Source organism: Phoenix dactylifera, chromosome 14, assembly GCF_009389715.1.
Source record: "Phoenix dactylifera cultivar Barhee BC4 chromosome 14, palm_55x_up_171113_PBpolish2nd_filt_p, whole genome shotgun sequence".
Taxonomy (NCBI): domain Eukaryota; kingdom Viridiplantae; phylum Streptophyta; class Magnoliopsida; order Arecales; family Arecaceae; genus Phoenix; species Phoenix dactylifera.
In genome coordinates, this window is record NC_052405.1 from 9,230,976 (window position 1) to 9,373,045 (window position 142,070).

At 37.9% G+C, this 142,070-nt stretch overlaps 12 protein-coding genes and 1 long non-coding RNA gene across 36 annotated transcripts in view; 7 read left to right on the plus strand and 6 right to left on the minus strand.

Annotated features, from left to right (window-relative positions):
- LOC103704791 (eukaryotic translation initiation factor 2D-like) overlaps positions 1–3,515 on the minus strand; it is a 15,104-nt gene extending 11,589 nt beyond the window's left edge. For 7 of the 10 annotated variants that reach the window (XR_003385220.2, XR_003385216.2, XR_003385218.2 and 4 more), the window contains exons 1-2: positions 3,361–3,515; positions 2,189–2,362 (exon numbers count right to left, since the gene is read on the minus strand). Coding sequence is in view for 1 of the 10 variants with exons in the window: in XM_008788232.4 (XP_008786454.2) it covers positions 2,189–2,323 (135 nt within the window). In the remaining 9 variants the exon portion in view is untranslated. Of the gene's footprint in view, positions 1–2,188; positions 2,363–3,247; positions 3,315–3,355 lie in introns of those variants that run through there. The other 3 variants (XR_003385217.2, XR_003385219.2, XR_005514809.1) reach the window with 3 other exon arrangements.
- Positions 3,516–9,292: 5,777 nt separating this feature from the next.
- Positions 9,293–18,874, plus strand: LOC103704790 (CCR4-NOT transcription complex subunit 11). 2 transcript variants are annotated; one of them, XM_039133565.1, is made up of 12 exons: positions 9,293–9,573; positions 11,618–11,728; positions 14,361–14,447; positions 15,727–15,780; positions 15,938–16,083; positions 16,182–16,335; positions 16,412–16,549; positions 16,879–16,950; positions 17,070–17,143; positions 17,223–17,364; positions 18,145–18,223; positions 18,433–18,874. In XM_039133565.1, exons 1-12 carry the CDS (start codon positions 9,427–9,429, stop codon positions 18,600–18,602), a joined length of 1,374 nt encoding a protein of 457 aa, XP_038989493.1. In that variant the 5' UTR covers positions 9,293–9,426; the 3' UTR covers positions 18,603–18,874. The 2 variants fall into 2 exon arrangements, with proteins under 2 accessions (XP_038989493.1, XP_008786452.1); XM_008788230.4 differs by having other exon boundaries at positions 9,295–9,573; positions 18,584–18,874.
- Positions 18,875–26,970: 8,096 nt separating this feature from the next.
- LOC103704789 lies at positions 26,971–32,512 on the plus strand. Its single transcript, XM_008788228.4, has 5 exons — positions 26,971–27,248; positions 27,916–28,862; positions 31,056–31,471; positions 32,080–32,149; positions 32,264–32,512. Exons 2-5 carry the CDS (start codon positions 28,078–28,080, stop codon positions 32,325–32,327), a joined length of 1,335 nt encoding a protein of 444 aa, XP_008786450.2. The 5' UTR covers positions 26,971–27,248; positions 27,916–28,077; the 3' UTR covers positions 32,328–32,512.
- A 1,266-nt stretch (positions 32,513–33,778) lies between these two features.
- LOC103704788 (NADPH-dependent pterin aldehyde reductase) lies at positions 33,779–42,540 on the plus strand. The gene is made up of 5 exons (XM_008788227.3): positions 33,779–34,198; positions 34,376–34,445; positions 35,613–35,806; positions 35,908–36,080; positions 41,716–42,540. The coding sequence occupies exons 1-5, from the start codon at positions 33,971–33,973 to the stop codon at positions 41,783–41,785; spliced, it is 735 nt and encodes a 244-aa protein (XP_008786449.2). The 5' UTR covers positions 33,779–33,970; the 3' UTR covers positions 41,786–42,540.
- A 546-nt stretch (positions 42,541–43,086) lies between these two features.
- On the minus strand, positions 43,087–52,981 carry LOC103704787. 3 transcript variants are annotated; one of them, XM_039133567.1, is made up of 13 exons: positions 52,875–52,981; positions 51,622–51,768; positions 51,333–51,515; positions 51,060–51,142; positions 50,733–50,931; positions 49,006–49,127; positions 48,405–48,471; positions 46,696–46,746; positions 46,272–46,324; positions 45,605–45,815; positions 44,811–44,981; positions 43,434–43,516; positions 43,087–43,241 (listed from the first exon to the last, which is right to left on the minus strand). In XM_039133567.1, the coding sequence occupies exons 1-12, from the start codon at positions 52,932–52,934 to the stop codon at positions 43,457–43,459; spliced, it is 1,407 nt and encodes a 468-aa protein (XP_038989495.1). In that variant the 5' UTR covers positions 52,935–52,981; the 3' UTR covers positions 43,087–43,241; positions 43,434–43,456. The 3 variants fall into 3 exon arrangements, with proteins under 3 accessions (XP_038989495.1, XP_038989494.1, XP_008786447.1); XM_039133566.1 differs by having other exon boundaries at positions 43,089–43,516; XM_008788225.4 differs by lacking the exon at positions 52,875–52,981 and having other exon boundaries at positions 43,089–43,516; positions 51,635–51,766.
- A 1,537-nt stretch (positions 52,982–54,518) lies between these two features.
- Positions 54,519–73,110, minus strand: LOC103704786 (chloride channel protein CLC-c-like). The gene is made up of 9 exons (XM_008788223.3): positions 72,799–73,110; positions 72,275–72,348; positions 70,256–70,534; positions 69,134–69,334; positions 68,058–68,235; positions 63,469–63,731; positions 57,888–58,157; positions 56,648–57,779; positions 54,519–55,449 (listed from the first exon to the last, which is right to left on the minus strand). Exons 3-9 carry the CDS (start codon positions 70,456–70,458, stop codon positions 55,360–55,362), a joined length of 2,337 nt encoding a protein of 778 aa, XP_008786445.2. The 5' UTR covers positions 70,459–70,534; positions 72,275–72,348; positions 72,799–73,110; the 3' UTR covers positions 54,519–55,359.
- A 4,235-nt stretch (positions 73,111–77,345) lies between these two features.
- LOC103704785 (ferrochelatase-2, chloroplastic) lies at positions 77,346–91,484 on the minus strand. 3 transcript variants are annotated; one of them, XR_603672.3, is made up of 11 exons: positions 91,288–91,484; positions 90,701–90,809; positions 89,807–90,134; positions 87,474–87,617; positions 85,714–85,815; positions 83,056–83,159; positions 82,846–82,972; positions 80,191–80,343; positions 78,469–78,569; positions 78,095–78,310; positions 77,346–77,827 (listed from the first exon to the last, which is right to left on the minus strand). XR_603672.3 is itself a non-coding variant. In XM_039133568.1 (11 exons), the coding sequence occupies exons 1-11, from the start codon at positions 91,334–91,336 to the stop codon at positions 77,603–77,605; spliced, it is 1,647 nt and encodes a 548-aa protein (XP_038989496.1). In that variant the 5' UTR covers positions 91,337–91,483; the 3' UTR covers positions 77,346–77,602. The 3 variants fall into 3 exon arrangements, 2 of the variants coding, with proteins under 2 accessions (XP_038989496.1, XP_008786444.1); XM_039133568.1 differs by having other exon boundaries at positions 77,346–77,830; positions 78,095–78,296; positions 91,288–91,483; XM_008788222.3 differs by having other exon boundaries at positions 78,095–78,296; positions 91,288–91,479.
- A 6,362-nt stretch (positions 91,485–97,846) lies between these two features.
- On the minus strand, positions 97,847–98,681 carry LOC120113131 (transcription factor HRS1-like). Its single transcript, XM_039133946.1, has 3 exons — positions 98,555–98,681; positions 98,199–98,275; positions 97,847–98,089 (listed from the first exon to the last, which is right to left on the minus strand). The coding sequence occupies exons 1-3, from the start codon at positions 98,679–98,681 to the stop codon at positions 97,847–97,849; spliced, it is 447 nt and encodes a 148-aa protein (XP_038989874.1).
- Positions 98,682–103,615: 4,934 nt separating this feature from the next.
- On the plus strand, positions 103,616–104,980 carry LOC120113043. Its single transcript, XR_005514810.1, has 2 exons — positions 103,616–103,728; positions 104,816–104,980. It is a non-coding gene; the product is annotated as an uncharacterized LOC120113043 (long non-coding RNA).
- Positions 104,978–106,549, plus strand: LOC103704784 (glycosyltransferase BC10-like). The gene is made up of 3 exons (XM_039133947.1): positions 104,978–104,989; positions 105,038–105,229; positions 105,803–106,549. Exons 1-3 carry the CDS (start codon positions 104,978–104,980, stop codon positions 106,442–106,444), a joined length of 846 nt encoding a protein of 281 aa, XP_038989875.1. The 3' UTR covers positions 106,445–106,549.
- Positions 106,550–123,255: 16,706 nt separating this feature from the next.
- Positions 123,256–128,990, plus strand: LOC103704783 (glycosyltransferase BC10-like). 3 transcript variants are annotated; one of them, XM_008788217.3, is made up of 3 exons: positions 123,256–123,606; positions 124,374–124,975; positions 128,140–128,990. In XM_008788217.3, the coding sequence occupies exons 2-3, from the start codon at positions 124,463–124,465 to the stop codon at positions 128,779–128,781; spliced, it is 1,155 nt and encodes a 384-aa protein (XP_008786439.2). In that variant the 5' UTR covers positions 123,256–123,606; positions 124,374–124,462; the 3' UTR covers positions 128,782–128,990. The 3 variants fall into 3 exon arrangements, with proteins under 3 accessions (XP_008786439.2, XP_008786440.1, XP_038989497.1); XM_008788218.3 differs by having other exon boundaries at positions 123,257–123,606; positions 124,737–124,975; XM_039133569.1 differs by lacking the exon at positions 123,256–123,606 and adding an exon at positions 123,624–124,345 and having other exon boundaries at positions 124,440–124,975.
- Positions 128,991–131,193: 2,203 nt separating this feature from the next.
- On the plus strand, positions 131,194–139,281 carry LOC103696676 (protein FAR1-RELATED SEQUENCE 11). Of its 7 annotated transcripts, none has more exons than XM_039133574.1 (6): positions 131,194–131,392; positions 132,474–132,561; positions 133,634–135,248; positions 135,542–136,555; positions 136,646–137,089; positions 137,436–139,281. In XM_039133574.1, exons 4-6 carry the CDS (start codon positions 135,578–135,580, stop codon positions 138,048–138,050), a joined length of 2,037 nt encoding a protein of 678 aa, XP_038989502.1. In that variant the 5' UTR covers positions 131,194–131,392; positions 132,474–132,561; positions 133,634–135,248; positions 135,542–135,577; the 3' UTR covers positions 138,051–139,281. The 7 variants fall into 7 exon arrangements, with proteins under 7 accessions (XP_038989502.1, XP_038989499.1, XP_038989498.1 ...); XM_039133573.1 differs by having other exon boundaries at positions 131,195–131,392; positions 132,361–132,561; positions 133,634–135,286; XM_039133572.1 differs by having other exon boundaries at positions 131,195–131,392; positions 133,634–135,286.
- Positions 139,282–139,933: 652 nt separating this feature from the next.
- The window catches only part of LOC103696678 (APO protein 3, mitochondrial), a 4,135-nt gene continuing 1,998 nt past the window's right edge, over positions 139,934–142,070 (minus strand). Inside the window, exons 2-4 of one of the 2 annotated variants that reach the window (XM_026800984.2) lie at positions 141,423–141,900; positions 140,457–141,295; positions 139,934–140,381 (exon numbers count right to left, since the gene is read on the minus strand). In XM_026800984.2, coding sequence (XP_026656785.2) covers positions 140,467–141,295; positions 141,423–141,850 — 1,257 coding nt within the window. In that variant the 5' untranslated portion in view covers positions 141,851–141,900 and the 3' untranslated portion in view covers positions 139,934–140,381; positions 140,457–140,466. Of the gene's footprint in view, positions 141,296–141,422; positions 141,901–142,070 lie in introns of both variants that reach the window. The other variant, XM_026800983.2, reaches the window with a different exon arrangement.

Below are 142,070 nucleotides of genomic sequence, written 5' to 3' on the forward strand. Positions count from 1 at the left end.
CTCCTTGGCTCTGACACAACATATGCATAATTCACACATCAGTGAATTTTTCCTTCATGGCAACTATATCAAGTAACTCAACATTTAAGTTCCATCACACAATTACATTCAACATATATAATGCATTACTCCTTTAATCAAAATGTTCAATGCTCATGTTTCGAAGTCTGTATTTAAATCATTAATTTCCAACTATCAATAAACATAGTACTACCATTTCATATATGGGTGAGAATGCTGGCTACACCTCATTTCATGTCTTATATGAAGCGGCTAATCCTTGCAATGTATTATGAGCAATATATAACAAGCATTACTCTCAATCATTTATATATAGTGCTATATATCACAAATTCCCATGATGTCCCCAATTATCAGGCTTGTCTGACTGTCCACATTTCCCACCGTTTGTGTTTCCCACCCCATCTTTATCTCTTGTTTTTCCTAGGTTCACATTCTCACATCATGTCAAAACCAAGTATGTCTACTTGTCTAGAGTGTTAGGCTTTTTACCAAATGTCAAAGATTCAAGTCCTTCCTCTATCATTTATCATTGTTCTTTTATTTTTAAATAATTTCCTTATTGAAGATAAAAAATCAAAAAGGTGCATCTCATTGTGCCCATAACAACCTACTGTGCCCATAGCATTAAGTATTGTTTTAATATAAAAAGGTGCATCTCATTGCACCCGTAGCATTAAGCATCATTTTAATAAAAAATACGTGTCTTATCCAAAATAACAAATAAAAAATACGAGCACCGCACATACCACATTCTAGTAAACAATAACCATCTCCCAGAGGTCAAGACTCAAGGCAGCCAGAAAATAATAATTAAAAACAAATAATGAATATCAAGAAAAACATAAAATAATAGTCATAATACAATAAATGGAACATAACATATCAAAAATCAATGAGAACTATCATGTTGGCAACATCCAACAATAAGTTACAAATAGATCTCTGTGGAGAAATAGTCCCGCATCGGGTAGGTTAGGAACTCTAGTTGGTCTTATATACTCATAGGCCTATCCAGCTACTAGTTTAAATCCCCCTTGCCCACTGATGCATCCATTCTTCCACTTACTAATCCACGTGTCACCCCTCCTTTTTGAGTTACATCTCTCAAGCTCTATGTATGAGAGGGGGTGTTAAGGAATAGCCCCACATGGAATAAGATAGGGACTCTAGTTGGTCCCATATACTCATGGCCCATCCACCTACTAGCTTATGCTTTTGGGTTGGACATTAATAATCTCATCCTCAATAAAAGAACATGATACTAGAGGTTAAGGCAGGTGTGTAGGTAAACCTTACCTAAGCAAACTGTCTAATAACCAATCTAGCTGTCTTTTAAAACATTGAATGTGTTGCCAACATTAAGACAATAGATATAAATTTCTCGACATCAACTGGACCAATTAAACAGCATATGCACCAAAATAGCATATATACATGTGGATTTTTCGAGCTTGATAACATTTGATGCAGATTTTCCAATATTAATAAATGTTGATCACATCATGAGGCTGTCACAAATTTTTGGTTCATTTGTTCATGAATGTAATCACTTGCAGGATTTGCATGCCTCCAATAAGGTTGTACACCCTTCACCATACTTATCTAGTCATGTCATGGGGCTCAACATGCTTTAATGTATAACACTCCAATCCAAAGTTTCAAGTATTGATGCCAATAGACTTGCAGTCACCCACCAGCATGACGCATGCCACGCCATGTGAACACACATGCCGCATCATTCTAAAACACAAAAAATAAAACAACATAAAATAAAAGCATTTTTAAGCCAAAAAATTAAAAAAATGGTTAAATAGTTCTATGCTAAACCAGGCGCGGTGTCAATTTGGTTTAGCATGGCCAGCACTTGTAGCTGTACTCACATTCATTTAGTACCTTGTTTAAAATCTTAAGATAAAAATATTCAAGTCTTGAGATTATACAAGCTTTTGCAGAATTACCCTTCATGACCATAACCCTGGCATAAATATATACAGATTTTGCCCTTTGCACGAGGTTTTCCATCCATTTTGGCCCTCATGAATTCATATACTGTATGCTCTGAGAAATTCTCACTCACATAATAGAATGCAATTTAGCTTTCAGCATTAACCATATATTGATTACATTCTTCTGCAGGCCAGATCAATTCATTGGCAGTTCTTACCTTGGGAGGAAGAATAGCATCGATGTCAGCATCTGAGGCTTGTGGGAACCTTTCCTTTGTAATTCTCCTAAGCTTCTTCTTGTCTGTTCCTGACAAGCGTTGCAATGATTTTGCCTCAACTGGCTTTTTAAACATGATGGACAGCTCGTATTAAGAGCGTTGAGCCAGCTATAACTGCAAAAGTTAAAAAGTAAATTTATTTAATATGCTCATCTGCATATCTGGAAAAATATTATTATAATATTTTATTGTGATAAAGCTATATAACATCAACACTATTACTCTAGTGCGGTAGTCGGTAAAGGCTTGGGCCAGGTAAATAAGGAAAATGGATGCATGGGTATACAATAATTATAAAATCTGCGAAATAGAAGAGCTCCTCACTAGCAAATTGCCAAATTCAAGAAACTTCAAACAAAAATTCTTTATCCTCATAGCATAGCCATTAACAAAGTTCACTTGAAAAGGAGAAAGATCGAACTGCTTACGATAGTGACAGCATTTATCAAACAAATGACGTAAAGGTCAAATTCACCCTTCCTGAGATTAAAATCAACATTTCTTGCAATAAATGCTAGAATAGAATCATAAGAATTGTCACACTTATGTCGAAAGCTGTTGAATCTCTCGACTCGGTGCATGCCACTTTCAAACAAAAAAAGAAAAGATCGTTACCAAAAAAAAAAACGCCAAATGAGTGATGTGGGGTTCATGAAGTAAAGATAATCATGAAAGCAATATAGCATCAAGATGAAGAATATGATCGGACGGGACGTCACAATGCCTATATTAATATTCTTGATTATAACAGTAGGTTCTACAAATTCCCAGTTCACAATTTGATTTTTACCCTTTTGATTCTTCCATCTATGCAGAATCCAATTCCTTACCAAAACAAAAACCACATCACCAAGGCTCAAAAATGGTTGCAAAATCTTAAAAAATGAAGAACATTGGGAAAAAATCCAAAAGAAAAACATTGTTGTTTCTTCCTTTGATTCCTTATCTTGAACGTATCGATAAACCCCAAAATAAACGAGCAAAGGAACCAAATCATACCAACCGAAAGAAGCCCGAGAAGTGAGTATCGATGAGCTCAAAATTGAGGGGAATTTGGGAGAAGAAAAGATTGAGGACATGATGCAACAAAAAAAAAACGAAGAGTACGTCACCGAGCTCCAGCGGTCCTCCTCGACGAGATTGGAAGGCGGAAAGAGAGCGGCGCGATCGCTTCGGTTTCGCCTCCAGAGGGGAACGGACGGCTTGGGACTGGGAGAGTTTATCTCGGCGAAAGGCCGTGAAAGGCACGTGGTGCCGCACACCGGCACGGGCTCGATATTTTACTGACAGGCCCTTGCAGACGTAAGGAGGAATGATAAAACCGCGGCCAGCCCCCGGTTCCAGGCCCTGGTCTGGGTCTGGAAATGAGCTTGAATGCGGCCAGAACCCCGGCTGAATGACGCCATCCGATTCTGAGGTTCATCTGTTCTCTTTCTTTTTTCGATATTATCCGCACTGCAAACCTGGGAAAAAAAATTACAATACCACCGGCTACAACCACATGCCCTTGTCCGGAAAGAGTCGGCGTCCCAAGCATCCTGGGGCTCGTTTGGTTCGGAGGAAAAAGTGTGAGCAACGAAAAAGTAATAAGATGCTTCTTATTTGATTGAAGTTTTCAAAGAATAGAGATGAAAAAATTGTATTCACATAGAAAATGAGAAACATGGAAAAGTAACTAGGAATCACTTCATATTTATTTTTTTCTAAAATGGTCTTTCAGCATTAAAGAAGCATTTAAGACCTAATTTTTATTAAGAGTATAATAGGAATTACACATAATTTTTTTCAGAAAAGCGGATGATCAACCAAACATAAGCACTCTGAAAATCTATCACTTTTCCATGGTCAACCAAACATGCCAAAAATACTTTCCTAGGCATCCTCTTTCTAAGAATCTGTTTTTCAGGAATCATATTCATAAGAGAGAAAATGCTTCCCGCGAACCAAACAAGCCTTAGAGAACTCACTCATACTCCACTTACTCTTTACTTCTTCTTTTTTGTTGTTAATGTTAAATTATGCTTTTGGTCCTCAAAATTTCATAAATATTTTTAAATAACTTTTATAATTTAAAATTTTCTAATTAGATCTGACAATTTTTAGGTATGGTTTAATGTAGTCCATTTGGCTGATTTCGACCAATTTCTGTTATTGGAAGGTTGCACGTGCCGCACATGTGATCTTTTTTTTTTTGTTGGCGTCGATATGCTAAGGGTGATAATGTGGCATAATGGTTAAAACTTTTTTTCTTGAGTATATGATATATGAGTGATGATATGCCATATAAGTGATGATGTGACATCGGCATATGTTATAATAAAATTTTTCATCCAAAAATGTCCAATCACTAGGTACCGCACTATCACCTATTTATATATCGATAATACGATATATGGATGATGATGTGGTGCCCGATATGTGCCATGATAGAATTTTTTTTTCAAAAATATCCGATCGTTGAGTGTTGTATCATTTTCTATATACTACATCATCATATACCACATCATCAAAACAAAAATTTGTAACTGCTATGCCACATCATTACCTATACAATGACATTGGTGCTAGCAAGAAAAAGAACATCATTTGTGCATCACGTGCAATTTTTTGGTGCTAAACATTCGGCAAAAGGATTACATTAAATTACACTTCGAAAATTGAGGAACCTAATTCGAGGTTTTTAAACTATAAAGATTATTTAAAAATATTTGTAAAACTTGGACAACCAAAGATATAATTTATCCTTTTTTTATAGGGATAAAACAACTTAATCACTCAAGCAAGTCATGTACTTCATACATACACATACAAACATACGTTATGTATGAGATGGACTTTTCTTATCTTGAGAGAAGAAGGTATCTGTTTATTTCAAGTTTAAAATCAATAACCAGGTACATAAATCATAGACATACTGCTACACCTCCAACCCGAATTCACAAACCAGGGTCGTGTCAACCGCCACGTACTCATAAAAAAATCTCTCCATAAATATGCAGGGCATCTCAACATGATATCATAAATATGTAGCAGAATAATTTAAATAATAATATGCAAACTTTATTTCAATAACTAGCTCAATATTTAAATATCTTATTATTCTAACAATATTCTAAGGTAGTACATTAATTAAAATAAACTCTAATCTAAGATAATCTTTGCCAAAGTTTCGTTAGTCCTTATCCCATATTGAAAACCTCGATTAGGCTAATTCTCTGAAAAAAATAAGAAATCATATAATGACCTAGACAACCCAGTAAGCAATGATCACTTTAGCTAAACAAATTAGGCAATCAAATAGATAATAATTTATAAAAAATAAGCATATATGTAGTACTAATATACGAATCAATTTTTTTTGAAATATTAAATTTCTGTTCATGAATTTAAATTCTTTCAAATATTCAATTTATCTTATCAATCCTGAGCTATGACCACATTTTCTCTATGGCAAGGTCATAACACTAGTTAATCTTCTTACAGTGAGCTACGTATCAACTTGCAACAAAGTTCTTTAGAACCATATATTTGCTTGCGGTATGTCACTCATCATTTTGGACACAATCTTTAGGACAAATCATATGCTAATGTATTTACCTCCATTGGTGGGGTCCTCAACATAGCCAGGTTGAAATTCAAATAGTTCTAGGTTTGATATTTCAATTCTAAAATTATGTAGTGTCAAAATCAATCAATCATATCCATAATAAGATCATATATCGTCATAATATTTCAAAATAATATATTTCATAATAATATACTATTCATCAAATTCATACATCATGAATAATACCATTTAAAAGTCATGAATATAATAATTTAATGATTGCTGATAAATTTAGAAAAAGTAAAACAATACTTATCTTACGAGTGAATCCAAAGTATCAATCCAAACAATTTCAAAAATCTTTCTAAGATCCTGATATTTAAAAATTATATTTTTGTTAGAATTTATCACAATTATTCTAAAAATAGAAACCTTAATTTCAATACCCTCACAAAGCCAACCAAGTGGGAGTGCCCGACACCCCGATTGGTCTACTCAAGGTAAAACTCATTTGGTCATATTCAAACTAGATTACAGATGGTTCAATAGAGATCGGAGATGCCCAAATCTAATAATATCCGAAAAGAGCCAAGATGGGGGCTTGCGTGCCACCCACCGATCATAGATCAGGGCCCTTCACTAAGGTGGATCCAGAATTACGAAGAGAGGTGCCATGCTAGACTTAACATCTCTAGAGAGAGCAGAAAGAGAAAGTCTAGTAGAGAAAGAATCAAGAGAGAGAAAAGATGGAGAAGAGAGAGAATAAGCTTCTCTTTCTCTAAGCAAGAAAAAGGCCATAAAGGGGGTGTCTACAAGTGGTGTTTGGGGGCAGGGACCCACGACCGCCCACTATGGACGACGGCCGATGGCGAGGAAAAACTTTCCCAAATAAGAGTTCAACCCTTTTAACTCATGAAACCAAGACATCCTAACGATGGGAGCCCTAGCAACGGCTGCAAACTATCGTAAGGAACCGGACGGAGACCTTGGCAACAAGATCTGGCGGTGTTACTTGCCAGAAAGAAGGAACGAAATCGAAAAATCCCAAAGAAAATAGGAAAAAAGTACGACACCCGTTCTTGACAAAAATCTGGTGATTATCGGCCAAAATCAAAGCTTATGAGGACCACGGAAGAAGGAGAGAGAGAGAGAGAGAGAGAGAGAGAGAGATGGAAGCTAGCTTGGTCCTTATCTAGTTTTTGGTGGCGAACGACAATGGCGACGGTGCGATGATGACGGAGCTTCGGAGAGAAAATCAAAAAAATATTTTGGCAAGAGCTTAGTTCAGGCTTGGATCTCCAATGGGGGGTGGAGGAAGGATGGAAGGAGCTCTAAATAGAGCTCGGTCACGACCGAAATCCAACTCGGAGTTGGATTCCATCCAACCATCTTAGGGATAAAGAATACTCCCATCAGGAGTTCTCTTTTGTGTCGATTTCTTTTCTTTTTTGTTAGGCCAAAGTGACTAAGCTGGTCAAGTGGACTGGGCTCAGTTTGTTGGGGTTTACATCAACACCATTAATCAAGATATGTCTAACTAAAACTGCCTCAAAACCATTCACGTGTTTTAATGCTCTCTAATATATGTATCAGAAAGACAAAAAAGGATAAGTACAATGATATGATATAATGTTTTGAGATGATCTAAACGTTGAAATATTTTGATTTTTCAATCCATATATATTATAACATGTACGAATCATAATCAATACTTCATTATATACTTTAGCATACTGGCACAAAAAAAAACCATTTTTTTATCCCCTTGATGCATGGGTTAATGACTATCTAGAGACAATTGTTTATTTATATTCATTTTTAGTAATATATGTATCATAATCAATAGTGTGGATCTTTAATTTGAGGGTCTAGTTATTGATTTTGAACTTGAGCGGAGTAAATACCCTTCCTTCTCAAGAAAGACATAATCCATCTATATATAGAAAGATATAATATATAACACTCTTCTATAAATAGCTAGAAATATTTATCTGATCTAAACATATGCAATTAATTTGAATTAATATGCTCAAATCTTTTGAGATTGAAGATGAATATTTAGATATTATAGTTCTAATAATGATGTCTGTGTGTAAAAATCAAATGAGAGGATAGCATATCACAATGGTGTCCAACATTTCAAGTTATTAGAATTAATCATACATAAGTCATTTAGTCTAAAAAATATACAAACTTCAAATTAAGAAAAGGAAAACATCAAAGTTTTTGTTTTCTTGCTCATAACTTGTGATCAAACTAGTATTCCAGACATACAAAAAATCACAATTATTTCTAATCGTTTTTGGCAGAGAAATAGAATCTCATTTTTGCATCACTCTATAACTCCCACAACCATATCTCCTTACTATTGTTCGTCATCAACATTGTTTTTAAAGACTAACTTGGTGACGACTCGATCTAACTCAGTTGAGTTAAGATTATGCATAAACAAAAATTAAGAACATAACTCAATCAACTTTTTGACTCGCCAATTCAAACATGATATGATAGTGTTTGCAAGACTCGATTGGGGTTTGTTCTTTTTTTCATCAGTCTAGTCATCTTGACTTTTTAACTCAGTGGACTCATCTTTTGACATGACCTAGTTGAGTCAAGAGTTGATTTGCCTAGTTGAGCGAGGAAGGATAAGAATACTCAAAAAAGGAAAAAAAAAAGTTTATAGTATTAGATGTTGGAAGGTGTTATCTTATTAAAGTCTTTAACGGATAAACTAAGTGCCGTAGGATTGAATCTCTCCTTCACCGAGATTGGAGGGTAAAGACTATTCAAGGAGCGCCACCCCTTCTTATGTAGCTCATTGTGTATAAATTCGTATCACTGGAGTACATGAGGATTCTATAGCAATTTCTAGATCAGGAATCTAATATAAAAATATCCTAATCCCATTGATTTTCTGAATACGAAAACTTATTTGAGCTTTGAAAACAAGATGTTAAACCTTTCTTAATCACCTCTTGCATGCATTACATATGTCTCCTGTAGTCATAATAAAGCATAATCTTATATGTATAAACTTGTGTATAAATTCATCCATCTTATCTTACTGCTATAAAAGAAATTCTTTTATTTCAACTATATCCCGATCTTGAATCCATAATTGTAACATTTTCTAATAATGAAGGCCTGAAAACTCTCATGCTTTCTTTCCATTTCTATTCCGACTCTATTATTTATATATGTCCTCAATAATGGAGCCCCAACATCCATTTTGTCTTTCCCTGTGGATACTTGCAACTTGGTGAAATTGCCCTTTTACTATTTTTGGATTATCGATCAGAATTCTCTAAGTCAAATTATATTTGAAGGTTCGTTTGCCGTTGGATTTGAGCTGCAAAAGAACAATCAGTCCGAATACGACCGAGAACCCGCCATACACGCTCTCCCGAATGTCAAAGTCCACCGTGTAGAGCAGGCGGGCCCGAGCTGGAACTAAATTTCTACTCCAAAGCGGACCTAACCCGCACTCTCTAAAGTGGCTGAGCTCGTCTCGCTCTCCACTCGTCCCCAAGTCGACGCCTAGTCCCCAGAGATCTCCTTTCTCCGCTCGGGGGAGAAGAAGGAAAGAAGCTCTCTTTCTCCCCTTCTCTCCTCCCTTTCTCCCTTCGCCGCCATGATCGGAATCGAGGAATCCAAGAACCTCTTCGCGCTCCTCAACGCCGAGTCCCGAACCTTCGATGAGATATTTGCGGATTTCCTCTCCCGGTTCCCCCGCGAAGCCCACTTCCGGGTCTGCTCCTCCCTCGCCATGCTCTTGGAGGTACAAGCGATCGGATTCTTTATCTTGGAAACTTTTCGGTCCACTTGATTTCGTTCGGGTTCTTGAATTTTGGATAGGTTCTGGTTCTTAGGGTTTGGCGGTATGGATTTAGGGTTTAAGATGGTGGATATCGGAGTTTTTTTATCTTCTACGGTATGGTTAGCTGATTGGTTGTCGATATTTGGGATTATAGATGCATGTCTTTGCCTTTGTCGCAGCTGTGCTGCAAGATTATCTTTTTTTTTTCCCGCGGGGGCGGAGGGATCGGATGATTTTTTCAAGATTAGGTTCTGCTTGTTAGGGTTTCGTAGTTTCAGGGTTTAAGATGATGGATGTCGGTCGTTTATGATTCTTTTTCGTATGTCAAGCTGTTTGGTTGTTGAGATCTTCGATTATGAGTGCATCTATTTTTACATGCTGCAGTTTTTCCGCAAGATTCTTTTTTCCTTTGGATGAATTTATTCAAGCTCACTTTTTTTTTGCTGTTATGGTTTGGTAATTTAAGTTGAGGGTTTAAGATCCTAGATATCCGTCTTTCATGATGCTTTATCATATGTTTTAGCTAGTTGGTTGTTAATTTTGGAATATGGGTTTATTCATTGCTGTTGTTGCGAAGAAGTTGAAATTTTGGTTTATTTTTTTTAGTGGTTCTTGATGAATTTGTTCAGGCTTAGATCTCTAGGCTATTCGCTTTTTTCTCCTATACTATGTTTTGTTTTTATTTGATCTAGTTGTTTTTATCATAAATTGAATGTATTTTGCTTTTTATCTTCTAATGCGAATCCATCAGTTGCTTGCTGCTGGAGGTGTGGTCTGTGTTGTCAATGGAATTTCGGTTCTTTTCTGGTCGTTGTGTTTTAAGTGAATGGATATCAGAACTATTTTGGCTGATTGGATGTTGAGAATTTGGGATATGGGCATTTTTATTTGTGTTTGCCATGAAGATGCAGAAAAAGTTAGACATACTGTTTTCTCTTTATTATTTTATTATTTATGTTTTTTAAAAAAAAATAGTTGCTCTTATAACTGTAGCATGGACAAAGACATGGGAAGTGGGTGTTGGCAAGGGCTTTATTGTTTTAAATATTGTATAAAAGAAATCTTTATAAGATAATGCTTTTTAATGTATTTTAATATTAATGCTTTGAGAAGTCATATGAGTGTCTATGTCCTGACCAGTCTCTAAAAATGAACAGAAATTCACTTAATATCATTATGATAGTGTGGAGATTGACACTGACACACCTGCAATCTGAGCATCATGCATTTGCTCAATACATTTCTCCTAATAGCGGAATGGTTTCTAATATAACTATGATGGGTTGAAATTGTGGAACGGGTACAACTCTCCATCAATCTTTAGAGCTGTGATCAGAGAGTTTGATAAGTGTCCAAGTGTCTGATCTATCCAATTGGGTGTGGGTGTCTTGATGACATGGTCTAATGCTTGCTTGCTCATGATGGAATAATTTGAATCTTCCACCCTAACAACAATGTTACTTGATAGTGACTATCCTTGCAAAATACAAAGTTCCATGTATTCATTGTAAGGCCATTCCCCAAAACTTGTATGTGTATGCATACATATACATATGTACATACATCTATATTATATATTATAAATGTAGATGTTTATTTATATGCATGTATGTATGTATATAAGAATAGTTTATTTAATGAGTTTCCATGTAATGATTACTTTTCTACATGAGCTGAAAAAAAACTAATGTATTGTTGCTCTTCTTTCTAGCAGACCTTTCAAGATCTGTTTTTTATTTGAGTTAGCACTTTAATGTATACATGTTTGGAAGTCCTTTTAGTTGCGATAACTATAACTTTTTGGAGCGTTATTTGTCATTTATGTGTCTAGAAAAGGTACGTCCTATATTGATGTACTATGGTGGTGTGGGAACAATTCCTTTGTCAACTATTAAAATTTTCCATGATATTGCTCTAGAATAATCCTATTCATCATTCAATTGTTCTCCAAGAGGGTATGACAATTTTGGCAGTCTCATAAAAGTTGTTTTTTCTTTATGTCCAGGACAAGGGCATGCTTAAACCCAGCCAGCGTTTGGTTGCATTAGCTATCCTCCATCAAGCTTATTCCTCTCAACCACCCTCCTCGAACCCATTTATTTCCTTTCTTATAAATGTAAGTACTAAAATGATTATTTGTAAGCACTTTGAAATTTTATATTTGCAAAGTGTGAATTAATTTTTGTAAATATATGTTTCTAGAGAAGGCACCACTTACTTGAATCATCATAACATGGTGGGCATTAAGAATGCATGTAAGGACAAAGTAATGTTGATAAGTAAAGGATGCTTGCATTGTACACCTGATACAATTGCTTGAGGTTTGGAATAACTTCAAAGGATTTGTTTTTTTTTTTTTTTGCATTTTATACTGTAGTAAGTACTTGATTTGTGACAATGTGAGGAAGCATAAATCGGCAATTGCTTCCTCTTCTAGTATTCTAAACCTGGAATTTCAATAGTTATTGTTAAATGATGATCTGAAACTCAACTAAAGCCACCACTATGGCTATCAACATTGTTAGTGTTTCCACTATTGTCACTGCTTCTATTTGTATATTAATTATAATCCCCCCCCCCCCCCCCCCCCCAAAAAAAAAAAAAAAAAAGAAAAAAAACATGTGGTCTATCATGTTGAGGAAGAATGGAAAATGTATAAAACATGATGTTATTTTTCATCATTCTATAAGGGTGACGTTCCCCCCAAAAACATGGATAATGTTAACTTAGTCTAACCTCACTTGCTGCATTTAGCAGATCTGAATTATGCATCTTGCATGCACACCTTGGTGATTTTAATGGTTGTGTATCACACCATTACACCCATAAATCATTTGTTCACCGGACTAACGCATTTCACCTGTTAGACTATAAAGTTAGTAGTTCTTTGATAGTTGCATCTTTTGACCTAGACATTTCATCGAGTATTTCTGGACTAAGTCGTGTTACTATGCTGACTCCCGATCCACTCCTGCACACAATTTGCTATTCTTTGCCTCCCATAACAGTGTATTTGCTCTGATTATTTGACTCTGTTCTTATGTACTCTGATTATATGGCCATATTTCAACTTCATCATAAAATTCCCTTCCCATTTAAATTTACAAACAAATATCCACGGCGAGTCAGCATTTTTTTTTGTGTGACTAGAATGGCACCTTGAATATTGACAATCTTGACTAGACTATTACCATAAGACTAGATGTGAGATGACTCATATAATATGAAGATTAGATCTTACAACTCATTCTAGTTTCTATGTAGTTTTAGATACTTTTTTTTTTCTGTAGATCTGTATTTTTCTCAACCAAACAGCAAAGACCATAAATACCCATGATGAAATTTGCAATGGCATCTTCATGTTGCTTCACTCCATTCCTACAATTTTTCAATCCTCTAGAAGTTTTTGCTTATATATCCAAACAGGTCCTAAAGGTGCCAGATTCTTTTCCACCATTTCATTTATATGAGATTCTCTTTGTAAATAGGGAGGACTTTAAGAGGATTCCAAGTACTTCATTAGAAATCTATGAGCATTAATAATTCCTTAATGTTCTATTCCAACACATGATACTTACATAAACAATCTGTTTTAAAAAGTTCACAATCTTATATATTGTGCTTCTCCTGGCATCTTTTACATATCACATAATAGCATATGAGTGATGTAAGTGGGACCCTGTGGGCAGAGATAGAAGATCTTGGGTTCTGAATGGGCTACTCTGTTATGAGTGTCGTTGGATAAGAAGGGCTCGTAAAGTCAGCCATTCTGGCAAGCCCTTTGGATCCTTGCAAGGAAGGAAGAAAACTAGTAGAAGAAAACCCAAAAGAGGAGGAGGAGGAGGAGGATGTTTGAATAACCATAACAGTATTTTATTTTATTTTTCGAGGAGGAAGAGGATGTGGAATCCACCACAACAGTATTTTTTTTCATAGAACCATTAAGCGCCATGGATGCAACACAGAGAGAATCGTCAATCTTAGTGAGTTTTCTAGGTTTTTCATTTTACAAGACATGCTTACATCCTTCGCGGAACCTATACTAGGGCACTTAAAGTTACACTAAAACAATATACTAATAATTTTGTCTTTCTAAATCCAAATAATCTGCTATCTACAACCCTCTTAACAAAGCATTATTGAATTCTAGATTAGATGAGTATTAATTTTTTTAATGAATACTTTATTCTAACCAAACAAATATTTACTCTTTATCTCGAGGAACTCTAAATTATATAAAGATTATATAAGATATTTCCTATGTTTTAGGCATCTAGGAACCCAAAAGTACTTGAAAAATAAACTAACAGAGGTTCCCTTAACTTTCAAATGACCACGGATCACATCTTTACTAGTCCAAGAACATTGTTACCCTGCAATTGATTCACTCTTGTTATAGCTTTCATCGAAGAGGAAAAGGGCCAAGGATTATGAGATTTTGTTTTGACTAGTCTTCATAGTTGTGCACCTTGGCAGATGACCCTGTCATATTCCTTTTCAAGTTCCGAACTTAATTACATTAATAGATTTACATTCAAATGCTTGTGCATGCAGCCTTTGTCAGATTATGTGCAAGATAACCGACAGACAGTTTTTGTAGCATGGCTACACTTTAGTTAAGTGCAACCTGTATCGCTTTATTTAGATAATGCTGTGTAGAGGATTGATCTGTACTTTTCTTGCTGAGATATACCTGCCAATCATTTTAATGCAATATTTCTTATGAATTCCATTCTTGATTTTTGCAGGCAGCTTGTGATGATGCAGCAGAGAAAATGGAAATGTCATTTATTCAACTGTTATTAGGATCTGCTGGTGTAAACAATAACAAAGAGGTCCTGAAATTTTATCCAGTGTCATACCCTCCTGCTGCACTTGCTTATTTATGTTTTCTATAGCAACTTATTGGGTTTTTAAGTTAGTGTAATGTCATCCCTTTATGATCTGAATATGACAAAATTATGATGTCTGATAACATCGTTCTCAACTATCTACTCTTTACTTTTGTTAATTAAAAATTTCAAACCTTCCCCAAGAGCATTATGAAATGGTTGGGTGTCAAAGTGTAAATACTTGCATGCACTTTCCTTTAGAAGGACATTGTCCAAAGGACTGTTATTCTGTCATGGTCTATTAGCAGAGTCATATTAGCTTCCACCTTCAAAAATATTGTTTATAATTTAGTAAAGCACCCCTATGCCATTAGATTCTGCAACTAAGTGACTTTTGCAAGTTAACATCTTAACAAGATTTCTTGCTGCACCTACAAAACTATAGTACATAGCTTCCCATAGCGAAGCTTTCAATGTGTATAGACCATGAGGTGGACATTTGTTTCACATGTTATAATTTATCCAGATTAGTGGATAGTTACATATACCCCCACTTTATGCTATTGTACCATTAAATTTGGGATGTTAACTCCTAATGATAGAATTTTTCAACAAACACCCTTAAAGCTATTAAAATTTTCTATAATATCTTTTAATTTCTACATACAAATTCTGGAAAGTCTAACATAGATATTAATGGGCCATGCTCCAACATCCATGGGCTTAATGAAATGGTTCAAATAGGTTGCTGTGGAAGACTTAGATAAAACTAGTTTCTTTGGAGTGCAGCAAATAAATATCTGATCTGATTCTATACATGCTTCCACACTGCTTCCAGATTGTTTTTAGAAGCTATTTTCTCCTTATCCTGCACTTGAATCATGCGCCCAAAACTGCTTTTGATCACACTTGCTTCCTATTGGAATGGAAACTTTACTAGTTTCTCTGTACAAATTGGCTTTTGATATATTATGCCGAGTTGGTTTTTTTGGAATCTTGTTTAGACCATATTCTATGGGGTCTCAATCTGAATCAACATGTCTAGGCAATTATATCAATCTCTCATGCTTTCAGTTCTTCTAATGTTACTTTCAGGCTACATGTATTTTCTATTTTGATGCGTTCTTTGTTGGGAACGATGATTTTCATTGCAATTGTACAACCACTTGATGATATTTGGCCAATATTCATTGCATTAGTTTATTCATAATATCATATCAGGATTTATTCTATTTTCGTTCAATATCTTTTTCAAATAGTTTGTCTTCTTTTTTCTGCTCAGGTTTTGAAGCAGTCCGCTGCAGATTACATCAAAGGATTTGATCCATCATCACATGTGAGTTTCTAGATTTTTTTTTGATATAATAGCATGAAGACTATGGGTACAGCTTCGGTATTGGGCAAGTTATGCAACATTTTGGGCAAATTCAGTTCAGTAGTTGATGTTTGTAGTGTATCCTTATGTCATCCATAAATGTTTTTCATTCGTTTAGGTTTTACTGCAACGTGAACAACTCCAGAAGCAACATTGTGATGGAACACAACCCGAGCCATACAAAAGCATTTTCAGGGCTGCAGCTGTTAAAAATGTTATACCAGATCCAGATGTCCCTCATGGTTGTGATGCAAATTCATCAGAGTATGACTGATTGATATTTTTTTTTTTAAAAAAAAATTGCTTTGGTTCCTTAGTAATTTGGTGAAATATTCATGTTAATCATTTTAATCATGTTTCAGTCTAAAGCTTTCCCCACCAGGAGCTAAACCAAGAATCGGGTCTGAAGATAGAGACACTGCTATAACTGATTTGCTTCAGAACCTGTCATTGGAAGGTCTAAGTCCTCAGTGGATTAGGCCTGCACCACCAAGGCTCCCAATACTAGATGGAGAGGCAAGACTGTCACTCTGGAGTTTAATCATCAGATATGTTCCATTCATGTACTAATGAATTTCTGATCATTATTCAGCTTATGTGGCTCAACCCTGACAATAACCATGAATTGCTGTGGGACTACGGAATGTGTGCTGACACCAGTCGCGGAGCTGCAGTCAGAGATTTGATTGCAAAAGCCTTGAAAGGTCCACTCGCACCTGCTCAACAGGAGGTTCTACTCTTCAAAAATCCTACACTTTCAGCTGTCAAAATGTCAAACAAAAACAGAAGCTGATGAAACAATGTATTGGCATATGAGTGGAGGAATTGCAAGCTTACTTGCTTAGCAAGATAGTTGTTCAAAACTTCAAATTGGTCAACAGTGTAGTCATGCTTTTTTCTTAAGATTAGCTTTTGTGCTTTTTACGTGCATATTATGCTGGACATGGGTCTGGATGCTTCGCTCTCCAAGTGTTGACATGACTACCATTGTCTTTGCTTTCTTTGGACTGTCTATACTCGAGATGCAAAACAGTTACATCTATTTCCAATTTCTTGCAGCAAGTCGTGGTAGAACTTGCAAAGGATCCAAAACTAGTTTATCACTGTGGACTTACTCCAAGAAAGCTGCCAGTATGTGATCTTTCTTTCTTTTTTTTTTTTTTTTTTCTCTTTGTTCCTTTTGTGCATCTGATTAATCTTGTAAGTTTGCCCCTATTCCAGTTTTTGAATGCATTACTTCTTATGTTTAGGATCTTGTTGAACACAACCCACTAATTGCGGTTGAAGTTCTGTCAAAATTAATGAACTCTCCTGAAATTTCAGAGTAAGCCTGTTTATTTGCTTTTCATAATGATATACATCCTTTTCTGTTTTGGATTTTTTATGCTCTGTTTTTCTCACAGGTATTTCACGGTTCTTGTCAATATGGAAATGAGTCTCCATTCTATGGAAGTTGTAAACAGGCTTACAACCGCAGTCGATCTCCCAACAGAGTTCGTGCACATGTACATCACAAACTGTATATCATCATGCGAAAATATTAAGGTCCTTTGTCTTTCCTTTTGAAGGCTCTGTTCTTCAAACATATGAATCTGAGGGAACTAATTCACTGGCAGCTGATGGGAGCGTTAATTGTCAGTTACTTGCAGTACTAACTATATAACTAAAATGTCAATTTTCTCCATGTTTCTACCTATAATAAAGTAATGTCCTTAGCATTAGAGTATGGTGATATGAAGCTTCAGTAGTGTACTTTTGCTTCATAAATATTATCCTTTTCATGTTTGATGAAGTATAATGTTTTTAAAAGATTTTCTCATGAAATTCTCAAAATTTGATGGATCACAGTCTCACTTACAAAGGGACCCCATGGGGATAAAATAAGGGTCACTTGTTAAGGTCAAGCAATATCCTTTAGATTTTGTCAACACTTTCTTGAGAAACTTTTACAACTTGAGTTACAAATGATTTAAAGATCTAAAGAATATTTTTTTGCTTTGCAGAAAATATTTATTTTATGGTTTTCTATTTATTCCTTAATAGATCATGGTTTTCTATGTTATAGAGGGCATAATTTTAATAATGCGGTCAAAGCAAGTTAGGATAGGGCCTGTCTGTTAAGATCGAACAGTACTATTTTCCTATTCTTCATGTGACAGTTTTTTTCCCCCTATAATAGTTCTCTAGATTGCCTCTTTTTCAGATGATTATGCTAATACCACAAAGTTCTTTTGTTCTATAGTTGAAAAATCTATTGGACTTTACATTATTTTGATAAAATTATAGAGTGCTTATTCCCTGTGTTGATGTTTTATCATTTTCCAGGATAAGTACATGCAAAACAGGCTCGTGAGATTGGTCTGCGTCTTTCTACAGAGCCTTATTCGGAACAAAATCATCAATGGTGATTTTATACATACTGCTTCTATTTGTCTCTGTGCCTGCATTCTGTTGATTTCATTTATGCATTCTTATACATACTGCTTCATGTGCCTATATTCTTGTGGTGGCTATGCTGATAATTGCATCTGGTCACACATTTCTGTGATGATAATGATGGATCACTTTTAATACTCTTTTTAACTCAAGTGTTTGCCTTCATGATGGATTTAGGTGACCTGTGCGTGTTGGATGTATATATATCCCAAGAACTTTTGCTTGTGGCTTATCGTTTGCATTTACATCAAGTCTATCCTTTGGTTTCAATGGATCATGACACGTCAAGACCAGTGCTGATATTTCTTTCAATTGTTCTCATGTGCAGTTCAAGATCTCTTCATTGAAGTCCAGGCTTTCTGCATTGAGTTTTCCAGGATCAGGGAAGCTGCCGGCTTGTTCAGGCTTCTCAAAACTTTGGAATGAGTTACCATATCTTCTCTATCTATTCTGTACATTCTGCTCAACTGTTGCCTTTGTTTTGCGACACGAAATGAAGAGCTTTAGAGGGTGTAACTCTCTTTCATAAATTTTCCATTTGAATCTTATCAGAGAGACTGTAATGACATCATCTATGAATATCTGAGAATATATTAGCTTCAGCTGGTTTCCAGATTTATTCTGTATGCTTGATTCATTTTTTTTGCATTATCTCTTGAAGGCAGGGCTGATCAGCAGTTTCAGCAGGCGCACTGTGTTTATTCACATCCAAAATGCAAGCATGCTTTCCGTCCCTGCTCGAGGCAGCATTTCCAGCCATTTCCCAGGCCTCATAATGTTTCAGTAAATTTACCACTTGGAGATAATCTTTTCTTTTTTTTTTGACGGAAAACCTTTAGGAGATAGTCGCATTTGCAACAATTGATAGCAAGAGCATCATGGAACGTTAAATTTATATGCATTTGCCGTAAAGATGTATTTGGTTTGAGGTTAAAACTGGTTTAAGTTGACATGAAGCTTCTCAGGGTCTCTGCTCAAGCTATTCAGCTATTCTTGCTATGCATTATTCAACAACCAACTTTTTTCAGCGACAAGAAATAAAAAAGAGTACTACTTTTCGTTTTTGTCTTGAGTAAACTAAACCGAAACCGTTTTGGAAAATGGAAGAGTTTATTCCTGAGTAAAGTCTATTGGCCTATTTTATACGAGTTAACTTGTTCTGCAGCCAAATGGAGCCTCTGAGTTCAGACAATGGGAAAGATCAACCCTGCACCTTGCTCTTCTAAGTTTGTAAAGGGAAACACAAAACTTGATAGCCTGCCATGTCATTCTCATGCTGAACAAATAATTAGTCTTGTTTGAAGAATGCATATGTTGTACGAGTGCTTAGAGAATTGAAGTTGAATTAGTCTTGTGTGTTATATTTGCATGTGGCTGGCATTCAAACCTCTAAAGCAGTTCCCAGCATGGATTCTCTTCCTCTTCTTTTATTTCAACATGGTCGGGGAGATGCGTTATAATGTTATTTTAGAAACGGCATGGCCCCTTTCATTGAGAGAGCGCCGTAGATCTGGATGAACTAAGTTCAGGATCAGCAGACAGCGTACTGTCAGAATAAACCTTGGGTGGCGTTGTGTCCAATCTTAACCCATATGACAATTATATGGTATGGCTAAGGTTGGACGGTACTATATCCAAATTATGATCCATTTGACAGCTGCTATCCAGTTTCAGGGGTTGGTTGTCCAAATGCTACCCCATTTGACAGCCACAATTCGAAGAAATTAACTACCTGCTTCCGAGTTCATTATGTATGACAACATTCCAATTTGTGTTCTAATGCAAGTGAGCCAAACTACTCCTAGGAGCTGAAAAAGTGAAGTAAAACTCTTGCTTTCAGATTCTTTTTTTAGCAAAGAAAATCCATATAATTTTTACGAGAAAATAGAAACTGAAGTGATTCGAAAATGATGAATAAATATTACCGATTAGATTTTTCAAATCAAATGTGGTGGTACCTTCAAGGGATCCTTATCATCATATCATCATGTATAAACTCAGTACCAGAGCACTTAATGGCTCTAGTCTCAAGTGTTTTATTGCTTCTCCCAATTGTCTTGAATTATTGAAGACCCATTTGGTTGTGCAGTAATTTAAAATAAAGGAAAAACTTACCTCTTCTAAATGATATCAGCCATATTCTGCCAAATATCTTATTTTTGGCAGAGTAGAAAATGTTACAAATATATTTTACTAGTTTGACTCACTTATTAAACAGAATTATCTCGGGCTAACAATATTTGCAACCAAACAGATCCTACGAGACACTTGAAAGTTGGAAGTGTTTGCTACTATGCAAATTTACGAGCCCAAAAGTATGACCTTCACCTGCCACTCCACTTTCATCAAATAAAAAAAAAGAAAACCAACCACTCTACATGATCAAAGACTTAGCTCAGCCATTCCTGTGCCATGAGATCTTTGTCCTATTCCATTTCCAGGGAACATCGCTCCTACGTCCCAAAATATAATTACGCTCTCTTGGAAACCCATGTTAAAGACAAGGAAACATGACAGGACTGAATGATGCCTCCCTTTCAACGTGGAAGGTTATCCTCCTCGACATTATGTCTGAGTATCCCCACGAGGAGATGCTAACTCGCCACGAATCCCCAGGTGACAGCATATAATTATGGAGTTAAAAAATAAGCAGACACTTACGATTTCAAAATGAATATCTATAATTATCACTCGAATCACTCTAGGTCCGCAGACACTCAAGATCTACCATTTTATTATAAATATTGCAGTAGCAATGCATTATCATGTACTAACACCATATATATAAGAAAAAAATATATTAATATGTACTCGGTATGATATATGTATGTCCTATCCCTATATAACAACTACGAATGTAACATAAGGTTAATACTTCTCATGTTGCTTTTTTTTTTTTGTGATAAGACTTTCTAATGTTGTTCAAGGCTGACGGGGCTTATAAGTATCCAATGGCATTAGTTGTATGAGCAATTTATAACATGTCACTGCATAAAAATTGCAGTATAGGATGGTCCGATGAGAAATACCATAGGGAAAAAATAATACCTCATTTTTGTGTATTATTGGTGCAGTTTTTTTTTTTAGATTAAATGATGTTTTTCTTTCAAGAAAGATTGCATGATGTTTGCTCATGGAAAATGGGGTTGCATTGCTAAATTATTTGCCATCAAAATGATAGGCGCCATTTAGCTATCACGCATACGTGATGAAGTGCATCACCTTTTGGACCTTTTATGAGGCAAAATAATTAAAGAAATCATGTTCGTTGCAACGTAGCATTTCTCAAACCAATCGACCAATTCATTGAAAACCCTACCACCTTGTCATCATCACCTCCACCACCGTACGTACCATAATCGCCACCAAACTCTCCCATCTCTTCAAATATATATCTTCCCCTTGCGTGGAGGTTTTCCTTTGGAACAACAAAGGCCAGGACAGCCAGTTTCTTTCCAGCTTACGTGATTCTTTAACCCATAAAGATGGCATCAAAAAATGGGACCAATCACCCAATTATTGAGTCGACAATGACCCATTCTTAAATTCGAACACTTCTGTCTGGTCTGTTAAGGATTGAACATATATATATATATATATATATATATATATATATATATATATATATATATATATATATATATATATATATATATATATATATATATATATATATATATATATATATATATATATATATATATATATATATATATATATATATATATATATATATATATATATGCATGTATGTATATCTCCTCTCATAATTTGTATCTACTCATCAGCCATCCAATGTTCTTCCACAGCATAGAAACCATGAGGCCCTCCTCCATCCTCCGCACCTTCTCCTGTAAACTTCCTGCAAGCTTCTCACACTCTCCGGTCACACCGTGGCCTCCGGCACGCACTGCCTTTGACCGATGGCTCACATCGGAGCTCGATGAGCTCCGATCGAACCCCTTTAGCCTCCACCGATCCGCAAGCGCGGCTTGGCTCTCCAAGGCCCTTGACCTTGCAGTCGCCGCACAACACTTCACGGCCAAATCCATCGCAGGCGCCATTGCTGCTGATTCGAGTGCTATCGATCGAAAGACGATCGATAATTATCTCGAAGATGTCGTAGAATTGCTTGATGCATGCAGTGGCTTGGGAGAGAGGATGGAGGCCATTAAGAAGTACGTGGACCGGCTTAGCATTGCATTGCATTGGCTTGAAGGAGAGCATGAGCCGACCGAGACCAGCATCGGGCGAGCAAGGGAGGCGTTGGGGTTGTGCGAACTGATGGAGGAGAGGTGTGCCGAACTGGAGAAATGCAGGTCCAATTTGCGAAGGCTAGGCGAAAAGCTTGTCGCACAAAACGCAAGGCCATGCGAGGACATGAGCAACCCAACTGCACAGCTCCATGAAGTGCTAGGTGGGTCTCGAATGGTGGCGCTGCTCGTCGTCGAGATGCTGGGGATTGCTTTGTCTTTCAAGCCTCGGCGGGGGCTTCCATCGGTGCAGTCATGCAAGACCGCGCCGTGGATGAGCTCGTTGCATGAGTTGCGGAAGGAAGCGAAAGAGGAGTTTGACAGGAGGCGAAGAGATGGGCTCGTGGCATTAGATGAGTTGGATGCCACGGCCATGGCTGCTCGGAGTCTGCGGGAGCGAATCTCTCGGCGAAGCCGAGGAGAGTTGACGGTTGCAGTGGATGTGTTGAAGAGGAGGTGTGAAGGGTTGGAGAGGAGGGTGTGGCCTTTGGAAGGGAAAGTTGATGAGCTCTACAGACAACTGATTGGCATCAGAGTTTCTTTGTTGGGAATGCTCACAGTTACCCGCTGAGGTTTTTGAGCTCTTCGCATTGTTAAAAATAGAATCTCTGGTACATAGTTACCTTCAATTTTGATGAGAGCAATTTTGATTTTATTTGTGTGAAAGCCGATCTCTTTCTGACAAATTACTTGTACAATTAATCAGAGTTAGAGGCCATCTTAAAGTAATCATTGGTACTGATAAGCTCTTCTTTGAGCAGGTACTGGTCAGTGGCAAGGCTAAACTAGAATTGACGTCTATCTTAGGCTTGAACTCCCAAACATCACTATAGCAAATATGGGTTTTTGTAGCACTTTTTCAAGCATGTACCGGCACTTATAAGAGGAGGGGGAGAATTGTACCGGGTCGCGGTAACGAACCGCGCGTCAGCGGACGGCGATAGAGCATTGCCCATGTTAGCGGCCCTCGGTATCTGCCGTTTCTAGTTGATCCAAAGAATAACCAGTCAAACTCTAGGTCTGGAGAAACCCTAGAAGAAAGAAGGGGAAAGGGAGGGGAGGAGAGGAGAGGAAAAAAAGAAGAAAAAGAGATCTCGCTCTTGGCAATGAGACGGCGGCACTCGCGGAGGACCGCAGGGGTGACGAAGACCAGGATTCAAATGACTTTTAGAAGGCGTCGAGTAGGAGAGAGGAAAGAAATGTTGGCATCAAAGAAGAAAATCTCAAGCAATGGAGGGGCGGAGCTACTCCTTGCCTGCCCCATGATCACCAGGAGCTAGTTCTCCGGCCGCTGGATCCTTGCCATGCACGTCACCGGCCCTTCTTGCCCTGCCACGAGCTCCTCCCCCTCCATGGCTCTCCGTTGCTCTTGATCGCTCCGCATTCTTCTCTCCTCCCCAATCGGTCTCTTGTTGTTTAGGGTGCGGGGATGATTAAGGATTTAGGTCCGCAAAGGGGGCGTTGGCATTTACGGTGGGAGGGGGGAAGCCTCTGATGACGTGTTAGGAAGCGTTGTCTTGGTTATGAGGCCTCCCATGACGCTTTAGAAAGCGTCGTCGGAGTTATAAGGCCTCCGAATGCTTCGTGAAGCATCGTGGGGGGGGGGGGGGGGGGGGGGGGGAGGCCAAATTAGGCCTCTGATGATGCTTTCTAAAATGTCGCGTTAACGCATGGTGGACCGGTTTCTGACGCCGTTTTTAGAAAGTGCCATGTTAGCTAGCTTAGCTTTGGCCTTCGATGACGCTTATATACATAAGCATCATCTAATTCAGATTTTTCCGACACTATTAAGAAGTGTCGACAAATTTTGGTGCGGTGACCAAATTACCGACGCTTCTTTCTTGCGTCGGCACCTAAGAGTCGGAAAAACTCATTTTTGTTGTAGTGCATAGACCTGTCCTAACCTTAAATTCTTTGTTGTGCCATCATTTAGGTTACAATAGGTTTTGGTTAAAGTTCAAATAAGCCTAGACTTGGCCTTAGCCTCAAATCTTCCGAGTTCATAGACTTGGATCTGATTTGCAAATTTGGAGTCACATGAGTCCAAAGCCCAATGAATTTTTTAGCCTATAATGATGATTGTTAAGTGGGTTAGTCATTGTCCTCCTTATGGCCAAGAAAACCTTTCACTCTTCTCTTTTCTCTCCATAGATTTAAGGCTGGTGGCAAATATTTCAAGTATGCTTTAGACCCATAATAGATATTTTGAGATGGTGATTTATACCCTTCATATTTCCTAAAGTTTGTTGCTCACAAAAGAAAAAAAAATCATGAATCCCTCTTGTAATAATGACAAATTCTTTTGTCATTCATTAATTCTAATGATATCCCAACTTCTTTTTCCCATATAGTGATTATAGATCATTGTGCACTCATTTTATACATGAGAAATGAAATATGATGATAAATATTTTTGTAATTTATTAATTATAATAACATCCTAATTTTATGATTGTGCACAATAATTATAGTTACATTTTGTGGTAACCACATGCTCATATTACGGTTACTATATGAAACATGGAAAATGAAATTTGATTGTATATCCTTTTGTAGTTTATTCACTTATTCTTATATAGTCTAAAATTTATGTTTGCACATTGTGATCCCATGATCATTGTGTTGTCATTATTTGAAATGATGAAAGTAATACATCATGAGATTGCTATAGGAAACATGGGATTTGCTATAGTAATACTCAAACTTGGTAACAGTCGAGTCAAGTAGAGCTTAGACCTGAGTCGATCTTGAATAACTTGCTAGCTGCTCGACTTATTTGCATAGCTACACATACGTGCATTGTACATATGTGCATAGCAACATATTCATTTTAAATTTAATATTTGAATTTGATTTCAATCTATAATTTAAATTTGAAATTTAAATTAGTTTACTCTTGGCTGATTTATGTGCACTGTACCATATGCATAGGGGTGCAAATGGGTCGGGTCGGGTCCTAAGTGACCCCGATCCAACCCGGTTTTTTGTTCGGGTCCCAATTTTGGACCCGGACCCGACCCGGTTGAAGATCGGGTTGGGTCGGGTCGGGTCCGAGTCGGGTTCGGGTCGGGTCCGGGTCTGATTCGGGTCGGGTCCGGGTCCGATCGGATCCAATTTTTTTGTGCTTTTGGGAAAAAATTTGGGCAAATCTAATTTGGTCATATCATAATTATGAGGTGCTGGGTGACCCATGACTTGAAAGACTTTGCAATTGAGCTCCAGTCAGAACAGATGACCCATGACTTACTAACTAAGTCGGTCTACAAGCCAAATTTCATATCACACTATTTTTTATCTATATGACTGATTGGACGGAACTCGGTGTCTCCCAGCTCCCCTCTCACGAGGACAAAAAAAATTCTAGACCTTCTTCCAAAATCCAATTCCATTACAGAAAACTGGCACATGACCCATATTCAGTTGCAGTGTTCCCTCACTTTCTCCCTTCAAAAGTTAAAAGAAACAAAAACCAAAAAACAGAAGGAAAAAAAAAAAAGGCAGCTACCGAGACACCAGAGGTCTCAACAGTGTAATAGATCGAGAGAGAATCCTGACGGGCCGACGTTTCTTTGGATTCTGTGAACCTATGCTTGTTGCTAACTTGCTATCCTCCCACACTGACCAACAGTATCACAACCCACGCCAAAAAAAAAAGAAAAAGAAAAAGAAAAGACTTTCTTTTGCTTTTCCTCTCTCTCTCTTCGGGTCCATTCGGGTCGGGTCGGGTCCGTTTGGTAAACCCAGATCCGACCCAGAAAATGATTCGGGTCCAATTTTAGGACCCGACCCGGACCCGCGGGTCCTAAAATTCGGGTCGGGTCGGGTCTACGCGGGTCGGGTCGGGTCGGGTCACGGGTCGACCCGACCCATTTGCAGCCTTACATATGCATTATAGATATTAATGCGCACGTGTTGGAAAACTTTTATGACGTGCTAACAATAATAGGCTATTACAATCTTTATTGTGAGAGCTGTTGAGGTCTTTATGGGCTTATCTAGTGGTTATCCAAATCGAGCCTATAAAAAAGCTATTGGCAGTTAATACATTACATCCAGACATATTCAAGCATTGTGCGAGTACTTTGAGCCCGAGAAAGAAACCCCCTATTAGCCTTCTAATTTTTAAATTTTCCTCCAATTTTTCACTTTCATTTTTCTTAAGCCTTCTCGTTGGGCGATTGAAGGTGAGTCGATTGGACCAAGCCTCCCACGAGATTATGCTCGTGAGACAAGAATTAGGCTTAACTGGATTGTTGTACCTTGGGAATGACCTTGTCATGAACATGCACGAGGGAGCGAATTTTATTCTTAGAATAGTATATTTCACATGCCTTGATCCTGACAAGTTTTAATTTCTTTGTTTTTCAAACTTTTCTTATTATATAGCTTTTGAAATTGTTATTTCTACAATATTAGCAATTTCTACCATTATTTTGTAATTGAATGAAACATAGGTTAAAAGCCTTCCAACATAGCTATGAAAATAGGAAAAAAATAAAGATAGGCTCGGAATCCTTTCGCCGAGGCCCCAAATATCTCAACCGAAACCTCGTCTCGCTTCGCCGGAAGGGATCGTTGATGGATACGGGATGCAGACTTTCTTCTCAGCCGATTGTCTCCTCCTCCGTGCCGTCCGATCTGAAGAACTTCGCGTTCCAGCTATACGATTCCTCGTTCTTGGTCCGATCGACACCTTGGTTTCGAGAACTGTGGATTGGGGTCTCAGAATAGCGCGACAAGGCATGCCCTAATTTTTATTAATTCCTCTACGATCCCAAGCTTTTAGGATTTATAAATCTAATTTAGGAAGAATTTCTCGAAATTTGATTAGGCTTTTTATTTGTAATTTTTTAGGAATTGTTTTGCCTTCGCGTAAAGATTATTGGATAAACGTGGATTTTTGTAGAATCTATATTTTTCTGATGGTTTTATTTTGAGAGAATAAAGATAGTTAATTTTTATTTTTAATTCATATTTCTTGATTTATTTTTGTTACTTAATTTAGTATAACAGCTCTTTGTTGGCATATATATATACACACACACAAAATTCGAAATTTTGATGAAAATTTGAGATATATATTTTTAAAATAGATAATAATTTGACTGAGTTAAGAAGAAAAATATAACTATATCGGTGGATTTAATTTTTAATAAAAAATATTTTTCTCCTTCCCGGGCTGACTGAAGTTATATTTTGAAGCTTGGATGCTAAGAATTGGTTTACAAGAAATATCTTAAACCTTTTCTTAATTAGTGAATTTAGATTATATAATGTTTAATCTTATTAGCTGACGTTAGAAATCAATGTGGGAGATATCAGTCATAACAGCCTTTATGTTTTCCGTATGCTGTCAACCGGATTTATATACACTTATGCTTGATGACTGCTTGTTGTTACTTGTTAGGTTGAAAAAGCTTCTGCAAACTGGTTGAGTCAAATTTGTTGGGGCACTTGCGTGGGTTTTTTTTTCTCCCTCATACTGGGCTGGAAGATTAAAGAACAAGTATGCGGCATATACATTATTTTTCATGAATCATTCCTGGTGATAGTCCGTTTGGTTTCTAAGATGACCATCTCGAGAAGTCCATTAAATTCAAATATGCAGCAGCCCAGGGTCCGCACTCCTGGTTGGGCTGCCTTTGATCGCAAGCAGCGAGCGAAAGATGGCACCTTGCCTGAATGTGATGCCGATCCTTTCCCATCCATCTCCAATGCAACTTCTTCCGGTTCTGCCAAAAATTTGGTGACAAACAATAGCACAAGTATGAGGTCTTCTTCTTTGGCTGTTCGCCCGTATGTAAAATGCCCACTACCTGTGAATAACCAGAAAAGTGGATTTTTAAATGATAATTCTGCTGCGAGGCATCTAGATCATCAAATCACTGCCAAAAATAATGTAAATCCTGCTGTCAAGATGCTGAAAGATGTTCATAGTTGGGCTGATCAAAATTTGATTAAGGACCTATTAGCTGCTGTGAATGGTGATGTGGACCAAGCTTCCATTATTCTCAAAGCAATGGTTTCACCTGACTCGAACAAAGAGAAGACTAGCTGCTCTGAACTGAGCACTTTTATCAGCACTAAAGATAAATGCTGGGGGCAAAGCCTTTCAATAGATAATAAACTGTCAGATGGTGCAGATGCTGTGCTAATATCAAGCAAGGGCCCAAGCACTTTTATGAATGATAGTACTAAATTTTCAGTGGACAGCAAGCCAGCTAACAATAAGCTATCAGATGGTGCACATGAGGTGCTAATTTCAAGGAGATTGTCCTCTGTACCTGCTGAACCTGAGTGGGAAGAAAATGATGTCTACTTAAGTCACCGGAAGGATGCAATAATGATGATGAGGTATGACTGCCTCACATGTAGAGGAAAGATTTATTTATTTGATCTCCAAATTAGTTTTGTTATTTTTATCATTGTTATTTTGTGCTTTTGATCAAAGTTACAAGGATACAACAGTCACATGCATCTACGTTAGGCATTTTCAATAAAAAAGAACTTGACTGCATCAAATAAAAGTCTTCAGAAGCTACAATAATAAAGTATTTCAAATCATCTCGTATGTAGCTTTTATTTAATTGATCTCCAAATTATTGTTGTTATTTTTATCCTTGTTATTTTTTTGTGCAATCTATCAAAGTTAGGAGGACACACCCGCATGTGTGCCGGTTAGACATTTTCATCAAAAAAGAACATGACTACATCAAATGAAAGTCTTCAGTAACTACAAATAATACAGTATTGCAGATTGATTTCCGTATTTGTGCACGAGTTACAACATGTAATTGTATGTAAAACTGAATTTACCAATCACGGTGCATGAAGTGTCTCATAGAAATGGCTTTGGACTTTGAATTTTTGTAGTATATTATACAGTATGTTTTGCTTTTTGCAAATATTGTGTTGCACAAGTATATACTAAATGAAGGCTTTAAGTTTCAAGAATTGTCAAACCCTGTACTGTAGTTGACATGGACATGGATATTGCATTGTGAGAACACATTGGTGGGCATCATTACAAATTCCAATATTCCAGATGCAGTCAATATGGATTTTATATCTGAACACATTAACATGAGCATGGATATGTTGTAAATAATCTAGAAATTGAAAACATTTTAATGTTGATATTTGACATGGGTATGTCATGCATGTGAGACTCTGTGATGCAGACGTGCACATCCACCAAAAGGGATAAAAATATTTATTATTTAGATTTATGAGTAAATTGTCTACTTGTTGGTGAAATAAGTTTTCCTCCATTTTCATGAAAATTTCAATTAAATTTATGTTTAATACATTCTTTTTTCAAACATTGTTGTGCTGCCTGCACTTGTGTGATAAAATGATACTGCTCCTAAGTTAATTTGTTGTACTGTTTTGTAAAATTTGTGCTATGGGTCATGCTTAATTTGAAGCTTGCAATTGATGTATATTGTCATACTTATTTGTCTTACTTCTAAAAAAAATCATATGATATTTAAGCTCCTTTACTGTATGGGACCATACCTAGACATGTTATGGTGCTAGAGTTAAGGTTCAAACTTCAAAGACAAGATTCTATTTATTGGAATCAGCTTTGTTGTATATAAAATTTCCCCACTCCTTCCATATCTGCTACTTATATTACTTGGCAGTTCTTTTTGCAACTGTTATAACCCAAGGATTGATCTGCAGTAAAGAAGCGTTCCGCAATCCACATTTTAGGCATGCATTGTGGAATTGCAAACTTTTAAGCCTTGAACATGGTCTTCAAGGTTAGAACATCGATGCTGTATCATTAAGTTCTATATCTTTGTTGTGCTGTTCCTTTGCAAACTTGCATATGCAGTCGCAATCTTTGTTAGTTGTAAGCATAGTTGTATGGAATCACGAGCTGAATGTAAGCTCACAAGAAGCTCCGACGGACATTTTCATATACACTTGGTTTAAGAGAGTGCAGCAAGGAACTGTTATTTGATATTCTATTAGATATATCTAGACCACCCAACCTCCCCCCATGCATGGGGTTTCTCTCTTTTCAGGCCCAAGGTGCACGCACAAGAGGGCCAGATTGAGAACTAAAGGAAATAATCCAGGTTTTAATATTAATAAGTGAAAAAATGTTTTGAAAGAAGGAAAAGGAAGGAGCTAAGAGCTTTTGTTTGATTGGATCATTCATAGTAGATATTTTCAGTAGTAGTTAGATTAGTATTAAGTTACAATTCATATGATGTTCTTGGTCAGAATTGCATAGTTTTATTTGACTGATGTTCATAGTTTATTTGACTGATGTGTTCGATTAGAAAGTATTTTGATGAATTGGTATGAGTCTTTTCTAATTATGGATATGATTTGGTGGAACCATTCCTTCTTGACTGGTACATTCTTCTCTATTTGTTCCCTGGCATATGATGTTCTCCGAAGAAGTTGCTAGCCTACATGGAAAGGGTATCACGGTATCATATAAGTGACCTAAAGGGTTCTAATGAGTTTGGATATCACTTTTCTGATCAATTTTGTTGATAGGATTGTTTAACATATTTATCTTGTCAATAGGGCGGCATCTCAGCATTCACGGGCTGCGAGTAATGCTTACTTGAGAGGTGACCATGTTTCTGCACGTCAGTTTTCCCTGAGAGCTCGAGGAGAGTGGACGGCTGCTGAAAAGCTGAACATGAAAGCAGCAGAGAAAATCTTACACATTAGGAACAGCGATAATGACATCTGGAAAATAGATTTACATGGCCTGCATGCTTCAGAAGCTGTGAGGGCATTGAAGGAGCGTCTGCATAAAATAGAATCCCAGGCCATTATGAGTTGTTCTGCTTCTTCTGATGGGTTAGTGAAACTGGAGGCTGGAATTTCACACTCAGCATCATTGGAGACTCTTAAAGGCTTGGAAAAGGACTCTCATGCGAAGAAGATGAGGGCATTACCTCAGCAGAGACAAACAGTATTACATGTTATTACAGGTGTAAATTTAATGCACTTAATACATGCCTTGTTTGCCCTTTCAATAATTATATTGCAAGTATGATAATTATATTGCTACTAGAAAGTATAAACCAGGTTGTTCTCAACCAGGGCTTTGGCCCTTGTGGCGATGAACATGAACAAGGATCATGCTTATTGATGTTTTGGACGTCTCATCTGTTGATGCATGCCTATTATGATTGCATATACACATGGATACACATATTCATGAATGCATGGATCTACAATATGAATGCATGGTCATTTGGCAAGAGGAAACCTCACAGTCTACATGGTACAGCAAATTGGAGGGTTATTTTATAAATAAATAGTTAAGTTACTGTTGGAAGATAATGTGCTGGTCCCTTTTTGGGATACTTGGTAAACGTTGATGTGGTTTTATATTGTAAAGCATGAATTGTACTAGACAAGTGCATTAGCAGTTTGCCAGGTAAATGGTCCAATGGGATGGTTGAATCATGTATCTTATATTATCATGTTCAAGTGTTGATATTTTTTTGGAAATCATGATATCCGTGCTTTTCTGTTATGACTTGCATGTTAATAGATGGCATTGAAAAGTTCATGTAATTTCCATTTCTTCCAGGGACTGGGAACCATAGTCGAGGACAAGCTTCGCTTCCAACAGTTGTCAGAAGCTTTCTTATTGAAAATGGGTAAATGTTATTTCTGTTCTGGTGAAAAGAAATTAATGCTAATTTATGGATATATAGATCCTGCATTCGGTATTTAGTTACCCAGTTACCTATAATGTCAATACTTTCTTGTAGATACCATTTTGCTGATGCAAGACCTGGTGTAATTGCTGTTCGCCCCAAGTTTCGCGACAAGTGAATTATGAGATCCTGTCATGGGTTGTGTATGACGTCATAATTTATAATCCATTTTGGTCCATGTATGCTTCTATGCTTCTCTTGTTAGTGGAACCTTTGAATTATTTATTGCACCCTATGCTTCTTGTAAATTATGGACTCAGAAATGAAGGCCATGGTGTTCAGTGTTTGCAATATTGGTTGAAATTCATGTTCATCCATTTCTCCTTTTGAATTTCTACAGTATAACAATAATAAGGGTGGTCAGGTCTATAAGGTTCTTGTCATTACAGGGTCGGGTTAGATGTACGCAGTCTTACTCAACAAGTAGAGAAATTTTTACCATTATGTCAAGGCTCATCCTCTTTCTATGGCATAATAATAATGATGGGATATAAGTATTCTTTTATCTGTCTTTTTGAAGCACCAGGAATTCTTATACTATATATTGACATACGTGATTTGAAAGGTTTATATTAAAAAATCATCATTATTATGATAATCACAAGGGCAGTACAGATCCATATAAAAAAAATTAAAATTTTAGCAGGAAACAGAGTCAGGATGGGAAAAGATAGGGATTAACAGCAATTAACCTTGTGGACTTTATTGGGGGGCGGGAAGAAGAATGAAAAAAGAAAGAAAGAAAATAAGAAGAAAAAAAAAAAAAAAAGAGGGAGAAAGAGGGTACCTAAAGCTCAACCTAAATGGCTATCAAGATATGTTATGCAGGGCATATCATTCTCTAGAGAAATCGAGACTCCCCTTTTCAACAGGATTTGAGACTAAAAGAAATCCGAATCACGTTACAGCCGGAGATTGGTGCTAGTCAAAATATAGCGCCAAATATAGTGGGTCCCTGGGAACTAATCTCCTCATGACACGTAGGCCTCAAAGCATACTCGTTCTAATAATATAATTGAGTTTTTGAAATTCTACCTGCAACTCTGCAAGCTCTATGAAATCTGTCATGCCCAAATTTTGAATCGAAATGTAGTTTCAGTTGTAGTAATCTACAAATGCAGAGTACATATATTCCCTCTTAATCCACCTCCATATTTTTTTTTTAGACAAACAAAAAAAGAGCAGCACACTGCCATAAGGAAAAAAAAAAAATGTAACAATAGGATTATATAAATCAAAAAAGTTAATTAGTAAATGACAATCCTACACCATAAGCACTACATCAATTATGCACCATAGAAATAAATTAGGTTGGACTAACAAAGAAGACACGTCAACATCATTCTTTTCTATTGGCAAAAAATCTGAAGAATAGGGATGGTTCCGCTTCACACGACTAAGAGAAGGTTCACAACGCGGCAATTGAAACCAGCAGAAATTGAAAAATTAATTTTAGATACAAAGATAATTGAATACTTATATATATATATTATTTTGTGAAAAAAAGGGTTAAAAAATCAAAAAGCTAGATGTCGAAATTACATAAGAGGAATTAGATTCAAACTTGCTTATCACGTGCAGCGAACGTGGCAAACTCTCGTCCTCTATGAAACCGACCTCACCATCGATCAATCCCCAGAAGAAAGAACAAGTCGAATTGGATCAATCCGCCGATAGAAGCTCCGGCGCTCACCATCGGTCATCGGTCGATCACCAGAAACGCAGGAGAGGGGGACGAGAGAGAGAGAGAGAGAGAGAGAGATGACGGTGGTTCTGAAGGGAGTCGGGGCGCCGAAGACGGTGCTGATAACCGGGGTGAGCCGTGGCCTCGGGAGGGCCCTCGCCCTGGAGCTCGCCAAGCGCGGGCACGCCATCATCGGTTTTGCACGCTCCCAAGAGAAGATCCAGGGCCTCCTGGCTGAGCTGCCATCCGACGACCCCGCCCCCTCCTCCTCCCCTTCCAAGCACCTCATCATCCAAGCCGACATTGTAAGCCTTCCCAAATCTTTTCCGCCCATTCCTTCTCGTCATCGTCTTCTCTTTCGCAATTCCTGATAGTTGTTACCTGATCATTAAAATTGAAATCATTTATTAGGGCTGCTCTCGAGTTTTGACGATCCTAGTTGAAGAATGATGAGTTGTGTTGCATTTTATCTTGATTTGTAGAGGTCGGATACCAGCATCAAGGAGTTGGCAAGGCTTGTCGTGGAGACGAGACGGGTGCCCGATATCATAGGTTTGTAAGCTCCCTTTTGAAGGAGTTGTTTCTTTCTTTTGTGAACTAACGTAGTACTAGTAAAAGTAAGAAAACAGAATAGAGACAGAGAGGATAGACAGTATTGTTTGGGTTTTAGGATGTTCTCGGTTAAGTATCAGTTTTCACAAGGTCGAGTTATCTGTTGTTATGTTTTCATGTGAAATTTTGCGCATTAAATATGTTATATCTTGATTGTGTTCAAAGCATTGAGTGTACCATTTGCTTTTGATACATCTTGTTTGTTTTATGATTTTATTTGATAGTTTTGGTATCTGCTCTGAAAATGAATGTTCGGACTTAAGTGTTAGTTATCCATCTGAAAATTGTCGAAAACTTCATGATATTTACTAGTCTTATCATTAGGAGGAGAAGTGGAAAAGATTCTGAAAAGAAAAGCATTCCCCTAGGTATATATGTACATTTTATGTTGTTGACTCCACTTGTATGATGCATGTGAGCCGCCATAACATTTGTGAAGTATGTTGTTGTTTAAGACTGTACTGGTAGGTGGCTCTCATTGTTGTGGTTCTGTTCTGATCCTGTAAACTTAATTATATGAAGTTTATGATTATTTAGTGATCCTGGTTGATTTATTGAATTTGCTTCTAATCAGAAATCTATTCCAAAAGTCTACTTTCTCCACTTTATTTTGTGGCTTTGCTATATTTTGGCTTGTGGTGCCTTGATGCATGTGATGGGAAGACCTTATTTTGATTCATTATAATAGTCCTATTGATCACTGATGCACTAGAAGAAAAAAAAAAATCTCAATTTAGTCTTTAATATCTACATGATATCAGAATTTTATGATTCTCAAATGGATATGGTGTTTTAGATAAAAATTTATTCCTCTTGAGAGAAATGGAGGGCATTGGTTTGTGGAAACAAGCATATTTTAAATGGTGGTTGAGTGATTTGTATCCCTACAAGTTTTGATGATTGCCCTTGTCTGCATCTTGCTTTCCTATTTTCATTGTTTAATACTTCTTGTTCCTTACATTAATTTATCTCTTTAAAATGGTTTTCTTTTTTTGGGTAAACAAAGGTGACTATGATGTACTTTGTTACTTTTTTTAACTGAATTATTACTTTGCTTCCATTGCTACTACATTACTGCATAACTGAAACAAGGGTGTATTTCTACAGTAAATAATGCAGGCACAATAAACAAAAATAATAAAATATGGGAAGTACCAGCAGAGGAATTTGATACAGTGATAGATACTAATATTAAGGGTGTTGCAAATATACTCCGGCACTTCCTGCCACTTATGATAGAAAAGAAGCAGGGAATTATTGTTAACATGTCTTCTGGTTGGGGAAGATCAGCAGCTGCAGAGGTAATCAGATGCTCTCAGTGTGATCATGTTAATGTATTTTTCTTGTTGCAAAATTAGTCTTTTATCTTATTTATGCTCTGAAATACACTGCTCTGCTACAGGTGGCACCCTATTGTGCTTCAAAATGGGCAATTGAGGGTCTGACACGGTCTGTTGCAAAAGAGTTGCCTCCTGGTGTGGCAGTTGTTGCACTTTCTCCTGGTGTGATAAACACTGAATTGCTTGCCTCATGCTTTGGGAGTTCTTCTGCCCTATATCAAACACCTGAATCATGGTACTTCTTTTCATTCATCCAGATACTACTTTTTCCCTCCTTTTCAGCATTCACCTTTTATTGAGATGTCAACTCACAAAAATAGGGACCTTGCTTAGTGTTTATTTCATCTTATCAAAGCATAGCATTTGCTTGAGATGTAGACAAGATGTAGACAAGGCATGTTGTGATCTTTCTTGCATATAGGTATTGCTTGCATTTTTATGCTTCTTAGATATTGGTTTCTTGGGGAGCACCAACTGAAATCGTTTAAGTTTGGTTCTTAATTTGTGAACTGTAAAGTCTATCCCTGCCCAGCACCCCAACTGCCGTGGTTGGTGGTGCAGATCCGATATGGTGATTGTGTTTATTGCCTAGCTTGATGCACAAAACCTTTTAAGTTAATTACCTTTCCTGGAAGAAGTTGTAAAGTTATCAAGCTGTGAATAGTCCTATTTCAGAATATAACATCTTTTTTTTTTTTTTGGTGGTTTGATTTAAAATGTCTAGGTTTTGTCTTATATCTCTGTGGTTCAACTTTCCAAATTAAAGTCTATAGAAGAATTCAAACTGTCATTAATAAAGCTTCAGCTTTTAACAGAAGGCATTTTGTATGCTTAAATTATCTTGCAGCTTCACTAAGATATTGCTTGCTTGATAAATTGGTTCAGCCTTTGTTTAGAAACAAGTATACCGACATGTGAAATTCACATCAGACTAAATTGACGACGCTAATGCCGATTCAGGGTTGTTTGTGTCTCTGTGATGTCAATCACAATATAACCAAAGAATGAAAAGTAAATATTTCGAACAAAATATAAATTTTTAAAAAAATTAAAGAAGTAGTTGATATTTTTAGAATTATTTGTTAAGAGATCAAAAGTTTTCTGTCTTATAAAAGCTGAAGTGATCCTAGAATGAACAAATTGAGGTGGCATTTGGAATTAGGAATTAAAATGATATCTGCATGATAACTAAGACACATTTTCTCAGTGAAACTGAAAGCCATAATGCCTGGTCCATGACACCCCTTGCTTTCTTGTAGTTACAAAACAAATTGGTAGGCTGGAACTAATGCACAAGAAGTGTTAACTTTGTGGAAGAAAAGGAAGCACTACAATTTTGGTGGGGTCAAGAGAGTGAGTGAGTGAGTGAGAAAGGTAGGGGTTTATAATTTTGGAAGAACTAGAAGGGCAGCATTCACAGGGCTCATAATTGGAAATTTACGGTAGGAAAAGGATGGACAATTTTGCTTAACCTGTTCATTTGGCTCCCCCCTTCCCTCCTGCTGTGGGAAGAGAGAAAGAAGTTCAACGCCAACGAATATTAGGAAGTGGTGGGATGATGCTTCCAAAGAGATAAGAGTTGTTGTCATCTGGAGGGAAGCATCTTGGTGGATAAGGTGAGCATATTTGGAAACAAAATGCTAAAGATTGGTCATACCCCTTCCAAGCCTATTGAATTTCTAGATGGCACAAAAAAGATGTTACATAAAGTGAAAGAACCATTGGTGTTGATTTTAATATTGGAAGAGATCTACTATGTCCATGAAACTTTGAAGAAAAAACAACAAAACTCATAGAAAGTCAACTTGATTGATAATAATGAAAATCAAAGTTAGGAGATAAAGTAGTAGTGCATCCACACAAGGACAAAGCAAAGAATGTTATTTTGGATTGAAACAGATAATTTCAGAATGTAACTTCAGATATCCTGGATGAATTTGTCATAGTTATATCCATTATTTCGGTAGGCCAGCATCTTTCATAAATGTTCAATCTTCTATGGGAGTCAATTTTGATTGAGTTTTCTGTTTTGATTGTTTTAAGTAATCAAGTTTCGTCATGTATGAAGCTATGGTCCATCTAGTGTATTAGGTCATTACCTTTCCTAAAATCCCACAAAAGATGCATGTGAATCAAGTTTAGTTTTTGGTGATATATTGGATGTAGAAAAAATCATTAGTATGACTATGATGTTTTCTTAGTGTTGCAATTATAATGATATCTTATTAAGAACTCTTTTTTTTTCTTTTGAGAAAGAGTTAGGATGCTCTAACCCGCTTTCAGAACTCGTTGAAAAATTAATTTCTTAGTTGAGAAATCGAGAAACTCATGCAAATCTTTGAGAACTTTTTAATTTATTAATATAAAATAAAAGATAAAAGTTACATTTAAAGTTCTTGATAATTCATTTTTTGGCAATTGGGAAAATAATCATCTACACATGGATTTTTTACTTGATGCCAACACCTATCCCTATATTGTTCTGGGTCGATATGGTATTGAGACATACAGGATACTCCTTTGCGACACATGGGATGGTTGGCATCCTAATAGTTTAGTGTTTTTTACTGGTTTTGATGATTCTTAAGATTCTTTAATCTCTTTGTTAGGATTTTTTAGCCTCTTAAATACGTATGGTAATTATATGCCCCTAAAATACTGTGCTGTAGATTGATCCCTATCCTACAACACATTGGAATGTCATGATGCCAAAATGAAAAAATTTTAGCATGTTTCCATTGTTTGCTTAATTTTTTGCCAAATAAATGGAAAAAAGGGGGTGCTAGATTACCTTACTGAATGTGCAATGATTCTAACAATAAGTCCAACTTTAAGCTAGGGGAGGCTGGATCTAGGTACCTCCTCTCCCTTCTTCCTCTCCTTCCTCTCTTCTGTCCCTTCCTCTCCATCTCTTTCTGTCTTTCCTTGGCTCCCACACATGATCGAACCAAGAAAAGAAATGAGAACCAACAGATGCTCTCTTTTTCTGTGCATGGGACATTGCTACTGGTGAGGACACAGATTACTGTTTTCAGCATGTTTACAGGTGTCGCCGGCGTGCATAGCACTTTGGCCCATATGCAGAGGCCCTAGTATTATTTTCTTGTGTATTTTCTTTTATTTATTATGCATTTCCATCCTTATGTTAGTTGCTATTTTTAGCTGGCTTGTTATGGCTGTATTTAGTTGTTTTAGCGTCCCATGTTGTTTGTTGGATCATGGGTAGTTACATGATCACTTGTTGGGATCATGAGTAGTTATATAGGGGGCTATATATGGAACCCCATGCCTCTTGTTTAGTCAGAAAAATTGGAATAAAAATCTTGCTTTGGCAAAATTACTCCTGGATTGGAGACCACTAGAGGAGGATTCCTTGAATCTGGTGGACTCCAGATTCCCCCCCCCTCTCTTTGTGTCTTTGAAAGTTCTATCCCGCATCAGCTACTCTCAGTAGTATCAGGCGACCTAGCTAGCGAACTAGAAAATCTCGGGTGGTGCCCACAGAGAATGCTAGTATTTCCTAGTTTATGAGCGAACTAGAGTCTGGGTGTCCCATGTTCCATTCTCTCATCAAAATAGTATGGTGCTAGTGGGATGTGCCAATTTGGTCGAGATGGAGTCCTTGCCTCTACATTTCTCAATCTTGAAGAGAAAATTCAGTTTAGTTCATTTAATTGATAAAGAATTGAAAATCAATTTGAGAAAAGGGAAAAACATTCCTTTGACAAATTATGATTACAAGATCGGCTACAGAAGGAATTCGTTCATGTGAGTGAAAGAAAGGAGGGGGGTGGTCCTAGGGGTGAAGAAGCATAAGAGGGCAAAAAAAAGTTGGACTGGATTGGGAGACACTCATTTTTCTCAATATAAAATTTGATACCACTCAACAATCTATGAGCATACTTGAGAAGCCCTTTTCCAACATCTGCAGTCAGCTTGATAAACATACCACTGATCGCTCAATTCGTATTAAGCTATACTGGCTTTTTAACCACTTCCTTTTCAAAGAAGGATGGTCCAAAGGGGTGAAGAAGCATCAGAAGGCAAAAAAAGTTGGAGGACTAGAGTGGGAGATGCTCATTTTTCCTCAATATAAATTTGGTACCACTCAACAATCTATGACTATACTTGACAAGTCCTTGTCCAATTTGCAGTCAGCTTGATAAACATACTATTTCATCACTCATTCATAAAGATATACTGCTTTTTTTACCACCTCCTTTTCCAAGTTCTCCCTGAAAAAACTTTTGTCGGTGTTCTTGGGTTTGCCTTCTTCATTCTAATTGTTTCACAAAATCCAAGCCTTACTTCATTGAGACCTCTTCAGATATTCAGTGTACATGTCCGCACTAGCTCAGTTGGTTTCCAGCTGTTTAATCTAACTAGGTCTTATTTAAACTAGTCTGTCTGAACAAGCTATGTGTGTGGATTTGTTTGTTCTAATCATGAACTCTTGACTAAGTAAGAGCTAAATTCTCTGATTTGATATCTTAGTAACCGGGGTAGTATACTTTAAATGCCCTTCTCGTTCCTTAGGTTTTGGCACATCCTATGCATGTGACAGCACAAACATTGAAAATCTTCTATTTTCTCTTTTTCAAAATTCCTTAATAGCTTCCCCCCTTTATTTGAAAGTCTGTGTTCGTTAAGAAATAAAGATTAGTCAGTTGATATAACCAAAAAGAGTGAGGCTTTCTAGGATGGAAAAAAATTTGGGATTCTATGGTAAAATTCAAGAAAAGAAAAGAAGGATATGATGGAGTTGCTCCACTTGGTTTTTCTCACATATTCATGGGCTCCAGAGCACCTTAGAGCATGTCCGCCACATCCTTAGTGAATAACTCATGCCTTGGAGTTGCGCTTTGCTGTGGTCTGATTTCCAGAGTTATCTTATTATATAATAGATATATGAAAGTGCAACTAAAGCTTGTCCCTTGTTCATTGTTGAGATCTCACCTATTCCAACCAATTCCAAATTTCTCTTGAACATAATGATTGGATTGTCAGGAAAAAGGAATACTGACTGGATCTTAAAGAACTTTGGATTTTTAAGTATGGGATGATATATCAGAATGTACTGTTAGATCTCCTACAACTGTTAGCATAGTTAGTTGGCGATGCTTGCCCTTCAGGTTGTCCAGGGTTCAAATCCTGGTTATTGATCACCTAAAAAAAAAAGAGTGTACTGTTAGATCTCTTCATGACTTGTTATTTATTGTGGGTTATGTTTTCCATACTGACAATAAGGAGCAAGCGGGTGCTCGCACAGATCTGTGGTCGGCTGTACTTTATTTGGGGCAAGAATATTGTAACTTTTCAGCTTTTAGAAGCACCTCCCCACGAAGTGTCCTTTCTAAAAATGTTGAAAAATCAGCGGATGTGTTGTCCTTTTGTCGTCAGTGTTGACAAACTGGATACCTTTTCTCCTGTCCATGTTGTGTGAATTTAGGGTCTAATCTTCTTGTTATTAAATGGTGCGCCAGTTAAACTTTAAGCAAATCTGTACTTACCCTGCTCAATGCTCCTTTCTATGAATTAGAATCTATCTCGGTAATTTCAGTCCGCCTTTATAGTATCAAGAGCGTGAGACTAACTATTTACCCAGCTGAATGTTTGTCATACTTGTTGCACTTATTATGTATAAAAGTTTTTCTTAAATTGTTTTCTCATGTTTGAGGAGTCAACTTGGCAACTTATAGTCTATATTAGATTTAAGGTAGAACAGAGTTTTCACCTTCACCAGCTGTATAGGACTACACATAAGCAGATACTATTATAGTACGCTGACATCTTTTCATATCACCATGGTAGTTATGTGCGCACGCTTTAATTCAAGGAAGTTTACTTTTCTCTATTTTTCAATTGGTCAGGGCCCCAAAGGCAGCTACATTTATACTAAATCTCACAGTGGAAGATAATGGTGCTTCACTCACCGTGTGATGACAGCATGGCCAACTCCATCATTACCCCCCTGACAGCAGGGCTAACTCTGACATTTTAATTGCAATCTCAGGGAACTCCAAATGATTCTTTCATAACTAATGTTTTGTGGATTTGGTGTTACTCACATTCTTGAGTTGTGAAACCACTGGCATTTTGATAATTTGTGGAACACATTATTGATGCAGACAAAAGAAATGTAGACTTAGCCTGTAATCCTTTAAGCATGGAAATATCTGGCTGACAGCAGGTACAAACAAAAATTTGTCCCTGTCCATTATGATGTTAACTTTAGACTTTGCAATGAACTGATGGGGACCTGTACTTTCAAAGAGACCCTAAATCCCAGAACCATATATTCTAGTAAATTCTAGTTAAGGATAGACCTGTACTTTCGAGAAATTTTATGAAGTTTGCAGGAATGTATGTCCATCGGTCGAAGGCATAATAATATGCCATCATCAAAGTTGATTGCTATTTTCCAGAGGGTTGTACATACAAGGTGGTGTGATCCTTCATATATGTTTCCCATGCCGCCTCATGGGTATGCACAGCGACAGCTCGGGGAAAGAGTGGAGCAGACGGATTGCATGAAATTTATTTGCTTGGATCCTGTTTGTAAATTAAAATTCTCCATCAGTTGGAGGATGCTGATTTTGTGTCCTCTCTCTGTGCTTGTGTAACTATATGCTACTGCATTTACAGGGGACGAGGTATCCACTATTTTAAAAATAAAAAGGAGGGATCCTTCTCTATATGTATGACACTAGAAAACATTTTGAATTGGAGTTTTGGAGGATTGTTATTTTTATTATCCTTCGTTAGGAGCTACCTGCTGTGGAAGCTTGTTTCCTTCCGTCGGGACTGCCTCCCTACCTGCTTTAGTTCCTGGATTGGATCACGGAAGACAGAGAAGAATAAGCACGCATAATTTTTGTTTATGAAATAAGTTCTAATTATCTATCCTCTCTCTGTTATGTTTAAACGTTCTAATCCAATCTTATATTTTTCTTGGTACTGTTTCTCATAAATGTACTTGGTTGATAACTCTGTTTCCTCCTTCAGAAAACATTTAGTTATTATCTCTTACATCACCTAGTGGAGGATAAGAGCAGGGAATTAGTTCTTTGGATGTCCTGATCCAATAAGATATCCTCAGAAGGATGGAAGAAGATTTTGAGCATCCAAAGCGCATGTTTCTCTTAAAAGAGTATTGAGAGTGTATGTAGTGAATAAGCAAGAAAACTCGCCTGAATGACTAAACTGAAGGTAAATTGGAACGTAAAATAAAACAGTGTAAGTATGCTCGGTGGAAGTTTTATTTACTATTTATTTCATCTGGCTGGGAAATATTGAATTGTTTGTGTAGCAAAAGCCTTTAGAAACAAAGGCCCAGAGTCAAATTGGTATTCTCAGGAGTGTTATAGGAGGTGATCGCCAAAATTCTTCTTGAGTCCTGCAATGCAACCATGAACAACTTTCACAATTTGATTTACACTCTTCCATGCTGGTACTCCTCTCCCAACTGTTTGAAGTCTTAAAACCCAACCAAATCATCACCTCAATTCCTAACCAAGCATCTATCTGACTTTAGGGATATACACATCTCAATTTGACTATGGAAATATGCATAGAAATTTCCACTCACAAACTTGCTATGGTCGGTGCCTCTTAATCTATTCCCTCTTTGAAGGGCCCGGAGTCATGTATCAAATTCATGACATGCTTAACCTGCAAGAAAGCAAATTAATAACAAATCAAAAGGAGATGCAGTCATAGGTTAGATGGAGTACTTCTAACATCAACTGAAATCTCTGATAAAAATGAGCAACTGAAGATGATTCTAAGAAGCTGAAATTTTTAAGAGTTGCAGTTTATATCTAAAATTTGCAGCAGCACTGAGAGTTTTCTTATTTTTTTAAATAAAAAAATAAGAGTAATTATTTAAAATTTTGCATCATATTCTTCAAAATGATGTCAGCTAAAATTTCACTCTGCCAACATTCTATATATTGTTGACGCAACTGGATGTCTAAGTTCCAAACAACGTGGAGAAAGAGTGGAAAATTAGATGATTTTACTTGAATTATGCACTATATAGTACAAATGTTTATGATCAAATTGAGTCCCGCCAGAAAAGAGAAAGGATTATGCATATATAACATTTATAAGGAATTGAAAGTCCGAATTTTTTATTAACTCAACCATTTTTTATGGGTATTGCCTCCATGGTTCAAGGTAGGAGTACCTTGTAAGTAGCATTTTAGAATGAGTGATACTACGGAGCCCTAGCATTTTAGAATAAGTTATACTACGGTGCCCAACCCAGGTACCAGCCCAACCAAAAGAAAAAAATAATACATAGCTGGTATGCCACGTGGAATTAGGGGATTGGTGCCATACATGGGATCACTGAAATTCATGGTGGGGTTGTGGTATAAAGCACCAATGCCTTTGTGCCATGTGGTTGGCCAGCAGTCTGGAGCCTTTTTTTTTTTTTTTAATAAGGAATCCAGTAAAACTCCATCAAACAAGTGCTTTGGTTTGCATCTACAAATGAGCATACCATTTACTAGGCTTCAGGTTTTCTTATATTTAGACTAATTTTGCTACTTTAAGGAATAATGGTGGAGAGCCACCCTCTGCAGTCAAATCCATATACTCTCCCAGAAAAAGCACCAATGAAAAAGAGGAGCCAACCGGGTGAATGAAGTCCCGTTGACACTAATAGTATAGTCTACAAAACAATTTAAGCTAGACAGCAACAGGTTAGAGACAATGGCCTGTAAAATCAAAGAAGGTGCTTTTGAAGGATGAACAAGTTGGAAAAGTAATGCAACTTAAAATTAGGTCAATGATTATGCCATCAACTGTAAGGTAGTCTGAATGGAGTCCTGATTTCAGACCGAGATTTGGAAAAATATATAGAATTTGATATTTAAACATATCCATACCAAAAAAAAAGAAAAATAAATATGTTCAGGAATATCAAGTTGTCATAAAGTTGAGAAATTAAGAGCAATACCTGGTCTGTCTCGTATAGAAGAAAATCCTCTATAGCTTTTCTAAAACCATCATTCAAAATGTAGTGACAACTGTATGTTGTCACAGGAAGGTAACCCCTCTGAATCTTATGCTCCCCTTGTGCTCCTGCCTCCACTTTACTCAGTTTTAACTCTATAGCTGCTTCAATTGCCTATAAGATGATCCAGATTGCAATGAGCGAACAACAATAATGTTTGAGGTGTTAATGGTGAATTTTGCAGATGAATATTTCCTCTGCGATGAATTATTGCATTATATATATTCCTTATCTACCAAATCAATGTATTATAGGCTTTCTATCACATAGGAATACTAGTACAACCTTGCAGGGAGGTGCATAGGATGCATCTGTGAGTCAGGTCTGGGTGGCCTTACCTTTTAAAAAGAAGAAAATGCATTTTAAACCCAGAGTTTCAGCCTGTCCTGAAGAATGATTCTTTACCTCTCCAATTGGCTCATAATACACATCAACCCAATAGGACTCAAGGCATATGCCTATTAACTGCTCAGTTGTTAGCGCAATGAGAAGGCACAGGGATCATACTGAGACAATGCCTTCTGATGGCTTATATTTGGTTTAGGGGAAGGAAAAAAGCCTCAATCTGTTATTCTTGCATTTTTTCAGCAAGGACTGGCTAAGAAACTTCAGTAAAAGACTTTAATTTCATTTCTTGCACAAGCTCAATTTAGTACCTACAGTTACACTTACTTTGCCCAATTCTACAGCTAGACTGAGCAGCCATTCCACATTTGACTGGGGGTAAAAACGTTTACCTGATAATAACAGGCTTCAAAATGCAAATTTGGAAAATAGGCATGCGGTAGACACCCCCATAGGCGACCAAACAAAGTATCCCCTCCAATAAGGTTAAGAGCTCCAGCAACAAGTTCATTCCCATCTTCCGCAACAATAAGCAGTACATGGTCTCCCATCTTTGATCCCATGTTGTGAAAGAAGTCCTTCGTTAGAAAAGCCCTACCCCATCTACAGATAAATCAAAAGGCCATAAATTGATATGAAACTATAATCCATTTCTAAAACAGCCTATAGAAAATCGAACTACAGATTGATTCTACAATTTGTAAGACAAAGAAGAAAAAGACTGCAAGCAGAAGTGGGAATGCAGATGGCTGATCAGACTCCTGTGTGGAAATTTCTCACATACCATCTGGACCTGATTTTTCTCAGCAAGGTAAAATCAATATCACCATAATGAAGTCAGGCTTTAATACATCAGACTTACCAACATATCATATCAACTAATCAGATAAAGTATTGCAAGTCTATATCAAGTTTGGGAGAAAATAAAATAAGAGCAGTGGGCCTTATAACAAACAAAAAAACAAACAAACATCTTTAACACTGTATAATCAGCCAAGAACACTTGAATAGGAAAAGACTCAAAGAAATAACATCAGAAGATGTCGAGAAGAACCAAACTTGTTATCTGTTGTGCTGCGGTAGAACTTATAGAAAGAATCCCAGTGTTTAGCCTGCAATCACATAATTAGGCAAAAAATACAGTAAGAACTTAGTGCGTGCCACTTCTCACCAGTGTAATAAAGGTAAAGGGACTGAAAATCATACAGGCTGCAACTAAAAACAACATTTCTAGAGAAAAACTTCATATTAAGAGTTCAGTCATACAAAACATAAGCAAGGTAGATGTAGATATGGTGTATATATATAGGGACATGCATGCAGGTGATGATAATACATAAGCAAACTATAATGGAAAGAAAGCAAATACAAGGCCTTCGATTTTGTATTTTCGTGATGAAAACTATTTAAAATTGGCAACCTTATCCATTTATATTACAGAGTCAAGCTTAACATTATCGCATAACAATTGACCAGTAGATACCTTTATTTCATCACCACGAAGGCGTTTAATTTCCAAGTTCTGCACAGAAATCTGCAAGAGAAATTTCAGACAGAAAGTTAACTTGCAAAACCAAGAAGCTAAGAAATGATGGGTCAAATCTATCTGGGATGTAACATGAGTAATACTTGCAACTTCCAAGATTTTCGCTTATATTCAGTTATCATATGACGAGTTAAAAAATTTGACAGACTAATGGAAAGGACATGATCATGAGCAAAGAACTTTCTAACAAATTGATATATCTTTAAGTTCAGTTAACAGACTATTGGAAGGAAATGATCATGAGCAAAAAACTTTCTTACAAATTGTTGTATCTCTAAGTTCAGTTATTCAGTTATGCTTGCTGTTGTTATGTTTTCATCTGTGGGAGCCAATTATGATTTAAAAGAAGAGCTCTATTCTTCTGCTTTTCCTTACAGTTATTACTCCTATACCTTTAACTGCTGGATTTTTGCATAGCAAAATCAGTTTCGCGCTGCAACTAGATTTGACTACTCTAAAACTGGCTGCTTTTCGATCATTTTGATCTCCTAAAATCTCTTAAATCTTAAAACAAACATGAAACAATGTGAACTCAATGTTCCTTAATTGCTTTATTCAAATTCCTATAAAATCACTTAACCTGAAAACCCTAAAGCCATAAAATCACTAATTAAAAAACTTTTTATTTCAACCAAGAAACCCTAGGACAACTTTCCACTGATCATTAAATTCACAGTCAATTTAAATCTTTTCACATTTTTGCAGCATACTAGCAAACCCTTGACTTCATCTTAACAGCTAATTGCTTGGCCTACTGCTGCTTATGTGCACCCCTTAGGCTCCTATAATCTTGCATCACATGTCAATTGCACACATACAAGCACTTGGACTAAGGTGTACTTGGAGATAACATAAAAGAAGGAAATGATATGTTTATTTACATATAGTACAAAGGAAAAACAGATTTCATCTGATAAAGATTGGTGAAAGTACCAGTTAGTATTGGTGCATACCGATCGTATCGGTACTGAACCGGTACATGGAATAGGGGGTGTACCAATACTCGATATGCCAAACCAGGTACCGTACTAGGCGTCCATCACTGTAATAGGAGTGTAGCGGTATGGAGTCCGATACTAAGATGGCGAACCTTGGGTGAAACCCAGAGCAAATGGAAAAGGAAACATGAAGCCATCACCAATTTAATGACATAATGTGAGCAATTGTCGAAATAGTAATGACTGAAGGCTGTGAATTTGATTAGCAACTAGATATTAATTCAAATTTGGATTCTACAATCATAATGTAGGATCCAACACATTGACCACCCCAGTTAAAACCAATTTTGCAATGAATAATTTAACAGCTGGATAATGTTTGCCAAAATAAATAGTTTTCTAGATGGATGAGTAGCAAACTCAGAAAAATTATTTATTCAATTTTCACTAATAGAGAGTAAAGTATGAGAAACAGGGAAGGAACTAAATAAGGCTTCCAGAATACAACAATGGTTTCTAATCAACCGTACATGCTAGACCAATCACTAATAATAACCAAAGTAATTGTCATGCTAGTTAATGCACATAGAATCAGTATAAGATATTTATATGTTCAAGTTCTAAACAGTATTGTTCATATCAAAGAAGAATTTGATACAATTACTAATTCATGAGATATCAATGAAGGTCTAGTTGGGCAACACCTACCTTTTTTCGCTCTTGCCTGATATTTTTTCGTTTACTTTGCTTCATATCCATCAGGAACTCGTCAAAACTACAACAAGAAACAAAGAGACAAGACTCACTTAAGGTCATAATTATTATGTCCCAGATGATGTATCAGGGCATATGGGTAAAACATAAACTACAATTTTCATTTGTAGCTTGTTGAATATTTATAAGGAAAATATACAACCTTTTTTTTAAAAAAAAATCCAATAAATAAATCACTTCCACCTTTATAATGAAGATTAAGGAATAAAGATATTGGGTCCACCCAAGAATGTAAAATTATGCCATACATGAATATATGAGAGAGGAGCAATCCAGTCAGAAAACAGTTTACAAATAGCAATCACCCTTCTTTTGTCTTGGCCTACAATGGTCTACAATAATAAGAAATATTTTAAGTTTACAACTTAAACTCTAACATGCATATAAATAGAGATACATATATAGGATATTTTTGTATGCAAACAAAATGAGTGAATTGATTAAGAGGAACCCACTAGTATAACTCTATTCTTCATTAGTAGCAAGCACAAACAAACAGCAGAAGTCAGACTAAAAGGAAATCTTTTTAACTTACTTCTTATAATTGCGATTTTTCCAATGATACTGCATCCCTATTCTCTGCAAGAACCCGTCATTCTTCAATTTGTGCCATTCATTTTCAGATGGAAAAGTCACATGTAATGATGAAACCTGGAGCTGTCAGTGTTTAAACAACCACAATTAACCATCCACAGCAGTTCCACCTGAGGTGTTCCATTCTCTTAAAAGACAGATGCTGTCTTATCAAAAAGGAAGGCACTAACTATATAACTGAAAGCATGTCTGTTGAGCACAAGTTCTGACGAAGTAGTGCTTCAGAAGATTGAATGTTCTACCTTATGAAACAGTTAAGTCTTATCAGGAAGGTTTTAGGTATAATCAAAAGTATTGTAAATAAAATCTATGTGAAAACTTATTTCCTTGATTTTCTTGTGAATTTTTATTTGAAAGTATAATCAAGCTTTATAAAAGTGTTAGAAGAAAAAGATGCAAATATAAGGAAAATAAGAAATCTTTGTAGAAAACCATGAAGCATAGAAAGCCAATATAAATGCAAAATTGTTGGCAGAACCAACTTTGACAAATGCATAGATCCTTCAAACAGCTTAGTGGAACACAGTGAAACAAAAGAAGAGAGAAGGAAATTCTAAAACAGCTCAAAAATAATGAATTCTAGGAAATTCTAGGAAGATAATTCATGAGACTAAGCATAAATCTAAGAGAGTATGCAAGAAACACATCATTTATGTCTTTCATGATAATGAACCCCTCCAATGCTGGCATCTAAGCATTCTCACTTTCGATGATACAGAGATTACCCCAGGACAAGGTTCCAGATGAACCATATAATGTAGCCAATTTCTTCTAGTAACAGAAATAATGAATTCCAGTCACTGTTAACAGCCGATCAAACAGCTATTTGATTTTCCAAATTATAGCAACACTTTAGTAAATGATGATAATGACTAACTTATTATGAGCCTCAAACTCAGATACTGTCAGATTGATTCTAGCAAGTTAATGAAAAACAGATACAATTTGCAATGACAAAAAAATGACAATTGGCTTGCCAGGATGTCTCATATGTTTCAGTGGAGATCTCAGAATGAACTCTTAAACTTCACCCTAAGCTAAGATCAAATTGAAACAAAAAGAATTTTAACTTTCTACCATTTGGTCTTGGGAGACAGAGATAAGGTTATTGGAAGTCTGGAACCATCTCACCAGGCACTTAATATGGATATAAACCCAAGATGTACATATAGAACTGAAACACATACTTTAAATGATATATTCCAAGTAAAATGCATGCATAAAAAAGTTAAAAAGTTGAAAATGACGGAATGAAAATTCATATGTCGTGACATTCAGAACTACAAACTTTGACTATTTAATATGTTTAGCATCTTTTCATCTCTTGACCATCAATGTTTGTCATCAGAACTACAAGCTTTGCCTATTTTAACATGTTTCAACATCTTTTCATCTCTTGACTATCACTTTTTGTGCTGCACTATAAAATATTTCTATAAAAAATCCAACATAATTAGATTTAAAAAAAATAATAAGAGAAAAAGAATAAATTTATAAAGTCATCCTTAAATAAAAGGGATAGAACTTTATGGTAATATTTGTGGTTACAAAAGGATATTTAGCAGACCAAAATCATAGGGAATCTGTAAATTTATCAATGATATTTAATGGACTTCAAGAGCTGCATACTACATGCGAAAGTGCAAGTGCATTAATTTCATGCAATACCTTAGAAGTTAGGTCCTTGAGTGCCGTAACTAACATGTCAAACACCTGATCCCTATACCAAGTGTTACGAACTAATATTCTCTGGCCAGTTACTGGAGTAAAAGGTACACACGACTGTAGCTTTGGATAGTATTGAGAACCATATCTATAATAAGCATCAGCCCATGAATGGTCAAAAACAAATTCTCCATATGAGTGGCTGCAAATTCAGATCACAATAGTTAGCCATCAGGACAGAAAAAGGGAACTAAAAGTTATACATGAATGATCTAACATACATTTTCAAGACAAAAAGATCAAAGAACTGAAAGCTTGTCGATGTTAAACCTTTTAAGATAAAGTGGAACAACACCTAAAATATTTTTATTTTCATCCTGAGCAACAACATGCTGAGGTAACCATCCTGTTTCCTGAAATGGGTCCAGATAAATAATTATAACCCAGATAACTAAATAAAGTTAAGATAATTGCTGGATCTTGATACTTTATGCTCTGCTGATGGAGCAAAACAACAGATTGGAATTCCTATTGACAGTTTAATTAGTAATAAATGATAAAGATGAAAGGATATCAAAGACATGTTATGGCCATAGTGCTAACCTTCACTGCGCATCCTGATTCCTCTAAGCACGAAAGAAAAGCATGAGTAAGAAAAGGATTAAACTTTTCAGGGCCAGTCGCATCAACAGCACATGCATCCCAATCCTTTGAAGAAATCACAGAAATTGATGAGACAACCGAAATGGATATTTCCTGTGGCTTCATCTCATTGGCTGATATGCCCTATACAAAAGAATGATTCAACAATATCACATATAACATGAGAAAAGCCTTGGAAAATGACATTAATACACCCCTGGCTCTCACAAGATGAACAACATAATAACACCTCTGGTGCTGACCCTATCAGAGTAAATTCCCCCAAGGAAGGATTCAAGTTCCGTGGCTCTGCTGTCCTCCTAGGCCCCCAAAATATTGCAGCAACCTTGTATGGAGACAACATACTATGGGAACTTTGTCGGTAGAATGGATTGTCCTACAATTAAAGAAAATAAAAAGCTAAAGTACTTGGTAAATTGGCAATTGACAAGACTACATGATGTGCATTAAACATATGTTCCATACAGAATGACCGAGGTTATTTGCATAAATTCATGGGTATTAAAATAGAAATCACACAAACACTAATATCCCCTAATTATGCACCCCTCTAAATATGTTATTGCTGCTATCCCGGCAATAATAGTATTTTTGCCTGGAATAAATTCATGGATATTAACATGGCCATTATTTTTCTGCTATTACAAAATAAAGGATATCATAAAAATAAATGTTATTTTCTGAATTGACAACAGTTCAGTTTGAAAAGGAAATGTTATTTTTAAACAGACAAATTACGGATATATCAACTAGCCGCTTTTTTTTTTTTGGAAAAAAAATGAAGAGACCCCAACGCCCTCTCCCAAATCCCCCTAACCCCAAAAATCCTGGTGAAGGTGGGATTTGATCCCGGTCATTTGGTACAACTACTGCATACTTTAGCAGCTAGTTATGTATATCAAATGGACCTTCAAAACCTTTATGCCAGCACCATAACATTGTAACAACAATTAATTCATAAGAAAACGTTACCCAGTCCATTATTATGAGATTTATACTAAACTAATCGGCTAGAATTTTTTTTTTTAAAAAAAAAGATTTTAGGAATAACTAGGGAGCTCCTCTGAGGGGTTCAACTGAGTGGCCCTGGTTCTATCAAAGCATAGATGTTAATATCTTATCTTATCCTCGGTTTCAGTAACCGGTGTTCATTAAATTCAATTTAAAACAAATTTCCCATTCCAGAAATTTCCCTCTTTAAACACCCGATTCCTTTCCTACTAATTAGAGAAGAAATAAAGAGTAACAATTACATAAAAGGTACCAAATTCCATCAAGAACGAAGAATCGATTATTCAATAATTCTTTCCAAATTCTAGAATTAGGGTAAATTCTAGAATTAAGGCAAGATCTCTACGGCTTAACATCAGAATCGCAAGGAGAAGAAGGCAGAGGCATCAGAATACATCACAGATATTAGATTACAAGACCATATATTAGAAGGCGAAAATATTAAAGGAAATAGTTGGATTAAATGCTTACGCGACCGCGAAGCGGCAGGCCGAGAAAGGGCGAGAGGCGATGCGTCGCGGAGGCCACCATGGCGGGAGACGAGATCGGAGGAGCGAAGAGCGGAGTGGAATAAAGGAAAAGAAATTGTTTAATTAAAATTCATGGGAATATATTTAAGCCACGTGGCGTGCTCGCGATCACCGAGCGGGGCTATCGCCTGGGAAAGCATAACCATGACTGAGAAAACATTTTCCTTTGATGATGGGTGAAAATTTAAAAAAAAAAGATACTGCTCAAATTTCTGGTATCTGCTAAGTATTGGTGTAATAGCATAACAAAAGGCCTTCACAACCATTATAATGTTATAGCATATATTATCTTAAACTTTGGTCATCAGTTACAGATATTTGGATGGAGGATGATCTGTCCACAGTTATAAGTTGGCTTGATGATAAAGGGGTCTCTCTTCATCTTTGCATCTCCAGATTTTTTTCTCTCAAATCGCAAGGCATTCCTTGCATGCTTCTCATATTTACTAGGATTGTTTGGCAGGCTAATTGTCTCCACTAGCTAAAGGTGTGTGTACTCATCGAACACTGATGTTCGGTATTGATTCGTCTATAGCTCAAAGATCTATGAACTAGTTCGTGCTACATTTTTTTCTCTCCCTTCATCCTTATTTGTTTGACTATTTCATGTTTCGAATTTTCTACGGTTACGACAATTTCGAAGATTAATCATTATTTTTATTCTGCACAAAAAAGAATTATCCTGCTCGATTCATTGATTCATGAAAAGATACTGACCTTCTGGGTCTACATGAGCTGGTGCTTTTTCTAAAGGATGATGGTCCTAGAGGACGCTCTTCCCTGTCCAACTCCGATATAATCTGGCTTCGCTTCATTCGGCCTAAAACATTCGTCTTTCGTCAATCTAATTCGGTCGAGCTACCATGTCAAGATCCAAATTCGAATTGGTTCCTGGTCCTGGTTAGAGACCACTGTGTTCGCGCGAGATGAATTTAGTTCCAGCTTTTTTCAATACGGTTAAGTTCAAGCTTCAAAAGGCAGGCCAAGTACTGCAGCTTGTTCTACAGCTAAATAACCTAGACTAGGTTTCGAGAGCTGCTGGGGAATTGATTAGAGCTCCACTTGTAACTAGGAGTCTGTGCGGGTTTGATTTTTTCTCTCTTGAAAAAAAATAACTTTGATATAACTCTCATTGGAAGAGAGAGGAGATTTTTGTATAACAAAGTCATTCATGTGTGCTCAGTGAAAATCCTGCAACTGATAAAACAAGAACCTCACCCCAACACCTGATACAACGTAGTTTACAACTCCAACATCAGAAATGTTCATCAGAAAACAAAAAACTCCAACATCAGAAATGAAAATAGACGAGTGTAATTATCTATGGATGTGGCACAACAGATGGTTAGTCTCAAGGGCAAAACAAAGAGGAACTGCATCAGCTGGTTTCCTGATGTTGCCACATAGTTGGGCCACTGTTACCAAAGAGACAAGGCCATAACAAAAAGAGTATATTAATGCAACATTCATCGCCGACAGCCAGTCGAAGACTAAGCCAAATATACAAACCAGTGGAAGGATATTGCTACGTTCGATAATCCACACAAACGGAAAGATGTATAAATACCAAAGGCAAATCCTGTGGATTCTTAACTGCTGGTTTTAGATAATTAGATTAACTGCACCACACATAGGGCCCCAGATTTATGTACAAGTTCAAAAGAATGAGATATGTACAAGACCTCGACAGAAAATAAAAGCCAATTTTTTTTGGTTACAATATGAGCCAGCCTTGAATCAGCGCTCTACTACCTCTTGGTTAGTGAGCAAGGCCATGTTCCAAAACCCAGATCTGTTTAGGTCCCAAGGTCTATATCAAAAGACAAATCAGGTCAGAAATTATTGCCATGCAAACAAACAGCAGTTCATCCTATATTGAGAGCAAATTCCTCCTTGCAGTGCCCTCTATAACTATCAACCATATACGAAGCCATCCTTGACAAAAATTCTTGCAGGGATGGTCTTGTCTACCCTGTAAACATCAAATATATGTTCTAGCATTTAACAAAATTTATCTCAGTATTCAGTCCATCCACTGGACTGAAAATTTGCAGTAATGTATTTCAACCATCTAAAGATATAAAGCTCTTTTCGTTGTAAGTGTAGGAAAGCTAAACATGATGTGCTACCAAACAATTGACTGCAGATTATTAAAGCTCTTGTATCAATCAAAGTAATATAATTCTCCTGAAAAAATATGGAACACATCAAAATGTCACATGGAGCAAATTCAACAATTGATGTTTAAACTCAGTTCCTTCCAAGCAGATTTTGAGCTCGCAAATGGACCTTCATCCACCTCAAAAGAAAAGGGGAAAAACATACGGGAGGGTAAAACTCACTTTAAAAATATGTATATATAATAATAATAGCAGCAATTTTGACAAACCAAGGGGAAGAGAAACTTGCACCACTGCTTCCTTAGCCTACTTGTGAGGGTTGAAATGTGGGAACAGTCCAAGAATGTGCTCTGGCACGAAGTCATGCCGCGTAAGAATTCCGACAATGGGAGGCCTCTGCAAGCAAACATCTATCAATTTTAAGGAGATCATTGAAGCACATTAACTGGTTTTTGGAGAACTTTAACTGGTGCTTTGGTAAACAGAATGCGTGTATACAGAAGAAGATGCACATCTAACATCAAACTTAAGACGTTACTGAAGCTTCCCAGTTTAACACAAAGTGCAAACCAACTTCCAAAAAGAGAGATGTCAAAATAAACGTGAACAGAGGACCAAGAAGAGCTATTAGTGAAGACCATTCTCATCCCTATTCTTAGGATGCGGGAGAGTATACAATGAAAATAATTAAAGTGCCCGAACTTAATTTTTCCATCAACATACAATACCTTCCTTTTCCAAATAGAAATTCAGATACGAATTAACCAAAAGAAGGTTGAATGTTCTGATGTTCATAACTAGACCTCATTATGATGTCCAGTATTGGAAAACGTTCCTTGCCCTGTGATACCCCTTGCCTGAAGGTTGCAATTCACAGAAATATCTTCCAAAATTATGCTAACAGCCTGAAGCCACAATGTGTATCCTTGTTCTAGTTGAGCAATGTTTTATTAAATAGAGTATTTTCTTTTCAGTTTTCTCCAGTTAGTTCTCAATAAGGATGACATGTATGAATAATACTTTTTCTTTTTTGGTGAATGTGAGTATCACACTTCACATGAACAAAACTGAAACCACTAGCATCCCAACACAGTCCATTTTTGAGTAATCTTTACAACATTAAGAATAATATTGCACATGTAAATCTAAATTGAACATGTATAAGTTTGTGCACAAGATGTAGGAAATATTAGTTATTAAATCCAACATCAAAGATGTCTGAGATCAAACAAATGTTTTCATACTAGAGTTTTTACTCTTACCAGGTAGCAAACAAACATATTGTGCAACATTTATTTATTTTTTTGAATAGAATTGTGCAAAAAATTATATTCCCCGCAAATAACAGCGATATTGTGTGAGTTTCATCAGAATATGGCTTTTCTAAATATAAAGCTTTAGCACAAAAGCAACCAGATTGAAGTGATTTGAGTATGATGAATAAATTAGTTTTCCGAATTTGAATATTTATTGCTATACGCGTGGGTCAAAAATAAGACAACACAACATGAGAGAACACAAAGCACACACACACATGTGCATGCATGCACACATATTGAGGGAGGGGGCGGAGAGAGAGAGAGAGAGAGCTCACCCCTGGTGTCTTTGGCACAACGCAAAGGTGCCTGAGTCCAAGCTGCCGAAAAAGCACTGCAGCTTTTGCCAGTGACATTGTCTCAACCACCGTGTATGGTGATGTATTCGTGATTGGGTGCAGATCCACGTACATGTCCATTTCCTCCTCCTGGATGTCCAAGTCTTCAAACTTCAATCCTTTACCTGATCCAGGCTTGGCAAAATCAAAAGCACCAAATCTCTGTAATAACTCCGTCACCCCAGTTCTCACCCTCTCTTTAGTGAACCTCTTCCCTTTTAACAACACAAGCAGATGAGACCTCAAGACAAGCCCGCACAACTCAGGTGCATCTGAGAAAGGTGGCTCATCAATCACTGGAAATCCATTATGGCCTGTCAACCTCAATGCATGCACTATGTTCCCCACCTTCTCCACACCAGAAAAAGTGATGAGCGGGCCTGAGACCACATCTCCAGCGACCAAGTGCCTCATGTAGGGCTCTGCATGAGCCTCCATGTATGGCAAGCCCTTCATCTTAACAATCTGATCATAGACCCCTAGGTTGAAACCATCAGCTACTGTTTTGGATACCAGAAGAACAAGCATGACCAAGGGGAGCATTAGAAGATCATTGGTGAGCTCCAGAAGAATAACACAGACTGAGACAGTCATTCTCATAGTTCCACCAAGAAAAGATGCTGCCCCGAGCAGGGCAAAGAGGCCAGTATCTAGGTCAGAGATGGGACCCAGAAGAGTCCCTATAATGCGGCCATAGGAAGCACCAGCGAGTATAACGGGAACGAAGAGACCAGAAGGGACAGCAACTCCATATGTTACAAGGCCAAGGAAATAAATGGCAGTGAAAAAGACAAAAAGGGTGGACATGTGGAACTCGTTGTCAGTGTTACCACTGAATAGGTTGCGGATGGCATCATCATTGGTGTTAAGAAATAGGGAGGCAAGGTCATTGTAATGACCTGGGGGGCACTGGAAATTCTTAAAGTTGCCTGAGCGGCCAATGGTGGGACATTGGTCTTGGAGATCTGCTGGGCATGGAATGCACCTGGCAAGCCAAGGGAGTCCATAGGAACAGCATGAGGTGAGGAGAGATATGGTGATAGTGAGAAGTATCTTGAATGGAGCACCTTTCCTGCAATTAATTAAAACTCAATTCAATTTGAATACTTGCAAGATATGACCATGACAATATATAAGGTTGGGATGAAGCATGATAATATGACTGCTAGAGAGTTCATACTCATTAATGATGCTGTAGGTGCGAAGGATCCGGTCCAATAGATAGTTGTAGAGGCCTCCGAATACACCCCCAATGACTCCAAGGACCAAAATTGCTACTAGATCTGGAGTACTATACGTAGTGATGGTTGAACTAAGGTCAAACATTATTAGTCCTCCTTCCCCGAAGAGACCACATTTTCCACTGCGGCAGTATTCTATCAAAGCTCTTAATACCACAGCAACAACAGCTGTTGTGAAGAATGTCCTCCACAGGAGAGCGCTTCGCCACCTGAAGATATATATAAAAAAAATTTGATGTTGATGATCCATAAGTTATGCGACAATCTAGTAAGATATCAGGATATGAACTTAACTTTCAACTGGAAAAGGATGACTACATAGATTCTATGCATATCTTTGTTGGAAATCAAGAGGATTCACACTCACAAATTATTCTATGGAAGAAAAGTGGAGAGAATTTTAGGCACACATGAAGAACTTGTATTCCACTTATTTCAAAAAACAACTAGAGTACATGGATATTTATAGGCATCATTAGATGGTCTTTTAACCTTCCTAATTGAATTGGTCATTACACCATTCATAACCCCAAATAAATCTCAAATAACTCCCTCTAAATAAATCCCTTATAACTCCATGTAACTCCCACATGACTAAAAACCCAAAAGACATGTAACTCCCACATGACTAAAAATTCAAAAGACATGTAACTCCTCACCATACTAATATGCAATTACAAAATAAAACCATAAGTTACTAATATTAAAAAACAAGTTTAATAACCAACACCCCCCCTAAAACTTGGTTTTGCAACTCCAAGCAAACTCCTTAACTTGCAAAAAGTTTCACTCTTGAGGGGCTTAGTGAAAATATCGGCAAATTTGATCTTGAGACTTCATGTACTTGAGCTTCACTTCCTTCTTAGCCATACATTCTCTAATAAAATGATACTTTGTATCGATATGCTTGCTTCGCTCATGTAACACCGGATTCTTGGATAATGTTGCTGATTTGTTGTCCACAAAAATCTCCGTTGGTTCTTCTTGTAACATATGAAGCTCCTTCAACAAATACCTTAGCCAAATGGCTTGACAAACACAACTTGAGATGGCAACATACTCTGCTTCACAAGTAGAAAGTGTAACAATAGGTTGCTTTTTTGAAGACCATGTAAAAGCCGCACTTCCCATAAAGAAAACATATCCCATCGTACTTTTTCTTTCATCCACATCTCCGGCCCAATCACTATCACTATATCCAACAAGTGTGAAGTTATCAACAAATCAATAGAATAGGCCATAATTAAGGGTACCTTTGATGTAGCAGAGAATTCTCTTGGCCACCTTCAAATGGGATGAAGTAGGAGCTTCCATATACCGACTAACAAGTCCAACCCCAAATAGAATATCCGGCCTTATGCAAGTTAAATATCTTAAACTTCCAACAAGACTTTTGAAGAATGTAGGATCTACCTTTTCTCCATCTTCTTATCTTGATAATTTGACTCCACATTCCACGGGAGTGCTCACCGGGTTGCTATCATCCATCTTGAACTTTTTGAGAACTTCTTTAGCATAACCTTCTTGAGAGATAAAAATTCCATCTTCCATTTGCTTCACTTCAATGCCAAGGTAATAAGCCATAAGGCCAATGTCCGTCATTTCAAACTCTTGAGACATAGCTTGTTTGAATTCTTCAAACATAATAGAATTGTTGCCGGTAAAAATTAAGTCATCTACATACAAGCAAACCACAAATATATCTCCATTATCATTGACCTTTGTGTAAAGGGCATGCTCATAAGGACATTTGGTGAACTTGTTGTCTGGAAAATACTTGTCAATTTTGGTATTCCAGGCTCTTGGTACTTGCTTCAAGCCATACAAGGCTTTCTTTAATTTCAAAACTTTATCTTCTTGCCCTTTCACAATATATTCCAAAGGTTGTTTCACATAAACCTCTTCTTCAAGAAAACCATTCAAAAAAGCGGACTTCACATCCATTTGATGGATTCTCCAATTGTTTTGTGCCGCCAAAGAAATAATTAATCTAATAGTTTCCAAACGAGCAACGGGGGCAAATACCTCATCATAGTCGATCCCAGGCCTTTGGTTGTATCCCTTGACAACAAGTCTTGCCTTGTGCCTCTCGACTTCTCCTCTTGAATTCTTCTTTGCCTTGTACACCCATTTAACTCCGATTGCCTTTTGCCCTTCCGGAAGAGTGGTGAGCTCCCAAGTTTCATTCTTCTCTATGGCTTTGATTTCTTCATTCATAGCATCTCTCCACTTCTTGTCTTGAGTTGCTTCTTCAAAGCTTAGAGGTTCACTACCAGCAAAAAGACAAAAAAGTGTTAAATCACTTAATCTTTTCGTTACCTCATCCATGGCATCATATATGTCTTGAAGACTCCTTGTGCCTCTTGGTCCTTCACTTGAACTTGCCTCACTTGATGATGGAGATGGTTGCACTTGAGCGGATGATGGAGGTGTTGAAGGTGGAGAAGGGGGCTCCGCCTCTTCAAAGAAAGAAAAAAAGTCATACTCTTCTTTTGGAGAATTCCAATCCCATGAACTTGCTTCGTCAAATTCAACATCTCTACGAGTGATGATCTTGTGACTTTTTGGATTGTACAACTTGTAGCACTTGGACCTTGCATCATAACCGATGAAGACCAATTTTTCACTCTTGACATCTAGCTTAAAGCGCTTTTCATCCGGCACATGTGCATACGCTATGCTTCCAAAAACACGCAAATGAGAGACACTTGGTCTTCTTCCACTCCATACTTCTTGTGGTGTTTGATTTGGCACACTTTTGGTAGGACACCGGTTGAATAAGTACACTGCACAATTAACGGCTTTGGCTCAAAAATCTTTGGGTATATTCTTGTTTTTTAACATACTCCGAACCATATTAAGGATAGTTCTATTTTTTCTCTCCACGACCCCATTTTGTTGCGGGGATCTTGGAACCGTTAAAGGATGGTGAATTCCATTTTCTTCACAAAATTTTTTGAAAGCAATTGATGTGAACTCACCTCCTCTATCAGATCGTATAGCCTTTATATCAAAACCACTTTGTTTCTCAACAAGTGCCTTGAATTTTTTAAATGCTTCAAACACCTCCGATTTTTCTTTAAGAAAATACACCCAAGTTTTCCGGCTAAAGTCATCAATAAATAAGAGAAAGTACCTGTTCTTACCAAAAGATGGTGGATTGAATGGACCACAAATATCCGAACGAACAAGTTGTAGTGGTTCCCTTGCTCTTGTGCTAGCTTCTTTTGGAAAGCTTTTTCTTGATTGCTTGCCAAAGAGACATCCTTTACAAAGTTGATTTGGGTGGTCAATAAAGGGCAACCCATTCACCATATCCTTCTTGGCCAATAATTCTAGCCCATCAAAATTCAAGTGCCCAAGCCTCAAGTGCCAAAGCCAATTTGGATCTTCAACACAAGCCTTTAAGCATTTAGCAACATCGGTTTGAAGGTTAAGCAAAAACATGTGGTTTCTTGTCATTTTAACTTTGGCCACCAAACCTTCCTTTTGATCTCTTATCGAAAGACTAAGATCTTTCATTTGAATATCATAGCCTTTCTCTAAGAGTTGTCCTAAGCTCAAAATATTATTTTTCATGCTTGGGATATAGAAAACATTAGCAATAAATTGATGATCACCATTTTTCAAAAGAATCAAAATTGTACCTTTTTTCTTGATCGATACTTTGGAAGAATCTCCAAAAACCATATTACCGCTTGCAGTTTCATCCAACTCCACAAATTTGCTTTTGTCACCGCACATGTGGTTGCTAGCCGCATTGTCAAGATACCATAAATCATGATCTCAATTTTTTTCTCCTTTGCATGCCAACAACAAAGTTTGCTCCGTCTCTTCATTTTCAACATAGTTAGCTTCTTCTTCGGCATTTTGAGAAGGACTTCTACACTCCGAAGCAAAATGACCATATTTTCGACGATTATAGCAACGAATTCGAGATTTATCATACCTCCCTCCATTTGATCTCGAATTGTTTCCTCTTCCACATCCTCTTGATTGATACCATTCTTGCTTCTTTTCTTCTTTGTTGGATGATCCACGACCACCTCTTCCTCTACCACGTCCACGACCTCTTTCGCCTTTCCAACTACGATCTTCTTTTTCTTTCAAAGAGACTTTTGTTTGTAACATTTGCTCTAAAGTTTCTTGCTTCTTGACAACCTTCTCTTCATGAGCTTGCAGTGACCCCATGAGTTGATCGATTGTCATGGAGTCTAGATCTTTGGACTCTTCGATGGCTACAACAATAAAATTAAACTTGGGATCCAATGAACGAAGGATTTTTTCAATAACCCTCGTATCACTCATATTTTCGCCGTACCTCCTCAGTTGATTTACGATGGTTAACACCCTTGAAGAGTAATCTGAGATTGATTTGGATTCTTTCATATGTAAGGCTTCAAATTCACCACACAAAGATTGAAGACGAATCTTCTTGACTTTGTCAACTCCTTGATAGGAGTTTTGGAGAATCTCCCAAGTTTGCTTCAAAGAAGTTGCATTAGCAACTCGTTGTAGCATGCCATCATCCAAACATTGATGGATGATCATGATGGCCTTCCAATCCTTCTTTCTTGTGGCTTGTAAGGACTCCTTTTGAGCTGGAGTCAAGAAATCTTTATTCTCCGATTCCGTGTAGCCTTTGTCAATGATTTCCCACAAATCTTGAGATCCCAAGATTGCCTTCATACGGATACACCAATTTTCATAGTTATCCTTGGTGAACCACGGCATTAGAAATGGAAGCATTCCATTTGCCATCGCTCATTCTCACAAGAAAAATCTGAGCTTTGATACCACTTTGTTGGAAATTAAGAGGATTCACACTCACAAATTATTCTATGGAAGAAAAGTAGAGAGGATTTTAGGCACACATGAAGAACTTGTATTCCACTTATTTCAAAAAACAACTAGAGTGCATGGATATTTATAGGCATCATTAGATGGTCTTTTAACCTTCCTAATTGAATTGGTCATTACACCATTCATAAACCCAAATAAATCTCAAATAGCTCCCTCTAAATAAATCCCTTATAACTCCATGTAACTCCCACATGACTAAAAACCTAAAAGACATGTAACTCCCATATGACTAAAAACTCAAAAGACATGTAACTCCTCACCACACTAATATGCAATTACAAAATAAAACCATAAGTTACTAATATTAAAAAACAAGTTTAATAACCAACATATTACAGTTCAAATTTATGCTATCTATGCATTCAGCTCTTTAATTACGATAGAAAAGTAATAGTTATGCTGAAATGTGTTGCTCGTCTTCCCCTTTGATTTACATTGCAATTGTATTGGTGATCAAATGTAGAGTCATGCAACAGAAGATATGAGATCATTCTTCTTTGCTCCCTTTTTCGTGCTTTTTGCTATTGTCCTATGGGGAAGGCTGCTAGTCAGACGTGTCGACATTTTTCCTAGACATGTATCTTCATAATTACAAGCTGGGACATAACATCGCCTAATGTAATTCGGAAATAAGTTTAAGGAGATAAAAGGTATTACCAAGATGCTGCTTCTTCAAGAGCAAAGAGGACACCACCCACAGGTGCTCGGAAGGCAGCTGCCACTCCAGCTGCAGCCCCGCAGGTGATCAAATCTCGGCGATCCCTATCATTCTTAAAATACCTGAGCCATGTCCATGTCAGGTGGTACTTGCGAGACCCACCCTGACCAAGTAAGTTGGCAATGCATGCTCCTGTATGTACCATAGGCCCTTCCTTGCCCAATACAAATCCAGCAGAAACTCCAAGAACTGAACCAAATATCTGGAAAATTGTAAAATCAAATACAGTAAACAGATAGTTCCCAAACAAAGCATTTAACAGTTGTTTGTGCTTTCTTCATAAAGTGATATAATACGGTAGCAGATTTTATATTGATTTACATATCCTGCATTCTCTATAATTACATACTGCATATCATAGTTTATTTTCTTACAAGAATATTTATCTTCTTGTCTATGCAATGGCTGAATCTTGTATTTTAAGTGAATAACACTTGGCATGACCCAAAGCAACTATATACCATGCTACATTGAGGAAGTAAAATTTCCTAGGTCTTAAAAGGGTCTTTTAAAACAAGTTTTCATGTAAAGAATCAAAGGGGGACAACATAATCATCAGAGCTCCAACAGGTGTGATCTACATGAATTTCTGTGGATAGCTATATTAAGGCTTGATATACATCGCTGACCCCTTCCCTATCAGCATAAGCTTGGAAGATCTAGAGGTTAGTTAGCATGGTATCAAAGCCATAAATCTCTCTTGTGCAACCCATCTATTGATTGAGTAGCCTACTTTGTGTTTAGGTGTGCCTTCTCATCACTTACACTCACCGTGGCTGCCCCTTGATTAAAGAGTTCTTTGCATTAGCAGCACGGCGAACTAGCAATGTTGCTTTGGTCCACCACTCTATTTTCCATCAATCTGCTGCCTATCCATTGCAACATTTTGTAGCAGAATAACATATGCTGTCTTAGTTTCTGTGCTGAAAATCATCAACTGTCAGCCCTGTTACAGCTGGTATATTTATTGTGACTGTTTTCAGCTCAATTTGCAATGCATCCTATCTGATTTGCAGCTAGAGGTGTCTCTCTACATAGTCTAAATATTTCTCTTTGGAGCTACAATCTCATCTTCTGCCATATACTGCTGTTGTTGGCTGTGCACTTCAACTGTTGGAGAAGTTCCTGAGAGATTGTTTGGAAGGTGAATGACGGCTAATTGCTTTAACCATGCAAACCAATCTTTTGGTCTCCTTCCTCAACGATTGTGTGGTTCTAATCAAGGTCATTACAATGTTCAGTAATGCTCAGATTTGTGCACTTATGCCATACAAGTGCATTTGCTTGGAGCTTGTCAACCTTCATCTAGTCCCTTGCTTGTTATTGCAAGATTACTAATGCCCTACTAGCTCCATTGATTGCTCATTCTTCCTCCATTTTCCTGAGCATTATCTTGGAGTGTCTTGCTTGAGTTTGTTTGCATGTCAAGTCATGTCAAGTCTTCACTACTTTACTCTTTATCGCTTCAATTGTTGGTAGTGCTGGAGAAATTGATTTTATGTTGGATCAATCTTCCAATTGTCAACAAAGAGTGGGCTCTTATTCCTCCAGATCTACTTTAAGCAATACATATGGGCATTCAAGATTGTGCAAGTATTGCAATATTGTAGGTCAGAGGATCCAAATGTAACAAGCTTGCAAAGAACAAGGTTCAATTGTAGAAATCTACGGCAATTGTTGCTACATCTGTGGGCTCCTCTTCTACAAGCATGTCTTCTCTCTCTCACAGGATCATCTACAACTCTCAGATTTTACTTCTACTACCACTGCTACAACTTCACCTCCTACTTCTGATATTACTTTTTTGATTTATGGCATCGTAGACTAGCACATCTTTCTGGACCTAGGCTCAGTTGCCTTGTTAGTACTGGTGCCCTTGGTTCTGTCTCGTCTACCTCTTTGACACGTTGCATGGGTTGTAACCTAGCTAAGTAAACAACCATCCCTTATAATACTAGTCAATTTGTGTCATCTGCACCTTCTGACTTAGTGCATTCTGATGTTTGGACTTCTCCAGTTCCTTCTAAAGGTGAAAATCAATATTGTGTCACTTTGCTGATGATTACAGTCATTACACTTGGTTTTATCTTATGCTATTCGGATAGCTAGCAATCCAGTGTTTCGCGAGCGTACCAAGCATATTGAGGTAGATTGTCATTTCACTCAACATCATTACATTGCTCTAACACTCTCTCTACCATATATGTCTTCTATATAGCAAATTGCTGACCTACGAAGTTGCATACCGTGCAGAGATCTTATCATATTCTTTGTACGTTCATATTTACCTTGAGTCATACTTTAAAATTGTTGCACATTTCTACACATTTGGCTCTTCTTCTTTCACTTCCTTGAATCTATCATGGATTCATGGAATTAGAGCCAAAGGTCATGCGTTCAAATCCCTGTTAGACCAATTTTGCCCTTTTATTTTCTTTTCTTCCGTTGACTTGTACACGGTTAAGTTCTTCTTGACTCGTTCTTATCTTAAGTCATTCTTGACGCGTTTACTCCCTCATGTGCATGGTCCGGGTTATACTGGAGGGGGATGTTAAGGCCCAACATACAATGTTGACTCCTTCCCTAACAACTTAAGCTTTGGGGCTAGCGATTAGTTAACAAGGTAATCTTGTTCTCTTGCTATGCTTAGAAGATTCCTGAAAATCTCTGAAATCTTCTGAGTCATCTCATGAAAGTTTTGTACATGGACAGTGTAAGGTGAAAAAATAAAGTCGGTGTTAGTGTTATGCAGTCATTTATTAGATGTTATACAGAGCTCCAAAATTGAAGGCACAGCCCTTTGTCACTAATGTGTGAGCTGTACGTATAAAATAAAGCCACTCCATTTGTTCTCATCCCCTCCCTCTTGTTAATTCCAGTTTCATTCTATAAACCTATACCATAGTTTTCATACTCTGAAAGACCACATGATAGTTCAACTCCAACCACCTCACACCACCCCCCCCCCAACTAAAAAAAAACCAAACATCTCCCACCCCTACCCCCAACATGCACACAAATCGAAACAGTCTTACCAATGTACTTGCATGCATTCCAAATCAGACAGATCTGTCCTGCAGCATCCTGAAGTTCTCAAACAATTGGACTTTCATAAAATTAAAATTTATATAGGAAGACTTTGAGCTTAAAAAATTTGTTAAAACATAGAGTTGATAAAGAAAAAAGTAATAAAAAAAGTAACTTCTTTCTTTTAGATTGAGAACTTTTTCTTGATAGATTTTGTACGTTATTGCTATTTTATACAAGAACTCATGTGTCAGAATCCTAATCCTGTTTTCTGGATCTTGCTCACTCTATTCCTCTTTTAGAGTGTTTCCAAGTGTTAGATGGTATCTTTAGATAGACTGTTCTGGTAGTATAGAGTAGCAAAGGATGACAAGGAGGAGATATAGAAACTGGTTTTATCCAATGGACCTATTGCCATGGCAAGCACCTTGAGGGAGTTATACAGGTAGAGGAAAATATATGATTTTTCTTTTTGGATCATTGGATGAAGACTTTAGGCAAGTTTGATATAACCAGTAAGACCAGGCCTTGCTAGAAATTTTAATTTTTATTATAAGAGAAAATGGTTGAAAAAGATTAGCTTCAAGGGGCCCTTCAGCCAATAGATGGTAATTACTTGCTGACTACTAACTCTATGTCAGATATTGTGGTAACTAGCACATTTTCTGTTGATACTATTTATCATGGTAAAAAGGAACATTCTTAAAACTGAAGCCGTAGGTCTATGGTCAGGACTCTGGAGTCAGGGCTGTAGGAAACTGGGATGTCAGATCCTGGCAACTTTCGTGTTTAAGTAGATCCATGACTGTAAATTGGTAATTATTTCAAAAATATCTATGCCCCCATGGAGAAAAGAATTGTGCTAAAGGCTACCAACAGTACTTCTTTTACTCACTTTTGCTCAAAAAATATTTGTTTGACTCATTCTACTAATTAATTGAGAGGCAAATGACATTGCTAATTAGGTAGCTAACCATGCCCATCCCAAAAGTAGCATCTTCGTAAGTTCTAGATAGTTTATAGTGAAATCAAAGCAATGAGTGACAAAAATGTAACCCCAACCCACCACCACCCCCCCCCCCCCAAAAAAAAAAACAAAAAAAAAGGAAAAAAAAGAAAAGAAAGAGAAAAGAGTTAGGCAACATACCGAAGTCAATAGCAATGCAATTAATCCAGTGGAAATGAAGAAAATGGCATCTCTGAATTATTATGGTGAGATGACTAAATTATTATAGTAAAGATTTGAACTATACTTTCAGAGAAGATCAGGAATCTTGTCTCTGAAATGGGATCTTTAAATAAAAGAAGCTTTCTTTGATACCAACTGACAAAATTAATGAAGTTTAAGAAAATAAAAAACATCCTCGCTACACTAGAGTGACAAACTCAACGACTCAATTCTGGCCCTTTCCTTTTAGGAAAACACAATTATACGCCTTTAATTTTAACGTTCATTGACAAGAAAAAGAAAAAACTAAACCAAGATTAGCCTCAAAATTACCTTTACAAAAAGCGTACTCGGAGCTAATATAGAATGAGCATCAATTCCATTGAGATATGCCTTCACTTCAGGTATACCAGAACCAGCAGCTGCAGGTGCAATGTAAGCACAGATGGCTGCAGCTGCTGCTGCCAATACTAAATTGCAACCAGAATATGCCAAAAATGCTGCAAAGAACCTGCACTGGAACCAAATAACACCAATAACAAGAAGTCATCAAATAGAGGTGAAATCTCAGACATTTAAGATATCTATTTCAATTTTAAAAAAAAACTCTAGAATTTAAAACTATTTTTCATTGCCATAATTAGATAGTCATAGCAAATTTATTACAATTGACCATTGTAATTGAAATTTAGGCAATTAAACACTATCTAAACTTTTGTCAAATCACATTAAAATGAAACTAATTAGTTCCTCTTTTCTCTAATATTATTAAACACAATTTAAAATTTTGTCAAATCACATTAAAATGAAACTAATTACTTCCTCTTTTCTCTAATATTATCTCAAAATCAACATTCCAAAATCCATACAGTCAACCTAAAGAGATAGACACAGAAGCAGAAATCAAACATCATTTATCATGCAATATTAACTTGTTCAGCTTAGAGACCAGCATGTTTATCAGTTCCATCTAGAGTTTGTTATATTCTCATAACAAATAACAACAGAAAGAAAGGTGACGCTGCAATCAGGTGGGAATTGTTGCCAACCATGAGACGAAATTGCACCCTGGTGATAAAAATTTATAAGTTATGGGAAAAGGAAACCTAATCTATTTTTAAAAATACAATACAAAATACTCCTCTATATAAGCAAGAATGAAGAAAAGCATGGTAACTATTCTTAAATTTGAGGATTTGAAATCAATTTTTATACAAGATATTGATGAATGTTTTTAACCTTTGTTGATCTCTTCTCTCTCATTACATGTTCTTTCTATAATTTATCTCCAATAGTTTATTAAATCTTTGTAGTTTTCCCAATTGTTCTACAACAATAGTTGAACCAGCGATGCTTAGTAAAATTCATAGATTAGTCACTAAACAAGAGAAACGGATATCAGGATTTACCTATGCTCAAGCATAAGGTCACTAGTTAGCAACAATTTGAATCCGGCAATATTCTCAACTGCAAGATTGTTGAAGAAGCCGACAAGTCCAGTTCCCAAGCCTATAAGAAGTGCAAGAGTCCACTTGAGGACAATGTATTGAAATATCTGAACCTTTTTCCTTGATCTCCAGTCTTGCTTAAAAAGATCATTCTCCACAATTCTGAGAACAAATCAAACTTAAAATTAGCAAATAATATAGTTTGAAATTCGTGCATTCAAAAAAAATAAAGAACAATAGTTCGAAGTTCTTTAAGATAGGATTACAAGGAACACATGCAATTTCTAATATTTGTCCACTTGCTCTCTTTATTTAAAAGATGAATGTTTATGCTGATCTGGCAATGATGTTCCACCATTATAGGTTTCCTTTCCGTAGTTAGTGGTACTTTCTTAAGCAGTAGAAAAAGGAATTAGAAGTAATGATTGAATTACTGCAAGCTATCTCTCATAACAAGGCATGCACAATGTTCTCAACATTTTATTTGCTGCTGTAAATCCATCAGTACATGACTCAAGGTTTAATTTAAATCCTTTTGCTGATCAAGGCCCAACCTAACTCTATACAACATAGCTGTGCCACAAAACAAAGGTAATTCTTCATTACAAAAAAGGGGGAAAAATCAGTTGATAATCTAAATATTGTTGAAAAATACATCAGTCCGGTTCAAATTAACAAATCAAAAATGTGCAAGGATCTACGATCACATCTGGTCAGCCCTTCCTTTATTGGCTCCACCCCTTCTTCCAATTGACTACCAATTCAAACAATGCAACAATTCGAAAGAAAGGCAATCAACGGTTTGGATGAAACCATTAATTATCAAATATCAAATTAGATAGCAAATTGCAAAAATTCTTGATTCTAGCATAACCATATCAACATGAATATATTCCCCCATCTTACTTAAGTAATTCAAGTGAAAACTTAACCCAAAAAATAAATAAATAAATAAATAGCGGCAACTATATTTCTTTCACCATCTGTTCAGCCACTAATCACTATATAGCATACAGAAATCTATGTTCGTATTAATGATGAACCAAAAAAAATCAAGCACTAATCTTTAGCATTTCTACTTACTCATAATCCAAGCTTTCAATGGAGCAAACATTGGCACCAACTATGGCAATCTGGGAGGTTGTGTTCATGGTCCTCTTCCTCAGCAGCAGTGGCTGCCTCATCCCTGCCTCCTTCTCGTCCTCAAACCCCGACCCGTTCCTCTCTACCTCCCTCCCCAGTCCCTCCATGCTCTCTATGTCGTTATTCCCCTCTCTATTATCCATTTTTCCACCTCCTTATTCCCTCCCTCCCTTAAGACAGACAGGAGACAGCCCTCCTTTCTTATCCCTCCTATTCCACCTGCAGACAAGAAGTAATCACACAAACAATAATTGAATATAACTATACTAGACAAATGAACGTCAGTACACCATCCTACCATCACAGGGCAGGAACAAAATTATAACACGTAAATGGGAATAGTAACAGTACGAATAATAGTAATAGCGGGGCGTACTTATCGACAAATAGAAAGAAGGGAAAAAAAAAAACAGAGAGAGACAACAATTGATGGGACCCACCAAAGAAGGACGCAAGGCCTATGACGCGGCAAAGCAAGTTGGAGGGCCGTGACGTGGGGCCCACTAGCCTTTCCACTTACCCACCGACCGAAGTTGGTGGGCCCCGATGGTTAATAAAACTAATTAGACCCTCTTTAGTAGCCTGGCCCCGGAACGGGCGGTCCGGATTTAGCTGGGGCATGGGCCCAGTCCAAAACAATGTGCGTGATAGCGTGGTTTGTGAGTCCGTGAAACCGTTAGCATTTAAGTTGTGACAAAAGAATTAAATCATGGTTTAGACGTGTTCTTCGTAACAGGAACAAACATAAAAGGGGGATTTAAGTTTGGAATTTCCCTCACGTAACTGCCAGAGCTTCCGTAAGATCTGGATGTGGAACCAAGGTTCGGTCCGCCTTATCCTTTGAATCTTTTGCCAGGATTCTAGAAAATGGAGAGGTTCATTCTATAGATTATGTGACTAACTCAATGTGGAAAATTCGTAACATGGTTCAAAACAATCAAATTTAGTGTTTATACCATAATAAATCATCTGAGAAATTAGAGAGTTAAAGGTAAATTAAACGCAATTTAATTTTGAATTGGGACAACTATCTTGCTCCCACAACAAATCAAATCAATAGAGAACCACCACAATTTGTTTTTACAAAGAATTATTGCATTTCTTTTGATCACACATCTGTGCATTAGAGTAAAAAAAAAGAAGAATTTTTTTTTGCATACATATCCTTCTAAAAATCTAAATTTGCATGAATACACTCTTAAAATTTATATTTATTTTTGTACCATCATAAAACACTATTTTTGTATAAATACCCTTAATATAACGGTTTTCTAACATCATTAATAAAAATTATATTTATTTTAATTAAAAATAAAATAAAATTTTAAAATTATTTTTTTGTCCAATACCTCGACCGGCTTATAAATATTTTTTTTTTATACATCTATCCATTAGAAATATTTTAGTCATTTTAGTTTGAAACCGTTAATTTTTTAATGGCATTCGATGGTGCAGGTACATATGCAAAAATAGGAATAAAAAAAAGAATAGAATAGCAAAACAAGTGTTCTACGAGGGTATATATGTAAATATTAATTTTGGAAGGGTATTCTTCCAAATTTTAATATTTATGAGGCTATGCATGCAAAAAATTCAAAAAAGAAATTGTGTCCAATTTAACAAAAAGTAATCAAATGGAAACGTGAATTGAGTTGAGCAATGTCATTATCATACAAAGACAACCAAAAATATAACCATTGGAATAGAGAACTCTACATAATAGATGTAGATTCGACCGTGAAAAAAAGAAAAATAGCTGCAACATTAATATTACCTTTTTAGATTTTTTTTTTTTGTGAACTATGGGCTATTGATGGGCCATGGTGGTATCTTCCTAAATAATCTATTGAGTCTCGTGGATCCCGTTTGCTAACAAAAGGAGGAGAGGGCCCGCTAAATGCTAAAATTTCTCGCACAGCACATGCAATTCCGGACTAAAAAACGACACGTGGCAGTTACCTTGGCTCCGAAGAGGTGGAGAGAATTCTCGGACGCTCTTCCCCTCTCGATTCCTCCGATAGTTCTCAAAATCCCTTCAAGAAAATGGACAAAAACAGTAAAAAGAAACATCACGGATCTACGACTCTATGCGAATCGTTTCATGTTTATCTCATAATTCGTTGATATTTACTATATTTAGTAAACTTTGCAGGGAAAAACATTAAATTAATGGAACAAAAGGGATGTTTTTAATTCGATTCTATAAATCCGAAGGAAATTTATATAATTCGACTCACACACGTACAAAGATCTTTTCAGAAAAATGATATGATTAAATTCGGTGAAGTTTCGCCATGAAACAAAGATTTTTAAGATCTCACCATGAAAGAGGGTAAAACTAAGGAATTAACTGATCTTGTGATTTTGCTCTTCCGATGCTAAATCTTTCTCAGGATCGACTTCAAATCTCAACAAAAAATCATTTCAAAAACGTTTCTTGAGCTCTGATTCAAGTAAAAGGATTCAAGAGCTTGAAGAAATACCTGGATTTACGATGTGGGCGTCTTCTTGCGATCGAAAGCTAGGGAGCAGGATACCATCTGCCGCGACTTAGAATTGGATCATTGGAAGGAGAAATATGGCCCCAAAAAATACTCAACTGGATTGATCGAATCGTGGAGAGAGCCGGAGAAACATTTAGTTTTATTTTTTTCGGTTGAAAGATCGCTTTCTCTTCTCTTTTCCTTCTTCTCCGTGAGTTACAAGGGGAAAACAATTGGGGCACGAGACACCCGTTGATAAGGGATTACGACAAAAGGCAGTCTTACATTATAAAGAGCGAGAGGCGACTGGAAGCAACGAAGAGAGAGAGAATATAGCAAGCCCCGCTTAAGCTTGGACATTGAAAAAATTAATTAAATTTTTTATTACCTGGGAAATTATCATGGTAACCTTTTGTTACTAGATATCTTGGATCCTAATGGTAACATATTAGGAAGTTGGGTTCAAATTTTGTCTGAAAATTAAAGTGGATTCCATCAATCGGATTGGTTAAATTGGAAGAGTAGTCTGCATTTGCCAATTGGCTTAATTGATAAAATTACTAGATTTGATCCTGACTGCACTTAATAAAAAATTATAAATCAAATTCACCTTCACATATTAAACAAATTTGTAGAAAGATGCAAAAACGAATAAAAGATATGGTTGCGGTGTACAGAATTTAATTTAAGATTAAGCAAATCTAAGCTTTCCAAAAGAATTCCTCCAGAAACCTTATCCAGATAAATATAGGATTATCCTTATGCAAAGCTCATTTTACCCCTAATATTGTGTATGGATAGAGGTGGGACCATGACAATAAAGATTGAAGATGGATAGCAGATGGTGGCGATAAACAAATCTAAGATGTTGGACTAAATTTTTTCTCTACAACAATAACTCAAACAACTTATGTGTGAGTACAGTCACTAAAATCAAAAAAGAGGAGATGTCGTAAACATGAAGGAGTAGTTACATCACTAGTCCACAGGGCTACTTTAAAATGCCGAGCAACAAATGAGGCGACTCAATCTGCCGTCCTATTCGCTTTTCAGAATATATGAACTGCTTGAAAGAAGTCCAAGTCTATCTCTAGTTAACGGATATCATACGGCAACGGATGCCCACTCCCATATTGGTGCTCTCTCTATATTCAATTAATCATTGTGGCCGAATTTTCCGCATCAAGATAACGCTGGATGAGGGTCAAAGGTTCGTAGGCCCGAGGGAAACCGGCATGCCTTGTAATAAAAGCAATGAATCAAGGGTATTTTGATAATTTAGTGTCTGGTGGGAGGTGGGATAATTTTAAATATGTTCTCACGTTCCAGAACAATCCAAGCTCTCCGGTCTAACGTAGCAACGAGGTCATATAATGACGTGTCTAATTTCTAGTGGCAAACAAGGTGGGGACCACGTGCCATTTCAGTTGGCAAGTTCCGGACGACTCACCACATGGAGCATTTTAGTTGGGTTGTTCCGGACACGACACCGAGAACAATAGTGGGCGAGAGGTGGGCCCAAGATTATGTCAGGAGGTCCCGCAGTGCAAAAGTTAAAGGAAGCTGTGGTCCCATCATAGCCGTCCATACAGCCAGCTTGCGTGGATAAGTCCGCGCTGCACCGGCATCTGGCATTCCATGTGCCACGTGGTTGGTCTCTTCGGTGAGGGTCCGCTTACGTCGGACCTGCGAAATAAAATAGCGTGTGATATATATGTATATATATTTTTCATCACGACCCCATCAGCATATACGTGGGAGGTCCTAACTTTATGCCTATGGTAAATCTCCACCGTTCATCAGGCTTGTCCTGGACAACAACAGATTGCATAAGAACTATGTGGTTCAATTTTTTCATGGCACATCGCACCATTGTTTTTTTTTTAGTTCTTGAACAAGCAACGCTTCAAGCGCCTGCAAGAAATTTCTGTTTTATAAATTTTTGATAAAGTAGCTCAGTGAAATGGAACCTTATCTCCAACCAAGTGATTCTGAGTTCGAAACATGCGGGCATCGATTAAATGGAGACCAAATGCTTTCTGCTCGGACACAGAGTTTGGAAAGACTTATTGGTCCGCTAGTAACCTCGGTGGTGCGAGGTATGACATACTCACACGGAGGATTCGTGCCGGAGATTATAGGGATCACCGAGCCGGGCCCATGGATGGGGAGGCTATGAATGAAATCGGCCGGAATACCCAACACACGGTCATTTCTGTCCGCATCGAACATTCTCCTGGCGGGATGGGGGCCAGTGAGAGCTGCTATGCGGGGTGGACTTGTCGCTTCCTCCCCCCTCTTTTTTATAAATAATAATAATAATAATAATAATAATAATAAGGACAATTATGGATCATCAATGGCAAAAAGCTGTCTACTTACTTATATATTATCATCAATGGTAGTTTTCTTTAATCTTGTAGGGACTAGTGATTTAGACAGATGTTACGATGGGTTGAAGGGCTTGCTCATGGAAGTATGGGTGTATTCACGTGCACGTGCCAAAAAAAAAAAGAAAAAAAGGAGAGTCATATCCCACCTGGATTCGAGGGATCACTCCCTCTCTCCAAGCTGTATATATTTGTATGGATGTGCTCGAAAGGTAGTGATGTGGGGAGATGACTATTTTATTCTTTTTATAGATTATATTTGGGACATTGAGAACAGCTCATATAGAAATAGAATACAATACGCAACTCCGATTACGCTGAGAGCCAGAGAACATCATGGCCTGTTCTCGTGCTGCACATGGCAAGAATGGCAAAGGAATGATGGGAACGGGACCAACTTGTCTCTATTCAAACTGGTTCCTGTGACATTAATTGTGATATGATTGAAGACACTTTTTTTTTTTTTGGTCAAAAAATAGAGGAGGGGGAGGACCAGCCCACCTACGTAGCAACCCTCACTCGACGTCATACAGATCACAGATTTCGCGTGCCTTGTCCGACACGTGGACTCATCTTAGTGGGCTCATCGCCTTCACGTGTAGGTACGTCACCCCAGCGCTACCTTAGTACAAATGGAAGAAAAATATATCCGCCAACGAGCCAACCAGATGTGGAGCATCCGATCTCCTAATTTAATCGATGCCCGCGCATTTTGAATCCAAACACATCAAACGAAATTATCGCTCCTTTACCACCAAGCTACTACCTTGGTGGCATTGAAGACACTTTTAGAATGCCAACCAGGAATTGGTAGGCGGTAATAACCTTTTTTTTGTTTTCCCGTCGTATAACTAGATGTTGGATACCAGTTATCTCATATCTGATTTGAGTCCCACTCTCATCCTGCTTTTAACTGGATTTCTTTTCACCTTCATCTCCAAAATAAAAAGAAAGTAAAACAATAATACTATATTTTGTATTCTTATTCTATGTGATTCATTTGACATAGGAAACCGGGTTATCTCCAGAGGGAAGCAATCTTAGGTCAGTCACGCGATAGAAATAATATCTACAAGATTGAATGTATTGCATGCAAGATTTTGATGTTGGAGTTCAACAAATCATCAATTTGCACGCACCTGACCGAGTTCTTGACGTAAAGAACTCTAAGACCAATGCTGGAATTGAAATAAACAAGGTCACTATTATATCCTATATGATATGACAAGACATAATAAATTTGATTAGAGTTTCCATAATTTGATGCGAAGTCATGAGAAGAGTTGAAACGAAGAGGCATGAGAAGAGTTGAAATTTGTATATGGCTTTCAACTTCTCCAGTGTCTTCTTTTGACCATCTTATCCTAATGAACTTGTAATATGCATAAAAGGGTTAAAAAAAGCAATTATAATAAAATAATCGCTTGTCAATTTCTTCGCAAACTTCTCCACAACGCTGACTGCTACATGTAACGTTCCTGCAACGTCTTTACCGACTTTTATTATTAAAAAAAAAAGATAAAGCGGTAGCAATTATTAACCTAAGTAGCCAGTCTTAATCTTGTCAAAATACTTCCCTTTTCAATTGATTCCTAAGAATTTTCACTACCGTATTTTGATTAATACTCGATTTAATATTTTTCTCCAATATTACTGACTACTAACTTTAATGCAATTGTGTACTCAAAGAGTATTACACATGCCAAATTACTTGGACCTTAGTTTCTTATGCATCTCTTAACCACTGTCTAGAAGAGCTACGAAGGAGTAGTCTTTTACCTCGACGGCCACAAATACTAATGTATTATTATTATTCCTGGCTATTACATAGAAAAGACAAGCTTCTAGCACTCTTATGATAGTGGTGTGGAACACACACAGCAATTTCCTTTTTTTTTTTTTTCTCAAGAGTACTAACTTTCATCCGGCCAGGAGTGCAGATCGAAACTTTTAATATATTAAAGTGAAATAAGATCTTATATGGCATGGGAAAACAACAAAATCTGTGGCACGAACAAATTATATCTGAATTCATGATGTGATAAAACAAACAAAATCATCCTCTAATTTCTCGTCTTTTAGGGATCAAATCCTGCTCAGATATAACCTAAAAAAAGTATTGTTCCAGGTGAAGGATATAGCAAGAAAACAGAAGTGTGAAGTATCAGCAACAGTCATTATGATTCAGAAAAACGTATCAAAAACATATAAGATAGGTCTAAAAAAGTATACACCAATGCCTTTTATATGTGCTCATATAGATGTATCCACAAAAGTTGCCCATCGGCCAGAATGGCAGCATTACTACCTGCACAGACGAAATGCTAGCAGTATCAGAATGAGAAGACTTGCGAAAAAAAACAGCATTTTCTTCACCGACGGCTTAGCTCATTGCATGTGAAATAAACTTCCAGTCAACGGAACAGGGGCAGGATTCCCCACTGGTGCAAGAATCCTTCGCCCGTGGTTACTTCTAAGACCAAAAGAGCAAGAACAGCTACCATGGCTGCTCGGCCGTTCCAGGTTTCTGCGCTTTTCGTCCATCCCCATTCCCACACAGTAACCGGCGGTGGAAGCTCGCCACGTTTTGAATCATATGCTGCCAAGAGCTCTTCTACGCTTCCAAGGGGCACAAGCGACTGCTAACAACGAAATCATTAATTTACGGCTAGTTGTTCTGAATCATTTTCAGTTGCTGAGCAATAAATGGTAAAGCATCTCAATGTAGATATCGTTTTCATCAAATTAGCAGATTTGAGTTTTGTCATAGGCAAGTTACATTGATATCTAGCTGTGTTAGCAAAAAAAAAATAACCTCAGTACTTCGGTTTGTGGTTGAAATAGTAATACTAGTAGCACCAACATTTGCTCACTTTAGGTAACTGGTGAGGTGTAGCACTGATTACCTGACGAGCCTCAAGATTGGAAACTGCCATTGCTCCGACATAGGGAAGACTCTCTATAACAGCATCAGCAAGATCAGAAATGAATGTTGGCTCACATCCTAAAGCAGGAACCCGCCCCCATCTCTCAATGCCAGATCTCAGAGCCAACTCTTTGTACTCCACATCAATTTCTTCAAGGGTTTCAATATGCTCACTGACAAAACTGCACATTGGATACTAAAAGGTAATCAAAATAGGAATATATTAAACGTCTTTAGCATTAACATATATGATGGACTGTCCATACATGCCAAAGTTACTGCTGAGGCAGCTAGAGACCCTAGAGTATCCTTTTAAAATTAAATGGGGAACAAGGAATTTAAGTGCAGAGCTACCTAATAGGGACGGCTAGAAGACTTTTCACTCCTTTTTGTCCAAGCTCAACAATTGTCTCGTCGGTGTAGGGCTTCAACCATTCCACAGGTCCAACTCGGCTCTGAAAATCCAGTCAAAGGCTACTAAGTGAAAAGAACTCAAAAAAAAATCATGGTAAACATAAACAAATCATAGCATTTGGGGCAAAGTAATGGTGGATAGTGGTTGATTTCATAAGACATTGTTTGATGTCATAAATATAACTGCGTCACATGGAAATAAACAGAATGAACAACAGATTTGAGATCCAAAAAACTGGGAGTGCTTATATCAATCTAGAGATGCATGCTTACCAAGAGGCTAGGTGCCTTCACTGTGTTCAGGAGAAAAAAACAATTGCCTTATATAACTGTAGCTATAAGAACACAAATGCAAAACAATAGCGATGATGTGGGCACTATCAAATGGTTTGGTATCCAAAGATATAACTGCACAGGAATCCAAGCTACATGCACCCACACTTCTAAAATTGTCTAGAACCTCCAAGTGCCATCCTTGCAAATTCTAATAGTTTTACTTGGGAAATGTCTATGACTTCCAGTGAAGTGTCAACAATTTGTTAGACATAAGTGGGTCATGAAAGGTTTACTGTTTTTTTCAATGAATCCTTTTTGAGATCCAAAGATATAGTTAGAAGTGTCCATATCCAAGTTAGACCTCGACCACAATAAGCATTTTAACTTTTTTCCTATTGGTGCTATAATATCATTCATCATAACCAACCTCGGTCGAATCACATGATGTTTTCAAATCCTTTTAGCTCGAACTTTTCAGATGTGATGATTGTTAGGTAGGGTTTTGAAATATCTAAGCAACATCAGGCATTTGATCAAAGAGAATCTTTGAAACATTGCTGCAGCAATACTAAACACTCCAGTGTGGTTAAGAAGCCATCAATAATACAAGAAGTAGTTGACAAAGTGGCCAGAATATCATCAGCAATAATCAAATAAAATCACTTTGTTGCTAGAGAGCCAGCTTGTTATTAGTCTATTTTCTAGCACATCCTACAAGACAGGCAGAGGAATTACTTTATCTTCTTTGCATATAATATTCTACCAACAGGAACATGCATAACCTGAATGCTTTTTAGGATTGGACAAAATTAGCAACATTGGCAATCACAATAATGATTGTAGTAATATGGTTATTACTTGAGAGAAATCCCAACGTGATTACTTTTGTCCAAAAATAAGCTTGATATATCTGACCCAGTTCAAATGAAATGATAATAAGACTGAGCAAAAGAACAAGGAACCTTACTGTATATAAGAGCAATTCCACCAGCATGCACTGAAGAAACCATAAATGTACATATCTATCAACCTACACATCTGTACATGAATAATACATTCATACATACAGGTACATGTGGGTTCTCGTGCATGAATATATCTAGAATACCTGTACGTATGCATGTAGGTATATATGTCTGTCTAGTATGTGTATGTATATATGGATGAATTTATGTTGTATATTTGTATATATACATAACATACATAAGGGAGCATAGAGTAACATGAAAAAAACTACAGAAATTATAGCCCAATGTAGCTATATCTTAATAGATCAAATAATCCGCAGGCTAACTACAGAAATGACCTTCAACCCATAAAAGAGAGACCGCATGATGAGAGAAAACTACTAGTGAATAAGATTACATAATACAGCAAATACTTAACCTGGTAAGCAAGGGTGTATGGATTTGTTATTCCGCGTTTTTCTAGTTCTTCCATAATTAAATCTACACACTCCTCCATCTCTGCTTTGTATGGATCTCCAGCTTCTTCCACATATGCGAGGGGCACTCCATGAGCACTGAAAAATATCATTACCTGCAACATATGTCTAAATGAGTTCATAAAAATTACCAAAAAGGAAAGCAATACTATTCGGCACATCAAGCTGAAACAGGCACAAAATAGAAGCTTCTAAGGCAAAAAGAGAAGAGACAGAAGTTGACCAAAATGTATAGTAGTTCCATGTATACTTGATCTACACCTATGCGAATTTTTTGTTTTTATTTTTCTACCCATACTATTCAAGAAACCATCCTCTTTTTAACAATTTATAACCTATGCTATGCATCACCAAAAACATCCAAACAGTTTTCCCTCGGTTTGTAATTAATTGATCCTACTCATTTTATTTTTCTATCCTCATCCTTCTGAATCTACCTGCATATCCATGTCGACTTCATCTTACATTTTACATTCGTCTTATATTTTATGTTCATCGTATGTCAACAATGTATATCAGGTTAAACTACATTCCTATTTATAATGCTAACATCATAACACATACGACAAAAATGATCTTTTTATGACATGAACCCCATTATGAATGCTGGAAGCTCGCAAAGCTGCCGATTCAAACCCTTGAATTTAGGATCTAAAGATTTTGTAGTACATGTTTTAATTTATTATATTTACTTTTTATTTATTAGGCAGATTTACACACAAAGCAAAGAAACCACAAACACGCGGATCCTACAATGTCTATGTTGGACTGCTACAAGCACCCAAGTATATGAAAATCAAGATTGAAATCTTCAGGCGACTAAACAGATCAATGAAGCATAATCCAATGTTGTTTTGGATTTTCTTTTAAAACAAGGCAAACAACAAAAGCTCAATAACAAGCCCTATTTTGCAACTATAACATCAAGATGTGATAGAGGATTTCTCAGGAGGCAATGGACAACATCCCTAATCAAGTCGCATAGGAGTGGGCAGGGAAGGGATGAACCACTATGGGTTGATGCTGTTGCTTGCAAGAAACAGAGACACAAGGCAGATAGTGACATAGATAATGCAAAAACTAAACCAGGTGACCATGATAAAGTTTTTGATCGCCATGTATTGGCTAATGGTAGAATGGACTGAGAATTCAAAAAGAGTGCATTTAAGTGGAGAGCCACAAACGTGAAGTCACCTGAATGAGAAACTAAAGCCCTAGATCTGGTTGATTCTCTTAAACATTCTTGTGGCCAAAAGTGCCTAAGATGTGAGATTCCAGAAGTGTTCCGCATGAAAGGAATAGGGAGACAATGCAGAGCTTTATTCTTACTCCTAGAGTTGTAATGCTCAAGCCAACTGCCATAAATCATAATATAAAATTTTCACAGGAGACCTGAGAGATGATTTATGTTTGAACTTATCAAGTGCCTAGAAATTAGGTGTTGGAAAACAAACCATGCAAGTACAAGAGATATAGGTGGCATGGTTACTACACAGTGGTACATGTATTAAGACAAAGGAAAAGGGATTTTTTTTTTCTTGGGGGCTTTGGATGGTCCAGTATATGCACCTACTTGTGCATAAAAAATGATATGCATACCACGTGACCTTTAACAAGAACCATGAAGAGCTTCAATATATAGTTATCTTATGATTAGCTTTATGAATTTGTACTAAATTAGAATTCCAATCGGTCACTCCTTCCAATGACATGAAGACATTACTCTTGTTTTAGCCTCACACATCAAACATCACCACTAGTGGGTTGGTAGATTGATCTTTCATGAACACATTAAGAAAATGATGGTTTCTTCATATCTAAGGTTCGATTAGCTTCCAGCCAGCTCTTTATGCCTGCAATCTTCTCTTCATTATCCTAACTGTAGCCAAATATTCGCCTAGAATTACTAACTATGCAAGTAATTTTCTTCCAAAGTAGCATTGATATAAAAGCCTATGTAGGCAACATCAGGTTTAAAAAGGCCAGTCTTTTTTTTAAAAGTTTTTTTATATAGATCAACCTGTGTTGAGGGTGGGAGTACTACCAGTTTAAAAGCCCAGCTGACCCCTACCAATTTATTAGAATGAAAGAAAAGGGAATCAAAAGAGAAGTTGAAATCTGAGGATGCTCAAAGGATCTACACAGGAAAGAAACATCAAAGTGAGCAACATGTTTTTTACATCTGATGTATAGCCTAGTTTATCCATCTCGATGTTTTTCAAAGCAAGAAAAGAAACTTCTTAATGGTATATAATGCTGATTATAGAAATCATTAGCAAGGCAGTCAGCAACCATGTTCCCTCTCTAAATACATGTGATATTTTCAGGGTCACCGAGGCTTCTAACTTCCTAAACTTCAACAACTCATAACATAGATTCGAGGGACAGTTGCACTCAGCCAAAAAAAATAATTAACAAGGACCAAAAAAATCATTCTCTAATTGGATTTTTGCAAGACCTTTGGCAACAAAAAATTCAATTCCTCCTATGACTGCCCTATATGCAAGTTCCCCATAAGTTAGTAACACTTAGTTAGAGATATCAGGCACTAATTTAAATAAGAAATAAAATATCTATCCAATTCAAGAAGTTCGCACCTTCTCAGGGCTATCAAATGTGCGTAACTCTTTTTCAATTAAATTTGCCATGGCCTTGATGTATCCCTCACGCTGGTACCATGAAGGTATAACTGTGTGTTGCATATTAACCAGATACTCATCCTCCCTGCAGAACTAAATTAATGTCATAAAATTGACACTGGCTTTTAAAATCATCATAAGCACGAGATGAAATGTTACATTCATTACCTGAATATACTCTCTAGCAAACGAAGACTTGAACCACTAGTTGATATTGAAAACTGTGGATAAAGAGGAAGCACAACAAGTTTTGTTATCCTGTCCTGTTTAATCTGCACAGTTAACAAGAAAAATATAAAAATACATTGACAAATGTACAAAATCAGTTTTCTATTTAATAATCTGGCAATCAAATTTCTACTGAAATGAAGAAAGGATAAATATATGTAAATATATTCAATTCATAGGCTCAATACTTGTGTTTTCTTATTAATATTAAAATAAAGACAAGAATAGGATGCAACAGTCAAAGCTAAAACTTACTTCCATATCATACGCATGCATGGAAAAAGAGAAACTTCTATACTAGCTTCCATCCATCTCCTTCTGAGAAAGGAGAAGCTCAAAAAAGAGGAAAACATCAAGTAGTACAATAATATTCACTCTGATGGCTAGAAAATAACATTGTAGTGACATAAAATTTTGCAGTGTGTCGTGTGCCATAAGAATTCAATATCATGATATAGGGTTATCTATTTATGACATCCATTGTGGCTTTTGGGATATCATTGGCGATAATATTCTTGTCATGGGCAATTAGAAAAAGGAGGTATAAAATTTTATTAAGAACCCTATTGGCATAAGATTACTATGTCCATCTTTACATGCCTACATCATATTTGCAGAACATACATTTGGTATGGAAGACAAAAAAAGTAGCTTAGCTATGTAATGAATTCTCATTTTAGCTATAAGTCTCCCCCGCCTAGCAGTTCCATAGCATCAACTTGTTATTTATCATTTATTTGTTGCTTTATGTTCTGGTCCTTAGAGTGAATAGGAAATAAGAAGCTTTCCTATTCCCACATGGCCCATAGTTGTTAGGTAGCAAAACCTTTGAAAAAAAACATGCTGGCATTTATAAAACTACCAGTCTAACAAGACCAATATTCCTGGTCATCATAACCAACTATTATAACTACATTTTAGTTTATGATCCAGGTCCATGTGGCCTCCTAGGTGCTTAATTTGGCCGGGCTGCCTAGGCCAAGCCACTCAAATCATACCACTTTTCAGGTTTCTTGTCCGATTTTCTTTCCCTGTAAGGGACATGCAGGAGAGAAGCAAAGGCTACCACATCCTAGTATTAGCCAGTAGGTTGATCAATGGGTATCAACAGGTCAGGGACAGTGATAAGTAACAGAAACCATTGCACCTCTTCTTCATCTAACCATCATTCCACCTTTGTTTTCCTAAATTTTCCCTTTGTTCTGCTTGCAGCCTCTAGTTTTCTTGGCCCCTCCTGCTTCTTGCTAAGTGCTGGACTGCAATCCTTGTGGATCTTGATCTTTGGACTTTGAGCACAACAAACAGATTCATGGTCCCATATGTGGTAAAAATGAGTATATATAATATATGCACATCCATATTTATGTGGTAAAAAGGATATCAGGTTTGTTAAGATGGATTAAGGTTGTATTTGTGTTCTATTTCCCACAGGTAAGTAACTAAAAGTAACCTAGATAAGGAACTATATTTTCAAAGCTTATCTTACAGCTCCAATTATGTAAGCTTAAAATTTAATAGTGTCATGTGTCGACAAGAGTTAAGTTTCAGCATAGTACAGCTTGGTTTGCATAGTGTGTCAGCTTACCTGCATTGCATGAGTAACAAAGCAATACTCTAATTTTACCATTATTTCTTCTTTTGTCCCTAAAACTATCATTTGCGAGATAAGAAAAATTAACTGAATTTACAAGCAAAATGGGCCCCGGCTCCATTATAAACTATCTACTAAAGTGTAACACAACTATAAGAATTATCAATAACGGTCCCATCTGTTTGGAGTTTGTCACGTGAATCTCTTTTGCACAAAAACCATCTGCTGCAATTTTTTGGTCAATCAAATTATTAGATTATAAACTCCATCAATCAACGTCTGTTGTGCCGGTACCGAGCCCTATACTAGTTGCCTGCCACCATAGGTCAAGTACGACCCCATGCCATACCATGCCGGCCCAGTACCGACACAATAGAAGCGGGGGAGAGGGAGAACGAGAGAGAGAAAAAGAGAGAGTGCGGGAGGGAGAGAGAGGGAGAGGAAGAAAGAGAGGTCGATCAGGGCCGGCCGGCGGAGGCTGGGCTCAGCTCCGGTCCTCTGTTTCGTTCGAAACAGGGGCCCAGAGAGGGCCTCTTTTATTTTTGTAGATTTTAAGTTGAAGTCGGCAAACCCATTGCCGACTTCACTTAATCCGCAATGGTTTTGCCGACTTCAACTTAAAATCCACAAAAGTAAAAAAAGACCCCTCCAGGCCCCTATTTCGAATGAAACAGGAGACCGGAGCGGAGCCCCACCTCCACAACTCCCCGACCTCTGCCTCCTCCACCGGCCGGCCTCTTTCTTCCTTCCTCTCCCTCTCCCTCCCCCGCTCTCTCTCTCTCTTTTCCTCTTTTTCTTCTCCTTCTCCCCCTCCGGTGACGGCATCTCGGTTTCGTTGCTGGAACCGCCCGGTCTGCCGCTGGTACCATCCCGGTCCGCCGTCGGTACAGTTCGAGACGCCCCAAACCGGACGGTTCGGGATGGTTCCGCTGACCAAGCCATCAATTTTTAATATGATCATTTGAAATGGAAATAAACTTCAAGGTAAATATATATGAACTCTTTACCTGTTGAATAGCTTCTTCAGTGAAAGGATGCCAATATCGCATTCCAACGTACACCTTCACCGGGACATTTTTGTTACAAAGGGCCTTCCTCAATGCTTCCGCCTAAATTATAAAAAAGAAAAGCTATAAGTATACATATAGACTATTTCCAACTTGAAACTAATTGGAAAAGTTGCAGTTCGCTTCGCAAGCTTGCTTGTCAGCTTGCTTTGCTCTAAGTTGACCTCTTACCTTGAAAAGGAAAAAAAACCTCAACCTATTCTTACTTTTGAAAGGATATTAAACCCATGCCTTACGGGGCCCCCGTGGACCGGGGCCTATTGAGCGCAGTTAAGCTAGTACGCGCCGGAGAAAAGAAAGGCATAGATCATTGGTATTGGATGTATCATTTGGTTGTGCCGAGTCAAATCTGCTCCTCTGATTTTTATACCTTCAGTTTAAACAAAAAAAAAATGCAAGGCTAGCAGAGTCTCCAAGGCAACTTCACATATGAATGTGACATGGTCATTAGGCATGTAACTGATAAACACCAATAATATAACAAATATGCATGGTTCCATCTATTTGGAGCAGTTCTTGCCAATACTGAGTCAATTGCCCCGATTTACTCCATCAGATGTAAACATAATTTTTTTGAATCCCAGGACAATTCCATCCAAGTCTTCTTAGGCCCTATTTTTTCATGACCATAAAGCCGTATGTTACCTCCTCAAGATAGGTTTACCCTACCCTTTCATTGCACATTATCAAGCCACTTCTACCAGTAAAGTAGGCAATCAAAAAACATGAATACGTTATTAAGAAGTCAAGAGTCATGGTAATCAACAATGAGACCACAATGATGGTTTTATCATCTTATTTCAGTGATGGTCTTAACCATTTATAAATAATAAGCACCAAAGCTACATTCAAATAAACCAGCATAGTTAGCATAAAAAATGCCTAATATCCACTGATAACAGATTAAATTAAGTGAAAATAAAGGTAGTAAGACCTAAAAAATGCAAAGGTGCAATACTAGATGTCATATATTGAATTTTCCTTGCTAGCAGGAAAAGGTTAAAAAAAAGCCGTTTGATGTTTAACAGGATTCAGAATCATGACAATGAATAGGCAAGGAAAGGAAATGCTGTTTTTAGTGCATGTGATTTGCATCTATTGAAATTTTACTTCAATGGGCTTTGACTCTCTCTCTCTCTCAATATGTGTCTATGTATATACGTATATAAGTATGCACGTATGTATGTATAAGTACATACCATATATATAGACAGATAGGTTGGTAGAGACAGATGTCGTTTCGCTTTGAAGCGAGCATAATAAGACAAGAAACAGTTTCAAAGAAAATTATTTTTAATGGTTTGCTCCCCATCACCATGTTCTAGATGTCTAGCATTGATATTTATCAATTAGGGTATGAGCACCATGGATTGCAATTCTCTGAAACTGGTTGTAATTGAAACATCGTCAAATATCTTCTCTAATTCTTGTCTGAAATTTAGAAATAAAAAATGGGGAGTTTTCATCAGATAAAGGAAAACTTTCATTATGTCATCAAATGTCTGCATGAGAACTTTTTTTGGAAAAAAAAATAGAAATCATTCTTCTTAAGCAGAAACCTGAATAAATAGTTGATTTAACTTGTTTTTAACAGAACCCTGTAATAAAAAGTTCGGCAATCTGAAGTTAGAGAAGGAAAGGAAATAAAAAAACAAAAACTTGCTTTTAACAGACAAAAAATAGGTCAAAATAAATCATGCCTGTGCTTCGGTTATCTGTCGAAGTGGAGAACCACCACCTATGGAAGCATAACCTTCTTTGCTCTTGGGTGCTCTAACAGCGGATATGAATTGTGCCAAAGGCTTCTGAAAAAACCAGAACATCCTAGGAAGCCGAATAATGTCCTGTCAATTGTCCATTATCAGTTAGTCACTACAGCAAATGAAGATAAATATAAGGGCAGTGGAAAGTTGATAACACTTTCTTTTAGGTCCAAAAAGACCTAAAACCAAATCAGTATATCACACAAACAAATCACTTTGTTTTTCATCTAAACTATGGTTACCAACTAATAAAACAGGACATAAAAAACAGGCCCCTCTTGTTCAAATATGCCTTAGCCAAGAATATAGCATCATATCGGAGAGTCTACATCTGGTTGAAAGGCAGTCATAATTTTTCTCAAACTTTATTGTACCATATAGATCCTTACCCAGCCTCATACTGATGTGACCAGCCTTGTTTGCTAATGTTCTAAAACTATGACTCATGTAAAAGAAATAATAAACAAAGTGATTTGAGCTATTCACATGCACACAAACACACACTCAAAAAGGAGCCTAGTAAAATGGAGAAAAACACTAAAACTATGAAATCTTTTTAATCCAATATACATAGATATTACAAGTATAAAATTGGACAAAGTCCAGCAAGAATCCTAAACCACTTTAGATCTATATAAATTTTGATACAAAACATTAGATATAAAATATAAACAGGACCATTGACATGAAATAAGATGCACAATGGGTTCATTTAACCAAACTTCTGTAGCGACAAGATAAGTAAAATTAACACTCTTGACCATCTAACATATGAAATTGTAGTGTATAGATACCAACAGACATATCACTTGACTACAAAATAACCACATGAAAGGTCGCATGGATGCATCCTAGAGCTGAATAAGAACAAGGTAACATGCATATTATTTCAATGCAAAAGACGCATATAACAAGCAACTGGTATACATAAGACATCCGTGAAGAAAAATTTAAAGAGATAGTAGACGTAAATATCATATTCAAAAGCAAACCATTAGAAGCAGTTTATTCTTCACATGATCCACCAAAAAAATAAAAAAAATAAAGATTTATTTCATAAATCAAATCAAATGAACTCCAAGCAAAATAAATTGTATTAACCATTTTTCGCAATGAAGCTACCTTGAACTCCATACTGGTAGTGCAATGATGCATCTGGAACCTCAGGAAGATTAAAGATGCACCAACACTTGAATTATTAGCTGACCGTAGACTATAATGGTCACCTATTAGGAGTGAGTTACCTTAGCATATAGTATCACTGTATGGGAAAAATGAGCAAGTATACAGTCTACTTTGACCAGGGGTTTTAACAGCATCCCAGCCTACACACATCATGATAGGATGCAGCACAATCAAGATGGAAGACTGGACCATTAGGCAGAGAATGAAACTCTTAGGCACATTTGAGTAGGACAAAGCATAAAGATGAAGTGGCCACCCTTCCATGATTAGTTCAACCATATACATTTTTTCTCAATTGGCAGGTTTACGATAATAGCTTCTTAAAGAGGCATGATATGCTGGCAGCAAGTGAAATTAGTTGAAGCAAATATTGTAAGGGCTTGCTGCAAATTGGAGGCAATGAGTTGTCAAATCACATGGCCTGCTAAAAACCAGAAATCTAAAATAATAGTCTACAGAGAATTTTTTCCTTAAGAAACTATTATCTGAAATTATGAGAATATGCACTAGGCATTCACCTCATTGAGAAGGATATGAATGAATGAATATGTTTTTGCCTTTCTAGAAACATTCGAGCTAATATAAGGAACTTACTAGCTCACCTAATATATTGAGAACATAATTGGAGAACATTACCTGGTAACTAACTGTAAGACAAGCGTCGTTCACATGATGTTAGAACTTGAACAAGAAATATTGTCTATTAGGTGATGCTAGCATACTTTATAATACATTAAATCTTTATGTAAGACTTAGAGAAATCAAAAGGCATTCAACAGCTACCAATTGCACTCTAATTCAGATAAGAATACACCTTGCTACTAAATCAGAACATAATTGAATGTAAATCAGAACATAATTGAATGTGAATAAAAAAAAAAATGAGGGTCAAAGAGCATCTTAATGAGATGCAAGGCACTAATACGACAGCAATTATCATGCATTTCCTTCATCTAAAGCATTCAAAATACAAAATGAGTGGTCCTAATCAGAATAGACTCACTTTAAATGCATTAAAACTAAAAAAAATGTTGAAACTAGCGAAAGTATAGAAGAAGGGAACAAGAAGGTCTGGCTTTATTTACCGGGTCAGAAAAAAGATTAAATAAGAACGGTTGCACATCTTCAAGGGTCTCTGGTCCTCCAAGATTAAGTAACAAGACTCCAACTTTTTCATTGCCAACAATAAGCGTGCTGGATGCGGCTTGAGACTTAGAGGTCATTAATGCCTCAGAGGAGGATGAATATCTTTTGAATGATCGCTTGCAGCTGGATGAAGGTGGATCAAGATATCCTCGAAGATATTTGGAAATTAGGGGTTTCTTTCGACAACATGGTCTAACCCAAGCATCCATCTCGCCACCAGAAGGATGGTTAAAAATTTGAGTTAAACATGTTGGTGGTCGAACAACCCTGTTACAAAGAAAATTAAACAATTAATTTTTTTCAGAAGCTAGACAAATACCACTATGCTCCATGAATAATATTAGTGTGACTGTATAACAATGTTAAAGATGTCTGCATGGGTGGGCATGTGCAGAGGTTTGAACAGAAGGAGGTAGGAACGAAAAGAATACTCAAGTAGGCAGTATAACCATCCAATCAGTGAAAATGAGCAAGAATATCATTAAGAATCTAGTACTTTGATCCAAAAACATGTTTTATGTTGTCTTGTCCCATCAAAAATTGAGCCACTTTGTAAAAGCATTGACTTTAAGCAAGGTCGTTTTGCAAAACAGCAAAAATGCATTACGTAGATTGAAAACTTTTTTTGTGTATGTGTCTTGGAAAAGGGAATTGTGATACTTAAGTTGTCCTGGGCAATGACTTGGTCTCAATTTATGAAGTAAAACAATTCTTAAAGTTTCTCAAACAGAAGTAGCACTTGTTGACGGGCACAGATTTTCCAAAACCACGTCCTTGTAGCCACTATGCTTTCTCGGAAAACGAAAAGGTTACATTCTTGGAGCGAGTAATACCTTGCGGGCAAAGATTTTGACTGAGCCAAAGTAGTAGATCCCAGCTCCAGGTTGCCCATCTCAATTACACCCCTGGTACTCGCCTGGTGAGATGATGACAATCGCTCCCCTACCATTAACAAAAGCAACAAAAAATGTAATCAAAAAAAAAAAAAAAAAACCGAAGATGAATTCTAGGACCCACCTGCAAAATCACTAGTATAAGATGTGGGTGTAGTTAAACTTACTTTCTGGAAGAGAAAATCAGGGATTACGAATTTAGTTAAGAAATTAGCATATAAACTACACTCCAATGATGCCCATAGTTTGTATGCTGTCACCAATTAAAGAAAGAAAAAAGGGGAGTCCTTTTCCCTCATCAAAAGAGCCCATTAAGACAAATGGTCTACAGTATCTTCTAAATTCAGCTCCCTAAGCTTGTGAACGGATCAAGAACGTCCAAATATTACATATTTAATGGAGAAAAAACCGAATTGAGCAATTCCAATAAAAAACACGAGATTCGTTACTGTTTTCTCCCATTCATTCTACTTCTCATGGAACTTGGGGGGGAAAAAGGGGGGGAAAGAAGATCGGAAAAGTCTTACACTGAGAGGCGGGAGAAGGGAGGGAAAGCGCCAAGACCTCGATCCCCATTCCGATGCCCTAATATCTCCTCGGCGCTGGTGGAAATTGGGGGAAAAAATAGAGGTCGAGATAAAGAAGAGATCTGTAGTGGATTTTTCGCCTCTCTCTCTCTCTCTCTCTCTCCGTGTACGGAAATATGCATTGAGAGCTGTGGAAAAAATAATCCGCAACGATTGGTGGTGTCTTTTTCTTCTGGGCTTTTCTCGTCCGATATTATGAAGGACGAGTGGTAACGGTTACTGCGGTGAGCGTAGGATACTGCTGACCTGTTACGCCTTTGGCTTTATTCTCAATTTTCCTTTTAAAACTAAACTTTATTTTAAATTCTTCATGCATAAGAAAAGATTTTTTTCTAGAACAATATATATTTAGTTGTTCACAAAATAATTTTGTTTATTTTTTATGAAAAATGTCCTATCACAATTAAAGAGTACATCTTTGTTCAGATAATTACTAGTCTCATATCTAAATCAAGAAGCAAAATTGTCAAAATATCCCTGAATGCATATCATTCGATGAAAAATAAATCTAACCTTTTTATCAAGAGAGGATATTGATATGAACAAAAATACGATCCCATTAATTTATAGATGTTTTATTTGAGAATGGTATGAGACACTTGACTCTTTAAGAAGCTTTAAGCCTGATCAACTTGAACTTGCAACAATATGTAAAAATTTAACCATGGATGCCTCACATCTCTGTATACTTCTCTGTATATATTAATATCATTGTAAAAAGCATAAGATGTATCATCCTCTTCCTATGAACCAGGCTCGTCTCGATAGTCATATCCTGTCACGCCCCGGATCCGGATCCGTGACACGGCCGTGCTATTGCCGACTACCGCCCACAATAGCACGCAGCCTCATACATGGGTAACAGGATAGTCAAACCAACCAAATCTTTTCATATGAAAGTATTCTTAGTACAACATGCTGATCAGTACCCAAATACAGAGCTTCTATGTAGTTTATGTATGCAAAAGTATACTTGCTTTACCCCAAAAGAAAAAAGCCCCGATACAAAATTAAAGTGTCTCTAGCAACTTTCAGTGGTGAGGATCTGAAAAAAAAATGTAAATAACGGGTATGAGCTTCACAGCTCAGTAAGTAATCATACATAATCTTACTGGATCGAACATAATGGTAACCATGTTTATGCAGGGTTTGAGAAGCTGACATGCGTATTATCTCACAATTTATCATGGCAAAATATGTATGCTTGGAAAACAAAGCAGTATTTTTAGTCAAACAGAATTTTCATAAAACATGCACATGAAACCGTGCCCCCGGCATGCCGTGCTCCATTCTCTCGGATGCTACTGCGAAGTCCATTCGGCCACTGGCGGGGCCAGCTAGTCATTCTCGGCCACTAGCAAGGCCAGCGAAGTTATTCTCAGCCACTAGCAAGGCCAGCTCAGTTGCATTCGATCAGTAGCATCTTTGAGCCCATTATAGTGCCTCTCGGCTAGATAGTATTTCATTATACTAACTTGCATGCATGATTAAAATATAAGCATAATCATGGTGCATACATGGCCATAGTTTATGAGATTAGGCAAGTTACTTGTCCATCATAACATATCATGCATGAATAACACTTTAAAAAAACTTAACAAACATAGTACTCATATGATCCACAATAAGATTAAAATAGATTACTTACTTCAATTCGCTTTCCAAATTTCTCATGTTCAGGTGACAAATCCTTAATCACCTAAAACAACATCATAGAGATTATATTATTTCCCATTTATTTATTATAAAATTTCTTAGTTCATCATACTATGAACGTACTTGCTTGGATCCCATCCAAGGATTTAGCCCAAATCCAATTTGAAGCCTTTGGGGTTCGATTTAAAACTAGATTGGGTCCACATGGGTTGATTGGGTTTTTAATTAAAGGATTGGGCCTCGTTTATAATTGGGTCCAACCTTTTCTAGCCAATTGGGTCCTCTGATTTGGTCAATGTGGCTCATTTGGGCCTGAGTCAGGGTTAGCCCAAGATCAATTCAATCTTCTGTCAGTTGAATTGGGCTTGAATTGGGCCTGATTCAAAATCAATTAGGTCTGCTGAGACCAACTCAGCTTAATTGGGTTCGGACCCATTTCAATTTAACTTAAATTGGTTCGTATTTAACCCAATTTATAATTTGGGCTCGTCCAGACTTAGCCCAATCTGATTGAGCTCGGATTTAAACTTAGCCCAGTCTAATTAGGCTTGGGTAGTCAAATTTGGCTAAACCCATTTCATTTCTTTTTTTTTTTCCTTTTTTTCTCTTTTCCTTCTTTTCTTTTCTTTTTCTTTTTTTTTCCTTTTTTTCTTTCCTTTTCTTCCCTTCTCCTTTTTCTTTTCTTTTTCTTCTTTTCTTCGCCTTCCCGAAGCTTCCTCTCCTCCCTTCTTCTTTCATCCCGATCTCCCCTTCCTCTTCTCCTCTACTCTCCGGCGAAGAGAGGACGACGGTCTCCTCCTCTCTTCTCCGATGAAGGGAGGACGGCGAGTGGAAGGGGGCCGGGCCACGACCGGCGGCGTCCCCGGTCGAGCCTGCAGCGCTCTCGGCCGCGCCTACGACGATGGTGCTCGCGGCTGAAGCCGGTGGCCGCCGCACACGACGACGAGGATGAGTCCCCTCTTCCTCTCTTCTTTTTCTTCTTCCTCCCTTCACCAACCTCCCATATTCTCTCTCTCTCTCTCTCACTCCCAAACCCTCTCTCTTCCTCTCTTTATTCTTCTCCAGTGAAGGAGGAAGGGGAGTTTGGGAGGGCCGGACCACAGCCGGCGGTGCCGCGGCCGGGCTCGCGACGTCCTCAGCCGTGCCTGCGGCTGAGCCCACGGCCGCGCCCTTGGCCTGCCCGCAGCCGACGCCCGCGCCGACGGTGATCGCGGCTGAAGCCGGTGGCTGTCGCCGGTAGCCCTCGGCCAGCCAACAGTCCCCTTCCTCCCTTCTTTCTTTGTTTCTTTGTTGTCCTGAATAAATCAGGAGAAGAGAAGGCAGGGGGCGTACCTAGCTTCTGGGGAGTACCAGCGACGATCCCTGCTCCCACGCCTAGGCTAACGATTCTGAGACTCCGTTCTACAGGAAGAGGAGAAGGAGATTGCAGTATCCCGTGCTCCGGTGCCTCCACTCCAACACCTCTTCTGTCGGTTCATAGGTTCTTGAGATTTTTGAAGGAAGAACCAGTAGGTTCTTAAGTGGTTTGGGGGGGGGGGGCGGTTGCGAGGTGTCACGCCCAGCTTCCTCTTCATAAAAGGCTTAACAGCTGGGTCTTCCACAGCTTCCCAGCTGGCCCTACTCTAGTCACATCATCCTCCATCAAATGGCTGCCAACAATGGGCCCCAGTTGGGCCCATTAGGTGTCCTGACCCAATGCTCACGTACGGGCCCAAAAAGGTATTGGGCTCAAATTGGGCCCGGATATTACATATCCCATTTTAGGTTTGAGTATTGCATGGCAAAATAGGTGTTAGCTAATCATGTTTGAGTCAGATCTAGCCATGTCTTTACCTTAAAATGTACATGTTAGATCCAAATTCTAAAATTAGACGCGAACCTAATTAAAATTCTTTGTCTACAACCTAATACTAGACCAAAAAAAAAATAGCATATCATGTAAGATTTTGGGAGAATGCAGGTATCTAATAAATTATTTACTATTTTTGGGACTCTTTAAAGTTATTCGGTGCACCAAATACTACCTTATGAATTGTAAAATAAAAAATAAAAAATAAAAACATGTAGAAAAGGTGCATCTAAAAGAGAGCATTTATTCAAATGCAAGCATCCATGCAACTACGAGACATGGAGAAGAAAAAAAGTTCCTACCATAATCAAACTTAATAATAATATAAATGTATGTTACAAATAGGCTAATTTTTAAGTAACAACCCTTGGCAATAACCATACATGACACTGGTAGGAATTTGGTAGAATATGATAGGTTTTGGAATGACTTAAATCTCGCCTATCAACCTATTTTTGAAAAAATTATGGCGATACCCTTCAACTTTGGGCGAAAATATTTTCATCCCAAAACTTGTAATTTTTTTAATAGACCCCAATACTTAATTTTTTTATTGCGATATAGCCCAGTTGTTTGTTCGAGCTCTAACACTACTAATTGCATGTATGAAATGACTAAGTTACCCTCGAGAGGTTACTAATGGAAGAAAGCAAATTTGGAGAAAATCTCAGCTAGGCGTTTGACCAATCCCACTCAACTAAATTAAGTTAATAATGTATCTAGTTCTGCAAATCAAATAAGATTAATCAAGTATTCTGTAAACTGACACAATATAGATCAGAATGTGGCCCCATATTAGATCAATTAAATTCAGTTCAAATAGTTGCATGTAACTCGTAGTGAACTAAAATCATCCATCTCAATTAGATTTTGTTCAGCCATCTGACTAATGGGCTAATTGGTTAGAGGCCTACCGTATCAGATCTAAACTTATCCAGGTTTTTGGTTCGCCACCCAAAATCCGAACTCATCCTTTTATTCTTCCTTTGTCCTCCAATTATGAGTGGAGGAGACAGCCGAATCCATGGGTATAGTGGCTCTGCCATCGTCCCTCCTCTCTTCTTATCTATTTTCTTTTTCTTAATTTTATATTAGCCCTTTAAAAAATTAACAAGCTCTCTCCATTATGGACATGGAATCCGACAGGGGTCCAACTCCATAGATGGGGTTGGCTAGTCACCGACTACTAGCAATCGACTATGACGACGAATCGCCTGATCTACCTGATGAGGTGTTTATGGGCAAGATTTATTTTGATAATAAAATAAAGCCTTCAATCTTTATTTCAAGTTTCCCTCTCTACCTCCACTCTCTCATTCTTTCACTGTTCACCAGAATCAACTAGATTAAGCAAAACCTTTGTTGAGAAAGAAAGAGAGAGAAATGAAGGGTCACATGATGTCTGCATGATCTTCTTGCTTTTTCTCCAAAATAAGTAACTCCTCTTCTAATCCAGGCAAGGAGGGCATTAAATGAATAGGTCTATCCAGATTTCATGTGACAAACTAGGAGGTCTATTCCTATATTAGGTGACAATTATGTGTTCATAAATTCTAACTGATATCACATGCACCACAATCGGCCCGTGATCGGTCTTCTTATAACTGTGTTGCAGTATCTCCTAGGCTACATTGGTTATAGGCCAAGTTCGCTCTGATACTATTTGTAACAATTCAGGATCTCACCCAAAAAAGCTAGCTGAAAGGTATTATTTGGATTTTTTGAACCTATATAAGTACCTAAGATCGAATAACCAATGTCGAACTAAATACACATCCATATAGGTCTTTGCAGAAAGCGTGGGACTGCACTCAGAAGTTTGGTTAGCATCGCTCAACAAGACGCCCACGTCGATGGCTGAATTTGGCGTCCGCTTGGCCGAAGCCGGGCCAAAAGGGATGGAAGCAGGGGAAAGGTGGGACCTTCGCCTCCCCGGGTCTGGGTCTCTTCACCTAGAGAACTCTTTCGAAGGGGAAATGGTAGCTAGGAAAAGGACGGTGTCCCCCCACGAAGGAGGGGAAAAAAGACAAAGGACCAACTGTTAATTTGTATGAAAAGAATCCTTATTGCGTGGACAGTAAATATATGAGAATATCTAACATGCGATCCCTCTAGATTACACCTACTTTTTCTTTTTTTGGCAAAGATTACCCCTACTTCGTTATCCATACGCCTGATTGGCTGATTTCCCAAAAAGGGAATGCCATTAAATGTTCATCTCTCATCTCCCGCCCGATTTGGCGACTCCCACACGCTGCCTTTTGATAGAGTGGAAAGGCGCGCGACATCCGTCCCATATCCATCTTCGAGATGGGCGTCATTCCCCTACTTCGTCCTTCCATCGCCGGGGAGTTAGAAAAGGAGACACCTTTTTCCTTCGAAATTCTCTTCTTGTTCTCTTCGTTCCGTCTCTACGATCGAATGTTTCGGCTTTTCTTCTTCGTTGGGGATATCCTAGTACCATTCCGTCAGCTCAGGCTGCCCAGGTTCGAACCTTGATCCGTTCTTGGTAGAGTTGGAGGAATCATATAACTATAGGAAAACCAACTTTTCCTGGCGACGCTTATAAGCGTCGGCTAAAGTACCGCCGAGGCAAACAGAAGCGTCGACAAAACGTCGGCGATACCGGAGTGGGAAAAATTTTTCCCGACGCTCTTGGAAAGCGTTGTAAAAGGTATATTTGTAGCGACGCCTTTTAGCGACGCTTAAAAGCGTCGCTAAAAAAACCAACGCCGACACTTATAAGCGTTGGCTTTAGCCCCAAGTTTTTTTAAAAAAAATATTTTTCATCGGGGACTTAGTGTCCCCGATGGTTGTTGGCTTAACTCCCTTCCTCATGAGCATGGCTATTCCTCTCTTCCCTCTATATCACAGAATTTTACTCCCAACCCGTTAGTTTCTCCCTGGTATTGTATCAGTAGAACTCTTGATTTGTCTATACATCGATTCCCATATGTCAATCTCTTCAACAGATATCTAAGGCCTCACTTCCTCTCATTTCCAGCTGTAGCTCTCCGATTTCCCATCTTCTTCCTCGCAGCTATCTCCAGCAATAATGGAGATTGTGTGGCCAGCACCAGCTAGTTGAAGAGGGGTTTGGGGAGAACCAGACTGGGAAGCACTCTTCTGTGAAGCAAAATAGTGCTCATGGGGAACCCATAAATCTCCCATAACGACAACAGGACGGTTCACTGCCGCCGAAGCATTCGGCACCCTTCGAGTATGTAGCCGATATTTCTGAAACAGCATAAGAGAACATTTTATCAATGCCATATGAGAAATGACAACCAGATGAAACTTTAAGAAGCAAGAAGCAAAGAGGCAATCAAATTGAATCCAAACCTACCTGCAAATGGCTCTTCACTTCATCATTGGTGAGCTCGTCAACCTTCATCAGTTCTCTGATCTGCTTGGGGGTAGCCACTGCATCAAGAGAAACTTCAATCAGATCAAAAGAACGGAATTGTGCTGTTCTTGTTTGTTTTTTGCCATTCTCACATGCTAAGGAAAGAGAGCATATATCAATCTTCCAATCCCTTTATTTTTGTCTGAATCAAGTTTCCTTTTTCCCTTTAGTAATCCCCGATGGAGATTACTGGGAATTGTAAATCAAGATCGACAACCTCATCTTTCACAACAAAACCAGCGATTGAAGAGCCAGCTTGATTCTAATTACTGGGAATTGCAAATACCTTGGTGTACCCTTGTCCCCGATGGTGATCAGGAGGAGCTTCATGGCAACCTCATCTTCCACAGAGTCCTCCCTGGTCAGGAACTCCAGCTCGGCGTCGCTGATCTTAACTATGTCGGCCTGGTCCCAGATGCTCATGATCTACTCTCTGGCCCCCGCTGTCGACTGCCAAAGGGGCAGCCGGAGATTGGGGTCGTAGGAGAGCAGAGCATCAGCTTCCTTGGCCACCTCCATCGCCCTCAGATGTGCCAATCTGCAGGGTTCCAGAATCAAGAAAATGAAAAACAAAAAACCATTAATAATTAAAATGAAACTTTGGATGCCAAAAGGAACTAGAAAGAACATACCGAAAAATTAAAGAATCAGAACATACTCATCTCTCACGATCTCCTTCTCCAGCCGCCTCCGAGCCCTTCGAACGTTCCTCGGGGCTTGATCGAAGTTTGGATGCCACGAGTCGCGGCCTGGGCCTCCGATGAGGGGAGGGTGAGAGGAGGAGGAGTTCTTGGAGGGAGATGGGGCTGCAAGGGTGGATGGAGAGGTGAGGGGGAGATGAAACTTACGAGATGGACGGAGGCCTCCATTTGCCTGCATCCATGGCCGCTTATCGCGTCGGACCACAGCCCGCCCGCTGTCACCGCCGTATCCTTAGCTCGGAGGGGTAGAACACCTTTCTCGACGGCCACCGTCGTCCTCGAAGCTCGGAGGGGGAGGAGGATTTGAAGCAGAACAAGTTGGATCGGGGAGGAAGGAGGGGGGGATGGCGGCTGGGTGAAAGGGTTAGGATTTGCTCCGCGTGCGAGAGAGAGAGAGAGAGAGAGAGAGAGAGAGAGAGAGAGAGAGAAGGCAGGGGATCGGGGAGGAAAAAGGAGGGATCGAGGGTGTGGGGCGCCTTTTGGCCTCTGACGACGCTTTAAAGCGTCGTCGTATCTACATTTCACCCGACGCTAACAAAAAGCGTCGTCGAATTTTGGCCCCCGCTCGAAATGCGCCGACGCTTTTTGATAGCATCGGCGGAGAAGAGTCAGCAAAACCCTATTTTCTTGTAGTGATAGGGTCCTCCGAGGTGGCCTTTCTTGGCCGAGGCTAGTTTGCGTATCTGGCTCTAGAATTCTTAGCGTTCGAGCCTGCCTCTAGTTTGGAGAAATGGAATTTCTGAATTTTTTTTTTCGATTTGTTTGCTGAGTTTGATTTTGTGGAGATAAAATAACTATTTTTTTCCACTTTATTTGGGTGATTTCTGAGTTCTTTTTCTTTTTTTCTGGTTAGAAATTGAATGGGTTTCAAAGATTAGATTCGGGAGTTTGTGGGATTTCTGAATTTTCGCTTTCTTTTTTATTTATTTTAAAGTAGAATTGTGAATTTGATTCATATGCGACAAAGAAATATCTTTCACTTTATTTTGATTATATCTTAGTTTTCTGTGGTTAGAAATCAAATAGATTGCTGAGTTTTGAGTTGCTTTTGAGTATAATTCTGTATTTGATTTAAATGAGATAAAATGATCTTTTTCACGTTTTTAATGATATTTGAGTATTTTGTTTTGTTAGAAATCGAATAGATTACGGAGATTCCGATAGGGGTACTGGAAGTTCAGGGATTTTTGAATTTTCTGCTTATTTTTTTATTTACTTTTGGGTGGAATTCTGAATTTGATTTAGATGAGATAAAATAAACTTCCACACTTAATTTTGTTGATCGTTGAGTTCTTTTCTGGGTCGAAATTGAGCAGAACACTGAATAGATTCGGGATTTTAATCAAAAAGTGGTGGTTTTTGATCTCGCGAGTTGATCATTTATGTTAAGCTTAACTGGGGGTATAGGGGTGATGGAACTTCTAGGAATTTTGAATTTTCTGCTGTTTTTTTTGGGTTAGTTCAAAATAACAATATCACATGGTTTTTGTGCTCTTTGAGTGTTTTCTGAGTAGAAAATCAAATAGATAAGTGGTTGGATTAGAGATTTTAAATAAAAAATGTGGTTTTTAATCTATTGAGATGATCATTGAGATACAGCTTATTCCCAACTGCTACGTTATACATATATAATAATGGAGAAAAAGATAAGTGACCATTATAATGACCATTATAAAAGGTTATTTAGTGCCATATAACAATCCATTATTATAAAATAATATATTCTGTACATTTTCCCCGCTAAAAGTGTTTGTACTGCCTTGTGAAAACAATTTTTATTAAATAAACAGTGAAGTGAAAAATAATGCTGTTATAGCAGTCATTACTTTAATACTACAAATTTAAATCACATATTATTGAAAAAGTAATGGTTATGAAACCTTTATATTTTTAAAAAATTTGATATAAATTTTGATTCCGGACAAAGTGAAAGAGAGGATTGACAAAGATCGAAAAATTTCTCAAAAAAGATAGAGATATTAGTTTCCGGTGAGACTAGTTAACTTGTTACCCGCTTCAACAATAAAAAGATACTTTCATAATTTTAATTAATTTTTAATTTAAATAGATATAATGTTGGCTAATCACGTTGGTTGAATCACTATCCCAAAAGTGTTTATATAAAAATAGTATTTTATGATATCATGCATGTAAATATCAATTTAGAGGGCATTAATGCAAATTTTAATATTTAAAATAGTATTTATGTAAAAATCTAAAAAAAAATTGTATGCATATCTTTCTAAATATATGAAATTGCATGGACACCCTCTAAATTGATATTTACTTGCATATCCTTATAAACAATTTTTTTTGCATGTTTATCCCTTAAGAATATTTTCATCATTTTAATTTTAAACTGCTAACTTCTTAATGGCGTTGGATAGCATGATATATATGCAATATATATATATATATATATATATATATACATACAAAACAAATATTTGGCAAGGATATATATATATATATATATATATATATATATATATATATATATATATATATATATATATATATATATATATAAATTTGAAAAGATATTTGTATAAATTTTAATATTTCGGAGGGCATGTTAAAAAAAAAAAATAGCCCTTCCCTGACTGCAACTGGATTGGAAAGTTTCTGCCTACTGTTTCCAAGAAGATATTTTTTATAATGAGGATATGGAAGAGACAATTTCCTATTAATTTAACGGTGCAGGAGAGTTCGAAATTACAGCGAGATGGAGATGAGGCAAAGGAGTAACAGGGATAAGGAGGGGGCATTGCTCTTGGCAAGCTCTCGAAGAAAGGATGGCTGGCTTGAGATAATTAAAATTGTTATGGGTATACTTGTTTTCATAGCAGGGGCAGTTCTAGGGCTGTCATTGGGTGTTTCTTTCACTCATCACACATCACAGATCCAGCCCTTCTCTCCGACGAAGTTATACCCAGAAAACTATAGGAAGGACGTACGGCTTGAGCTTTAAGAACTTCATCAGGCCAAGCCATTCGATGCATGCGATGACAGATGAAGAGCTCCTTTGGAGGGCTTCAATGGTGTCCAAGAGAGAGGAGTGTAAATCCCGGCCCATTTGGAAACTTGGGAGGAGAATGGCGGTGGAGATCGACAACTGTTGAGGCAGTTATAACCGCCTGACAGCTACGATCACCACCACTTCTCCCTCCCCGCTGAGCCTATAAGAACCCAGATACTCAGGGATGCTTCATCCCTTACCTCTCACTCTCCCTGCTCCTCACCCTCTTCCTTCTGTGTAAGAAGCCGGATCGAGAGCAGTGGTGCCGGAGGAGGAGGGAGCTCGTCCCCGCACTGCATCGTCAGAGCAGACGCAGCAGCTCGCCGGAAAAGCCCCACAGCTCCTTTCCGGAGCTAGGTGAGTCTTCTGATCACTCTATCCCTCTCATTTCATATTCCGATCTATCCGGATGAGTGATCAAAACAAAAGAGAAATAAAGAAATAATAGTGAAGAAGAGAAGGAAGAAGATGAGGAGGAGGGAAGGGGGAGATTCAACTTGCAGTGTTCGGCCTCTGAGCCAACATTGACCCCGACCGTTGATGGCCGAAGACTATTCTCCTCCCGATCATCTTCTTTCCTTATTAGCCAAACCCTAACTGAGCACATCTATATTTGGTAGCTGAGAAGATGGTCGCCGGTGGAGGTGTTCTCCTCCCCCTCTGCTGCGACAGACTCGGAGAACCGTTGGCTCGGCCGCAGCCGCCATTGGTCTCGGCGAGGGTTGCGGCATGGCCGAGGGGCTCTCCCCTCTCTCGGGTGACTGGTTTCGGAGACCCTGTTTCTCAGAAAGGGGGAGAACAGAAGAAGAAGGGGGAAGATGAAGAGGATTGGGGGGGGGGGTCGGCTGCTACAGGCCGAGCAGCGGGTGATGTTGGCCGGCCGCCGGCACCGCCGACCTCGGACCTGGCTCCCTCCCGAGCGTCCCACGAGCTTTGCTTCACGTGAGAAGAGGAGAAGAGGGGGAGGAGATCGGGACGGGAAGAAGAAAGGAGGAGAGAAAGGTTCGGGAAAAGAGAAGAAGAAAAGGAAAAAGAAAAGAAGGAGAAGAAAGTTCGGGAAGGGAGGAGAAAGAAGAAAAGAAAAGAAAAGAAAAAAAATGTCGTGGGCCGTAATGGGCTTGATTCCGGAGTGGGCTTCAAATAAATTTGGTTTTAGAGGCCGAGGCCGGGCTGGGCCCTGATCCGAGCCCAGTGTTCTTAAAACCAAAACTAACTGGGCCTGAAGAGCTCAAATTTTAATATAGGGACTAAATTGAATATAGTTTGAGGCTAGGCTCCCTTTAAATTAATTAGAACTAATAAGGTTTAATTATAAATTAACTAATTGTGTTTCTGGGCCTGAATACAAATGGGCCCAGTAATTGAATCAGGCCAAGGGCCTGATCCAGAACCTAATTAAAAGTCGGGCCTGAATGCAAATGGGCCCAGACCTGAACCAGAGGGCAATTAGGTCTAAACTAGAAGTGGAATTGGGTCAGACCCGAATTAGAAGGTGAACCAGATCTGAACCAGAAATTTAAGTCAAATCCGAATCAGGAAGTAGATTAGATCAGAACCAGAAATTGAATTGGACCATGGGCCTGAACCAGAAATTAAATTAGGCTATGAACCCGAAAATAAAATTGAGTACTAAGGATGGGCTGTAAATGACTTTAAGATTATAAATAAATAGAAATTAAATGTGCGAGTGACATGTAATTTAATGATCTTGTTAGGTATTGAAGAATTGGCATTTGGTGAGCAAATTAAGGTAAGTAACCTGTCTTAATCTTATTATGGATCATGTATCACGTTTTATAAGATGAAAAAGTATTATTTATGCAATTGGAATTATGTATAAGAATTGTGGAAAAAGTACCTGATATAATCTTATGTTTCATCAAATACTTGTGATTACTCGATTATGAAATTGTATATGATTATTTATGTTTTCACAAAATTAGGATCAAGCATGTGTTAGCAAATGATTACAAGATTTTGGATACATAGCATCCATCATGATTATTATTATTATATTATGTACACATGATTATGATGATGTAGAAAGATGCATGGAAAAATAAAGTTTTCAGCATGATCATGAGTTTTATTAGCATGATGCCATTATTCACTTTCCAATGGATCTATGAGAAAAGATTTATGAAAAGCATGATATGTTTTAAGAACTCTCAGATCGCTATGTATGACCCCCGCCAGTGGGTAACAGTAACTAGGCATATGACCCCCGCCAGTGGGTAAAAGTAACTTGGCTTTACGACCCCCGCCAGTGGGTAATAGTAACTGGAAGATGACCTTGCAGTGGTAAAGGCCTTGCCGTGGGAATAAGAGCGGCCATAGCTACACTACTATCTGAGAGTATGAATTTTAAAGTATGGAATAAAGGCAAAAGTTTTTATGATGCATATATGGCAAAAGTTTTTATGATGCATAAATGGCAAAAGTTTTATGATGCATAATCATATTTATGAAGTTGCATGAATGGACATGCATAGTTTTATAACTAGTTTGATTATGGCAAAGATTTGATTATATGAAATGTTTACTTTATTACAAGCACATATTTCAAAGCATGAATAATAATAGTACATATTTCAAAGCATGAATAATGATAAGTATGGATTTCAAAGCAAGAATAATGATAAGTACGGATTTTAAAGCAGGGAATAAAGACAAAAGGTTTACGTCTGGTTTGATTTGGAAAATGCTTTCTTTATTACAACTGTTTGTTCTTCAAATAGTGCATTGGCATACAAAAATATTATGCTTAATCTGATAAGATTATGCATTGTTACTTACTGAGCTTTATAGCTCACACCCATTTATTTATGTTCTTACAGATGAATAGGAGATGCTAGGAACAAGGAGCGTGACATGCCTCAGGGTTATGAGAATAATAAAATATTAAATGATGATATTGTTTTTAGAAGCTATGTATGGATTTTAATACCTGAACATAGTTGTTTAGTAATTGAAGTTTTAAAGAGGCTGCGTGTTATTGTATGCTTAACTTGGCAATAGCACGGCCGTATCATGATCCGAATTCGGGGCGTGACAAGAAGTATCCATTCAAGAGAGTGCTGAAGGTGGCCTTCCTGTTTCTGATAAAAGGACCTTTGCCATTGTCGCCATTGTGGGATAGGTTTTTCAAAGGTGGTGAAGGGCACTTCATAGTTTATGTGCATTCATCTCCACGGTACCACCTTAATGTCTCCAAGACCTCTGCCTTCTATGGTCGCCAAATTCCAAGTCAGGTACAGATTCTGCATGATCTTGTTTATGTTTACTTTGTCTTATATCACACATTCTACTTGATCTGCTGTCTGGAAACATATTCCATGGTTTTGAATCCATTGTAAAGCATGTTCTGAAGATGAAAATGCTTCTTGTTGCTGAATATGTTACTCATGACAATAGTAGAGGGAAGTTATTATAAAAGTATCAGTTTTAGGATGTAGATCAAGCTTCATATGTCACCTTTATTTGACAAACAACATCTACATTCGGTCACGAAATCATAAAAATTAGCATAAAAATACAAGTTAGACTTTTACTTTTTTTCCAGCTGCATGGTAGTGTGTAGTATCTTGCTGCTCTGCAGTTTCATTCCTTGTTTGTTAGCATGATACAATACACCGAGAGCAGTTCTACTTGAGAAATAGATGAATATCATTGAACACAACCTGTTGTTGCTTGCACATGCAGAGTCCAATCAGACAGCACATCCGAGATAGATTTATTAGCCAATCAGACATGTAGAATTCAGCATGATCGAAGTCTTGGTTGGATTCGCCTGACTAATGCATCTATTTGCTGTTCATATGCAGGCGACCGAATGGGGATCGATGTCATTGGTAGATGCCGAAAGGCGTCTCTTGGCCAATGCTCTGCTAGACTTCTCCAACGAGCGCTTCGTTCTGCTATCAGATGGTTGCATTCCACTCTACGATTTCGTCACTATTTACAGGTATCTATTGCGCTCCGACCACAGCTTCGTGCATTCTTACGACGAAGACACAGAAAATGGCCGCGGACGTTATAGCCGCCATTTGGCTCCTGCAATCAAGCTTTCTCAATGGAGGAAAGGGGCTCAATGGTTTGAACTACACCGCTCGTTGGCGGTGAATATAGTTGCAGAAGACAAGTACTACAACCTTTTCAGGAAATATGCTGGTTCTCTTAACTATCCTGACGAGCACTACATTCCCACCTACTTGAGCATCTTCTATGGGGCCTCGATCGCCAACAGGACGCTGACTTGGGTAGACTGGTCAACGAGAGGTCCTCACCCTGCAACATTTGGCCGCAGAAACATCACAGAGGGCTTCATCCAGTCTATCAGAAATAATGCGACCACCTGTTCATACAACTTCAGGCCAACCTCAGTTTGCTTCCTTTTCGCAAGGAAGTTTTCTCGTGATGCATTAGAACCCCTGCTCAACATCTCTCCAACAGTCATGAGATTTTAACATCTTTTAACTTGATCCCCAAGGAATGCAGTCTTCTCACCCATGCATTCTTGTCTTCTCTGATGTGTTTTATGGCACCAGGATGGCAAATAAATCACCAAATATGAGACATTTTCGGTTTCTAATTTTCTTTTTTCAAGCATTAGTTAAAATGGCTGTTATTTGGTTTGTGAGAAACAGATCTAGAAGTTATTGATGCATGGTTCCGAGGCAAGTGATGGTACGTGCATGCATGCTTACCAGTCTGGGATCTCACCATTTCTAAATTCCGCTCCTCATCCCAGGCCTGATGTAAGCTGAAGCGCAGGCCTTGTGTGGTATTCCGGTGAGGATATCAGAAGCCAGTATAAATTTTATTCCTGCCCTTCAATTAAGATTTCCATTCAATGTCTGGTCCATGGTCTCGTATATATGCACTATGTCTAACTGTGTGCAAAACTGAGATATCTGTGTACTATGTAATAAATAGACGATCTAATTTTATGCAGCACTAAATGTAAAAGAGCAAGTGTAGAGGGACTATATTTGAGGTGCAGTCAAACAAAGGACTGGATGTTAATTAATAATTTCATATAAGACGGACAATCAGGATTCAGGAGTATATCGGCAGAGAATCAGAAGTGATAAGATTTCGAATCTATCCCAGATGATACCATCCTGCCGCAGGTGATATCTTTAAATCTAAGAGTGTGGGAAAACTTGGGGTTATAATTTATAGCATGACTGAGATGGAGAGGGGGTAGAGCTCATGAAAACCTCTCCATGAAAGGACTGGCTCCAGCCAAGAAAAACTGTGGTTAGTGTACATTTTTTCAAAGCAGGGGCAGTTATAGGCTTGCAATTGGGTGTGCATTTCACGCAGGAAATATTTCAGACTCAGCTCTTCTTTCTGATCGACGAAGTTATACTCAGAAAACTGTGGAAAGGATAGCCTGGGCTCTAATAATTTCATTGAGCCAAGCCATATGATGCATGGGATGGCAGATGAAGAGCTGTTTTGGAGGGCCTCAATGGTATCCAAGGGGAAGAAGTATCCATTGAAGAGAGTGCCGAAGATAACCTTCCCGTTTATGACGAAAGGACCTTCGTCACTCGCCATTGTGGGATGGGTTTTCCAAATTAAGGTCGTGAAGGGCTCTTCACAGTGTGTCTGCATGCATATTCAAAGCACAAGCTTAAGGTTTCCAAGACCTTAATTAGCCTTCTATGGTCGCCAAATTCCAAGTTTGTTACTATCTTTACATGATTTTGTTCATGTTTATAAGTCTCATTTATTGCACATTCTACTTGATCTACTGCTTGGAAACAAATTTAATATTTCTCAATTGATCGTAGAATGTGTTATCAAGATGTGAAAGTACGTACATCCTTTCACCTGAATATTGCTAAATATGCTACTTCTGGCAATAGTACAGTAGTTTCCATCAGTATTACAAGTATAAAAATGAAACTATATAAAATGAAAGAGTTCAGAAAAAAGAAAAGGGATGAGTGGGAGGATAAAGAGGATGAGGAAGCAAAGCAGAAGGTGGTCAGCAAAGCATCAAGGATGGGAACGGCAACAAGGGGGCCAGTACAAGAGAGAGAGAGAACGGAGAGAGCTTTGCCATGGGAAGTGAGGGTAAGCATGTCCTCAAGCCCCAACCATCATGGCAGGTGGAAGTGAAAAGGCTATGCTCACTGCTGCATTTTGCCTTATAGCCAATTTGACTGCAAGACGAAATGCAGCAAGTAAGTTCTTGTTGCATCTCAAAATACATGAGCCTTACCCACTTGCAGCAATCTGATTTGGTCTAGTTGGTTCACTTACAGTCAGTTGTAGATGACTAACAGTCCCTTAGTGAGGAAACTTACAACTAATTGAACTAACAAAATATTGGTGTAAATTGGAGTAAATTAATACTTTTACTTCAGTTCAACATATTTTATAGGGGAAATTAATCACCGATCCAGTGTTGGACCGGAGTATAACGAATAGTCCCTGTTGACCGAAAATGTAACTCCCGGTCCAGAGAGTTTTTGGCTTTCTAAATGGTGACGAAACTACCCTTTTCTCATCCGTTGGGCTTTCCGGCTTCCTTTGCTCCTCTTTCGCTCGGGCGAGTCCTCTTCCTCTTCCTCTCATTTTCTTCTTCCTCTGTACCCAGGAAGAAACCCTTCTTCGTCTTCGTTTCCCTCTCGACCGAAAGAATTTCTCTTTCGCCTTCGGAAAGAACCCCTTCTTCTTCTTCCTCTCGAACGATTCTTGTTCGTGTCGACGGAGTCCTCTTCCAGTCGACGGAGTCGTCTTCCTGCCGATCGAGTCCGCCCCGATAAGTATTCCGAATCGCAGGTAAGGTTCCGTTCGCCCAATGTGGATACCATAATGTTTGCTATTATCGAAGCTAAACCCTAATCAATATTGCTTCCCAAATATTTTTTCCGAAGAAATTTTTCTTTTGGGTTTTGAATGTTACGAAATGAAATAATGATTTGGCTTAGGGAAGATTTGTTCTTACTTTTTGAGAACCATAATGCTGGCTATAGTGGAAGGTAAACCGTAATCTCTCTTGCTTTCCGTTTTTTTTGTTCGGAATAATATTTTGATTTCGTTTTTGAATGCTATGGAATCGATTATTGATTTCGCCCAGGGAAGATTATTGGTAGGTGATATATTGGTATAGTTTCCTGCGAATACATGATATAAGGTTGCTGTTATCTTTAATTTTACCCTGCAGTGATTCTTAATTTGATCTTTATTATTTGTTTGACAATGCATTCTTGAAAGATTTGTTTTATGGATAACGTGTTTCATTAATATTTTTGATGCAGACATTTGATATGGCTCCAATTGTTGGCCCGAATAATATGGTCAATGGAAGGTGCTACTTCAGCCGCTATGTCCAATTTATTGCCACCCTTGTGCAGTCTATGTCTCGGGAGCAGAATGATAGGGTGACCGCAACTCCTTTTGGACATATGCTAAGTTTGCCGTATATCAAGCAGAGTAGGCCTGTCCTAGACACTTTGGTCTCTTTTTGGGATGATGTCGAAGAAGGTTTTTGGTTTGGTAAAGTTTTAGTGCCTTTTTTAGGGAGTGAGTTTGCACTCATCCTAGGTTTGAGTGCCACGGGTGATGAAGTAGAATTGTATAGAGAGGGGAGGGTTACTTCTGACCTTATCACCCGTTTTTTTGATGGTGACCACAAAAAGGCCGGTAGGGATGCAATAGAAAATAGATTACAAATACTAGTTGGAAAGAGAGGACGACAAGATGTAGAGGATTTTACCAAATTATGGGTTTTATACCTCTTTGTCACTATTCTGTTTCCAACTGTACACTACAATATTCCAAAGGCATTATGTTCATATATTGATGATTTAGGGCGGTTAGGTTCATATAGTTGGGGTCTTGCCGTTTTTGCTTTTATTCGGCAGCAGCTACCTACTATATCCGAGAGTGTCCGGAGAAGGAACATCAGCGGGAATGGATGTGGTGGATATATGGATGGATGCACGGTGGCTTTGGTGGTAAGCATCTTTATATTTTTTTAAATTTCATTGTTAAGATATGTATTGTGTTGAAATTTGATGTTCACATTGTTTTTTGGCAGGTATGGGCTGTTGAGCATTCGAATATCATTTTAGGCAGCCACCGGCCACCGTTTATGTATCCACGTCCATTGCGTTGGAGCAATGCCAAATTTCCTCGCAAGGTGGACGTGATTGCCAAAGTTATGAAGAACTTAAAAAAATTTCAGGTTTGAATATTAATTTGTAACATCACATTTATTTTTACATGATGCAAGACTTAAGTTTTTGCTTGCGACAGGTGATCGAGAAGCTAGAGCCTAGAGAGGAGGAGTTGCACCTTCTCTCGCGAGGAAGGCCAATATTAGAAGCTCCGAAAGAGAAAAGTCAGGTAGTACACATTTACAAGTACTTGGCACAGATTTATTTCCATATGGCACGCACCTTTTATTTTGCGGCACAAACTTATAACCACTTGGTACACATTTAATTTCATTTGGTGGCACTTAGTTAAAGACATACTCTAAATTGGATAATTGTGTTGTTTTAGTTTCTATCATCCAGCCAGAGTGAAGGACCTACATTGGAAAGCTTACATACCCGCTTAAAAGTGGCTGAGAGGTATTTGTTTTTGGTTGATAAGAGGGTGTCCAGAATTGAGAAGGTCCTCCGAGATAATGGTCTCTTAGTGGATGACGAAAATGTTAAGCATGATACAGATTTTACCGAGGTAAGCAATGTTTGATGAATTATTAAGTATGTTGTCGTGGGGATCATGGTTGTTGTTATTTGTTAAATACAACTCATTATTAGGTGAGTGAAGAGCATACTGCAGTTGAAGCTAAGGACAAAGGTGTAGTGGAGAAAGATGAAATTCAGGATAGTGCAGATGAGGTGGAGGTATGTATTTATTTGATTTTGATAAAAATTTTTTTTATCATTATACTATCTTGTTTATTAGATGAAATGCATATTGTTATCAGGTTATTTGGGCCACTGATGTTGAGGGTGAGAAAGAAGTTGGACCTATCTCCTCGAAATATGTTTCCTCCTTATGCCGGCGCGTGAAGTTTGGAGCACGTGAGCGAAAGGCAACAGAGAAAGCAAAGGCCATAGCACACTTTCCAAATACTTATAGAAGGGCAAAAAAGAAACAAAAAATAGCCTCTCAAGGTGAAGGTAGTAGGGCACTAGCAATTAAAAAGGAGGATTTGCCCACTCGGCCGAGTAAATTATTGGAGCCTATCACTACTGCACTTATGGAGCTCCGCAAGTCAATTCCACTCGACAAAGAAACATCACCCCCTATAGAGGTATACAAATTTGTTCTGTTCCTTAAATATTCTGCGTACATATGCAATTTTGTTCTACCATATCATGTTCTTTGGTAAGTAAAATTGTTGTATTCTCGTTTCATTTCACTTAGCTTTTAGAAGAAACCACTAAATTCATTGATGTTGAAAGAGTGGAGACGCCAAAGAGTAAACTGAAAATGTCAAGGAAACATATGTATTACGGGAAGGGGGAAGGTGTGCTCCCTATGTACCATGAAGAAGCTATTGATTTCTTCCTTCAAGAAAATCACACGGAGTAAGTTACCTAAATTAAGTTTGCAATTTCACATTTATCACTATGTAAGTAGCTTAAATATTGGAATGAATTTTGTAGGCACACCATTTGGGAGGATGCAGATACTTTGAAACCATCATGCAACGGTGATGCTATAGAGCAGCTCCTACATGATGGGCCACTACGCAGTGATGTAGGTTAATTGAAGACATACCTCACATGTATTTCTCTTCTCAACGGTTCTATTTGATGGAGTTCTTTTAATAAATGCAGGTCGTCAACGTTTACTTTCGTGTCATGGAGCTTTGGCATCGAGAGAAGACTGAGTCTGTTGATAACCCATCTATATTCTTGCGTTGTGAAATACAGGTTTTGAATCACCCAAAATTTTTTAAGACTCTCCTACAAATTATGTGTATTCTGACATAATGAATTTTGTAGGCTGCCGTGAATCGACATCTATTGGGCATTGGTGAGGTAACTGCTGATGTTACAAAAAGTATTTTACAGTCTTTGCAGCCTAGTATTATAAAATGGTTAGGGGACATACAACTCTGCGATCTCCAAAACTATAGATATCTATTCATTCCAATGAATATGGAATGGCATTGGTATTTACTTGTTTTGGACTTGAAGCAGCAGTGTTTTCAATGCTACAATTCTATGTGGAGCTTCAATGATGCAAAGTATAATATTAAATTTGTGAGTGTCACTTTAAAGATTTGTTACATTTTTTTTTAAGACTCACAGGTACATTAAAATAATATATTCTTCACATCCATACAGGCATCATTTCTGCGATTTTGGCTAAGCGACCGCGTAGGATACCATATCCCGGAAACTATCATTCATGAAATTCGAGAGTGTCCACAGCAAATGCCGGATACTCTCGACTGTGGGGTATACTTGCTCATGTATGCGGAGGAACTGATACGGGGCACTTCGAGACCATTGCCGGAACAGTTCAAGGATCCCTCTTTATATAGAAGCTGGGTTGCGGGCAATATTTTATTGAATGACCATTGCAGTACAAATGATAGTTTCTGGATTTGGTATGAGAAGATATGTAGAAAGAGAGATTAGAGCAGGCAACCTACTCCTACATTTTCTTTTTTTGTGTAATGTAACAATGAGACAGTTATGATGAATACATTTTTCTTTTTTTGTGTAATGTAACAATGAGACAGTTATGATGAATACATTTGTATTATTGAGATGATTGGCATTATTGTCTATCTTGTCGTGCTCTAAATTGGTTGTAATGATTTATAAAATGTCTAGTTACATATGTTAACTGTGCCATGCCGTGCCGCTATTATAGCTGATGCTATGCCTTTTTGGGTGCCTGATTTATGTGGAGAGACCTTATGATGCCTTTTTTCTTTAGGGCTAACTACAATATTTGATCTATAAACATGGTGTGCCATGGCACACCATGCAACACAGTTTCAGATCCCCTGGCACAGCAGTGTTGCTTGGTTCATTAAGCTTGAAACATACTTAACAAAGTTAAGTTAAGGATTTCGATTTATGTAGAGTATGGCGCATAGTCGCTTAAACTGAAAACACACTTAATTAACCATCGCACACACTTAATTTATCCCGAAACACAGTTTTCTGCTTTTTGCACACAGTTTAACGATTACTGCACAGATATGTGCCATGTGGACACAGTTAAGTTAAGCATTTCCTAATACGTAGAAATAAAGAAATAATGCAATCAGTTACAAGAACGTCGTACACACTTATTATTGTAAGCCTATTGCACACAGTTTTCTGCTTTTTTGCACACAGTTAATCGACTACTGCACACAGATATGTGCCATGTGCACACAGTTAAGTTAAGCATTCTGCTCCATGCACACAATTTTCCGAACACAGTTTTATGCTTTTTGCACACAGTTTTCTGCTTTTTGCACACAGTTTATCGATTACTGCACACAGATATGTGCCATGTGCACACAGTTAAGTTCAGCATTCTGCTCTGTGCACACAATTTATTGTTTACTGCACACAGATATGTGTCATTTGCACACACTTATTGTTGTAAGCCTAGAGCATGGCACAAACTCAATTAACCTGGAAACATTCTTAATTAACCTTGGCACACACTTAATTTATTTTCTGCTTTTTTTTTTTCACAGTTTTCTGCTTTTTGCACACAGTTTATCGATTACTGCACACAGATATGTGCCACTTAAGGGGTCGACTCGCCATTCACTGGAGTCGACTTCCTTATGTCCAGAGGTCGACACTTAGGCTCTGGCTATTTTTGGGTGCTCTCTGTCTTGGCTCTGTGCCACTTAAGGGGTCGACTCGCCATTTACTGGAGTCGACTCCCTTATGTCCAGAGGTCGACTCCAGTCTGCCTGAGGTCGACACTTAGGCTCTGCCTGTTTTTGTGTGCTCTCTGTCTTGCCTCTGTACCACTTAAGGGGTCGACTCGCCATTCACTGGAGTCGACTCCCTTATGTCCAGAGGTCGACTCCAGTCTGCCTGAGGTCGACACTTAGGCTCTGGCTGTTTTTGGGTGCTCTCTGTCTTGCCTCTGTGCCACTTAAGGGGTCGACTCGCCATTCACTGGAGTCGACTCCCTTATGTCCAGAGGTCAACTCCAGTATGCCTGAGGTCGACACTTAGGCGTCGCTGGCTGTTTTTGGGTGCTCTCTGTCTTGGCTCTGTGCCACTTAAGGGGTCGACTCGCCATTCACTGGGGTCGACTCCCTTAATCTAGTTAATTATTGTTTCTTTCCCCTTATTTAGCAATCTTCTGGATGTTACGAATACACAATTACCATAGAATCAAAATATCATTATACAAGCCATGTTGGTCAAAAATAGAACATTTCATTGCACTTGTAGACATTACATAAATATATTACAATGAGTCTCCTCGAGACCTATTAAACTCTTGCAGACAAAATAACCTTAGTTTCTAGGAAAAGAAGAAATCATGGGGCAGTGAAACTCAAAGAAGCTCTTGGCAGTCTCCCCAATACAAGACCCAGAACCTCTGAAACTTTCTGCAGAATGGCTGCAACTTCAGAGTTGGACTGGAGATAGGACTTGTTCAGGTCAGCTAAAGTCTGATTGATCTTATGAAGTGATTGTAGTAGTTTGTCGCATACATCCTGTGCATTTTCATTCAGATTCTCCATGTCCTTTCTGACAGATTGTTGAAGTTTTTTTGTCTCCTCTTCTATGTCCACAAATCTCTGGTACTGTCCTTGAACAAGACATCGAAGACTGACCATTTCCGCCCTCATATCAGCGACCAATTCACACACGGTTGCGTTGGAAGGTACCAAGTCTGTACAAGCAACATCTCTAGAATTTCTTAGCTCTTGCACGATATCTTCCCTTAGTGCTCTGAACTGCTCAGCACTAAGTCTAACTTCAGTGGGCTGCTGAGTTTGGCCAATTGGTTCTTCAGTGGGAGGATGAAATGATTCTTCATTTTCGACAGGTTGCTGCTCTTCTCTATGGCACGCACTGCTCTTCCCTTTATCTTTTCTTATCCATTGACCATCTTTCTTACGAAAACCCATTCGATGTGGCGACCGGTCATTGTAAGTATCCCAAGGACCAAGAGTTGTAGATGGTTCCCCTTCAGTATTTACACCGAACTCCTCGAAGACTAAGGTTAAGAGCATTCCATATGGCAAGGATGCCTTAGCTCTAGAGGCAGACTCTACCATGTGTCTAATCATCAGGTGAGGTAAACTAAGGGGGCTACCATTCAGAATGTGGAACATAACAAGAATATCTCTTTCGGACACAAAATCAAACCTACCTGTTTTCGGAAAGAGGATTCGGCTAACAATATGATGTAATAGTCGATTTTCCACAGTAAGTCGGTTGGCCGAAATTTGCTCAAGTGGACTAACATTTTCTGTGCCAAGAAGATATTGAATGCCCAACACTCTATTTTCTAAAAAATCTTCGGTTGAACCAGAGGTTGGGATGTTCACAAGACTCCCTAGGGTTTCCGGGTTTAGCAGAATTGGGGTTTTCTTTACCACACTTTCAATGCTAGCAATTCCGGTTTTGAAATTGCCATAGAATTGGCGAACAAGGTTCGGGTACGTCGGAATGTTAAGGGAACATAGGGTTTCCCAACCCATGGCTTTCAGCTTCAGACCTATGGTAAAACCCTGGGCTTCTAAGAAGTCGAAATCTATTTTCCTACCGAGAGAAACACGACGAGTTACCAAGGGTACTTGCCTAGGAGGAGATGGAGCATGCGGACGAGGAGGAGGAACGTCGTTTCTTGCCTTGGACCTTCGCTCGGTTGCTTCCGGAACATTACTTCTCTTCTTTGAAGGCCGCACGACCTGCTTCCTCGGCATGGCGACGGATGGATGATAGATAGAGAGGAGGGAAGTAAGGAATTCGACGAACGAAGAGACGCAAGGAGCACGGGAAGGGAACTTAGGTCGACACCACGGAAATAGAAGGGAAGAGGGAGTCGATTGACCTCAGGTTTTATTTCCTTATTGGAGTTACGGGTCGATTCCTACGAAATGGAGTCGACTCCCTCTTGATGAGAGGTCGACTCGTAGCTTGGCTGCGTACACAGGCGCTATTTGGATACTCTGAGAGAGTTATGGGGTCGACTCCAAATATCAGTCGGGTCGACCTCAGGCAGCCCGAGTCGATTCCTACGAAATGGAGTCGACTCCCTCTTGATGAGAGGTCGACTCGTAGCTTGGCTGCGTACACAGGCGCTATTTGGATACTCTGAGAGAGTTATGGGGTCGACTCCAAATATCAGTCGGGTCGACCTCAGGCAGCCCGAGTCGATTCCTACGAAATGGAGTCGACTCCCTCTTGATGGGAGGTCGACTCGTAGCTTGGCTGCGTACACAGGCGCTATTTGGAATACTCTGAGAGAGTTATGGGGTCGACTCTCTCCACATAAATCAGCCACCCAAAAAGACATAGCATCAGCTAACATCAAAAAATTAATATGACAAAGGAACTTAATAGTATTCCACATTGATAAATTCTGAAATAATCCAAAATTTGTATTAGTTGACAACATCAACAATCAACTTCCTTTACTTCAAAAGGTCTTCCTTTACTACAACGTCACCACATCCTTCCCCATCTGCGACGACAATGGAAAAAATTACTAAATATAAGTAATGTGAACTTGCAGCATAGGCAAAGAAAAAGAAACATAAACATGAAAGGTTAGGCATACATTCTCGACTGCACCATCGATAATCATTTGGCCATTGCAATTGCACCACTTTTATACCATCTAGAATCTGAAAGTACCAGATAAGTAAAGGGAAAAAAATCAGATTGCTTAAGTTTTAAGTGTGCACAGAAACCATATCTGAGTGCAGGTAACAGGTAACTGTGTGCAGAGAAGCAGGTAACAGGTAACTGTGTGCACAGAGGTTAAAGCGATGTTTTTTTTCTTCTACAGATTTCTATTAAAAAATATGGAGTATAATGGCATTTAAAATAAGAATACAGGGTGTGCCATGGCGTGCCATGGGATTGAAACTGTATGCAATGGTGTGCCAAAGGTGTGCCAAAGGTGTGCCAAGGGTGTGCAAAAGGTGTGCCAAGGGTGTGCCAAAGGTGTTCGATACCTTCAATGTATAGTAGAGCACCATATTGTTTACAGTATGACCTCATTACATGTCCTTCTGTTGTGCCGAAGCTTCCCGCATCGTCCACATCTCATATCACGTACTAACTCAACTTGAGAAGGTCTTCTCTTCTTTTTAGGCCTGCCAGGACGTGTCTTTTTCATAGGGGGTAGAATGTGAATCTCTTCAGATGCACTGTGCGGCTCCTCAATATCAGGAATTGGATTAATTGCTTCGGCATATGTTGTTCTATACAATTCAGCTTGGAACCAAATGTCAGTGAATTGGTACAAGGATCTGCCGGCCTTCTCGATGCAAGCACAAGCATGCTTACATGGCATGCCGAAGATTCGCCACTCGCCACAAGAGCAGCTGCAATTCTGGAGGTCAACTTTGCATGAGTAGTTTGTATCCTTTACGTCATATAACATTATGTTGGACGTAAACACGGATAATCTCCGACCATCTTCTGCATTTTTATGTAACACTTTCTCAGCATCTGGACATAGGTGGGTTTGAATGTTATATCCTTGATTACGCCGTTCATGCATCATCTGCATAATTTGAAGCCTGATATGGTCAACCATATGAGGGATAGGCAGATGACGAGCCTCCAAGATCCAACTATTAAAACACTCAGCCACGTTAGATGTCATAGTGCCCCAGCGTGGACCTGGAAAAATTGCGTTTGCCCAATGCTCGGGGTTGGCATGTAGGAGAAAGGTGGAAGCACCAGGGACTTCTGATGTAAGCTTCCCAATTAGCTTCTGAAAAACATTAAGCCTTGGAGTATACGCAACAGCATTTACTAAATCAAGCAGCCTCTTTCTGTTAGCTGCACGATAATGGACAAGCACCTGCGATCACAATTAAATATCAGACATTCCGGATGGTATATTACTTAGATACTTTCTACTTAAAATTATTTTCAATATTATGATGCAAACCTGATTCTTGAAGTTTTCTTTCACATGACGAATACAATATGAGTGGTAGCAACCAGGAAAGTACTTCGGCACCGATTTAATAATTCCCTGATGTCTATCTGTCATAAATGTGAACTTTTGACCATGATACGCACTGCAACTATGAATAGCTTCTTTGAAAATCTGGCAAAACCATTCCCAGTTCTCATCAGTTTCTGTATCTACCACACCATAAGCTATAGGAAACATATCATCATTGCCATCTTTGGCAGTGGCGCCAAGCAATACACCCCCATCCTTATGTTTTATAAATGTCCCATCCATAAAAATTAGAGGTCGATATCCTTTTATGAAACCCAATAGTGAAGCATGAAAACAAATGAACAGACGTCTGAATCGACCTTCACATGTTTCGTACTTTGTAATGCTGCCGGGGTTGGTTTGAACAATGGCGTCGCAATACCACCGAATTCGGTCATAAGATAGCGATCTATCACCATAAATCTCCTTCATAGCGACCTCCTTACCATGCCAAGCTTGATGATACGGCAATTGAACACCATATTCCCGACGAATATCTTTTACAATGTCAGTCGGCTTATATAATGGCATATCTTGAAGTTTATCTTTGACAATGTTCGAAACCCAACGTTTTGAAGCCTTCGGATGCGACCGGACTTGCATCCCTCCTCCACATGTATGGTTACCGTTCATTTTTTTAATTGCAAACTTTTCACCATTACCAAGTCGAGAAGCATGGATACGCCATTCACATTCTTCATATGCACATTCCACAGTAAGTCGCTCACGATCGTTCTTTATGAACACAAAATCTCTGCAATTTGCGATACAAAAGTTGCAAATGCTGTCACGAAGAGTTTCGACATTCCTGAACTCCTGACCAACGCCCTCTATACAACTTTTCCAAGCATCCAACGAATTTCTTTGACTTCCTTCCTCTTCAATTGCAGCTCTCGTCTCTTCAACAACTTGGACAAAATTACTTGAGCTACTCTTTGAAATATTTTTGGATCTCCAACTAATTTCAGCACCATGGGATGAGCCACTGTCCATACAAAACGATAAACATAATTTCAGCACACTTATTAATGTTCTTTTAGCTTGAAATGAACAAAATAAAATTTCAAATATGGAATACCTGGTATTGATTACCACATCACCAGCTTCGATCAAGCTTGGAGAATGAGTAACAACCATCTCAATCACTGCCGCATTTAAGTTCACATGTATTTGATGCATGTTATGAACATCTTTATCGCTCATGAGCGTAACAACCATTCTAGATTTGTTTGGAATATAAAACTTAATTTCTATCATTGTAGAAGATAAATGTCTCCACCTTTCCACTATTTCCTTGAATATTTGATCAAGAGTTGTGTCTACACATATGGAAATAATAACAGCTTCACTACCGTAACAACAAATGGCCATCAAAACCGGGCTACTACTGTTCTTTGAAGCCATCATAATGAAAATAGGAGGGATCAGCACAAATAATTTGGCGACAATTCTTGGACCTCAGCTCTGTTATAACAAAGTCAGACGAAGAGTGCAGAATCAGAGGCACATAAGCAAAATATCTCTGTTAAAACAAAGTTAGAGGCACACCTGATCTTAATTCCCCACACCCTAAGGCAAAACGGAAGAAGATGGCACACTGGAGCAGAACAAGGCATTCATAAACAAAGAAAACAGTTAAGTTAATTCTCCACAAGCTATGGCAAAATGAAACAAGATGGAAAACAGTTAAGTTAATTCCCCACACCTTCTCCCGCCTTCAAACCAAAAAGCCTTCCGTTGGCCTCCAATTCGGGTCCCCAAGGTCTTGCTCTAAAAATCCTTCCGTTGGCTGGGCCGATAAGCATACAGTCCGTTGGAACCTGACAGAACAGCACAAACTATGCTTGTGGAGCTCCAAAGAACAGAGGACATCAAACCAAAAAGCCGCCCTACAGTCCGTTCGAACCTCAAAGAACAGAGCAGAATGCTTGTGGAGCTCCAAAGTCTTCTCTGGAATTCCAACGGTCTTCCTCTCCCGCCTTCCGTTGGCCACGCGAACAGGAAATCGGTGCCGAACTCCAAACGACATTGTTCCTCCCGCCTTCAAACAGAATCTCCTCTTCCGTTGGCCAGACCGAATCGAAACTCCAAACGTCTCCATTTCCCGCCTTCAAAATACTGGATCGGGGCATATTAGGCAAATTTTCTTGGACATTTCTCCTCCCAGGGACCGAAAATTATGGTTTCCTGAGTCTCTGGACCGGGAGTTACATTTTCGGTCAACAGGGACTATTCGTTATACTCCGGTCCAACACTGGATCGGTGATTAATTTCCCCTATTTTATAATCAAAAGCAACCTTAGGGTTCGACGAGTTAGGCCAGGACAATAAGGGATCTTTATTTCATTTAAACCTTCTTTGACCTCCAACCAAAATGCAAGTTGAATAATTTGTTAATCTATTCCACTCGTGTACTCATATAATTTTATCTCATGCACATGCTTGCTTGCTCACATAGCAACAACTCACATTGTTTTGAAAAGCAGCAGATGGATGGTCCTACTTTTGCATGCAACTTATATATTAAAAATCACTAGAAAACTTAAGCATTGGAAGAAAAAAAAATTATTGCGAGAATCATTATAATAAATATATTTTTATGTATTCAAAATGACCCAAAAAATCCTTTAAGTTTAAAACCTCAGTTACATTCCTAGCTCTTTCCGGCCAAAAAAATGCAAAGGCAGTCAAGTGTTCTCGTTAAGTGGAACTTAAAGCTATACCAATGAAAAATTGAAGTGGAACTTATTTCTTTTTTTTTTAAGAAAAAGTGAACCTAAATTTATGTCATCAAATTGCTCCTTCGTCTTTATATATATTTTACAGGCCAAGGTCAGTTCAAATTTCATGGGTAACATGTGTTAACCTAACCATCAGAACCAACTTATTTGAGCAAAAATCAACATAACATGGATCTATATATTAAATCTTTACTTAGCCCTAGCAGGCCAGTTTTAAGTTGAATACACAACCATATGAATTTTATTGGACAAGACTCTTTTGTTTTAATAAATATCTAGAGATGACGCACACTAGTCTATAGCAATGCAAAATTAGAAGATCATACAATGAGGTGTACTACATGGTAATCTTCAAGGGAAGCATTGATTTTTTTTCCCTTTGTTTTTTTAAAATTTTAGAGAATTTTGAGGTACTGGATTTCAAAGCAATGCAATAATGATTTCATACATTGCTTACCTAGCTAAATACCTCATTTCGGTTAGTGTCCTTACTCGATGGTAATTAGAAGGTCTTTGTTAGAAATAGTTCTTTACTCATCAAATCTTTAATAGGATATATATGTCATATTTAATAGGATTTACTTAATCAAGAGTAACCGCAACATCTTATTTCCTTAATTAATTAGCTTTATATTTTTTGGTAGGACTTTTGACAAGCTTTTAAGAGGGGTAGCAGAGAAGGCATGTCCAGAAGACTTAAGAAATAAAGAATGAGAGAAAGAGATTATAATAGAAAGCATGATATAAATATTTGTCAATTAGTATGAGATGCTTCTTGGATACTAATCCATTGATGAACTATAATGAGAGCATGCACATTGAAGTTGGGGTAAAATTGAAGCCATTTCTAAAAGGGATTATAAAGTGATTGAATATACTTGGGATCTTAACTATCCCATCTTAGTTTCTTATGATAATAGTGACATTTCATATCAGTGATGATCTGAATGTTCTGTCACCCATGCACCAAATGCAAATATGAGCTACCTCCGGAAGCTATTGGCCTAATTCTCCTTGCTTAACCTTCTAATTAAGCCCGACATTACATAACATTAGTTCCAATTGCATGACATCAACTCGAACCTAACCTGCTTGTAATAAAGATATGTCATTACGTTCAAAAAAGTGCACTGCTAGAAAATTTAGTCCATGAAATGCAAGTTATGACAAGAGTAGGACTAATCAAAAATATTATCTTAATTACATGAAGGAGATTTTGATGTTATTTAATTCAAATCCTAAGACTCGGGTTCAAAGCCAAGTATACACACTATCTTCTAAGCTAATCCACTCAAGACTTGTGTGACAGCTTATCACTCCAAAGGCCCACAAAGCATCATGCTAACCAAAATAAAATAAATAAATCAGGAGGGTCTCGCCAGCAAGGGAGCTACTATTTCTATATCATGCCATCCTGCTGAAATCATATGGTAGGGAAATCTAGGTGAACCTTTTGAATTAAACGACATTTAGGTTTAACTCCTACCGAAAATTTCATACCCGTTTCATTTCCTCGACAGTGACCGTACATTTAATTGTTAGGCCCTGACTTTGTACACACTTGAACACAACTATACATGCAAAATACATTTACCTACGTATAGATTTGGAGATAACTATGTATAAAAAAATAAACATAAAAACATTACATTGGTTTCATTATGTGCATCACTAAATATTATACCACAAATGCTAACACCAAACATAAAAGATCAATAGAATTTTAAGTTCTTTATCACGTACATATTACATATTATATATAAATATATATAGAAAAGATATGATTGTGCATAAAATTGCCATGATTATATTTGAAATTCTGGCCTAACTACATGCAATATTGGACGTAGATTCCAAGTGTGCAAAGTACCAGTCAAACAAAGGACAGAACATGTGGACAAATTTATAAAAGAAGAAGATGAATGTATGTTGGAATCTAGAAGAATGGCTGAATAGGCCTAAGTAGGCATACCGGTTGGCTATTGAATCGATTCGGTACTGGTTCAGATTGAACCAAACCGATATTATTAGTTTGATCTAGTTTACGCATTCAAAAGCTTAAAAAAATTTTGGAACCGATGCGAACTAGTCAGTTCCCATTAATTTCTAGTCGGTACAAGATCAGTACTATTTTTTAATGGTATCGACTGGTTCGCATCAGTTCGTACCGATTTTTATCTGGTACAGATTAGAACCATTTTTTAACTGATCAAACCAATTTGGTACGGATTAAATTGGCTAGTACCGGCTGAACCGGCTGCTATGGATCAGTTCTTTTTTTTTTTTTTTTGTGGTTAGAACCGCTCTGACAAGATTGCCTGATTTCAGAAAAAAAAATCTTTTCGGTGATTAAAAAAAATAAAACTTTACCTTCCCATGCCTCCAGATGCGTGCACCGTTATCGTCCTTCCTCCTCTTTCTCCTCCACCCATCTCTCTCGATAAAACCCAGAAAACCTCTCCAGAACACCAAGGCTTCGATGGAGGAGAGGAGAGGAGGCGAGAAAAAAGAGCGACCTTTTTCCCCAAGAATTGTTTTTGCGTTGTCTTCTTCCCTTCTCTTCCGTCCAATCCCTTGGTTTCATCGTTCGTTTTCGAGGATTCCAGAGCAGTTTGATCAGTTTATACTACCCAAGTTCGGGCATCGATTCGTTGTCGCGGAGCTGGAGGAACCCTAGGGTCCTCCGCGGTAGTCGGGAAGAGGGAAAGTGATCGGATTTCTTGCGCGAGGTCAGCTTTTATATCCAGCTGTTGAGTTCTTAGTGCTTGAGATTCCGTTTTGGAGTATTGGAATTTTTAAGTGTTTTTCGAATTGTCTCATGATTTTTTTGGTTAGTTTTGAGTAGAATTCTGAACCTGTTTTTGATTAGATAAAATACTATTTCACCTTTTCTTTTGTCTCTCTTTGAGTGTTGTCTGCAAAGGATTCGAGTAGACTATTAACTAGATAATGGATTTCAACCTTATGTTGTTATTTTTCTTTTTATATGTAGTGAAATGATTATTGGGGCTAATTTTAACTGGAGCGTTGGAATTTGTTGGATTTTTGAATTTTCTGCTGATTTCTTGTTAGTTTTCAGCAGTATTCTGAATTTGATATAGAAGAGAAAATAACAATTTTCACTTAGTTTTGGTGATCTTTGAGTATTCTCTGGCTAGAATTTAAATAGATAAATGAACGTATTCAGGATTTTGAAGTAAAGGTGATGTTTTTTGAGGGTGGGCCCTGGCGTCATGGGTGTCATGAGTTTGGAAATGGCCTCCACACACGGAGTGAGGCTGTGTATATCTGACCCTTCCAGACCCTGCAGTGGCAGGAGCCTTATACACTGGGCGAATTTCTTTTTTTTTTTTTTTCTTTTTAAAACAAAGGCTAGTGAGCTGGTAATGGAGGTTAAGCTTAACTTTAGTTTGATATATACTATATAGTTGTTCTAGAGGTAGATATTTAATGAGTAGCGTCATTGAATTGGAAACTCTCTGGCGACTATTTACAGGGAGATAATCTCTGATGGTAAGGATAAAAAAGAGGTGATTTTTCTGGATTAAAGGGTGTGAAAGAGTTTGGAATTGTAGCGCGATTAAGATGAAGCCCAGGAAGAAGGGGGATGAAGAGGAGGAAGGGCACTGGGCAAACTCTTCAAGAAAGGATTGTTCACTTAGGCTAATAAAGATTTTTTTCCGCATAGCTGTGTTCGTGGCAGGGTCAGTTCTAGGCTTGTCATGGGGCGTGCGTCTCAATCAGCATGTATCACAGACTGATATCTTCTTTCCGGCAAAACTATACACAAACTGTGGGAAGCCTAGCTTGAACTTTAACAATTTCATTGAGCCGTGCAATTTGATGCATATGATGACAGATAAAGAGCTCTTTTGGAGGGCTTCAATGGTATCCAAGAGAAATGAGTATCCATTCAACAGAGTGCCAAAGGTGGCCTTCCTGTTTATGACAGAAGGACCTTTACCACTCTTACGGTTGTGGGATAGGTTTTTCAAAGGTCATGAAGGGCTCTTCACAGTTTATGTGCATGCATATCCAGGGTACACACTTGAGGTCCCCGAGAGCTCTTTCTTCTATGATCGCCAAATTCCAAGTGAGGTACAATTTGTTATCTAATTTTATCTGTGTTTATTGGTTTTATTTATCGCATATTTTGCTTGGTTGCTGTTTGGAAACAGCTGCTATGTTTTTCAATCATCATAGAGGGTGTTCTAAAGATATGATAGTGCATCGACATTGCTGAGAGTTGCAGAATATGTTACTAGTGACAATTCTATAGTGAAATATTTAAAAGTAATTTGAGTCAGTATTAGGATGGAAATCCAGCAACCAAGTATTTTTGTAATTGCAGAAGAAAGTTCCATGTGATCTGATTTTTCTGCGAATAGTTATTTACAACTAAGTTCCATATGATCTCCACCCCCCCACCCCAAAGATTATTGTTATTTTGAATTCTTATAGGAATTTATTATATGTGCTTATTTTGCAGCTTCCTTCCCTAAAAAATCGTTATAAATTATGTCTTGATGCATGTAAAATGCTAAAATTTTTAGATTGGAGATAATTTAACTTAAATATAAATTCTAAAAATATCTAAAATTAATTGTTTTATAAATAATTTTTTCTAATACAATATATCTCATCTCCGTCTTTTGGTTTAGAAGCACTCTTCTTCCTCCTCCCTTGAAAATTCTTAGGGTCCATATTCTTTTTCTGTTGCTAATAGGATTTTTCTCACATGGTGTTTCAAAAGTTAGTATTTTCTTGTACATCGTTATGGATTTGATCAGTCTTTCTGATAGGTATCCTTAAGTCCCTCATCTACTTGTATTTGCTTTGCTATTCTGCCCAAGCCTTGCTGAAGAAGAGTTATGGGGAGTAAAACACAAATATGCTGATTCTAGACTTGGTTGCTATAAAATGATCGAATCATTCCCGATAAGCAAAAATAAAAAGTAGGGTTATTCCATTTTGACAAAAGGCCATATTCAAGTTTAATAGCTTTGTGTCTGCTATCCCAGTCATGGTTTTTGTCTCTATTCCTAGTTTTGTCTCAACTCTTTCTCTTATTCTCAAAATCCACAATTGTTATATTTCCTTTGCCTATAGCATATTTTAATTCTATTAGAGAAATCTAACTATGGTTACTATAGGACTATTTTAAAACTCTAACAAGAGGCTTATTTTTGGAATTTAAAAATTGGGAAATTAAGCTGCTTTTGTATAGTTTAAGGATTTTAAGGTATTGAATGCTACAGCTTGTCAGTATCATTTTATGAAATAAAATTCCCAAGTAAATTTTATTTCTTTTTTCTTATTTCTCTTCTTAAAATTCTTTGTTCTTAGAATTGATGTAATTAGCTAGACTGGCCTTCTTGGTGACAATTTTTATATGATTTGGTAACACACCAGAGTGTAGTGCTTGAATTGTGGAATTTGTAAGCCAAAATATGTATGCTTTCATGCAGTCAGCTTTTTTGATTCCCTCCAAGTTTATCTGTTACTTTGAAGGTTGTTAAAACTAGTAAACAAAACTGTGCACCCACTATATTCAAAAGGTACTATCAAACTTAAACCTTATTTCAAGTAATAACCATTGTGATACTTTCTTCTGGCTTGGAGGAAATGTAAGCAAGAACAATATGAATGTACTTTCTTTTACTTTCTTCCGACTGTCATTCTTTTCTTTAAGAAACGGCATCTACAATTTTGCTCAGAATCCGCAACCTTAATCAATCTTAATTGTATAGGTGATCCATGATCTGTATCACTGAAGCAGGAATCATGATTTCTATCCTGATCCTAGGTTGTTTCCTCTTTCTCACTCCTATTCAAGTTGCCTTGTTGAACTATTAACAATGAAAAAATATCTACTGTATTCTTCCCTTGTTCCCATTCTTGGTCTTGGATTCCAAAATCTTGTCCTCGAGTGAAATTTATTTACATTAATATACTTCCATGGAGATTGGTTGCATCTTTTTTCTAGATAAGTAATGTGAGTTGATCTTTTAACAAGACATGCAATCATTTGATTTATTAAGAAGAAAGACTACCATATTCAGGTGAAGAACAGACAATACTCTAGTTAGAGGTCCTGATACCAAGAATTCTACCATATTTTCACAATTGAAATAAAACATTTATGCTACACAAGCAGTAGATGCACTTCCATAACTGTGAATCTAGTCAACGACTGAAGTATTAGTTTATGCTTTCCACATTGTATGGTACTTAAATAAAGTATTCGCCCTGCCTGGACTACTTTAGATTTATTACATCATAAATTGGTTACTGTTGTCACAAAAAAAGAGAGAAAGAGTTATGGTACTTATTTTGTTGGTGCAAAAGTCCTCAAGATATAAGGGGTGCAGATTTCATATGATATTACGGGCTCGTTTCGTATAATATTGGCTTGCAATCCAGACTATATTGTTTTTATGCTTTGGTTAGTAGGTTCTGATCTAATTTTATGTCTTCATGTTAGTTTCGTGTCAACTTCTTCAAGATAGAATGGGGGTATATGCCGAGGATCTATTTATCTCCAGCTAACATGGGCCTTTAGTATCATTTGGGATTCTGAATTCATTTAGATGGGTCATAATTTTGTTTTGAGTTTTGACTGTTTGCCCTGCCTTTCTTCCTGTAAACTTTTTTTAAATTAGTATGGAAGTAAAAGATGCAGTTTCTTTTCCTGGTGTATCTTAGCATTTGGCATGCTTATGAAAGTAAAAGATACTTATCTGTCACAGAGTTTCATTTGTTGGCTTTCAGCATGGTAAAACTCACGAAAAACAAGGTCTTGTTAATAAATTGATAATTTTGATTAGCACAACTTTTTATTATTGCATGGAAATAAATCAGCAGCACAATTAGCTATTCACGTGAATTTGTTTGCTTAGACAGCCTTCAGCTGCACTTGAGGTCCCTGACCAGTGTCATGAGCAGCAGAAGTAGGTTACTGAGATGTTTCTTCGATCAATTTCAGAAAATGTGATTTTTTTTAATGGGCGCTCCTCATAACTTAATTTTGTAGATTTCTGCAAATTTCTTGCTTTTTTGCCTTTTCCAAAGGATGTTTCCTCCTCCACAGATTTCAATCCAAAAGATCGAATAGATATCAGAAACTTGTAGAAATTAAGATGTTGCCAGTCAGTTGTAAATAATTGTGAATTTAACTTGACCACAGTCTTGGTTGAATTGAAGCATTTCCTTTGTGAAGACAACTCAGCTGACTTGTGTTTTTATCTGCTGTTCATATGCAGAAGACTAAACATGGCCTAATATCACAAGTAGATGCGGAAAAGCGTCTCTTGGCCAATGCTTTGCTGGACTTCTCCAACGAGCGCTTTGTTCTGCTCTCTGAGAGTTGCATTCCAGTTTTTAATTTCTCCACTGTCTATAAGTACCTCACTAAATCTGCCTACAGCTTTGTGCAGTCTTATGATGAAAACTCATTCCAAGGCCTCGGACATTATAACAGCCACCTGGCCCCTGAAATCAAGCTTCCTCAATGGAGAAAAGGGTCTCGGTGGTTTGAAATCCAGCGCTCGTTGGCAGTCAATATAGTTGCAGACAAGAAGTACTACTTTTTTTTCAGGGAATATTGTAAAACCAATTGCTACCCTGATGAGTTCTACATCCCTACCTACTTGAACATGTTCCATGGATTATCGAATGCGAACAGGACTGTGACTTGGGCTGGCTGGTCAATTGGAGGTCATCACCCTGCAACTTACGGCCGCGAAGACATCACGGAAAGCTTGATTCGATCTATCAGAAGTAATGGGACCATCTGTACATACAACTCCAAACCAAGTTCTCTCTGTTTCCTTTTTGCAATGAAGTTTTCTCCTGATGCATTGGAACCCCTACTCAACCTCACTTCAACGGTCATGAAATTTTAAATTCTTTTTCTAGGCCTCTCCTTTTGCTTCCCCCTTGTTTCTTCCCCCCTCTCTGGTCAGCAGAAGGGAATCCATTTTCTTATCCATACATTCTTACCTTGTATATTTGGATTAGAAAGCTTTAGAGCATGTATTCTATGATGCTAAAAGCTCGAGTTGAAAGGTCAGTTCGTCCTATAATTAATCAGCTTCTAATTTTCTTTTCCCAAGTTTTATCTTGATGAGAAGAATGTGTTCGAAGTGGAATTTGGAATTCTGCAGCAGAATGTGGTTCTACACTCGTTTAGTGGATACAAACTCGTCTGTTAGGTCATTGTGCAGTCATCAATGTGAAGTAATTCCGATCTCTTTAGTTCTCGTAGTATATCTGTATAAGCTCGAATAGTTCTTCTTGAGAAAGAGATTAAGCTGTTGATGCATGGTTAGTAGTAGGCCAAATTATGAATATATAATTATTATATATGATATTAAATATATATTTATAATAAATTAAAATATACTTTATATTATATATATATATATATATTTATTATTTTATATTACGTAAATTTTAAATGTCAGATATACCTATTTCAATTGTTATATACATTCTCTTTGAATTGTTATAATACTTATGTAACAAATTAAAAACCAAAGTTTGGTCTGGAATATTTTCTTCTGCATCAATCTTATGATGGGATTTCACTAAGCAGAGCAACAGAAGCAAAATAGCAACTGTGATCTAGAATATCTAAACATTGGGATCTTCTTTGCCCCCAGCGAATCTGTTAATCTTGAGAAAAGTCTTTCAATTCATTCTCTCAGTGAAATGAATTGATGGGGTCTTCGAGTCTTCCTCTTAAAAAAAAAAAAGAAAAAATCTTGAGAGGTGCCTAATTAGAAGCCAGTGTTAAAAGCAAACTCGATTTATTCGGAATATCTTCTTGCTGAGTTTATGGTGGGGAATAAACCATATGTGCTTTTGCTTCAATAACTGCCAAAGACGAACGTGGGAGTCTTTATATACCATTACACTATACATTACTCCAAGACAACATAAAATAGATTAATCAATACGTAGCTTTAATTGATTCAAAATGGCTTTTATTTTACTAATAATTGATGGAAGGTGAAATGGATCGTCCTATTCCGGCATGGAGTCACCCAATTCCGGCAGAGTAAACCCCAGAGTTGAGCAGGCCGAAGAGGCAGACCTCGGCCCCGCTGAGAGCCTACCTCGGCCCTGCCAGGAGCTAGGTTGACCTTGGCTCCGCCCAAAGCCAAGCTGACCTTAGCTTGCCAAAGGCCAAGCCGACCTCCACTAGAGGCCAGGCCGATCTCAGCCCAGTAAAGGCCAGAGCCGACCTCGCCAAGCGCACGTCGCGGTCTCCAAGCCTGCCCGACCTTGCCCGCAGCCGTACCTGGCCACGTCATGGCGCACCAGCCAAGAGCCATACCCTGCCACGCCCGTTAAGGGCCATACCTGCTACGCCCGTCAAGGGCCACACCCTGCCACACCCGTTGACACGCTATCTCCAGCTATTGGCCCGCTGATCATATCTCAGTCCGAGATTTCAGATAACAGTCGTCACCCTCATCCTATAAAAAGGGAGTAGGAAAGACCCTCGGTAAGCTTTACAAGCCTTCACAAGCTTTTGCAGGCATTATTAAGTTTCTACAAACTACTACAAGATAGTTTTACGCTACCAAAAACAAAAAAAAAAGGCACTTAGAAAGCTCTCCTCTCTACGAAAATGTCTGGCTAACTTAGCCATCGGAGAGCCTTCGCCGGAATTTCCGGCCAAGACTTTGTGCAAGTACCCCGGAGTGCAGAGAGGTGGCCATCTTCCTCCTTTCCTGCCAGCGCCTTCTCAGAAGTACCCAGAACACCGGAGGCAGCTCTCTTTCTCCATCCTCGGTCGGCGTCCCTTCGGCTCCCTTCCGGGGTGGTCGCCCTCAAGCCAGATTTCAACCATAACAATAATAATATAGTATGCGAGAAGAATTATAATTTTATTATTAACGTTAGCTATATGGAGAATGGAGTGTTTTATTCGGGCAAAATCTTTATTTTAGTATATATATATATTAGGTTTCTTATGCAAATTGTGATATAATAAATTAACCAAATACTGCAATTGGCAAATAACTATTTTTGTCATTTTGTTTTGTATAATTTCAGTACCAACAACTTATAAGTTATAGCAGCCATTTTCCAGAAAAAGGAAAAAAAATGCTGAGTTCAAGGAAACCTCGAGGACGTCCGTGCCCTACCCTTTACCCCAGGGGCACCATGGCCGTGGCCTTTAGATTCGGTGGGGTGGTAAGAGATCAGAGACCGTTCAATCGTAATCGGACGGTTTCCATTGCAAGCTTAGTACTCGGGATCAGACGTTCAGGATTTAATCAGGAGGTTGGACATCGAAGAGATCAGCAAGATCAAGCTTTGCTCCCCTCCGGCGCATGTTAGGGTTTGGCCTTTCTCGAAATCCTTCTCCCTCTTCCACTCCGCGGATCTATAATCTCCTTCCCCTCCACCCTTCTCTACCTCCTTCTCTCCCTCACTAGGGCGCTATTTTGGCAATTCGAGGGGTGGATTGGAGAAATGTGGTGAATTTTTGGATCAAATTTGGTATGAGAAGTTCTATCTGAAATCCCAACGCTCAAATGTGGTGATTTTTGACTTTTGATCCTATCTTGAGTGTCTCTGGTTTAGAGTAGTGATCAAGAGACTATTTTATGGTTTTCTTTGACTAATTATTAGTATTCTTAATTTCAGCAGGGGATTTTGTTTCTTTTCTTGTATTTTAATCTTTCCTGCTACCAAATCTGATCTTTTTTTTTTAATTTATTTTTTTCCCAATGGTGTCTTCTCTATCCGGACTTTTAATTGGGTTTGGTTTCTGCGTGCAATTTCCAGGCATTTTCTCAACAATTTAAACTAAAATACCTTTCCTTTATTTATTTTTTTTCACGTGATAGATCGTCCATAACGGTTGAATTCAGAGACTCCTCTCTTTAATGTCCATTTGGTTTATCTTTTTATACCGTAATTGATTTCCCTGTTCTTATTTATATGATAGAGTGCCGTGCTTTTGTTGAGTTGATCTTGAAAAAAAGGCTTCTTTCTTTAAAAAATTGATATTTCTCTCCTCTGAGCTGTTTAAGGATGCTGCATTTTTTCCTTGTGAATTTGATGTCGAATTTATATTCGAAAGAAAGTTTCAGCTTAAAAGAAGATGAATTGTTAATATTATTTTCGGATTTAATGGAGCATATCACTTATAGTCAAATTAGTTTTTGACCTTACATTGCAATTTATGAGCGTAATCACTGCTGTGATTACTGCTACTGATGTTTAAGAGTCAATTTCCTTCGAGTATTCACTCTACCTGATGACTGATTTTTCTCAATGTGTTGTATTTCCACTTTGTTTTACATCAATGTAATTGCAAAATGGCTAACAGGTATCGAGTATAAAATATGTATGATCAAAATTTACTTTTACAAAATTTACCTTATTGAAATAGACAGGATATGCTGCTCTTACTTCCAGATACGTTATACCAATTCCTCTTTGTGCTCTTCTCTGTTTTGTAGAAAGAACAGAATCTTTTCGTGTTGCTATCATGTTATTGTCTCCTCAGTTGGGCCTATTGATTTCATTTACTGTTACAAATGCTGAGTAGAGAATATCGTGTTGCAATTTGTAGAGTATTTGAGCTGGGCATCACTTGATTTTCATAACTTGGAATCTGCAGTAAATATCAGCAGCTTAGGTCTTCCAATGATCTCATGAGAGTATGTTCCCAAACTTTGTTGCACTATTCTCTATGTGCTTGCTTTTGCTAACCTGGCTTGCAAGTGCTCATAATTTGTGTGTCATGTGGAGGAATTGTATCAATAGCTTGTCCAGTCCCATTGCTCAAAACGCCAGCTTGTAAGTGGGCTGTAACAGAATACTTGCTAGGCATTTATTATTTCTTAAGATATTTGTTAACAACAATGAGCCTTGACCTGTTGACTAGCAAATTCACATTACCTGGCGATTTGGTTCATTGGGAAGGGCAACATACCATGATTTTTATGACTTAACTGGAAAATGCTAACATATTCTGTTTTACTTGCTAAACAGTCTTGAATATTCATTTTAGATAAAGCCTCAATCAGCTAAAAATTTGAAATATTTTGCTCAGTATTGATTTATTTGGGTCAATTTCTTCTAGCTGTGGAATGAAAGGCTAATTATTTCTTTTGATATAATTCCCATAACTATTACTAATTGCTTATTTTGCAAACTTGTTCTGAAATTTAAAGTGAAATATCCTTTAGTTGTGCGGAATTACAATAGGAGTGTAGATATATTTCTGATGGAGGTTTCTTTTTAAGGTATCTGCAAGGAAAAGATGCTTTGCATATTTTAAAGTAATATTCATGACCTATGATGCCTTGTTGGAGTTCCTAGGTATCCGGGCTGTTGCTTGAAATTTACCCTTTATCTGTAATAGAAATATTAAACTCGTTTTTCACTCATTAGCATAATTATATTTATATTTATTATATGGCATTTGAAGAAAACAATCGAATTCAAATTTGCACAAAAATTTGAAACAACTTTTAGTTTAAATGTCATTTAAGACCCATTTGGTGGATTCAAAGTTTTGTGCTTGGGTGCAATGGTAAGGTTGCTCCATTATGACTTGGGTGTTATGGGTTAGAAACATGAAAAAAGACTCTCCTCTATTTTTAGATGCCCTTTTTTTTGGTGGATTCTTTATAAAATGGTTCCAAGACTCTAAATTTCTGTTTTTTTCTTTTTATTTTTTTGCGTCTATATCTGTGCTTATGCATGTGATATTCTTTTTCTAAATAGAGGAAGAAGCGTGAGAGTCAAAAAGCTAAGTGAGAACCAGCTATGAAGATGAACTATGACGAAGAACAGCTGCACATGGCCAGACCAGCTAATATAAGGCGTATGCGAGTCTAAGGATTGTGATGAATGTCTTGACCATTTGAATGACATAAATCCAAATTTGCACTATGAACTAATAAAGTTGCAGAAGATCCTAGAAGCGCCGATACTTTTGGCACTGTTAACCACTAGACTCCAAAATCTTAAGTTGATAGGAGGATGGTCCATACATATTTAACGTCACCTAAAGTTTCTTGCTTATCTGGGACTATCCTGTTCTCCAACAGGTAGTAACATGATTAGGTCAAAATTTTAGATCTGAAGTTTTAATTTGCAAATGGTGGACTTATGAAGATTTAGAGGCTTTTGAAGCCTCGCTATGTGTACCTGCCATTAAAACTGCATGAGTTGATTTTGACCCATCAATTTAGCCTCCCATACTACAGCCATTAAAGCCTGCATGCATGGTCACCAACCGGATGAAATATTGCTTGTGCTAGCTATTGAATGTCCTGGTCGAGATATAGTTGGGAGTAGTACGTTGCTATGATATCAAATACACAGAGCAAGGGCAAATTTTGATACTCAATGTCCCAAAAGTTAAGAAAGTTTGGTGAAAATGGAGATTCTGAAGAGCTAAAAGCAGTAAAGAACATACAAGGATCATGTAAAGAGACATGGAAAGATGAAGAAACGGTGGATGAGTTATAGAGATGGCCTCTTGGAAACAATGAATGAGTGGAAACACTATGGAAGGGGTAAATAGGCATCACCTTTTAACTGACAGAGGAGAAAAAACGATTAACACATTAATTACTGTTCAGAGGAAATACATGTCCAAATTAGGCATCTGCAGATACCCATGATAAAATGCTCTCATTATTCTGGGTGGAATTTAGGCTTTATTGTCGCCAAAGGAAGGCAGAAACTATTGTTTCTTTCAATTTCAGCCCACTGATGATGATCTTCTGCACACTACTTATTATGTCTGGGAAGCAGGCTATATTTGTTGGATTCTGTCGGTGTTCTAATGTTAAAAACATGGTGTTGGACTGGCTAGAAAGTAATAATTAGAACTTTCTGATAGTCAGCTATCAATAGGAGACTCTGTCATGCACTCATGCTCCAGTCTATCATCCGATGAAGGCACTAATGCAGATTGGTTAATGGTAGCTGAATCGAGTGATAGATATTGGCGACAGATGTACATATCTTGCATTCAAGACTCCAAGTTCTGGTTTTGGATGATGCTCACAGTGATGTGACACCACAGGAATTGTGGAGCAAATTTTGGAGTGACAGCTACTGCAATAATCTCTGCTGGAAGCAAACTGGCTTTGCATAGACATAAAGGGATCATAAGCGAAAGGAAAATTCATGACATGTTAATTATGGGCACATGATTTGCAAGCTCTATTTCTTAAATGTTACATGTGAACTTCGTCATTGTCTCACCGAGTATCATCTTAGTTTATATTTGCTCATATATGCCTGATGGCCTGATATGGTGGTTCTACAATGGTGTCATGCATGCAGTTCTGGTTCGGTCAACCATACCTATGTTGATTTATAACATGTAATAGATACATTCCTTGAAATATTGAAGTTTGTCCGGTATGATCATCCTAACCAGAAATAGAGATCTTTCTTCTCACTTAAATGCTATTTTCTCTTGAAAGAAAAAATAAATTCTCCTCTTGGATTTGTTCCTTCAAAGTTCTTGATATTGAGGAACTTGTTCTTCTTTTCTTTTCTTTCCTCTTTTATTTAAATTTTCAATTCTTGGTTTGCCTTTCTGTTCCTTTTTCTCCTGTCTAGTTTTGCATGGCATGATATGTGATAGAAGATGATACACTTTGTCATGTGCAGGGTTTTCTTCCCAGCTATTATTCTGATGCAAAAGTAATGTCAGCAGAAGCTAGAGCAATGTTAGATGTTTATGATGATCCCTCAGAACAGAGGTCCTTATCTTTGGATGACACTAGCAGCGCGGAAGAATCACCAGAGGACACAAGGCTTTCATTAGAAACCTCCATTGATGCAATTCCTTATATTGGCCAAAGATTTGTTACTCATGATGCTGCATATGAGTTTTACAGTGAATATGCAAAGCGATGTGGTTTCTCAATTCGTCGTCATCGAACAGAAGGAAAAGATGGAATAGGGAAGGGACTCACAAGGCGGTATTTTGTATGTCATCGTGCTGGCAATACTCCTACGAAAGCACCAAATGATAGTAAACCACAGAGAAATCGGAAGTCTTCTCGATGTGGGTGTCAAGCATACATGCGCATCAGCAAAAGCACAGACATGGGGGTAACTGAGTGGCGAGTTACAGGCTTTTCTAACCATCACAATCATGAACTCTTGGAGCCTAATCAAGTGCGCTTCCTTCCAGCCTATCGCACTATCTCAGATGCTGATAAAAACCGCATCTTGATGTTTGCAAAGAGCGGTATTTCCGTACAGCAAATGATGAGATTAATGGAGCTAGAGAAGTGTGTTGAACCTGGATATTTGCCTTTCACAGAAAAAGATGTGAGAAATCTCATACAATCATTTAAGAAGGTGGACCAAGATGAGGAGAGTATTGACCTTCTTAAAATGTGCAGGAACATAAAGGAAAAGGATCCCAATTTCAAATATGATTTCACTATAGATGCCGATAACAGGCTAGAGAATATTGCCTGGTCATATTCCTCATCGGTCCAGTCATATGAGATTTTTGGAGATGCAGTTGTATTTGATACAACACACAGGTTAACTGCTTTTGACATGCCACTAGGGATCTGGGTTGGCATGAATAACTATGGAATGCCATGTTTCCATGGCTGTGTTCTTTTGCGGGAGGAGAATGTACGGTCCTTTTCATGGGCATTGAAGGTGAAGCTTCAAAACGCCGTTGCTTAAACTTCTAAAAGCTCTAACTTTTCCTTTTTTTTTTCCATACTCTAAATTTGTGGTGCATGACAGGTGTTTTTAAGCTTCATGAATGGAAAGGCTCCGCAAACAATTTTGACTGACCAAAATATGTGTCTCAGAGAAGCAATAGCTATCGAAATGCCAAGCACAAGACATGCACTCTGTATATGGCTTATTGTCGCAAAGTTCCCATCTTGGTTTAATGCAGTTCTTGGAGAACGGTATAATGACTGGAAAGCTGAGTTTTATAGACTCTATAATTTGGAAAGCATAGAGGACTTTGAGCTTGGATGGAGGGAGATGGTCAACTCATTTGGGCTTCATACAAATAGACACATTACCAATTTGTTTGTGTTTCGGTCGCTATGGGCACTGCCATATTTGAGAAATCATTTCTTTGGAGGAATGAGTACAACAGGCCTATCGAAGTCGATCAATGCTTTCATTCAGCGGTTCTTGAGTGCACAGACCCGTCTTGCTCATTTCATAGAGCAAGTATGTCATGGGGATTGTTTATTCAAATTCCTAGCTTGCATCAATAACAGTGATCACTCAAAATATTAGTTTCTTTCTCATGAACTTGCTTTTTATACATAGGCATAAGGCACTCCTAGATACAGCTCAAGAAGGCATTATTTGATAAATACGATCATGACTTAAGATTAATATCTGCAAAGGTCTAGAGATTTCTTTTCTTTCTTAAGTTCTTTTTCTTTTTGAACTTATATTTCCTCTATTTTAATCCTAAAACCAAGATTGTGAAAATGCTGAAATTTCATGTTTCTTTGGCAAGCAATTTGCTCAAATATAGTGAATGATTTTGTTGCCACTGTCTCCATAGGTTGCTGTAGCTGTTGATTTTAGAGACCAAGCTGGGGAGCATCAAACCATGCAACAAAATTTACAGAATATCTGCCTCAAAACAGGTGCTCCAATGGAAGCTCATGCAGCTGCTGTCCTCACGCCCTATGCATTCTGTAAGCTCCAAGATGAGCTTGTCATGGCTGCCCACTATGCCTCATTTCAGATGGAAGAAGGCTGTTTTCTTGTTAGACACCATACTAAGATGGATGGTGGCCGGAAAGTGATTTGGATACCACGGGAGGAACTTCTCTCTTGTAGCTGTCATATGTTTGAGTTTTCAGGAATTCTCTGTAGGCATGCTCTACGAGTGCTTTCCACACTCAATTGCTTTCAGATTCCAGATCGGTATCTGCCCATCCGTTGGCGTCGAGTTAATTCATTGCCTTCAAAGCTAGTGCAAGCGGCTGCTGCAAGTGAGCAGGCTGAGCAGGTGCAGGCTCTGCAATCTATGGTCTCAGCTCTTATATCAGAAGCAGCTAAATCAAAAGAGCGGATGGATATGGCATCCAAGGAGATCTCAATTCTATTATCCCGCATAAGAGAGCAACCCATTTCGCTGCATGGTTCAAGAGACTGTGTTCATAGGAGTTGATGAATTTACTCTTGCTAGAACTCATACTGGCTAAAAAATAATAAAAGCAGAGCAAGATGATATGTAAGATGGTTTGGCTTTTGTTACAAGAACAGGGAATTGCAGGAGCTGAGAATACAGTCTGTTTTTGTTTGCTGATAAACACACCGGAGAGCTGGGCGTTCTGTCAATTATAATCAGCATCTTTCACCAATTGTGGAACATACATACTCAACATTGCTATGCAGTTTTGTGGTCTTTAAATTTGCAATGCAATGTTTTATCTTCCACAACACTTACAGAATATCAGTGTTTTATGCCATGAGTTGAATTATATACAAATTTACAGAATATCGGTGTTCTAGGCCATCAGTTGAATTATCGGTGTTCTAGGTCATATCCAATTCTTCATTGTTTTGTGCCACCAGTCATCTATTACCTCATGCTGTAAAATTGCGAGTAGAAATTTAGACTCAGCCAGCTTTCTTTGGAACATTTTCAGACGTTTCAGGTCGTATGCATTGACTGTTTTCATACTCTTATATTTTCAGTGGTGATCCCTCATATTAACTGGTAATGTTGCGTTATGTAAGATTTCCCTTTGTTGTAATGAGAGGCATTACATTTTTTGTCATCTTTTTATCAAGAGAAGGCTTGGAAGATGGTGTTTCAAGGTCATTGCAGGTACATGTTCCTATTTATCAGGTTGACTGACTTAGCAGATATTCCCTCTGCATGCTATGGGCAACAGCTTTGCTTCCAGATTGCCTGCAGTAAGATTTTATTCTGAGATGCCAGTATGGATCATCGAATATCAGATTACTAGATGGTGAGGCATTTGACGTTCGGATAAACCGAATGGGTCTCCAAAAAAATCTGTTACAGCATTGGTGGTTTGGTGTGATAATAGAGCAAGGCTAGACAGGAACATAGGCTCTACTGGAAATAAAGACAACGGATGTCAAAAGCTGCTCAACAGCATCTGAACAAGAAAAGCCAGCAAACATGTGGATAGCTCTGTAAGTTTACTATCATTGCATGACATGATATAATCAAAAGAATACGACTAACCGGATTATATGGGGTTCATGGGACAGTTGATGTGGCATCATCTTTTCGTCATGTGGAAAGAGGTTATAACATCAAAGAACTAATTCTTTTTGTGGCTCATGTAAATATCATGCTGATGAGAGATACATTTCAATGTTTTTTTTTTTTAATGAAATCTGCTTATAAAGCAGTCCACCAAACATTTTCCTGTTACCTTAACAAATATCCTAGGGTTGTTCCATTGTCGCAGAGAAGTCCCACTAAGGCACCGTGATTTGGTTACATGTTCTTTTGTTTTCTATTTTTTCAGATTAGAAGGGGTAAATCCCCACCTTTTACCCTATATTCACTCCATCCCTCGAGCATTGACTCTAAGTAGAATCAAACCCTCACTTCTTTGCTCAAGAGGCATGATATTATCCGAGTAATATTCATTTAGACGATGATATAATGCATAAATTCATACCTACAGCGGCCGTCGTTGCTCAGCCGGTAGAGCACATGGCTTTTAACCATGCATAAGCATGGGTACACTGCAAACATTCTTGATACAATTTTTTTGATTTGTAAATTTCAGTTTTTGATTTTTTATGATATTTTATTATCCAAATACTATGTTTTTTCAAGATAAAAAGGTGCAGATGTTGATTTAACTATCATACGTATGGTTTCACATCCATGCTGGACGTAGAAAAAATGTGTATATCTAACAAGTATGTCGTAGACTATCGAAATGACATGTATAACATATGGACATTGATATTACTATTTGCAAAACAATTAGATACATCATACATTATCGAAATGATATATATCATACGGACATTGATATTACAATTTGAAAACTAATTAGATTACTAGAAATTATAAATTTATTGATTCGATGGAAGAGAAGGAATCAACAAAATCCTGTTAAGCCTTATATGTGTAACTTCTCTCTCTCAAAAAAGAAAAAAAGAAAGAAAGAAGAAGAAGAAGAAGGAGAAGCAAGCTATTATGCCCAAGCTTCATAATAAATCTCTTCATGAAATCACCATAAGTACTTGTCACTAATGGAGGATCGACTTTATATGTGTACTTGTCACAAGACAGAGCAAACAGGGGAAGTGGGTAGCTGCAGCATCAGCACAGAATCACAAAGCAAAAGGCCAAAAATAAATGAAGCAGACAGGAAACGGGTAACTATATTACAGAAGCAGCCACAAGTCTTTGATACCTTTCCCTTATCTTTACATTCTTCTTAACAGCATATTCACCAGCTGCTTTACAGGTAAAACAATGCAGGCTCGAAAAATTAGAGATACTGCTAGCGTAGGATGCTGCCTCTGTCTCTGTGTCCGTAGCCTCAGCCTATGCCTTTAGGTCTTCACTTAGAAGAAAAAAGAAATCAGGCAACAAGATCATGTTCATCAAGATTAGGAGGTACAACATCCAACCTCATCATACTTCTATATTGTTTAGGTACTGGTGCTCCAGCCTGCACACAAAGCTCCACAATGGCTGGAGCCTTCCCATAGTACCTCTTTAGCTCATTAACTAGTGGGGAGCCATGCAAGTCCCTCACGTGCCATACATAGTTTGGCCTAATCAAATCATAGATGGTGGCTTCTTGCCATCCATGCAAACCATCGCGGTGCTGGTGCTTTGAAGCTTTGCACATCCTCACTTTGTGTCCCTTAGGCCCAACCTGGACTTCAGGGCAATAACCACAGGTTACCACACTGTATTTCTTCAAAAGCTTCATAGCCCCTGATCTCATCTCCAACCAAGACTGCAATGTCCTGGCACTCAATTCACTCACCGTCATTTGCTCTTCGAATATGCTGTCCATGGAGCTGGCTCTTCGAGACTGATTCACTGATTCAAGAGTTTCCTCTACTGCCACAGCCTGTTCTTCTGGGTCGAAGTCTACAATCCTTCCATCAATTGAGTAAACAGGCTTAGTTCTTCTTTTTGTTGGGTAACCTTCAAGGTCTAGACCTGCTTGGATGCACAGCTCTACTACTGCTGGAAGCCTTTGGACTCCAAATCTTTCTTTGTGCCCAACTCTTGGCTTCCCAACTCTATCATACAGGTGGTAGCAATATGGGAAACCTACAACATCTCTAAGTCCTCCTCTCCTCCACACATGGATAGAGTTCCTTGAACCACACTTGGGGCCTTCACAACTCCTAATCTCGTGCCCAAAGTGGCCAATGTGCACTTCAGAACAAAACCTGGTCAATATAGGATCTTAGTCACCCTCAAATTATTTTTCTTGTTTATCGCTGCCAATGGGGTGCTCAAGGTGCCAAAAAATAGTGACAATTTCGTGAGCTGGATGGTGTGGATCAAGACTCTTACCTGCATCTTTTGACAGGGATAGCAGCATCACCATTGACAAGTTTGGAGAGACCATGAAGCAGTGATTCCCTGGCATTGTACACTTGATGGGCTACCTCAATGAGCTCAGGGACAAGGAGGCCATTCTCCGGGGCATGTTCAAGAAGGCGGCATGGGTTTTCCTGCCTAGCCCGCTTCTCTTCCTTGGCCCTTTGGATCAACACTTTCATGGGGGTTGGATACGGTTTCCTTTCCCACTTCTTCGCAGGCTTCGGAACATCAGCATATGGGAAATCCTCTCCTTCCTCATTCTCCTTTGTATCCCCTGTTTCTTTGTTATCACAAACTCTTTGGGTGCCAAATAGAGCTGAGAAGTTGATTTGAGTCTGTGGAATCTGCCTTTTCTTTATCCAAGAATAATGTTTCATCACAAGCCTTTGCAGTAGCATTCCCCTTTCCAAGCTGTTATTGTTCTTCCTTCGTTTTCTTATAAATTCTTCTGAAAAAGGGCAGCAAAACATTTCTTGATAGTGAATTTAGAGCAGTCATTTGCTGGTGCTTAAACGAAGTAGAATTTTAACTATAAAATAAACAAATACATCATCAACTAAAAAATTTGCAACTGAATAACCTATAAATGACAATTAATATACAAAATATAAACAGAAT

What these genes read in the sequence shown, in the direction of transcription:
- LOC103704785 (XM_039133568.1), bottom strand. Translation starts at nt 91,336, where the DNA reads ATGGGGATCGAGGTCTTGGCGCTTTCCCTCCCTTCTCCCGCCTCTCAG. An exon ending in CCCTTCTCCCGCCTCTCAGT is followed by an intron (nt 90,810 to 91,287) that starts GTAAGACTTTTC and finishes TGTTAATGGTAG; the next exon opens with GGGAGCGATTGTCATCATCT. An exon ending in CATACACCCTTGCTTACCAG is followed by an intron (nt 78,570 to 80,190) that starts GTTAAGTATTTG and finishes CTGGATTTTCAG; the next exon opens with AGCCGAGTTGGACCTGTGGA.
- LOC103704787 (XM_039133567.1), bottom strand. Translation starts at nt 52,934, where the DNA reads ATGGTGGCCTCCGCGACGCATCGCCTCTCGCCCTTTCTCGGCCTGCCG. An exon ending in TGATAGGGTCAGCACCAGAG is followed by an intron (nt 51,516 to 51,621) that starts GTGTTATTATGT and finishes TCTTTTGTATAG; the next exon opens with GGCATATCAGCCAATGAGAT. An exon ending in AATCAGGATGCGCAGTGAAG is followed by an intron (nt 51,143 to 51,332) that starts GTTAGCACTATG and finishes GACCCATTTCAG; the next exon opens with GAAACAGGATGGTTACCTCA.
- LOC103704786 (XM_008788223.3), bottom strand. Translation starts at nt 70,458, where the DNA reads ATGGATAATAGAGAGGGGAATAACGACATAGAGAGCATGGAGGGACTG. An exon ending in CTTGAAGAAGCAGCATCTTG is followed by an intron (nt 58,158 to 63,468) that starts GTAATACCTTTT and finishes ATATATCTTCAG; the next exon opens with GTGGCGAAGCGCTCTCCTGT. An exon ending in ACCTACAGCATCATTAATGA is followed by an intron (nt 57,780 to 57,887) that starts GTATGAACTCTC and finishes AATTAATTGCAG; the next exon opens with GAAAGGTGCTCCATTCAAGA.
- LOC103704788 (XM_008788227.3), top strand. Translation starts at nt 33,971, where the DNA reads ATGACGGTGGTTCTGAAGGGAGTCGGGGCGCCGAAGACGGTGCTGATA. An exon ending in ACGGGTGCCCGATATCATAG is followed by an intron (nt 34,446 to 35,612) that starts GTTTGTAAGCTC and finishes GTATTTCTACAG; the next exon opens with TAAATAATGCAGGCACAATA. An exon ending in GAAGATCAGCAGCTGCAGAG is followed by an intron (nt 35,807 to 35,907) that starts GTAATCAGATGC and finishes GCTCTGCTACAG; the next exon opens with GTGGCACCCTATTGTGCTTC.
- LOC103696676 (XM_039133571.1), top strand. An exon ending in CCTTTTCATGGGCATTGAAG is followed by an intron (nt 136,556 to 136,645) that starts GTGAAGCTTCAA and finishes GGTGCATGACAG; the next exon opens with GTGTTTTTAAGCTTCATGAA. An exon ending in TTGCTCATTTCATAGAGCAA is followed by an intron (nt 137,090 to 137,435) that starts GTATGTCATGGG and finishes CTGTCTCCATAG; the next exon opens with GTTGCTGTAGCTGTTGATTT.
- LOC120113131 (XM_039133946.1), bottom strand. Translation starts at nt 98,681, where the DNA reads ATGAGCATCTGGGACCAGGCCGACATAGTTAAGATCAGCGACGCCGAG. An exon ending in GATCACCATCGGGGACAAGG is followed by an intron (nt 98,276 to 98,554) that starts GTACACCAAGGT and finishes CTCTTGATGCAG; the next exon opens with TGGCTACCCCCAAGCAGATC. An exon ending in AAGTGAAGAGCCATTTGCAG is followed by an intron (nt 98,090 to 98,198) that starts GTAGGTTTGGAT and finishes ATGCTGTTTCAG; the next exon opens with AAATATCGGCTACATACTCG.
- LOC103704783 (XM_008788217.3), top strand. Translation starts at nt 124,463, where the DNA reads ATGAAGCCCAGGAAGAAGGGGGATGAAGAGGAGGAAGGGCACTGGGCA. An exon ending in ATCGCCAAATTCCAAGTGAG is followed by an intron (nt 124,976 to 128,139) that starts GTACAATTTGTT and finishes GTTCATATGCAG; the next exon opens with AAGACTAAACATGGCCTAAT.
- LOC103704790 (XM_039133565.1), top strand. Translation starts at nt 9,427, where the DNA reads ATGATCGGAATCGAGGAATCCAAGAACCTCTTCGCGCTCCTCAACGCC. An exon ending in AACTCTCCTGAAATTTCAGA is followed by an intron (nt 17,144 to 17,222) that starts GTAAGCCTGTTT and finishes TTTTTCTCACAG; the next exon opens with GTATTTCACGGTTCTTGTCA. An exon ending in TCGGAACAAAATCATCAATG is followed by an intron (nt 18,224 to 18,432) that starts GTGATTTTATAC and finishes TGATGGATTTAG; the next exon opens with GTGACCTGTGCGTGTTGGAT.
- LOC103704784 (XM_039133947.1), top strand. An exon ending in GTCGCCAAATTCCAAGTCAG is followed by an intron (nt 105,230 to 105,802) that starts GTACAGATTCTG and finishes GTTCATATGCAG; the next exon opens with GCGACCGAATGGGGATCGAT.
- LOC103704789 (XM_008788228.4), top strand. Translation starts at nt 28,078, where the DNA reads ATGACCATCTCGAGAAGTCCATTAAATTCAAATATGCAGCAGCCCAGG. An exon ending in AGTATTACATGTTATTACAG is followed by an intron (nt 31,472 to 32,079) that starts GTGTAAATTTAA and finishes CATTTCTTCCAG; the next exon opens with GGACTGGGAACCATAGTCGA. An exon ending in AGCTTTCTTATTGAAAATGG is followed by an intron (nt 32,150 to 32,263) that starts GTAAATGTTATT and finishes ACTTTCTTGTAG; the next exon opens with ATACCATTTTGCTGATGCAA.